The sequence below is a fragment of the Sus scrofa genome, chromosome 8, assembly GCF_000003025.6.
Source record: "Sus scrofa isolate TJ Tabasco breed Duroc chromosome 8, Sscrofa11.1, whole genome shotgun sequence".
Taxonomy (NCBI): Eukaryota; Metazoa; Chordata; class Mammalia; order Artiodactyla; family Suidae; genus Sus; species Sus scrofa.
In genome coordinates, this window is record NC_010450.4 from 44,399,060 (window position 1) to 44,520,955 (window position 121,896).

The 121,896-nt window shown below is 38.8% G+C and overlaps 1 protein-coding gene across 6 annotated transcripts; it reads left to right on the forward strand.

Moving 5' to 3' along the window:
• On the forward strand, window positions 49,699–121,678 carry GUCY1A3 (guanylate cyclase 1 soluble subunit alpha). Of its 6 annotated transcripts, none has more exons than XM_021100507.1 (9): window positions 49,699–49,830; window positions 82,897–83,279; window positions 90,429–90,490; window positions 96,756–96,814; window positions 98,168–98,877; window positions 100,756–101,241; window positions 107,481–107,624; window positions 112,133–112,287; window positions 117,789–121,678. In XM_021100507.1, exons 2-9 carry the CDS (start codon window positions 83,031–83,033, stop codon window positions 117,988–117,990), a joined length of 2,067 nt encoding a protein of 688 aa, XP_020956166.1. In that variant the 5' UTR covers window positions 49,699–49,830; window positions 82,897–83,030; the 3' UTR covers window positions 117,991–121,678. The 6 variants fall into 6 exon arrangements, with proteins under 6 accessions (XP_020956166.1, XP_020956169.1, NP_001018043.1 ...); XM_021100510.1 differs by lacking the exon at window positions 49,699–49,830 and adding an exon at window positions 49,842–49,984; NM_001018033.1 differs by lacking the exon at window positions 49,699–49,830 and adding an exon at window positions 50,356–50,437 and having other exon boundaries at window positions 117,789–118,088.

Genomic DNA, 121,896 nt, shown 5'->3' on the forward strand with positions numbered 1-121,896 from the left:
ATATAGTTCCCTGTGCTGTACAGTAGGACCTCATTGCTTATCCATTCTAAATGTAATGGTTTGCATCTGACCATGATGGAAGATAAAATGAGAAAAAGAATGGAGATACACACACACACACACACACACACACACACACACACACACACACACACACACATATATGACTGGGTCACTATGCTATATAGCAGAAATTGATACAACACTGTAAATAAACTATATTCTAATAAAAAAAAATCCAGAACTCTCTCTCTACCCCAGGACTACTGAATCAAGATCCCCAGGTAAATTCTACTTATAACAAATTCTTCCTCAGGCAATCCTAAAGATGTGGTACATTTTAGGAAAAAAATACTTCACTCTATAGGAATGTGTTTTTTCTCAAGTATTAAACTTCAGCAAATAATGTCATCCTAAAGCTATTTTGAATGTATTCATCTCTGCTGATTCAGAAAAGGCATTTCACAATCTTGCTGGATCCTAACAGCAGCAATAAGAAGACACATTACAAAACTGTTCAAAGAATGAGTTTTCTGTTACACGTTTTTTGCCATGCACACAAAAAAATACACAATGACGGAATTATGTAGGTATAAGAAATACAGTGTTCTGTTTCACAGATTATTTTTAATAGAAATTACATATACAACTGCTGTCACAGATGCTTTCAGGGGGCTCTGTAGTAATCACATTTGATGGATGGTGATTAGCAGAGCAAAGTTTTTATCAAACTCTAAGTTATCTTTTTTTTTTTTTTAATTTTCTTTTCTTTTTTTTTTTTTTTTTTTTTTTTGTCATTTTGCCATTTCTTGGGCCGCTCCTGTGGCATATGAAGGTTCCCAGGTTAGGGGTCGAATCAGAGCTGTAGCCACCGGCCTACACCACAGCCACAGCAATGCAAGATCCGAGCCGCATCTGCAGCCTACACCACAGCTCACAGCAATGCCGGCTCCTTAACCCACTGAGCAAGGCCAGGGATCGAACCCGCAACCTCATGGTTCCTAGTCCGATTCATTAACCACTGCACCACGACAGGAACTCCAAACTCTAAGTTATCTTGAGTAAATTTCTTTGGGGCAGTGATGTGAATCAGGTATTTTTTTAAACATCTCAATCATTTGTGCCATCTCTTATAAAATAATGTGCTACTTTCCTGCTGACTTGAGCCAAAACTCCCTCAGGGCAGAGCCATTTTCTCAATCAATGAAGTAAATCCCTTAAGAGAGCACCATAATCAGATTACTGAGGGGTGAGAGCAGTAGGCACTAAAAGTAAAAAGAATTCACCCATCAGTGTAGGAGAAAGTTGCAGAAATATCTGCTTGTGGATAAATGCCTCACAATGGTGAATATATACAATAAGAACTAGGGAAAAAGTCCTCCCTTATGAGAAATTTGTCTTCTTCTAGGCTCCCAATGGTGGCCTGGGAATATCATGCACTGGCAGCCGTAAATCTGGACAAGCTCGTTGCTATTTTGCCTGGTTACTAACAATTCAGGCAACTTCAGTAATTACTGATTGCAATTTACCACTTTTCCTGTTTGAGGCTTTGTGGCTTTTTTTTCTTGTGTGTATACTTTGATAACCTTACCCATTCCTAATTTTAATCCTTACATAACATTGTTTTCCATTCCAATCCCTTTCAATACTATACAAGTCAACATGGGACACAGCAATTAATAAGTAATTAGTAATAAGTGATTGGTAACGTTCTTATTAAGATTTGCTCCCATTTATCTTTTAAAGCACATTTTATTTCATAATACAAAAAGAGAAAAGCATAGCCTGATTTTTTCTTCCAGCAAGGAAGTAGCAGTCTCAATAACAGTATTGGTGCTGGATCAGGGCAGAGGATGCTCTGTGTAATGCAAAATGAGCTGCCAAATTTGGGGACACACGTTTTGAACATTTATATCCTTGGCTTTCCTTCCTTTAATCAGCAAACGGACTAAAAGCAAACTGCATATATTGTCCCTGTAAAAGAACAAGGAAGACAAATTCATTATACATCATTTCATTCAGTCTGGCAGGCAGGTGATAAGATTCCTGTTTTCATGAATTATAAAGTGTCAATCCTGGTCTTGGTTTGGGGGCCTTAGCAAGTCAAAGTTTCATCTCCATGACCCCAAATTAATCCTTATCTTTAAATAGCTATTTTCATTGTCTGTTTATTTCACTAATTCTTTTAGTATAACAGCATCAATGACCTCAGCAGATATTTTATAAATATACTACATCTGTACATGCAATATTGTTATATTGGGACTTAGTGTGTGTGTACATTATACACTGTACATTATGTAATATATAATATATATACATCGGAAAGAAAGAAAGAAAGAAAGAAAGAAAGAAAGAAAGAAAGAAAGGAAGAAAGAAAGAAAGAAGGAAAGAAAGAAAGAAAGGAAGAAAGTTAGATACAGGGTACATTCTCTTCCCTTACTTCTAGGGTATATGTTTGTGGGATATTTTGACTTACAATAGGAAATATATATTTGATTTTCTGGTACAAAACCTTTGGAATTTCCTAAGTGATAAGAGCAATGTAGGTGCCTTTTATATGTTACTGAGGCAGTTTTTGGAAAGTCCTTAAGTAACATAAGTGTGAAGGCTGGTTACCAAAAGAACCAAATTTGTGTTCAGGGGATTGGAACTTTCAGTTCATCCCCTGGCCTCCAGGGAAGCTGTCAGTCAGAAGTGCAGGTAATAGCCTGGGCTTACAGTTGACACCCTGAGTTGGAGGGGGTTGTTGAAACCTCCCAGATGGTCAGAAAACAGGTGATAACCTGGCTTGCAGTTGGTTTCTCAAGTGTGTGTGTGTGTGTGTGTGTGTGTGTGTGTGTGTGTTGGGGGGGGTGTCTTGGTAGCACTGAACCCTTAACCTGTGGAATTTTATGTTACCTCTGGGTAGATAGTGTCAAAATTGACTCTTGGGTGATGGGTGAACATACAGATGATTTCAGGGGCTATGGGTGACTGTAAAGGAGCAGCTCAGGCACAGATATGACAGAGAGGGCCAGGTTCAATGTCCACGTGAAGCAGAAGGACCAGACTAGAACAGGTGGATAAGTATGAAAGCACTAATTGGACTTACTCAAGGGAGGAGTTGCAGAGGGGCAGGCATGTCCTGAAATTACTGTTCTCAAGTGCTTGCTGTGTGCAGTGGTTTTGTTGGATGCTCTGCAATTCTCTTTCCTTTCTCCTTACAATAATGCTGAGGAATGGCAAACTTAAGTCACCTGTTTGCAGCCTCCAGCTTGAAACTGATGGAACTGGTGTTCCAGGCCGTTGTGTTTGGTCTAGTGCTTCTCTCTGGGCAATACAGTCTCGCATGGACAAAGTAAAGAATGAAGTTTGATTTCATTTTCTCAAAGCCAATTCCAACATGGTCTCTCATTTTTCTTGTTTGCTGTAGCATTTATTTCATTAAAAGTCCCAAATTCATGATTTTCTGATTATCTCATTCCTTTCACAATTATTAGTTAGAATACTTAAAAATACAAAGAAACAAAACAAAACTAGTTTGCTTACTCTGAAACCTTTTAAGAAGGAAAAGCAGAAAAATCTCAGCATTATCATGCTTTCAAAAGTGACTGGTTTTAGAGAAGTTTGTGCTTTGCAGATCTTTTGACTAAGCAGACCACCGCCACTTTAAGTAAACGAGTCACAGCCCACCCAGTGGATGCTAAAGCCTTTATATTCTCAGAACACAAACCACAGAAAGCTGGGCATTTCCCTAAATGGATCTTAGGTTCTGAGGCATGGTTACATATGTGGTTATTTTATGTAAATCATACAGAGTGTATAATTATGAATTTGGCAGAGTCTCATAGAAGAGATAAGTAAACAAAGAGGGTTTTAAATATGCTCACTTCCTGACGGTGAGGCACTCTGCCTTCTGCAAATATTCATACAAAGGAACCCACTCTTGGGTGACCTCTTAGAAGGGTATCAGTCTAATGTTAAAAGCCAAAATGGGAACCAGTCATCGAGTACGATTTCTTCTCTCACCCCTAGTCTCAACCCCATGGTGTCTCCCACATGCCCAGCAAGCAGTATGTTTGCTCACACTTGTCAGAGTGTTTTCCTTCATCAACATTTGCATTCATGGCAAATGCAGATCAGTGTCAGCACATTGCCATTCGAGACACACTTTGGAGTTATTTACTGAGTCACTTGATTACAGCAGAATCAACTTGGTCTTTGAAATATATGCTCTAGAAACCAATTCCATCCTGGAAATTTTTTTCCATTTGAGTTGTGGTTGTGTGTGTGTGTGAGATTGATAATTTTCCTACTGAACATGACCACAATATTTATAATACCATGTTAATTCTAAGGCCATATTATGTCATCCATCTTTAACAGAGTAGTATGCTTCAGCGTTGGATGTTAAGTGAACACTGTGGTAATCATTTCACAATATATATGTATGCCAAATCTTTATCTTATATACCTAAAATTAATATATTTTGTAGGTCACTTATATTTCAATAAAACTGGAAAAATAAATTTTAAAAATGATTCAATGGAGTATCTTATACCTTTGTAGTATTCACTATCATTTTTGCCTATTTTCCCTTAAAACTCTAGTAATGTAAAAATGCCACATAATAAATGAATTCCAAGTATATGTGCATTAAAATATTTGTCATGTATTTATGTTTTATTTTAAAGAAATATCTGCTTTTAGCAGGGACCAAACTATCCTTATTTACATTTTTTTCTGATCTTTTGTCACATAAACCACCACTTCAATGTGTAAGAACAATGGTTATCTCTGAGGGATACTGGCGTATTCTGGTATGTTTCATAAATATTAAAACAGGTTTTCATGGATGTGAAATATTTTGAGATTGTTTACTTAAATTATGATAACTCATCAGATGGGTAGTATTCAGCCATTAATAGTGATAATAAAACAGTAAATATGGTTTTACTATGTTCCAGGTGTTGATAATATATACTTTACATATAGTAACTTACACATCCTAGTAAGCTTTTAAAGTAAGAAAACTGACATGCAAGAGAGTTAAGGGACTTCCACGGTCACACAACAGGTAAATCATGCACTGGGATTTGGACCCAGGTAGTTCAGCTCCAAAGTTAGGGTGACCGATAACCATTAATGTTCTGTTTGTAATTTGAAATTATATTGAAGTCAAACGATGAATTGTATAAATACATTTACAATCTCTTGTTAAGGGAGAAAAGTCATTTATAAATTAATATTAGATCAACCATATTAATACACAAATATATATATGTGTGTGATGTCACATATATTTACATCTATCTATCTCTATATGTTCATCTTTATATAACATATATCTATGTGTACATGCACATACAATACATATGAACACATAGATTAAAAAAAAAATTGGACAATGGCATTTTTTTGGCTGCACCCACAGCATGCAAAAGTCCCTGAGCCAGGGATTAAATTTGAGTCACAGCTGTAACCAGAGCCATAGCAGTGACAATGCCGGATCTCTAACCCACTGAACCGTGAAGGAATTCCTTGACAATGGTATTTACACTGAAAGTTTAATATAAATTAAATCTTGGTGATGGGATTACCAGTGATTTTTTTTTCTTTCTTTATAATGTTCTGTATTTTCCACATATTTTATCATAGGTATGTTGCTAATTTTAGATTTTTTCTTTTTTTTTTTTCTCTTTATGCACCATCAGTATATGGAATTTCCCAGGCTAGGGGTCAAATCAGAGCTGCAGCTGAGCCCTACATCCCAGCCATGACAACATCAGATCTGCGCCACATCTGTAACTTACACTGCAGCTTGTGGCAAGTCCAAATCCTTAATGCACTGAGTGAAACCAGGGATTGAACCCACATCTTCCACAGACACTAAGTTGTGTTCTTATGCCACTAAACCACAATAGCAAGTCCTAATTTTGTTACTTTTTAAAGTGCTGTTTAAACCAAAACCTTCTTGAAGGGACCGCTAGCTATTTTGTTGATATTTTATATGTGCATTTATGTGTTATTAAAATGATAAAATAATACGAACATAATAGCCCCCAGATGTATTAATTTCCTCTTCAAGCTTCTTATGACTTGCTCACTTAAACACTGTGTGGATGGGTCCCATGTGGAACTATTCTTTTCTCCACCTTTCATCAAACACTAGACTTTTCATTTCTTTGCCATCTAAGGGCTCTGTGGACCTTTGTTCCATGGCCCTTTCTGGGTCAGTTAACAAGCCATCAACTCCCTGTCATGTCAAAGAAAACTTTTCAGTCTCCAAAGCTGTTTTGTGCAGTCTGTTAGTCCTTAACCACTCACGGAGATTTAAATCTAAATTAATTGACACTAAATAAATAAAAAATTCAGTGTCTCAGTCACAGCAGCCATATGCAGCTATTTTATTGGACAGGCTGCTCCTGAGATGTGCTGGATCCTGACTTCTTATTTTTCTACTTATGCTGACTTGTTGTAGAAAGTGCATTTTCAAATCCTGAAATGTGCTTGCTTTCTCTTGGAGCCACAGACCTCCTCCTTCTCCTCCTTCTTCTCCTTCTCCTTCCTCTTATTCTCCTCCATCTTCTTCTTTAGGTTCTTCCTTTCTTTAGTCTCACCCAAGCATCTAGTAATAGCACAGGTTTTCCGTTACAAAGGTTAATCTCTTGCCAGTGGTCCATTTAGGATTTTCAGGTAAGATTTTTTTCACTCCCCTACAGGTATAACTTCTGGAAACATGTTTCTCCTTTTCAATCTTTAACAGCTTTATAGAGAACTATTCACCTAAACCTTAGAAGAACCATGCCCAGTCACTTTAAGGAGGCACATCCCCATGTTTTTGACATGGGCAACTGGAGAGAGAATGCCTTTAGATTTCAAGTGCCTTACATATCAAAGGAAGAGATCCTGGGGTCCACAGAGGAGAGAGATAATAGAGGCAGCATTTGGGGACCCATCGCTGACAGTTAGTAGTAGAGGTTACTGTGTTGGATGTAGTCATTTGCAATAAGGCACAGAACACTTGCCTCTCGTGATTTTGTAGAAAAGAAATGATATGATGTATGCAATTAAGTACCTCATACATAGTTTAAAATAGTAAAAAAAAAAAAAAAGAAAGAAAGAAAGACAGAGAAGAAAAGAAAGAAAAAATTAATCCCTGAATCAGTAAAGAATTGTTTTGAACAGCTAACTACAGAAATAGATATGCAGGGGGTTATTCAAATGCAAGGTTTATTTCCCATGGCATAAGATCAGAGTTAAGCATTCTGTGGTTGGTTCAGCACCCCCACAAAATCTTTAGGGGCCAAAATTGCTGTTTTTATCACTTAACTCCCATTTTCAAGATCACAGACAGTTGTGGACACTGTAACAATCACACACATTATAGCAGACCGAGCTTAAGCTGGCCATCATAATCTTGTGTTTGGTATTCACACCCTGTACAGTTCCTCACCCCTTGAGTGTGTTCAGGACCAGTGACCTGCTTTCTAACCAATAGCGTATACAAAGGTGATGGGGTGTCACCCTCATGAAGACATTACATTGTACAATGTTCCTCCTGGGCAGTGGACCAACACTAGAAAACTCACCCTTGCTTGCTTTGCAGAAGCAAGCTCCCAAGAAGCTGGCAGCCTTGGTAGAGATGCCTCCATGGAAAGGAACTGTAGACAGTTTCCAGCAAGAAACTGAAGCCCTCAGGCCTTCAGTTGCAAAGAAATGAATTCTGTTGACAACCTGAGGGAACCTGAAATAAAGTCACTCCCTGAAGCCAAAGTAAACACAGGGACTGAAGCCTGGTAAGAATCTGAAGTTATAAACCCAACCGAACTGAGCCTAGACTCCTGATCCACAAAAACTGTGAAGTAATAGAAGTGTATCATTTTAAAGCAGTGTGATCATTTGTTATTCAGTAAAGAAAACTAACACTGAAAGCCCAGAGGCAGGCAGCAGCTGTCATTGCCAGTTTTAAAGAGCTTTTCTAGGTGTTCCATGGGACACCTGTGTTTAGGTCTCATTGGCCATAATTAAGTATGTAACTATCTATAATCTCTCTTTCTATCTATGGTTGCAAGTGAGGCTGATAAGTGAAATATCTCTAAGGCACAATAGCTCAGTGAATACTTCAGGATTCCTTTTATCAAAGGAGAAAAAACATGTAATGGGCAGAAGTCTGCACAGACTGTTCCGATCCAAGGACCCAATTTGCCTTCTGCCTTATATAACTAGATGCACTTCTTTAAAACCTCCAGGCAGATGGAGGTGGAAAATGGAGGCATTCCCTACCCTGGGAAAGGAAGATTTTTAGTAAGAAAATTCATAGCTTGTTAATTCTCATTAAATTGTTGACTTAGGGTGTGATTGCAACTCTGCATTCACTGACATTTCTGTTCTTGCTTACTGTTGGAGGACAAAGAGCAGCAAACCCTGCTTAAGCAAGGAAAGAAAACATACCCAATCCTTTCCAGAAACATCCTGAACTTCCTAAGTAGGGTGAATGGACTATGGGGAAAAATGATTTGCTCTTTGGTCAAAGTAATGATTAATTCAAAACAGATTTAAATCAGAGCCGCCATAGGCATTGGGTTAGAAAGAAAAAAAGGAAAAGAAAAAATTGTTTTGTGTTTCAAGAAAGTTTCGGAGATTTCTTTCAAGTCTAAAAACCACAACCTAAAGAACATAAAGCTTAACCAAAAATAACAGCGTTATGATTCTTGGAAAAGAATCAAGACTTTTTTCAATAAAATAATCAGTACATCTGAGTGATCTACTATACTAATCATCTTATACTATTTATATCCATGTTGCAATAAAGAGCAGTGTATATATTGGACCAAACTTGTGCTAAAATAAGCTAACACAGCACATTTGACATTTGACCATAGAAGAGTTATTTTACAGTGTAAGCTTCCATTAATAACAATATACACACATATCTTCAAACTGACATTGGATGTAAAATGAAGTAATGATTCCTACAGCTTGGTTTCAGTAATTTACATATTGTGGTTCCATTTTTCAGCAAATATCCTAATACACAAGAATATCAAATTAATGTAATTTCATATTTCAACTAAAGAACATACTACATTATTTAATACAGTCTATTCCATTAAGAATTATCTCTAGGGTGTTCCTCTGCAGCTCAGCAGGTTAAGGACCTGGCTTTGTCACTGCATGGCACATATTCAATCCCTGGCCCTGAAATATCCACATGCTGTGGTTTAGACCAAAAAAGAGAAGAATCATCTCTAAAGATTCAGTGGAACCAGGATATTGTGTGTATATAAAAATGCATAAGGGGCTATTTGAATAATGGATATATAACATACATATTATGTTTCATCTATAAAATATGATGCTATGAAACCATACAAATGTATTCAAACATATCTTTACTTCTTATACACTCTGTAAATATCTAAACCATTTGTAAGAAGGAATAAATTTTTTGTGTTTTGATAATAATCTATATCAGAATTTCCAAATTAATGGAACAAAATAGAAAAAAAAGTACTTGAAGCCATAAGTTATATTTAGGTATTTGTCAAGAAGCCAGATTCCTTGGGTTCTGAATATCTGACCCTTTGGCATCTTCCCACATAATCAACCCTTTAACCCAGACTTGGAGTAAAGGGAATAACAGTTTTTTTTTTTTTTTCCCTTCTCTGTTTAACTTGGCTCGACTTTCCGTAGAAACTCCTCTTTCCCACAGCCTAATTCCAAATAAATTGTAAGGTTAACAATACCCTTACCATGGTTAATTCAGTCATTTTGCCAGTTATCGTGATGAAAGGCCAACATTAGATTGCTTCCTTTTTAGGTGAGCTAGGAATTTCAACCTAAGATTGACTTGTATTCTTATTAGTGCATTTCCTTCCTTTCTTTCTTTCTTTCTTTCTTTCTTTCTTTCTTTGTTTTGAGCAAAAATTTCCAGACATGGAGAGATTTTAACAATAAAACGTGAAGGAGATAATATCAAATGATCTAGAAAAATATAATTTTTTGCTTCATGATGAACCAATAAGTAATAGAATGCTAGAAAATTGGCCACAGACAAACCTTTGAAATTGTCATTTTTCCAGGGTGAGTTTGAGGAGGTCAAAAGTTTTGTTGCTTTTTTGTAGGCCTCAGAGAGAAAATATACAGATTTGGGAAATAATTGTAAATCCTAAATCAGGAGAGAACAAAGTAAAAAAAAGAAGTGTGATGCTCTTGATATAAATTAAATAGCTAGGGCTTGAGAGCAAGACAGTTTAATCCTACATGGGGGGGGGGGGTAAATGTAACATGTACTTGGGAACAGACAATTTCAGCTTTGTTCAGAAACCAGGAAATAAGTCCAAAGTTTCCCTTCACAAGGCAAAGAGGGGTCCTGGGATTTCAGAGCTGTGAGACTCAGCACTGGATAAGCATCTGGCTAGTCTGTGTCAGTATTTTCTAGGTTGGGGACTTGGGTGTCAGTGGGATGTGAAAGCCCCATAATATTTAAATGATGTCCACAGTGGTGTGAGCAGAAGGTTGGGATAAGTGTTAGTGATATATATGGTTTAGAAATGCTATGAATTTATTAATGATTTGAAATTTTAGTGTTAAACAAATGTTTTAACTTTATTTAATCCAAGGCTTCCCACATTTAATTCAGCAAAGAACGCTCCTCTCTGTTCCTCCCCTTACACATATACATCAAATCTTTAACAACCCGCAGGACATAAGTGTCCTGAGAAGAGTACACTTTGGTTAATGGTGGTCTTTGTCATTGCCAGTTATTTGATCCAGAGATTGAGTATATCTGGTAAAGGAGGGGGAAAATACTAAGAACTTTGGAACACCCACGGTATACTATCAGCCTTTCTTATCCATGGATTCCTCATCTGCAGATTCAACCAATATTGGATGGAAGAAAATATTTGAAAAAAAATTCCAGAAAGTTCCAAAAAGCAAAACTTGATTTTGCCTTGCACTTGGCAACTTTTTACAAAGCATTTACATTGTTAGGTATTACGGGTGATCTAGAGAAGATTTAAAGTATACAGGAGGATGATGTCCATAAGTCACATGCAAATACAGGAGGATAATGACAATAAGTCACATGCAAATACAGCGCCATTTTATTGAAGGGAATTGACATCCATGGATGTTGGTATTTGAGGGGGTCCTGAGTCAATCCCTGTGGATACTGAGGGAAGACAGAATTTAGTGGTATAACACTATTAATGAAGGCTAAGCTCAAGGGACCTAAAAATGAGTCATGTAGGATCTTCACATTCAACTATTTAGAGCACTCTATGCTGACGGGCAGAAAAGTGAGATATTTGCTTTCATTATGTGTATCAAAGCAGGTATCAAACATTCTTACTCAAGGTTGAGTAGACATAGAGACCAGTATTTAATGACTTTTCTTTTCTCTTTGTCTTTACAGTTAATTGATTTTAACATCTCCTCCAGGGAATTAAGATATTTTCTATAACTGTCATTCCTTTTCTTTCCCATAGAAAATTAATTTTTCCAATTTAGATAGGATCAAAGGAGCAAAACCTGACACTTATTTCAATCATGAATATTCTTGAATGCAATTAATATGACATTTTTAAATATAGTATATAAAAATGAAAACTGGGGCCTCAAAAGATTTATTGGATAAGACTTGCCTCTTCCTACCCATTGTAGAAGGAATAAATTTCTGAAAAGGGAAAAATTAAAAGGATATTGAAGTTATTATGATGAAAAGTGTAACCCATGAAATTTTTTGAAGAACTCCTCTGACTTGCATTAAAATATTGCAGTGCTCAATCCTATAGTTTCCAACAGTTATAATATAGTATACTAGTAAGCTATTTTGGGGGTCATTTTATTTTGTTTTTTTATGTTATGCCTATATTCTAAGGATCCAGAATGTTTCTAGGAAATAGACAATTATGTGACTAGTAGCAAAAAAGTATAGTTGGAGGAAACTAGAAAAAACTAGGAGAAACATTTAAATAATGCTTTTCTACATTTAATATGACCTGAATACAGCAATCACTGAGTGACGCTCTTAAAATTTGATTCATGTAAAAATTAGAAGAATCCTCACTCTCATTGCTGGAAGACACTAGTTGGCTACAGGGTATAAAAGAAGATAAGGTATCTAATATACAGTACAAATGAAACTTTCCATAGAAAAGAAAATCGTGGACTTGTAGAATAGACTTGTGGTTGCCTGGAGGGAGGGGGAGGGAGTGGGAGGGATGGGGAGCTTGGGGTTAATGAATGCAAACTATTGCTCTTGGAATAGATTTACAATGGGATCCTGCTGTTTAGCATTGAGAACTGTGTCTAGATACTGACATCACAGCATGACAATGGGAGAAAAAATTATGTATACATGTATGTGTAACCGGGGTCCCCATGCTATACAGTGGGGAAAAAAAAGTGTGTTGGGGGAAATAACAATGAAAAATATTTTTTTCTAAAAAATCTATTTTTTTCTGAAAAAAAGAAAAAAAAATAAAGTAAGGTGCATATAATGAACATTCTTTTAGTAGGAGTCCTGAGTGTAGCCCATGATTTGTTTCTTCATTAACTCTGGGACTCTCATATCAGGTCAATCAATTCTTCTGATATCCTGATATTTTCTTTCTGGACTAGAGATAATATCTCCCATCTTACAACATGGGGTTTTGTGGAAATTTCATCATGATGAAAAATATTTTGGAAAATGTAAGATTCAATATTTCTTAAGATAATATTAAATCCTGCTTCTTTCACAAGTTTAGAATCATAGAAAAATGGCACTTTTTCCTTTTTCTCATTATATTTCCTAGACTTAATTTGATCAAATAATAGCACTTTTTCTCATTATATTTCCTAGACTTAATTTGATCAAATAATAGCACAATTTAAAAAATACTCAGTTCTCAGAAAATAAAAGCTTTTGCAGATCAGTATTTGCCTCTAGACAAGATTAGGAAGTTGGGAGGGACCAGTGGGAGGAATGAAAAAAGGGCACAAGGAGGCCTTTTGTGTTGATGGCTGTGTTCACTGCCTTGATCATGGTGATGTGTTCCTGGGTGTGTACAATTATCAAAGTATACACTTTAAGTAAAGTTTATTGTTTGTTAATTATATTAAATAAAGCTACAAAGACACATGTAAAAAACAAATATATATTATTCTATTTAATGTATTCGAAAAGCTTGATTTGTAGCCTTGGCCATCTGGGAAAAAAAGGAAAGCTTTTAAAGAAGATAAAGAAATGTGTTTAGTCTCAAAAGTATTCAAATATATATATTCCTATATGTGTAGTGTCCTGGGTCATTCAATGGTAATTGTCATACACAAAAATAATTTGCTATTATAGAAATTAGGCTTCTTCTAAGCTACAAGCAAAAAAAGCATGGCTAATTTTATTAAAAGCTCACCAGACCTTTAAGCACATTTCTTTATCTTCAAATATATTTACCATTATGTATGTGATGGTGTGTGTGTATAATTTATATATATATATATATATATAATGCCAATAGCATCCTACTAAAATGTTAGCATTCCATACCAGATGCAGAGATTTTCTTTTGTTTATTTGTTTGTTTTGTATTTTTAGCTCAAAACAACACCCTCAGCTATGGAAGTTCCCAGGCTAGGGGTGAATCTGAGCTGCAGCTGCCAGCTTACACCACAGCCACCACAACATAGGATCCAACTGTGTCTGCAACTTACACAGCAACTTGTGGCAATTCCAAATCCTTTATCCACTGAACGAAGCCAAGGAATCTGCCTCTTCATGGACGCTATGTCAGGTTGCTACCCCACTGAGCCACAATGGGAACTCCCCAGAGATTCTTAACATTAGAGTGTTTGCTAAATAAATTTCACATTTTTTGTAAAGAGGTTGCTACTTATTCTATCCTTAGAATTTTTGCACTGCGAGTTGAAATGAAAGAAACTAGTTACATATAAGTCTTATAATGTATATATTTTCCTAAGATACCATTCATCCATTGATTGATTCATTTACTCACCAATATTTACTGAGTACTTGACATGTGCCAAGACTAGAAAGATGAAGACAGACAAGGGGCTCCATGGCCCCATCCTTGTCATTCATTATAACCACATATATTCATATTTTGTGTCAAGAAATTAACTGAAAGAACTAAGTTCCCTTTTTAGTGTTTGTTTTATTTTAGATTCTATGATTTAATAACTTTGTTTTTTATATTGTTTGTATCTTAGAATTTCCATACTTCAAATTAATTCAAAATACACTTGAAACTTCAAAGCATACGAGTCTTTTCATGAAATTGCAAAAGACAATGTTTATGAACTAGTTGACAATTGTAGAATTTTCTCACCATCCACCACAGAATATGGCTGATTTATCTATAATAATGACAATGTAAGAAAATTTAAGCTATTCTAAGTTTGATACATAATGCCTCTCATGCTATATGTGACCAAAATATGATTTCTGATTGAAAAATAAAGGAAGTCTGCTAAAATACATCAAGAAATCTTATCAGTATGTCAAATAATAATTTTCATATACTAGATGGGCACATCTTCCTAATCCCAGATAGGGGGTTTTCAGATGTCAAAAGTGTTTTACAATTTAGGTATCTGAAAGAACTGATACAAGTTCCTCTCTTATACAGCAATTATGGACCAACTTTCACGGCTAGTTACCTGGTGGCCTAGCAGGTGAAGAATGCAGCATTGTCGCTGCTCTGGCTCTGGTTCAATCCCAGCCCGGTGAACTCCTACATGCAGTGGGCATGGCCAAACAACAACAGCAAAAAAAATAGGCTAATGGTAACATCTTGTTGATTGTTTTTCCTGATGTAATATAATTTATCTCAATAATGCTGGTACAAATGAGGTACAAATAGTAAAAACCCATCACATTATAATTCAATGTGTATAGCATATTCTATTTATTTCAGTGGCATAATGCTTTTTTAAAATTAAAATTTTTATTTTACATTGGAGTATAGTTGATTTAAAATGTGTTAGTTTCAGGAGTAAAGCAAAGTGATTCAGTTATACATATATGTATACCTATTCTTTTTCAGATTCTTTTCCTATATAGGCTATTATAGAATATTGAGTATATTTCCCTGTGCTATACAGTAGGTCCTTGTTGATCAGCTATTTTATATATAGCTGTGTGTATATGTTAATCCCAAACTCCTAATTTATCCCTCCCCCAAATATTTCCCATTTGGTAACCATAAGTTTCTATATCTTTGAGTCTGTTTTGTAAATAAGTTAATTTATATCCTTTCTTTTAGATTCCACATGTAAGTGATATGGTATAATGCTTTTCTTCTCCACCTTCAGTCACCCTACTGCTATCAACACATCTTGTTACATATTTGCTTGATTGACCCTAACTCTGCCACATTTGATTTTCTCACATTTCTCCCAATGATATGTGTATGCCACCACATACAGGTACACATTCTCCATTACCAAACTTGAAGATCATAATAATTGCAAATTGCTCAGACTTGTATTATGGCCTCCATTAATGTACCAACTGCTCATTCCCAGACCCTCTACAGTGTAACATCAAAGCTTGCAGGTTGGATCCCTGGCCTTGCTCAGTTGCCATGAGCTGGGGTGTAGGTCGCAAATGCAGGTCAGATCCTGTGTTGCTGGGGCTGTGGTTTAGGCTGGCAGCTGCAGCTCTGATTCAACCCCTAGCCTGGGAACTTCCATATGCCTCAGGTATGGGCCTAAAAAGCATAAATAAATAAATAAATAATAAATAACAAAACTTCCACAGACCATTAAGTATGACACTTCCAAGATCGTTAAAGCCCTCTTCATCTGTGAATATATCACCTTCTCCATTTTTGTCACCCTAGTGCTACTTGAAGAAATCATGACTTACTAGGCTCCCAGAAATAATAGGAATTCACCCTCTGTGTCAGGCAAGATGCTTTGTTACCACAGAAACTGGCACTGGCCATCTTCAATAGGAAAGAGATTGTACACCTTGAGCAAGTAGGATTAATACCAGAAATGCAAATGTGGCTGGACATCAGCAAATCAGTCCCTATGATGTACCACATTAACTGAATGGGGGGGGGGTAAAAATCATACTATCATTACGAGAGATGCAGAAAAACATTAACAAAATTCATCATACATGGACGATAAAAACTCTTAATAAAGCAGACATAGAGAACATGTACCTCTATATCATAAAGGCCATTGTGTGGCCAGGCCACTCATGACAGCTGTCCTCTTGTTGTTTCTACATCCTCTGCCTGACCTGCCTCACCCTCACCCACTGTCATGACCAGTATTCCCTCTTAATCACAGAGCCTGATTTGTTACTGCCTATGTGCTTATCCACCCCACCACTCCATCCAGCCTAGCTAGTTAGTGATCCAATATGACAATCTGTCAAAGGAAAACACCTGCCCCAGTCTGAACCAGGGAGGCTACAAGGAGCATGTCCCTCTACTGGTTTTCCTGGAAAGCCATGAGCCAACCTGATGCCAATTTCCTCTGTAACTGGTAACTTCCTTCTCCCCCAGTCCCAAAGACTGCTGCCACGTCTTGTCCAGCTCATCATCTGCAGCACAAGGCAGGGTGTCACTCTAGGAGCTTGCTTCAGCTAAGTAAGATTCCTCCATCTGTTAGACCATTGATGTCTCTGTTTCAGACTCCAGGCTCTTTCTTTGGACTAGAGGCTGGGCCAATACAGGGCTTGCAGGCCCACAGGGTGCAACCTAATTGCCCTATAAGACAAGCCCCTAGTTAGCATCACTGAGAACAAACCATCAGAAAGAGAAAAAAAAGAAAGCAATTCTATTTACAATTACCTCCAAAAAATAAAGCAAAATATCTAGATGTAAATTTAACCAAAGAGGTGGAAGACATTTATATTTAAAACTACAAGACATTAATAAAAGAAATTGAAGAAGAAACAAATAAATTGAAAGATATGCCATACTCATAGACTGGAAGAACTAATATTGTTAAAATGTCCATACTACCCAAAGTAATCAGCAGATTCAATACAATCCTTATCAAAATTCCAATGGCAGGATTTCCTGTTGTGGCTCAGTGGAAACAAATCTGACTAGTATCCATGAGGATGCAAATTCAATCTCTGGCCTCACTCAGTGGGTTAAAGGATTTGGCATTGCTGTGAGCTCTGGTGTTGGTCACAGGCATTGCCCAGATCTGGTGTTGTGGTGGCTGTGGTATAGGCTGGCAGCTAGCTCATGATTCGACCCCTAGCCTGGCAACCTCCATATATCACAGGTGTGGCCCTAAAAAGACAAAAAAAAAAAAAAAAGAAAAAGTTCCAATGTCATTTTTCATTTAAATGGAACAAAAAATTGTAAAATTTACATGAAACCAAAACTACCCCAGATATTCAAATATCTAATAATTAAAAAAGTAGGATATTTTCATAAAAATAGAAACATAGATCAATGGAACAGAAAGAAAGCCCAGAAATAAGCCCACTCCTATGTTGTCAATTAATTTACAATGGAGGAGACAAGAATAGGCAATGGAGAAAGGACAGTCTCTTCAAAAAACATTTTAGGAGTAATGGATTGCCATGTATGCAAGAGACTGAAACTGAACCACTCTCTTATACCCTATACAAATTAACTCAAAATAGTTTAAAGATTTGAATATAAACCCTGAAAGCATAAAACTTCTAGAAGAAAACATAGGTGGTTAACTTCCTGATGTAGATCTTGCAATAATTTTTGGAATCTGAAAAAAATTATTTGAATCAAATGTAAAAGCAATAAGAGGAAAAACAAACAAGTGAGACTACCTACAACTTAAAAAAAAAAATTCTGCACAGCAAAGCAAACCACCAACAAAATGAAAAGAAAACTTACTGAATGGGAGAAAATATTTGTAAATCATATGTCTGATAAGGGGCTAATATCCAAAATGCATAAAGTATCCATACAGCTCAATAGCATAAAAACAAACAATTTGATTATAAAATGGCCAGGAGATCTGAATAGACTTTTTTCCCCAAGGCCAACATACAGATGGCCAGCAGGTACATGAAAAGATGCTCAACATCACTAATCATCGGAGAAACACAAATCAAACTACAATGAGATATCACCTCATACCTGTCAGAATGGCTATCATCAAAAAGAAAAAAAATGACAAGGGTTGGTGAGGATGTAGAGAAAAGGGACCCTTAATGTACTGCTGTTGGGAATGTAAATTAGTGCAGCCACTATGGAAAACAGTATCAAACAATTATAAATAGACTTCCATGAGATTCAGCAATTCCTCTTCTGAGTATTTATCTGAGAAAAAAGAAAATGCTAACTCAAAAACATCTATGCGCCCCCATATTCACTGCAGCACTATGTACAGTATGGAAGATATGAAAGCAGCCTAAGTGTTAATTGATGTAAATGGATAAAGAAAAGGTGATATACATATATACGCACATATATACACACACACATACGTGTGTGTGTGTGTGTATACACACAAAAAAACTTTTAATGGAATTATTCAGACATAAAAGAGAATGAAATCTTGCTACTTGTGATAACATGGAAGCACAATGAGGGCACTTTGCAAATGAAAAAAGTCAGACAAAGACAAATACACAACACTGTAAGATCTCTCTTATATGTGGAATTTAAAAACAAGCAAAACAAAAACAGCAGCAATAAACCCAACGTCCTAGACACGGAGAACAGAACAGTTGTCAGAGGCAGGGGTGGAGAGTGGGAGAAATAGGTGAAAGGGTAAAGGTAAAAAAATAACAAGAAGGTCTGATAAAATAAAAAGAAAACTCATTCACACACATTACTTATAATCCACTCCAGAACTCACAGAGAAACACCAAAATATTAAATACCACAGAATTAGAGAAGTAATTAATACAACAGTCAGGTTATTATTAATCTTATCCTAAGGAGAGAAAGTAAGTTTATTCTTAGAAAGAAATAAGAGAACTTTTAGCCAACAGGAGCCTCATGTGCAATGGAATCTAACACAACCAGGGTCCCCACCCCTTGTCAGTCCTGTGACTGAGGCTGCTGTTCTGACACTTCCAACACTGTGCACAGTTCAGCCTCAAGCTTCTTCATGAAGACATCAAAATCTTACTTCTTCAAATAAGAGTTAATTTCTCCCTGACTACTTATTTTCTTAACTCTGATACTTCTTTTCCCCATCGTTTTTCTTTTTTAAATCTCCAGTGCCTGCTGGATATTTTCACTTGGATAAATTACTGTCATCCCAAATTCAATATGTTTAAAGCTAAATGCATATTACTTCCTCTCTTTTGTCCTAAAAAACCTTAATGCCACACTATTCCAGGCAAATCCATGCTGTCAGCATTTTACCAGGCTGACAACCTTGAGTTATTTTTAATTCTCAGTAAACTACTGCTCTGGTTCCTATGTTCTGTTCCAACTTGTCCATCTGAGATATCAGTTTATTTAGTTTACTATCCATTAGTGACCTTGTGTGCAGAATGTCTGGGCTTTGCAACAGGTCCACTGCTGGGCTTCCTTTAAATGGTCCAATGAGGTTCAAAACCTATTTGAGAAATAGATAATGTTAATAGAAAGAAGGGAAGAAAGGAGAGAAGGGGGAAAGGGAGGTGGAGGGGGGAGGGAGGAAGAAGGGGAGAAGGGGTGAAGGAAGGAAAGAAGAAATGAAGGGAGGAGTAAGGAAGAGAGGGAAGAAAAGATGAGATGGTATAAATGAAAGAGCACTCAATAAAAACTAAGGAGACCTAAATTCTACTTCTATACTTTCTACTAATTGGCTCTAGTAAACCATGAAACATGCCTTGGATTTCAGTGTCTTCATGTAGGAGATATTAGTCTGCATGTCATAAGGTCTTTTCTAGTGCTAACAGTTTATGGCTTTTCTTCAGAAATCCCTGTTTTCCAGATTGTAACATTCAATCTAAACCATCACAGAGCGCTGGAGTCAAGGAGGGTTCCCAACATGCCTCAAGAAGTGTTCAAGGTTGCTGGAGGGGAGCAAGGGAGCATGTGGTTCTCCAGCTTCCTCTTCTGAAGAAATCAGGCTCTGCAATACTGAACCATGGTCGAGGTGTAGTACTTGGGAGTCTGGGTCAAGTACAGGCATGTCTTGCAGATGGGCTACAAGGTATGGTTCAAAGGGGGTAATGCAAGGCAACGTCTTAGGAAGACTGAATCAAGGCTGACTAAGCTACCTGAACAAATTTAAGGGGCTTAGGCAGAAAGGAGAATACATTAGAGTTAGAGAGATATTCTAGAAAATTTCTCTTAGTAGAATGTTGGCACAGGATGATCATGGCCTCAAACTAAAACGCTGACCTGGCTTTGTGTGTGTGTGTGTGTGTGTGTGTGTGTGTGTGTGTGTGTGTGTACATGTTTATATCAGTTCTAATTAAGTATTAAATGTAAAATATAAAAAACAATAGGCTAAAATGTGAATGAGATGTTAGAGCATGAATATGAACACATGAAAATTATTCTTTTAATGCTTTCTATTTTTTTCTTTTAGAACTGCACCTGCAGAATATGGAAGTTCCTAGGCTAGGGAATCAGAGCTGCAGCTGCTGTCCTAGTGCTACAGCCACAGCAACACCAGATCCCAAGCCACATCTGCACCCCTACATCATAGCTTTCGGTAATGCTGGATCCTTAACCCACTAAGCAAGGCCAAGGATGGAACCAGCATCCTCAGGGACACTATGTCAGGTTCTTAACCCACCAAGCCATAGTGGGAACACCATCTTTTAATGCTTTCAAGGTATTTGATGGTGAAGGAAAACCGTAAGTAATAGCAAGAGGAGGGCGTACATTTGAAATAAATATTGAGGACACATTGTATTCATATCACTAATCTAGAGAGTCAGGAATATGTAACCCAAACATGGACCTAAAACTATGCAGTGATTTTAATGTAAATCTAAAATCATCAAAATTTTAGACTAAAATTCTACTTCCTAATATCTTCGATAAAAATACACACTACAAAGAAGAAAGCATGTACATCAACCAAATTATGGAAGACTGCAATTCACCATGCCTCCTTGTAAAACTTGTACGGGTCTGCCTGAAGTTGGAAAACCTCCCTCCTTTCTCACATTTGTGACGGGAGGATAAATTGCCCTTCATGGCTGGTGAATTTGTTGCTGGGTGAGACTACAATAATGAAATCAAACATATTCAACAATTCACAGGACAAAAATGTAGTTGAGGCTATAATTACTACTAACACTTTTCTCCAAGCTCTGTAGCTTGCAAATGTGTGAGAACAGAAACTGAGGCTACTGCATGTTGGAGGTCAAGGGTGGCAAATCTTCCTTTTAGTACTCCATCTGTCACCACAGGAAGAAAGTTTCCAAGTATCATTGTGCTGAGGCAGCTCTGAAGCTGAAAATCCCCTGCAATATTTGGATTTGAGAATTGGTTTTCTCTTCACTACTTTTCCTTCCTTTATTTGTTTGTCATTCATTCATGCAACATAGCTCTTATGTAAAATTTCTGCACTAGATCCTAAGAGATAGAAATTAAGTGGTGAAGAAAAAGAAATGGGCCGTGGCCTCATAGCACAGATGCTAGAAGAGAGAATGCAAACAATAACCAAATAATTGTAATGTAATGCAAGGTATGTTATTATTATGGGAAGTATAGAGGGATATAGAAACACAAAAGTAGCACTCTGTCAAGAACTTAGAAGTAGATTATGAAGAGAATGGTATTTCAGGTGAGCCAATGAATAGGACTTAGCTGAGCCAAAAGAAAGAAGACTCTTCCAGGCAGATGCATCAGTAAAATGGGCTAAATCATGCTAAAATAACAAAACAGATCTCCAATACTCAGTGGTTTATAACTACAAAGCCTTTGAGTGTGTTCTCTGTGCCCTTTGTGGATTGGCAGCAGCTCTCCTCTGTGCCATGCCTTCTTTTCTCCAGGATATACACTGATAGACCTTCTTCATCTGGGACACTGCCTATCTTGCGGCAGAAGTTAGACATCACGTTGAAACACACTGTGGCTCTCAGAGTTATCATCTCAAAACGACATGTGTCACTTCTTCTTATGTTTCATTGGGAAACGTAAATTATGTGGCCAAGTCCACAGGGCAGGTGTGTGTAGTCTCCCACGGGATGGGGAGAGGAATCACATTGAGAAAACACCCATCAGTGCTATAAACAAAGGGAGAGACCTAACATAGAATTGGTGTAGCCTAAGACTTAGACTAATTTCAATGTCACAAGAACTTAGATTGTGAAACAGACAGTGATAAGCCATGAAGCCATGTCAGTGAGCATGAGCTCAGTTAGGCAAGGTCTACAGGCCAATTTAAGGAATGAGAATTTTATCATAAATGCTTTGGGTAGACTTTGCTGGATGACTGGAATGAATGTGGAAACATTTGGAGAGAAGTCCGATTGAAAGAAGGGGGCCAATTAAAAATTAATCCAGGACCTTAATCTAGGTGAAAAAGTATGAGACATGAATAAAGGCAGCAGGAATGGAAAAAAGACTATGGCATTTAAGAAGTGTTTGGAAAATGGAATCAGCAGTGGTTGGAGAATTCTTGTATATGAGAATTCTTGTGTACTTATTGGCAGGAAAAGATGTAAGGATACAGCCCAGGTGTTGTTTAGTTCTGCGAAGAGTGGTATCAATCCCAACACAAATGCAGAGAGGAACAGGTTCAGGAACAAGAGGGTAAATTCCCTTTGGGGAATTTTTAGTCTGGCTCTCCTGGAAGTCATTCCAGCAGAGGTATCCATTAGGGAAGTATAATTTTAGGTCTAAAGTTATGGAAGAAGGGAAATCTGAGCTAGAGATAGGCATATGGGAGTCACAAGAAAGTAGGTGGAAAGTACGCTGATTGACTGATGTCATCTGGGTGACGATGTGAAACGAGAAAAGGGGGAGGAGGGAAAGATAAGGCAGCACAACAAAACCATTTTTCCTGTGATTTTCTACAGCCTTTATTAAGAGCACATCTCCTCATACTCTTAATATACTGTTCATAGAGGAAGGACATGCATAGCAAAACAGGGGCACTAACAAACCGGCTTCATCCTAAACAAGATGGTCAGGGCTGGAAAAGCTGTGTAATATAGGTGGAAGCTCTGAAAACTGAAAACTCTAGGAGAGGAAATTCCAAAATCTATTTTGAGGTCTCATAAAATATGAAGAAAATAGAGAGCCCTTTGCCAAATGTCATAAAGGCAAAATTGACAACATTTTGGACATGACTCATTCTCCCTTTGAAAACCCAACTATAAAATAAGGGTCAGCTCCTTTCAAATAGAAACTAAAAAAAAAAAATAAAGCTTTTAAGAAGTCTTATTGGAGTGAAACTTGTTTTTTCAACTTGCTCATTTTGGAGTGGTCCGTTTTTATTTATATATGAGTTAGCCTGTCCATTATTATTTATATATGATATAAATATGTATATATGATGTATATTCATATTTTTATATATTTATATTACTTTATATATTTATGTGTGACATAAATAATATATATATATATACTCTGTGTATAAACTATATACTATTTACATATGAGTTAGCCTGTCCATTATTAGTTATATATGAATTAGCCCATGGCTCTAATCCTAACCCTAATATTTATATTTTTCCCTCCAGGCAGGCATATTTAAATGGTGGCAAAATAGTTAAATTTTCCAGTTATGTCACTGTCACTTCAGTGATCTTTTTTTGTGAAATACTCAGTATTAACCAAAAAGCTTTGAGCATCCCTACATATATAAAAACATGAATTCTAGGAAGACTTGTCTAGAGATGAGAATAGGAATTAGAGTGTTTACACTGCCAGTAGTCCAGAGAATGTGTTTTCTATGATTTACATTTTCAAACTGTAATTATGATCCTATTTCCAACAGTTTTTATTTATTTAGATTAGAGTCAACTTTTATCATCATTGCTTATCTGTTTGTGTTTTGTTCTTGTAAACTCCAATTTAAAAACACTCTACTGCCCTCTATCCAAGCAGTTAATGTGAAATTTTGGACACTTCATTGTACTTCAAGTGTTTTTTAAATACTATGTCAAAAGTAGGACTTAAAATTTCAGCTTACTATAATCTTTTCATTTTATTTTTACAACCAAAAAGTGCCCCAAACATGAAAACATTATGAAATTTATCATGTACCCCAGAAAGTACCAACTACAATTTTGAGAGAAAAAGAAATAAAACCTTCACTACATATTTAAGGAAGTTTCTTTAAGTTTTACAGAATAAAATGTTAACTGTCTATTCATGGATATGTAAATAAGAGCATATTTCATCCTTGAGTTAATTTCTATTCTATATAATCCCTAGGGATAATATATATATTAGGTATATAAGCCATCACTCACAACACTCACCCAAACATCCTTATGTACTTTCTCACTTAGTCCTCAGACTCTTTCTCAATGCAATGCCCTGGGAAGCCACTTCCAATTGCTTCCCTATTTGCCACCCCAAGGCCAGTGTACATAGGTGATAAACATCTAAATAATCAACTGTATATCATCCTACTTTATCTATGGTAGATGTATGTTGCATGTAAATCTTATCTTTGAATGAAAAAAAAATCTACCTCAGAACTTATTTTATGCAATAAGCACAAAAACTATAGGAAACTACCATTCTTCACAAGTATTAATTCTATGTATGGAATAATAAATTATTACTGTCCTCCCAATACTCACTCTGTCATCCTTCACCACCATCCCCAAATAATGAAGTGTTTGCTAATTGTTAATCACTAAATGAATATTTAGCAATTATTCCCATACTCATCTCAAATAAACTCAACTTAGGAAGGAAGAGTAAGTGGATTTTAAATCTTATGCAAAATTTGTTTTACCACTTCCATGACTACAGTCTGTTTTTTCATATCTCAGCTAATCTTTTCATTATTGTTCATAAAGCTATAACAAAATGGACATTTATTGTACACTAATGTGGAAAATTATCATTATTCTTCTAGAACACATCCCTTGCCTCTTATTGAAAGGCATTTTCTTCCTTTTCACATTCTTTTGGACACTTGCAAATGAAACTCCACAAATTGTGTTGTAAAATCGCACCATGTAGTTTTTGAGATCATGCAGATGTGTGTTGACAAAATAGCTATTTCAAACTTAGTACATGGTCTTGAAAAAGTATTTTAATGACTAGAAAAGAAGATTTGTTCAAGAAAACAAGTCGACAGTAAGCAGCTGTTTCTGTTTTAAACATTCCATCTGTTAAACCATATTTTATATCTGTCCTCTTTTCAAGCAAATCTTCGACAGATTGATCCTATTCATTTAATAGTAAATGTCTGGTCAAGTATGTTTTTTATATTTGTAATAACCCTGGCTTTGGGAACGTTATTGCAGTGCACAGGTTTTGTGTATTTGTTTGTCTTTTTGTCTTTTTAGGGCCTCACCCACAGCAAATGGAGGTTCCCAGGCTAGGGGTTGAATCTGAGCTACAGCTGCCAGCCTACACCACAGCCACAGCCATGCCAGATCTGAGCTGCGTCTGCAACCTACACCACAGCTCATGGTAATGCCAGGTCCTTAACCCACTGAGCGAGGCTAGGGATCAAACCCGCAACCTCATGGTTCCTAGTCGGATTTGGTAACCACTGAGCCACTACAGGAACTCCTTTTTTTTTTTTTGTCTGTAGTACACAGTTCTTAACTACAACATGAAATCAATTTCCAACTGCTATGGAAAAATGCAATAATATCTCATTGTCTATAGCTCTGCAATGTGAGATCTTAAAAGTACAGTCCCTATAAAAGCATATCCGAAAATATTGGTTTCTGAAGAGTGTTTTCTTCCCAGCATATAATGTGTCTCTTTGTAGAGAGTCCACACTTAAACTCACTTTGAATCAAATTAATAAGTCTTTTATGGCTTCTTCTCTTTTTATGAGAAAAAATAGTAACTAACTTAAATTGCTATTTGTTGAATTTTTTTATTGTACATGTGGTTTAATTGTAATTGTATAGTCATTAAAGTATGTTTAGACTACACAAATATCTACTTATACGCCTTGAATAACCTTATAGATTCTACTATAGAAAACATCCTGCCACCCTAGAAAGGCTCACAATTCATGGCATAGATCACGGCACTGTCAATCTCTATTGAATAACCTCATATCTCAAAGGAAAATTAAAATGATTCATTTTTCTACACACCTGAAATTAATATATTGTAAATAACTATACTCCAATAAGACTAAATTAAAAATAAAAATAAAATATTTATGTTATAATTGTGTGGATTTTATAATCATCAGCTTGCTTAAGAGGTCTAATTTCTATGATTCAAGCATATTGGTGGGGAAAAACGTATGTTCTTGCTCCTAGAAACATAAATTAATGATTTGAGGTTTTCTAAATTAATTATATGACATGCTGTTAAGATTTTACTAGATAAAAAATTGAAAAAAAGAACTATTTAAAATTAAATGAAAAATTTTAATAAGTTCACCGACATGTATGAATAGACAACAGTCAACAATTTGATTTCCTCTCAAATAATATCGTCATTGCAAAAACTATAAAAAAATGCGAATCTAATGAATGAACTTAGGACATCTGGAATACATTTGTGAAGCAGTGATCAGTAACTTGATATTAGCATGTTAACATAATACCCTAGGAGGGCCCACAGAGACTCTACCTAGAACTATGAGTAAACTCTCAGCTGAAGGGTCCTTGACAACTTGCCAGTCCTGGGAACATGTAAGTGGCTTGATATTAATGTTTTGATCAATACTTTTGATTATAGAAAATGGGATAGTATGACTGTGATATGACTTTCAATTTCATGTCAAGATTAGCCCTAAAATAAAATGTCCCTAAGTTTGCTGAGAAGATTGACTCTGTCACACATCTGTCTAGTGCAAAGAACTTCTAAATTATGGTCTGTAAAGATCAGTTTCCAATTTTACTTTTTAGCAAAGAATTCAAGAATGTGCAAGATCTGCTTGAAAAATAAGTTACAGTAGATTCGGGATTCAGATTCTCACCACAACAGTGCCCCTTTCATTTACACAGCAAAGTGTTTCACTGAGTAAGAGATAATGACATCAGAGTGAGCACACTTAAGACTTGATGAGCCAGATCCTCTCCGGTCTGAACCACGTTCCTTACTACACCCATGAGATGATGTGTCTTGGGGCACATCATTTTCTGTGCTTGGCAAAGAAAAGTATCTCTACTCTGAAGAATGGATGGTACCCTCAAGTACAGGCTGGTCAAGGAAGTTCAGACCTCAAAGAACTTGGAATCAAGGAGGGCAGACATATGTAAACAAAATGCTGCAATAAAGTATTAAGTCTTAAATACACATATGAGAAAAACAGGCAGAAAACTCTCAACATCTGTTCAGGGTTTGGGCATGAAAACGGAAGACCTTACACAAGAGAGGAAGTGAGAACAGGCAAGGGGGTAGGATACAGAACAGTGTCAACACCACATTTGGCCCTTCTAATCTCTGGAGGGTAAGAAGAAACATCCCTGAAAGGAGATGTCTGCAAGGCACCAAGATTGGACCTTGCTTACAACAAAGCTAAATTTACCTACATCCTGGAGGTGGTGATCCCTTCCAGGAAGACATACAGATACATGAGAGTAGAGTACATCAGGGACCCAAAGGTTGAGGAGACAACAGAACATCATCTCTGATTTCTCCCTGGATTGCTATGCTTTTGAACACAGATCAAGTCAGAGGAAATTGTTCTTATGCATTGCCAAGCCTACCATGTCTCCATTTGGTCTTTATTCTCTATTCTTTATACTGTATTCTTTATTCTTTTCAGTCTCCACACTAGCTACACTTGTTTGCTTTCAGTTCTTCAGACATGCTGTGTTTCCTGTCTTTAGGGCTCTCACACACACTGCTCCTTCTGTTGGAAACACTCTGTTCAATTCCCATGCACACTCTACCTCTCAGCTTCACCTTCACTCCTTTGGGATATTCCATATTTCTACCTCCCACCTACACCTGCGCCTCCACCTGCACCTGCACCTGCACCTGCAAAGGTCAGGTTCTCCTGTTAAGTTCTTACACTTCTCTGTACTTCTCTTTCATTGCACTTGGGCTATTTGTAATTGTATGGCTATCATTTCCCATCTCAGTAACTATGGAACAGTCAGCAAAATATTAAACTGTTTTGCTTACCACTGTATTTTGTTAATGTGTAATTAGTCTATATTTTAAAATAAAAGTAATTTTTGACACACTCCCCTATTGTTTCTACTTTGGTGATATTTCTGAATCTCAACATGGAATACTCAAACCAGATGTTTTAGTTCTTTTCCACTGCACCTTCTATTTTGTAATCTCAAATACCTCCAAAAAATGATATATGCTTTTTAAAGTGTAAGACTTAAGGGAAAAATCTTTAGTGTTCTTTTGATATATCTAACTTGACAGTTATAAAAATTTTCTTCTAGAAAGGAAAACTCTGGACCACAGGCCTTTCTAATGTGGGGCATAGGAAATTTCTGTTATAAACAGAGGAAGTCAGAAGTTTCGTTTTCCATAACTTCTAAGAAAATTATTATTGTTAACATCTATTCCCATCCAGGAATAAAAGTAATTTAGTACAAATCCAAGAAAATTCCTCATCACAGAAATTAACTTGCTCCATCTAGAGAAACAGATGTTAAACCACGTACTTATCAACTTGATGGGGATATCTGCAATTTGTACATGAGGTAGCGAGGTATATTTTAGTTAGTGACAAAACTGTAGTACCTAATGATAATGCAAGGATATGATTTGATGTTTATCAAATATTTGAATTTTGTAATGATGACCAGATGATGAGCCTCTACAGATGAAATAAAAGCACTGAAGTCAAACGTTTTCCCAGGGGTTTATAGCTATAAGTGCTTGGATCTTCCCATGTGATTTATAGTCCAAATCAAGCTCTTTTGAGAATGAAGAAGATACTAAAAGCACTTGAAATTATATAAATTTTGAAATGTTCTTTTTTTCTCGAGTGAGACAGCTTTATGTATTCTATGAAGATATGTATTTTTTTGAAATATGTCTATTTGCAAAAGTATTTTCTTCTTAAATTGAATGTGATATATCAGGACAAATTAAAGAAAATTGTCATTGTATTCTTTTTTATATTTACTATCTTGACTGTAACATGAGCAGGACTTTAAGTCTCAGTTCTGACAAGTAAGGAACTTGGAAGTTATCACTCCCATCTTTTCAAGAGGAAATAGCTGAACTGGACCAGGGTGAGTCCATGGTCTTCAAGGGATCCCACAATTTTGTGGATTTTATTTCTAAGAATCCTGTGAAGTTCCAAGAAAAAATGCCCTCCCAGCTGCAGTAGGAGAGTCAGAGAAATGATTGTGAAATGTGCCTAGTGTCTTCACAACAAAAGCATACTATACAGGGGAAAATTTTACTTGAATTTTACCTTATCTAGAGGACGAGAATAACCTCAGAGAGCAACAAAATCTGTGTTACTGGAGACACACTCCTGAAAGTCCCAAGACAGATTTACAAGTCTACTAAAAGGCTTAAATTTTATCATGAGATTATAGAACACATCTCATCTCCCATACTAAAAGGGCTCTTGTATAGTATGGCAAGAGTGGATTGCAGCTGAAATTTGTTGCAAAATGAGAACTCTCTCTAGGGAAACTCAGAATCAGGAAGGAAGATAAAAACCAAACACTCAAGGAATTTGAATCCTCTGGTAACTACAGCTAAAGCAAACATTAAGAACAGACCTATGCTTATCATAACATAAATCTTCACACTAAAGGTTTGTTTTATTCAGTTTCTATTACTCCATACAACATATCCAGCTTTTTCCAAAAAAAATTACAAGTCATGCAAAGGAAAGAAAAAAGTCTGAAGAAACAAATGAAGTGTAAAAAGTAGACTCAGATATGACTCAGATGTTGGAATAATCAGACTAAAATTAGTACATTAAGGTCTCTAATGAAGAGTGGAAAACTTGTAAGAACAGATGGGTAATGTAAGCAGAGAGATGGGAACTCTAAAAAAGAGTCAAAAGGAAATTATAGAAATCAAAAATAGTGTAACAGAGAATATGTATATGTATGACTGGGTCACTTTCTGCACAGCAGAAATTGGCACAACATTGTAAATACTTTAATAAAAATGAATAAATATAAAAGTATAAAATAACGTAACAGAAATGAAGAATGCTTTTGATTGATTTATTAGTAAAATTTGACTCAGCCAAGGAAAGAATTAATGAATTTAAAGATATGTCAGTAGAATTTTTCAAGCTAAAATTAAAGACAAATAAAGAATGAACAAAAAGAAACAAACATTTAAGAACTATGGGGAAATATCAAAATGTATAACACATGTATAATTGGAGCACTAGAAGGAAAAGAGAGAACAGAGCAGAAGAAAATATATAAAGTAATCATGGTCTAGAACATTCCAAAATTAACTTCCTGGTACAGGAAGTTTGGAGATCACCAAGCAGAATACATTTCAAAAAAATGACACTTGGGCATATAATATTCAGGCTGCACAAATGTAAAGACAAAGAGAAAGTTGGGAGAGAGGGATGGAGAAAGGAAGGAAGGGAAGAAAGGTGGGTGAGAGGGAGGGAGGCAGGGAGGCAAGATGGAAGGGAAGGTGGGAGGGAGGAGGGAAGGAGGCAAGGTGGGAGGGTTTCCCAGATGATTTCACTGGTGAATTTCACCAAACACTTAAGAAATAAATAATAATTCTCCACAACTTTCAGAAGATAGAAGAAAGAACACTTCCTCCCTCATTCCATGAAGCTAACATTACTCTAATACTAAAAGTAAGTCTCTTATAGGTAGGTTTATTCCTAAGTATTTTATTCTTTTTGATGCAATGGTAAATGGGATTGTCTCCCTAATTTTTCTTTCTGATCTTTCATTGTAAGTATATAGAAATGCAGTTGATTTTTGTGTATTAATTTTGTATCCTGCAACTACCAAATTCATGGATGAGCTCTAACAGTTTCTTGGTAGAGTCTTTAGGATTTTCTAGGTATAGCATCATGTCATCTGCAAATAGTGATAGTTTTACTTCTTCCTTTCCAATTTGGATTCCTTTTATTTTTTTTTTTCTTCTCTGATAGCTGTGTCTAGGACTTCCAACATTATGTTGAATAGTAGTGGTGAGAGTGGACATCCCTTGTCTTGTTCCTGATCTTAGCAGGAATTCTTTCAGCTTTTCACCATTGAGCATGATGTTAGCTCTGGGTTTGTCATATATGGCCTTTATCTATGCCCTCTTTCTGAAGTGTTTTTATCAGAAATGGGTGTTGGATTTTGTCAAAGGCTTTTTGTATATCTATTGAGAGGATAATATGGATTTTATTCTTCAGTTTGTTAATGCGGTGTATCACATTGATTGATTTTCAGATATTGAAGAAGGCTTGCATCCCTGGAATAAATCCCACTTGATCACGATGTACAATCCTTTTAATGTATCATTGGATTCAGTTTACGAATATTTTGTTGAGGGATTTTTGCATCTGTGTTCATCAGTGATATTGGCTTATAATTTTCTTTCTTTTTTTGTTATATTTTGTCTGGTTTTGGTATCAAGGTCTCATAGAATGAGTTTGGGAGTGTTCCTTCATCTGAAATTTTTTGGAATAGTTTCAGAAGGGTAAGTGTTATCTCTTCACTAAATGTTTGATAGAATTTTCCTGTGAAGCCATCTGGTCATGGACTTTTGTTTGTTGGAAATTTTTTAATCACAGTCTCAATTTCAGTACTTGCAACAGTCCATTCATCTTTTCTATTTCATCTTGGTTTAGTCTTAGAAAATTGTACTTTTCTTAGAATTTGTCCATTTCTTCTAGGTTGTCCATTTTATTGTCATATGGGTGCATATAGTAGTCTCCTATGATCCTTTGTATTTCTGTGATGTCGTTTTTACTTCTCCTTTTTCATTTCTAATTTCATTTCAGTTATTGTATTTTGCATCTATGCTTGCTTAAGTTTTAAATTTTGTATTTCTTTGCTGAGTGTTTGCTGTAAATTATCAGTCTTTGCCTCCAATTTATTTCCAATGTCTTGCATCATCTTCAGCACCATCAAAGTCTTTTTCTTGGAGGCTGATTATCTTCAGATAACTTAGCTGTTTTTCTGGTTTTTTTTCCTTGCTCTCTTATCTGAGTTATAGTTCTCTGTCTTTTCATTTTTATAGGTTTTTGGTGTGGTGTCCTTTTTCAGACAATAGTTGTAGCCACCCTTACTTTTTTTTTTTTTTTTTTTTTTTTTGTCTTTTTGCTATTTCTTTGGGCTGCTCTCGCAGCATATGGAGGTTCCCAGGCTAGGGGTTGAATCGGAGCTGTAGCCACCGGCCTACACCAGAGCCACAGCAACGCAGGATCCGAGCCGCGTCTGCAACCTACACCACAGCTCACGGCAATGCCGGATCATTAACCCACTGAGCAAGGGCAGGGACGGAACTCGCAACCTCATGGTTCCTAGTCGGATTCGTTAACCACTGCACCACGACGGGAACTCCCACCCTTACTTTTGATGTCTGCTCTCCCTTGTGGCTGAAGTTGGTATGGGGGCTTACTGTAGGCTTCCTAATAGGAGGGGCTAGTGCCTGCCCTGTGGTAGGTGAGGCTGATTCCTATCCCTCTGGAGCTTTGTCTCTGGGTGAGATTGGAGGTGGCTGTGTGCCTGGCGGGGGTCTTTAGGCAGCCTCTTTACTGATGTGTGGGGCTGTGATCCCACCTGGATTATTGTTTGGCCTGAGGCTTCTCAGCACTGATGGGTGGGGCCAGATTTTCCCAAAATGGCCATCTCTAGAGGAACACATGCTGATGAATATTCCTGAGAGCTTTGCCTCCAAAGTCCTTCCCCCACAGTGAGCCACAGTCACCCGCTGTTTTCACAGGAGATCCTCTGAGAACTGCATTCATGCCTGACCCAGATTCTTATGAAGCTTCTGCTTTTCCCTGGGACCCAGTGCACATGAAAGCCTATGTCCACCTTTCAATAATGGGGTCTCCATTTCCCCCAGTCCCATGGAGCTTCTGTACACAAACCCCACTGGCCTTCAGTGCCAGATTCTCCAGGAGCTCTTTATCCCAGTGTCAGATCTTCAGGCATGGGGACCCAATGTGGGGCTCAGAACTCTCACTCTTGTAGGTGAGTTTCTGTGATATAGTTACTTTCCAGTCTGTGGGCTGCCCCCCTGGTGGGTATGGGGTTGCTAATATCATGTATCACCACTCCTACCATCTTGATGTGACCTCCTCCTTGTCTTCTGGAGTAAGATATCTTTTTTGAAAGTTTGTAGTCCATTTGGTTGAAGGTTGTTTAGCAGTTGGTTGTATTTGTTGTTTTTATGAGAGAAGGTGAGCGCCAGTCCTTCTAATCCACCATTTTAATTCTGTCTCCCTCTGAAGTTGATTCATTTTGATGCCAGAAAAATGTTACCAGAATCCAGGTTCTTCTTCATGTAGCCAAAGAATGAACTCTGAAAACACACAGGTAGCAAGCAAGCAAAGTCTTTATTACAGAAGAGCAAATAGCTCCCAGGGCTGCTTGGAGGCAGGTGGAGAAGAACCTCCACTGTCTATTGTCCTATAGGGGTTTTTATCCCTAAAAGATGGGGGAGGTACAAACGTGGGGTCCAGAAAGAGATGATTTTCTACCATTGGCCTTGCCCAGTTACCTGTATCAGTCCATGTCCAATAGGGGTTTTAGGGGTGGAAATGTCCCATAAATTTTATGATTTCTTTGCCTTTCTCTTCCCTTAGACTGAGTCACCATTCCTCTTATTCCTTTTTTATCAATTGAGGAGTGGGTTAGAGATTAAAGTCCATGTGGGTGTAGGTACACTTTCTATAGTAAACAAGGCCTGTGGGGATATTACTCTCTGGAGCCCTTAAACCAGAAACATTAATCAATCAAAGAATGCATTGAAGCCCATGCTCCTACACCGGCTACCTGAGTTATTATTCTGCCTTGGTTCCTTTAAAATTGTCATAGTCTGTGTGATTATACTTCTTGAGAAGACATTGTAATTTTCAATGGAAAGACAAACTAAGTTCATGGAGAAGGAAAAGACAAATAATTGTTTTTATTTCCATTGTCTGTTTTATTTCCATCGTCAGCACAAAATGAAGGGATAATTTCCTAAGAGCATCAGTATTGCAAATTGCATAATAGTCAATGTGTTTGTAACAAGACAATCCTGAAAGCCTTCACTGAAACTTCATACAGAATACAATTTACATAAAAATGTCCACTTGTTAGGAACTACAGTGTAGTGGGTGGAGTTGTGGCCCCCAAGAGATAGAGCTACCTGTAATCTCAGAATGTGATCCTTTTAAGAATAAGGGTATTTGTAGATATAATAGGTGTGAATCTTGGGAGGAGGTTATCCAGAAGGAGGGTGGGCCCTAAATCCAAGAACAAGTGACTTTATAAGAGACATAGGGAGCAGGACAGACGGAGACATTGAGGGGAAGGCCAGGAAGATGGAGGCAGAAACTGAAATGACACAGCCACAAGCCAAGGAGGACTACATGTGGCTAGAGAAAGAGAAGCCAGTAGAGAGGCTAGGATGCATTTCCCCTCAGAAACCCACAAAGAACCAACCCTGCCAACAGCTAGACTTCTTGGCCTGCTGAACTGGGACAGAAGACATGTCTGCTGTTATAATCCACCAAGTTTGTGACAAATTGTCACAGCAGCCCTGAGAGACTCACCTATATTGTGATTCTCAATAGATGGATGAAAGAATCGATGGACTACAGATATAAGGACTTAACAGCACCTATCTGTAGGCAGCATGGATGGGTGACGTTGAACAGTCATTTTCAAAGAAGGAGCCTACTTAAACTTAGGTTTTTCTCCTTTTGAACACCTAAAAACAAGAGGATGTTCTAAAGGAGATTTCCACTTATCTCTAGGCTAATGCTTATTTTATTAAATTTGGTGGAGACAAATAAGGAGATCTGAGTGATTGGGTTTTGTTCTCTGGATAGCATAAACCTTTGGATAATTTTTATATCTCTTCCTTTGTTAACTTTGAGTGAATTCGACCTCTTGTTACGATGAAATCTGATGGACTAAAAAAAAGAAAAAAGAGTTAAAGCACTCTGATAATGTACCCAAATCTTCCACAATAAACATATGCATAAATGTAGATACTTTTATATTTTTACTAATAAAGTTCTGACTATAGGAAGGGGAAACTTGCAGAGAACTTGAAATTCAAAAGAAAACATTGGAAAATCTGGGCTATGGCTTTTCCTGAAAATAACAGAAAAAAACTTCTTCTTTACCTTCTAGCAGCTAAGACATAAGTCATAAATAGCTGGCGGGTATTACAAAAACCTTGAAAATATTGAAGAAAATAATTCCAATAATAGGAACTTTTGTGCCTCTTTTAGGAAATATAATGAAAATAAAAGAGTTTTTTGACATAAAATATAGAATAAATAAAAACTTATTATATGCATACAGGTATATAAATAGTTTCTAGCCTCAACAAAGGCAATGTTTATGCAGTGCCTTCTTCACCTATTCTCAAAGAACTAGCATCAATCATTCTGTTTTTCTAGTATCCATGAGTTTGCAGGTTTGATCCCAGGCCTCGCTCAGTGGGTTAAGCTCACAGCATTGCTGTGAGCTGTGGCGTAGGTCTCAGATGTGGCTCTGATCCCACGTTGCTGTGGCTGTGGCATAGGCTGGCAGCTACAACTCTGATTAGACCCCTAGCCTGGGAGCTTGGGAACATATGCCATAGGTGTGGCCCTAAAACAACAACAAATTATGATCAAATAAAATATGTAAACTTGAAACATTAATGACAGGTTAACAGTCAAATTACTGCATCATGATTCACCAGGTTCTTACCTGCTATTCCATGAACACGAGGCTATATCAGCTGTTCATTGTTCTCAGTAATTGATTATTTGGTATCTATAGAAATGACTAGTATTGAAATCTTTACTTCCTTAATATTAGAGGAAAAATCCAATATCCTTTTAGTTTCTCTCTCTCTCTCCTCAAATACAGAAAACCTGTTTTTCAAAGACTATTTTTCCCTGTTCCCCATTTTCCCTTTGCTCAGACCTGGGTACCCCAAGCCACACATCTCTATGGCCTACATTCAGATAGGACATCTAGCTGTCACTTGGCAACAGAAACCAGAGGTGAGAATAATGTTTAGAGAAGATGGGACCTGGGTCGTTTTCCTGCAGTACTTACACCTGGATAAATGTCTCCTGGAGCCATAAAATACCAAGAAACCATAAGGGTCTAATAATAACTACATGTGCAGGTGCAGTTGGAGCAAGTGATGTACAAGACACAAAAGACCAAAAAACCCACCTGCTGCTCCTGAGGGGCAAGAGCAAAAGCAAGGTCCTGAGCATGCCCCCTGCACAAGATAACACAAAAGTGGTGGGCAGACCATCCCAGTCATTCCTCTGGCCCAACTCCTGGCCCTACACCTACCATTATCTCATATAAGGAACAAGTTAGACACCCCCCAGGAGAGCAAGGGAAAGTGTTATTTGTTTTCACTACCCACTGCTGCAGCGTAAGCCCCAATAAAGCCTTGCCTGAATTTATTGTCTGGATTCTTATCAATTTCTATTGATTAAGGAAGGCCAAGAACCCTGGTCAGCAACAGACTTAGTGGCTTTATTTGAGACACCTTCGATAGTGTCCTGTGCAGGTGGCATAAGTAGTACCCTGTTTTTGCTCTGGGCTCTTTAGGAGTAGAAGTTGGGTTTTCAGTCTTTTTTTTGTATCTTGTTGTCTGTAACTTCCCCCAACTGCACAGGCACACAGTTATTTTTAGTACCTTATCTTTTCTTTGTATTTTGTGGCTTGAGAAGACATTTCCAGCAAAGAGGCCCAGGTCCCTTGTCCCGGGTCCTACACTGTCTCAATATGACTAATTGTACATCAAAATCCTTACACTATGAACAGAGATGAAGGGAAGACTGGGGAGATAACAAACTAAGAAAAGATTACAAATTTGCAGCATCCAATGTGGGTAGAGGATCATGTGGATGAGGTGAGCAGAAGCTTTGTATTCAATAAAGTGTATCCTCTTTACTGAAACATATCTTGTGTTCGGGGAGGGGGAGTCCAGGAGGATGAGTATTGAGGGGGGAAGGAGATAGCCAGAGATGATTTACCAGAAAAAATTCTTGTTCTTTGTCTGCTATGCCAAAATAATTATTTTTCATACCCTCTTCATTCTCATAAATGACTCAGTTTAGACAATAAGTCATCCTGTCACCCTAGGATCAGTCACCAGTTCCAAGTTTTTGAATAAGTTAGTACAGCCAAGATTTATTGCCTTGTTTTACTCCTTTTCTATACTAAAATACAGGTTAAAGTTTATTAGCAAATATTTAAATTATTTTTAATTGTAGATACTTCCATAATTTGGGAGATGGTTTTTAAAGTCTTTAAAATAATTCTAATCAATGCACCAATATCACTTTGCATGAAAAAGGGAAAACTAAGACATAGCAAATTAACCACTATTACATTTTGCCATCCAGCCACAATTCTTCTTTAACATACCACCTTTCCAGTTACTTTAATGTACCCATTTAATTCCCCAAAGAATACAATCTTTATTTGTAAAAAGAAAGAGAAAAAGCACATAGGTAACCATAGCAATGTTCTAGCTGCTCCACTATGATGAAAGAAATTAACCTGACTTTATAACTTATAAAAAGTTCCTGGACATTGGCTATTTGCTTTCCACAGTGTCTAGGCTAAAATTATTATTATGCAAAATCCGTCTGTCTCAGACAGCTCTTACATATTTTGATCTCTAAATTAAATTATAAATATGTGATAAAAGCTGATGCAAAGTATTTGGATATTCTTAATAGTATTTGTTAAGTTATTAGAGACAATGTAAACTAATATCTGAAATGTATGAATATAGTTATGAATTTTCTTATAAGCTTTTTCCTCGGCCTCTTTTTTCCCTTTGTTACAATGATCTGACAATTATGTGTGGCCCTTTAGGCAATTTCTTTATGTGTATTTCAGTACTGGCATTGTTTGGTAGGTTATTATCACAGTTAAGAATTTTATCTCTTTTTTTTTAATACATCATGAGTCAAAAAAGAATCTGACACAAGCACTAAGCACTTTTTCCCCTGAAATTTGAAAATAGGGACCTCAGAAAACTCCAGTAAATGCAATACTATCCTTATCCCCACTTTTCTAGGCACCAGATCACCTCTCACTCTTCCACTTAGTCGACAAATATCAGGAAAAAGAGCCCCTGTTCTGGGTCAGGCACTGTGCTAGGCACTACATGACTTCACAGGGTTACTCAGCTTCTCTGAGCTTCGACGTCCTAGTCTGAAATATTCGAATAATAATTTACACTTCTGCTTAGAAAATTACTAGACAACCCTGAATTCTCAAATCAAACATCATTAACTCCCTGAAATTACTCATGAACCTTCATGGGTTCCTAAAGCATCCTTGGAGCAGTCCTATTACATCATTTGGATCTCTGTTTTTCAATTACTTTGAAATGTCCTTTCTACCTATACCTTGTGAACTCCAGGACTATAGTTAGATAACTTCTTTTTCCTTTTTTTTTTTTTTTTTTCTTTTTAGGGCTGCACTTGTGGCATATGGAAGTTCCCAGGCTAGGGGTCAAATCGGAGCTGTAGCTGCTAGCCTCCACCACAGCCACAGCAACATGGGGTCCAAGCCACGTCCGCAACCTACACCACAGCTCATGGCAATGCCAGATCCTTAACCCAATGAGTGGGGCCAGGGATTGAACCTGCATCCTCATGGATACTAGTCGGATTCATTTCCCCTGTGCCACAACAGGTACTCCCTTTGTTAACATTTTTAATTGTCCACCATGACAGCAAAGATGTTTGTTTCATCACAGGGCTAAGTCCCCAGTTTCTAGAATAGTGTGTCTAGTGGGTGATTGTTATTTAATACAAATATTTTAATGAATGAATGAATCAGAGAATGTTTGTTTTTGTTTTATGCTTTTATTCTGGTGAAAATTTATGTTTGTGTTTGCCTGTTTCCTGCAGCATTCCCCAAAAATGACCACTTTAAAATAAAGGTTCTTTCTGTAGATTTTTAAGCCACTGATTTTGGATGAATTTCTGAGCCAAAAGTCTAGAAGTGTAGGCTTCAGATCAGGAATGCCTAGGAGAGATTTTTTGCTCCCCATTCTGAGTCAATAAGAGAGAAAAAGTACCTTGTGTGAAAATTCCTCCTCTAAGATTTCTATTGTGTGGTCGTTTCCTGTTTGGGTTGGTTCTGTCTCCCTAGCATATGTTCCTCACTGCCCCAGGTCTCTGCCCACCAGTTACAGGTTTGACCTCTAAGGAATTACCAGCTACTATGCTTGCTTCCCAATGAAACTCTTTTTTTTCCATTATCCCTATTTTCATCTTGTTAACTTTTCTGGACATTTGGCCTAATTAAGCTTTAAAATAATATCTAAATTGTATCCAGCCTTGTCAGGGGGTCTCTAATGGGAGATGTTTCCTCCGCGGTGTTGAAAACAGAAGGCCCGTTTCATTGCTTGCGTGACTTTTATCATAAGACCGAAATAGAAATCTTCTGGAAAGTAAAAAGAGTTTGGTAAGACACTACTTCACCTAGGTAATCTCGTCAACTGTTTAAACACAGTATTTTATAAAAATAAGAGCAGCAGCCATAACTGTTATTTCCATAACGTAAGATTTCAACAAAACTGCCTCTGTATAATTTGCCTTTTCTTTATGTCAAAACAGAGTCCTCTTTCCTTGAAATCTTGAATCAGTTTCTTGTTTTGCACCAGTTCTCAGTATATGCCTTTTGGCCCTGTCTGGTGAGATTGTCACTTAAGAGCATCTCAGTCTCCTTGGCTGCCTCTTGTAGTTTTGAGATCTATGTGCTTTATGCTTCCTTGAAGGAGAAATATACCAGGAACACTTATGAGTAAGTGTTCAAAACATCTTGTCTTTCAAGATGTAGAAGATGTTCAAACCATCTTGTCTTCAAAGTAAAGTGAAAACCCAAAGCAAAACTGGTATCCAATTCCTTAGATGTTTCTGGCACAGACTCGTCATCTCCCTGGTGTTGCTAAAGCTCGGCTTCTGTCCATTGGTGCCAAATAGAAACTCAGAGACAGTTTTGAGTGAAGGAGAAAAAAAAAAGCTTTTATTGCTTTGCCAGGCAAAGGAGGCCACAGCAGGCTAATGCCTTAAAGACTGCCCTCCATTGGTAAAAATGAGAAAAATAGGATTCTGGAAAAGAATCAGGATTGAGGGCAAACATGCATTCTTTTTGCTTTGGGGGAATCTTACTTATCAAGAGAGTGGTATCATGAGACCTCAGTGTGATCCTGGTGGTCTTCTGCGTGTTGTATCTGGATTTTTCCTAAAATAAAAATACTTGTGAAAAGGGCATATTGATCAAAAATTAGGGCAATCTAGGAAAGTCCCCCCCAAAACATCATGTGCTTATAATCTTTGACCTGCAGGAATTGTGCTCAGGGTGCTTAATCCGTAGCTCATGGGTGATGGTATTTAGGGTAAAATTAAGCCAGGGAGAAGCACAAGGAGAGACTCTAAGCTATTCAATTTTAAAAGAAGCATAAGGAATATAACTTTTCTTTTAGGTGTATAAGGAGTCTGCATCACTAGCACAACCCATCATCACAGTGAGCGTCCTGTGCTAGAATAATGAAAATTATTAGGCCTTCATCCATCACCCATCAGTAGGAGGCATATTATTTTTCTCATACCATACTTTGCAGCTTTAAACTATAAAATGTGATATAGGAAGTAGCAAAAATTTTATCTGCTACAATATTTAAAAGGAGAGAAGACATTTTACAGACTAAAGTATACTTTTCCTTCCTTTTACCAGTATTTGAAAAGTTACAAACATGTCTTTCTACACAGATAGCTCTCTTCTTTGTAGATCAGTAGGTCATGTTGCTTTGGAATGTTTCTCTTAAAACTCAAGTGCTTGGGAGTTCCTGTTGTGGCTCAGTGGGTTAAAAACTGGACATGGGGTTCATGAGGATGAGAATTTCATCCCTGGTTTAAGGATCTGGATTTGCTTCAAGCTGCAGCATAGGTCACAGATGCAGCTCAGATCAGGCGTTGCTGTGGCTGTGGTGTAGGCCTGCAGCTGTAGCTCCGATTCAACCCCTAGCCTGGGAACTTCCATATGCCAGATTTGGCCTTATAAACAAAGCAAACAAACAACAGAAACTTAAGGGCTCATAGATTTTCCTATATCTGTATTCACTTGTAAAAACTCATCTCATTTGGATTTAATGCATTCATCTAAAAGTGATCGTTGAAGGCTGTGAATTTTTTTTTTTTTTTTTTTTTTTTTTTTTTTGTCTTTTTGGGGCCATTCCCACAGCATATGGAAGTTCCCAGGCAAGGGGTGGAATAGGAGCTATAGCTGCCAGCCACAACAACAGCAATGCCAGATCCAAGGTGTATCTCTGACTTCCATCACAGCTCATGGCAATGCTGTACCATTAACTCACTGAGTGAGGCCAGGGTTCCAACCCTCATCCTTATGGACATTAGTTTGTTATTGCTGAGCCACATGGGGAACTCCAAGGCCGTGAATTTTTAACTTTATTTCAATTCAGCTCTCCAGGCCCCCCTGTCATCCTGGTGAAGAAGGTGCTTGGGAGCTTCACTTACAGAAGCTCTTGAGTTTCCAAGTCTAGACATGGAGAATCCTAAGGAACTTTCAACTCTTTGTAAAAGGGATACATGTAATTGATGCTTATTTTTTAAATATGCCTTGTCATGAAAGGAAGTAGGAAAAAGTCAAGCTTTATGACATTTGAAGAATTGGGATAAAGTTACCTGGGTGTGTTTTCCTTAATATCTTCTATTATCAGCAGCTATATTAATATACTGCCAATGCTTTTCCTACCTGCTTCAGAAATTTTCCTTCCCTTCCTCCTTCTTTCTCTTCCTCTCTCCTACCCTCCTTTTTTCCTTTCTTCCCTCCCTCTCTCATTTCTGTGCCAGTCTCTCCCTCTCTTCTTTCTATAAATGTGTAAGTAAATAGGTACATAGTATCCCCGTTTGCTTAACCATTCCATTAGGAAATACAGCTGTTAAAACTCATGTTCACCACTGCTCGTGTGTAGCTTAAACTAATGTCAAACAAGGAAATTAGGAGAATATATAAACAATTTAAAGAGCAAGTGTTGAAAACCTTATTACACAATGGTGTCAAGAATGTGTACCTGGGGAGTTCCTGTCATGGTTCAGCAGAAATGAATCTTACTAGATGATGCAGGTTCTATCTTTGGCCTTGTTCAGTGGGTTAAAGATCTGGCATTACCATGAGCTGTGGTGTAAGTCGCAGACACGGCTCGGATGGACATGGCCAGGCTGTGGTGCAGGCCGGCAGCTGCAGCACCAATTCGACCCCTAGCCTGGGAATCTCCATATGCCATGGTGCAGCCCTAAAAAAGACAAAAAAAAAATTAAAATTAAAATTAAAAGAATGAGTACCCACCCAGGGACTTCTTCAATAAGACAACTTTACTACTGTGAAGTATTTAGTGTTTCTGACTGTGATCCTCCAGAATGATCAACAGACGTTTGTTAAAGTGTAGACTCCTGGGACCTCCGGGTACCCTTAGTCATCTGAGCTGGGGCTCTTGATTATGCATAATTAACAAGCAAAATCCTCTAGGAAGACCAAAGGAATTCACACCCAGTGTTTTGAGCCAGATCACCTGAGTTAGAGCCCTGCTTTTGCCACTTGCTAGCTATGTGATTTGGGGAAAGTTGCTTCATTTCCCTATACCTGTTTCCTTGTATAAAGTAGATAGAACAACAATGTTCACATCAAAGGATTATGAGAGGGAGTTCCTGTTGTAGCTTAAGTTGGTTAAGAACCCAACCTAGTGTCAGTGAGGATGCAGGCTTGATCCTTATCTATTTCATTATATGGATGTACCATAGTTTGTAACTCAGTGGGTGAAGAATACAGCATTTCCCCAAGCTGTGCTGTAGGTTGCAGACATGGCTCAGATACGGAATTGCTGTGGCTGTGGTATGCGTCTGCAGCTTTAGCTCTAATTTGACCCCTGGTCCAGGAACTTCCATATACTGCAGATGCAGCCATAAAAAGAAGAAGATGAAAAAGGATTACTGAAGGAAGCCAGTGACCTAAGGCATATGGTGTTTAGATTAGTGGCTGACACATAACATCCTATGATGCTATTATGATTCTTTCCTGAGAATTAACAAATTCACTCATGCTTGTTTTAACTTTGGTTGTTGCTGATGTTGTTCTCAGCTATTGTTTTATTTATTCTTAATTTTTTAATTTTTAATTTTTTAAATTGTTTTGGCTATAACCCGTGGCATGCTTAAGGACCCAGGCCAGGGATTGAACCCATGCCACAGCAGTGACAACACCTGCTGCGCCACCAGGGATCTCCCTTGGTTCTCATTTTAAAGCCAGCTCTATTGAGATAAGCTTCATATAATAAAATATACCCATTTTAAATGCATAGTTTAATGAGATTTGATAGATGCACACACTCCGCTCACCGGCACTACAATCATGATGCAGAACATTTACATCACCAAGAAAGTCTCCTGGGCCCCTTTACTGGTAATTCCCCATGCTGGATCCAGGCAACCAGGGATCTGCACTCTGTCACTACAGATTATTTTTCCTTTTCTAGAATTTTATATAACTGGAAACATGCTGTATGTATGCTTTTGTGTCTTTTATGTTTTCTCCTTCAGCATAATATTTCTGAGACCCATCTGTGTTGCTGTGTGAATTAGCAGGTTCTTCTTTTCTATTGCTGAGTGCTATTTCATTATATGGATGTACCATAGTTTGTTCATCCATTCCTCTGTTGCTGGGCATTTGAGTGGTTTCCAGTTTAGGGTTATTATAAATCACTCAAATAGCTTCTTTGTTGGCAGCTTTCTATTTAAGAAAGAACAAAGTCAAGGACTCAGACAAAAGAATCTGTCTTTATATGAGGAGTTATTTAAGAAAGTCTTGAAGTCTTATAAGAGTAGAGTGGAAGTAGGGGACTAAGCTGGGGAACAAAAAGCAATACTGAAAACCAAGTGTGTTTTTAACTACATTAGAAGGAGAACTTAACCTTAGCTGTGGACCCCTTTTTTTCTTTACAGACAATATATCTTTGCATGGCTGAACTGTTCTTTTCAAACTTGTCCCTTTTTACTCATGTGAAATATAACTTTTAATGGCTAGAGTAAACATAGGTACACTCAATAAATACCTTTAAGGTAACTTGCCAAAACTTTATTTTGCAATATCCATAAACCCATTCATTTTAGGGATTTTTTTATGTCAATTTTTTCACATTATTTTCTTTTCAATTTTCTGAGGTCAGTGCAGTTATAAGTTATTCCTATGAGAGAGCATTTTAAAAGCAGCATTAAGTATATTGAGATCTATAGGATACCATTTTGGCCTCCTTTTGAAGCACAAACAATTTATGGGCACCAGTATTATGTAATGATATCAGGGATAAAAGAGTCCATATAAGGAAAATTAAAATACAGGGCATCAATATATTTAGCAGATTTCTAAAATATAAGAATTAACAAAACCGCTCAGGGTTGTCAAAGTACCAGGAAAAAATGTTTATCCAGAAAGACTGACACTATGAGAGCCCAGGAAAGCTGAGGCTTTCCCACATATCAAGTCTTGGCTCCTTTTTTGCTTAGTGGTTCTTCTGTCAACCTATTTATTTCCTCTCCTGTTTTACAAAAACAGAAAGAAAAAATTATCCTGTGCCTTCAACATGTTGCTTAGAAATTTCCTTGGCTAAATATCGAAATTCATTATTTCCACATACCTGCGCAGACTGCAATTCTGCTGTCTCTGCCATTATGTAAGAATCTCCTTTCCTTCATTTTCCAGTAACAGTTTCTTCATTTCCATCTGTGCTTTCCCTGGCAGCCGCTTTAACATCCATATTTCTGCCATATTTCTTAACATTCATGACATATTAAGAATTCTCTAGATGATATAGGTTTTTCTCTACCATGCTTCTGAATCCTCACTAGGAGAATTAACAACCATGAATTTACTAATTGTACATTCAAAGCAATTTAGGCTTTTTTTTTTTTTTAAATCATGCTCGATAAAATTCTTTGTTTTGCTCCACTCCAAAGTTACTTTCACATTGTTAGGTACTTATAGCCACACCCCACCTCCTGGGACCAAAATTGTATTAGTTTCCCATCACTGCTGTAACAAATAACCCCAAATCTAGTTACTTAAAACAATGTACCTGGGAGTTCCAGTCATGGCTCAGCAGTTAACCAACCTGACTAGTATCCATGAGGACTCTGGTTCAATCCCTGGCCTTGTTCAGTGGGTTAAGGATGCGGCATTGCCAGGAGCTGCGGTGTAGGATGCAGAGGCAGCTTAGATCTGGCATTGCTGTGGCTGTGGCATAGGCCAGCAGCTACAGCTCCAATTTGACCCCTAGCCTGGGAACCTCTATAAGCCTCAAGTGTGGCCCTAAAAAAGGACAAAAAACAAAACAAAAACAAACAAATAATGATCCAAGTGGATTACCTCACATTTTTGGAAGTGAAGTCTGAGGTGAGTCTCACTGGGCTAGAATCAAAGTGTTCATATAACTGCTTCTTTCTTGGAGGATCTCAGGGAGAACAGGCTTTCTAGCCTCATCCTTGTACAGAGCTGCACTAATCTTGGCTACTAATTCCTTGGCTGCTAATCTTCTTCCATCTTCAAAGCCAGCAATTGCTCCTTAGGTCTTTCTTACACCGCATCACCCTGAGTCTCTCCAACTCTCTTGCCTCCATCTTTTCCTTTACGAGGACCCTTGTGATTACACTGCGCCCACACAGGTAATCTGGGATAACTGTCTCATCTCAAGGTCAGGTGGTTACAATCCTAATACTTCCTGCAACCTTAATTCCCCAATGCCACGTGCCATGTAACATAACCTACTCACCGATTTCAGGGGTAAGAACCAGGACATCTTTGGGCCAGGGGAGGGGGGATAGGTCTTATTCTGCCCAGCCTTCTCTTTAACACTGACAAACAAACACCATCTGTTTGGAGAAAATATAATGAACAATATTTCTGTCACCGTTAGAATCTCTTAAAGCCCAAGTTGACTGTCTATATCAAGATCAGAAATTTAGGGACTCCACCCTCACACATTCTGCTTTTCCTTAATTAAAACTTCACATTGCAAAAGAGAAGTGAAATGCTAACATGGTCCCAATGATCACATGTTACCAGTGTAAAATATAGCTAACTAGATGTGTTTCAAGCAAACTTAAAGTAATGATCTTAAAGGAGGAAAAAAGAATAAAAAAGAGAAAAAAGATAATGAACTTTATCATATCTTTCTTGTGTTTGACACGTGGCCTTTATTTGATAAACAGTACAGTCAGTGTTTTGCTAAAAAAGTGAAGTTCTGTCTCTGACATTTATTTAAAAAGTACCTATACAGTAGGTACAGTGTCCCTCACGTTTCTTCCCTCCTGTTGTATTGCCACTTCCCCCTTTCTTTCTAAATTCCCCTTGGTTTGGGAATTCGTGATTTTGGTCTGTAGACTAGAAAGAAGCCAAAGTGATGAATCCATTAGTCCCATTAACTTGTTTTCACTGATAAGGTAATAATACCCCAGAAAAAGAGAAAGAAGCTGGTTTTAAAGATCCCCATGCTTAAATAAATTCATAAAACCCATTTCCAGGTGTAGTTATTTAATGCACTGGCTGGAAACAAGTGTTTCCAAAATATGAGTTAACTGTGATTTTTTTAAATGACAATTCTGATTCAGTAGGTCTGGGGTAAGGCCTGGGGTTCTGTTTCTGACAAGGTTACAGGTCATGCCTTTGCAGCTGATAGACAGACTGAGTACCAAGTACCACACTCTGAGTACCAAGTACCACACTCTGCTAATTGCCATTGTCATATGCAAGTGGGACTAGAATACACTTTTGAATGCTTTTGTGCCCTTGCCAATTGTGCATACAGGAAAAACAAAGCCTCTTGAGAAGAAAAACTTGAGCTTTCCTGAGGAAGAGGCAATTTAAAGACTACTTTAAACGGAATACTTGTCCTTGTTAACATTTTGATGAAGTTGTCATGACAACTTTCCTTTTCTCAGTAAAGAGGAGGCAAGAAGGTTTTAACCTACCTATCTTCTATAAGACAGAACAGACCACAGATATGGTGAAAGATTGAAGGGCTCATTTATCCGCTCAATGGTCATTTTATGGGAATCCCTACTGTGATCTAAAGGCACTTAGGCTGGAAAAATTACTTCCCTAACATCAAGGAACTCTCAATGACTTTTCAGGGCATATCAATCATCCAGATTAGAGAATGTCTTTCACAATCACTCTGTGGTGGTTCCAGCACACTAGGTTGGTTGCTTTTCCGCACACCCCACAGAAAATGCGAAATACAGGCATAACTCGTTGCATGATATTCCCCAAAAAATCCAGGAAAGGAACACAGGCAGACCTCTTTTTATTACACTTCCCTTTATTGCATTTTTACAAAATGAAGATTTGTGACTACCTTGCAGGAAGCAAGCCTATCAGCCCCATTTTTTCCCAACAGAATTTGCTCACTTCATGTCTTTGTGTCACATTTTGGTAATTCTTACAATATTTCAAACTTTTCCATTATTATTATATGTGTTATGGGGATCTGTGATCAGTGATCTTTGATGTTTCTACTAAGACTCACTGAGGGTTCATATGATGGTTAGGATTTTTGGCAACAAAGCTTTTTCTTTTTCCTTTTTTTTTTTTTTGGTTTTTGTTTTTGAGGACCACACCTGTGGCATATGGAAGTTCCCAGGCTAGGGGCTGAACTGGAGCTACAGGTGCTGGCCAATACCACAGCCACAGCAACGCCAGATCCAAGCCATGTCTGCGACTTAGACCATAGCTCATGCTGTATCCCAGACCCACTGAGTGAGGCCAGGGATCGAACCCACATCCTTATGGTTAGAAGCTGGATTCCTTTCCACTGCGCCACAACAGGAACTCCAACAAAGTATTTTTAGTTCAAGTATATTCATTGATTTTTTTTTAGACAAAATGCTATTGCACATCTAGACTACAGTATATTGTAAGATAACTTCTACATGCACTGGGAACGAAAAATTTGTGAGTCAATTCATTGCAATATTTGCTTTATTTTGGTGGTCTGGAATGTTGCCTACAGTGTCATTAAGGAATGCATACATCCTCTAGCTGAGAGTTACCTTTGGTAAACTGAGTAGGTCCTGTAGAAATTACTGAGCTTAAATGCAATCCTGACCAAGGTGTTTGGTGTGCTTAGAATTTGAGGATGGTAGAGGCAGGAATGAATGGGTAAAACAAATTACGATCCAGGATGAAAGGCATGTTGAGGAGAGTAATGCCAGTAAAGAAAAATGAAAACAAAAGCAAACTGGCTTTATATAAGATTACAATGCATGAAAATTAGAGGATATGCAAATGAGGCCATGTGGCCTCAGCATATATTTCCACTCATCTGCTTGTACTTTTTTTTTTTTTTAAATTTACTTAGAAAATGATTCTATGCCCTTCTTGACGATCTGGGTCATGCCTTCTCACCTCTTGGCCTTTGCTTGCAAGTTTGCCTCTTCCTGAAAAACACAAAACCAAGGACAAAAACTTTCTCTGTTTTTTCTTTTCCCAAATAGTATCTACCTTTGAAGGCCTAATGCTAATGATGCTCCCTTATGAAGCATTTCCTCTGTTGGAGAGATTTCTTCTTTGAGCTTTCAAATCATTAACTTCATCTTTCTTAAAATGGTACGAGATCCTCTTTCAAATATGCATTACTGGATATTCCTTTTTATTTTCTCCTCTAGGTCTTAAATTCTAAGTACTCCGAGGACAAAAGCCCTTTTGACCTAAGACATGATCATGCACTGAGAGTAGAGAAACAGGTTTCAGAGATGGCAGAACCAAAAAACGCAAACTTAGAGCTCCGGACTTTTGCCTGATACTAAGGCAAAGTTTAGTTGGATAACCTTTTTTTTCTTATTTAGATTTTATTTTTTCCTGCTTATTCTGACTGATGTTTGCAATGAGGAGACCACAGTTGTCAAGGCTGGGAAGTGAGTGGAAATGGAACAGATTACATGGATGGGTTTGGGGAAAAAGATAAGAACTGGAGATAATGTGAACAATTTGTAAGTTTCTGGGTGTGAAAAAATACCACAATAATCTCAGGAATAATTATGAATTCACAATGAAACAACATAATGGAGTTGTTTTTTTTTTAAGTCAGGAAGGTGACTTAAAACATTTATGTAAGAACTCATTTTTCTGTGCTAGGATACACACACACACACACACACACACACACACACACACACACACACCCTACTCACCCAAAAAACAGAACCAAAAGTTCTGAAGCAAGCAGAAGCAGGACCTTACTGGAGAGATGAAAATGATCTGCAACCATAGAATTGCATTTGCAAAAGGAGTAGATTGGTTTTAACCCGAAAACCGGGACAAGAAAACCATCCATGCAGACATCAATTTCCCAGCAGGAATGTCGGAGTTTCTAACTACAGTAAACCACAGTTTTTCCGGACCAGTGCACAGTGGGGAAAAAAAAAAAAAAAAAAAAAAAAATTAAATCGGCTAAATTTCCCTTGAGTCCCCTCCCTCCTTTTCCTTTCTTTTCCAGTGTCCCTGTCCCCTGGTCTCTTTCTCCACACAGAAACTGCTGAGAAGGCAACTAGGCGGCTGGAAAGCTCAATGCCCCTGCCCTAGTCTGGTCGCGGTGGGTGGGACTCAGCATCGAGCTGGTTTTCCACGAGTAGGTTTCATGCAGTTTTCCTGCTCTTTGGTTGCCCTAGACTTTAGGCAAAAAGCAGAGAGTCGCCGCGGGAGCCATACCAGGCCATCAACACCTGCGGGGAAGGGCGAGCCACGAGGGGGCAGGGGACTGTGTCCAGAGTGACCTCGCCGTGGTGTGTCTCAGCCGCTACTTTCTTTTTCAGTCTTTCGGTGCTGGGAAGGGGAGGGGTTCCCAATAGAAGTCAAAGGCAGCTGGGAGAGTCTCTGCGGGGGATCCTTGGGGCAGTCCAAGAGGGAGGGAGGAACGGACGGAGAGAGAGAGAGGAGAGGGAGAGACCAGGGCCAGAGCTGATTGAGCCTGGGGCGCAGCGCGGGAACCGGGTTTGCTGCACGTCGCGTCGCGCCCCGCCTGTTGAGCCGGGAGACCGGAGTAAGCGCCAACGCCGCACGGGCAGTGGGGGCACTGGCACAGAGACTGGCAGGTGCCACCGCAGGGTCCCCTTTCCCGCCCACCACCTCCTTCCCTTGCCGCCCACTCTTCCTGCGTTCTCAGTGCGGATTTGCGGGGTGCGTCCTGGAGCTGCTGGCGGTTCAGGAACGAAGCCCAAGGTCGGGGAAGCCATAGGGTAAGCAGTCGCCGCGTACCCACGAGGGTCGGGGCTTCCCGGAGGAGCGACCCACGCCGCGGAAGCCCGGCCGGAGCATACCCCCCTTTCCCCCGGGAAGCCCTCCTATGCTCCCAGTCGCCCAGCCCGGGGGCCGGGCCCGGTTCCCACGCCGGGGAAGGGCGAGGGAGCAAAGGAGACGACGCCGGGGGCAGCTCAGGGCCCGGGGGACCCGTGGCGGCTGAGGGCGGAGGGCTGGCCGGGGGTGGGCGCCCAGCAGCGCCGTGTTGGCGGCTGCGCTTGCGGGGCCCGGGCGTGAGAACGTTGGGAGCCGGGACTCTCTTCTCCCACGGCCGGGGCGCTGAGGCCTCAGGGAGCCGGGGCCGCTGAGGGCCGCCCGGAACTCAGAACCCGTGGGGACTGAGGCCGCACCCGGCGTCGCCGCAGCTTCGTCCTGCAGAGCTGCGCTGGTGAGTGAGCGCATCTCGCTCCTGGAGAGCAGAGGACTGTGATCGCGGCGGCACTTAGCCAAGGCAGCCTGCAAACTTCCAGTGGGGCTGCTTGGGCTCCCCAGGTGTGAGACTGTGTGCCTGTGTGTATGTATCTGAGCGCGTATGAGCGCGCGTGTGAATTTCTGCTTGGCGGTCTGATTTCTCATTGTGACTGCAACACTTTGGAGAACGGCGAGCAGAGGGGGCACCACCATCTCTGCGTAGGGGCTGTGCGGGGAGATTGTGCTTGGTGGGCTGAGCAGCCTCGCCTGGGCATTTGTTTGGGGGCTGCGTTGCCATGCGGTCATGTGATTTCAGGCTCTGAATTTTTGTGCATCATTCTTTTGCTCAATCATTTCACAGGGTTGTTCCTGCATTCTTCATCCGTGCACTTGATAAACAGTTTTTGTTTTCTAAAGTAAACCAGAAGGTTGAAAGTGTCGCTTAATTATGACCGAGGCATCTTGGCTTCCAACATACTGAAAAGCCCTCTGAATTTTAAATAGAACACGTCTATGTGTAGTTTACATTAAAGCTTCATGTATAACATATCAGAGGGGAATTTTCAGGGTCTGAAAATTGGTGATGATGGAGATTTCATTAAATGTTTACCTACTTACTAGAACTGGACTTAATAGGAACGTCGTTAACCATCTGATGACACATAGATAAACGCTGGAGCGTTCAGTGATGGGTAGAAATTTTTGGTTTGTAGTGTAGAAGTGATCTGCTGCTTTTCCTAAAATGGCTATTTTTTTTTTCTTTCAGGAGTTGTTATTCCAGGCACTATATTATAAAGAGTGGTAAAAATCAATAATAGTAACAATATAACAAAAATATCAATGTCTAAAGTTTCAAAGTGAACCTTAATTTGTCAAAAAGCTGCATAAACTTTATTACGCTTTCAGTTGGAGGTTGCCCCTGTTGACTGTACTCTCTATCTGAGCAATTATTAAACAGCTCCGTCTGTGGATTGCTTCAAGGGGTCCTATAGTCCCTAAACTTTTATTTGAACATTTGAGTCACTGCATTTTTAGGGAGATAATCCAGAGTTCTCAGATATCCAGAGAGATCCTTGACTCAATAAGAAAATAAGAATCACAGCATTAAAATATGTAAGCTATACTTTCTCATGTCAAAAAAGTAGGCTCTCTCTATAAAGCCTGTAGACATAAAATAGTATGAAAATTTAGAATAATGAAAATATTGTTACAGTAATTAAACATCTCATATGTAAAAGATCCACTTGTATTTTTTTCCCTGCACCTGGGCCAGAGATGGAACCCATGTGGCCACAGAAACACCAGATCGTTAACCCGCTGCTGTACAGTGGGAACTCCCCACTTACATGTTTTTAAATGTATCAGGAAACTTATGTGGCTGAAGTTTATTTGATAGAAATTTGTAATGAATAGAATAGTACCCTCTTTTTCTCCTTGTGCTGTAAGATCTTTTTTTTCTAGTGTATGACAGAGAAAGTAAGAATTTTATTTTTCTCTTTAAAATCCAATACAAATACTTATGCTTGGTGTGGTGTTTCCTAGTGTATGCATACAAAAAGCCTCTTAGAGTTCCTGCTACGAGATATCCAGGTATAAAATAACATGTCCTAGATAGTTTTCTGTCATTTATGAGCATGCCGAAGGAAATGTAGCTTCACAAAGTTTGGTCCTCCTATCTCTTATAACTATCGTTTATTAAATAATCTTCTTTTAAGGTACTATTTTGAAAAACCTTTTGGCATTAATATTGTACTAAAAAGTAAAGAAGAAAATGATAAATTGTTATTTCCATTATGACTGTCAGATTTGCCAGGAAGTAGCTTAGTTTTCTTTTCTGTTTGCGAGGATATTTAACTTTTATGTCATTGATTTTTATACCACTTAATTATAAATAATTACCCAAAACTTTTCTTAAACATTACTGTTTATTAACTTTCTGCATATTTGTAGAAAGCTATTTTTCCTTCCAAAATACCAATGCTTTCAATGGTTTTTAGTTTCTAGCCACCTAGATATGTTCAGTAAATATTTGTTTGGTGTCTGTACAAATACTTTTAGTTGAGTATCTCCCTCTTGATACAAGAAGAACTTTTGGTAATTTGTAGTTATTTAGTTGAACAAATTTAGTTGCTCTTAGATTAGCTGACTTATTTGGCATTGGCATTTTTTTGTTCATCCTAAATCACATTTGTTTCTTTTGTTTCTCTCAAAAAGTTTGGAAGTGTCTGACCTACTTCATCTATTTTTCTGTCCTCTGAGTGCAAGCCAACAGGCTTTTTCTTCCTATAGCCTCGAGGCTTGCGGAATCTGAATAGGATTATTATTTGTCAGGAGTGAAGAACATTAAGCCAAACTCTCTTGGCAGCAACAGGAGAGAGTGACTACCTTATAAAACTAGAGGGGCTCTGGGACGTAATCCACCCCCACCCACCCTGCCACAAAAATCTAATTCTCAACTGCTTGTAGTTGCTTACCTGAAATCCTTTCTGGCCAACAATATAATCTTTTTATTAAGATGAACTCTCCCTTTCAGAAACTCAAAGGCAAGTCAAGTTAATTCACTCTCATACAACTAACTCCTTCTCATCAAAGTGGCAATTAGCAAGAAGCCAACAGGAGACAGTGGCTTTGGAAGTGAACACCCAGGCAAAGGGATCTGGGTAGTCTAGGGAAAGCCTCTTAATCCTGAATTGTTTTCCAGGCCTAACATAACTTCACGTCCTCTTTCTCTATGCCACCTTACATTAAAAAGACCTGCTGTATATAGCACAGGGAACTCTACCCAATATTCTCTGATAATCTATATGGGAAAAGAATCTGAAAAAGAATGGTTGTGTGTACATGCATAACTGAATCACTTTGTACAGTAGAAATTTTCAAAATATTGTAAATTAACTACACTTCAATAAAATATAAAATTGAAAAGATGAAAAACAATACTAATCAATTAAAAAAAAAAAACTTGTTCAGATGTCTATATCACTACCAAACTCTGTTTCAAGATATTTATCCCTGGAGTTCCCGTTGTGGCACAGTGGTTAACGAATCTGACTAGGAACCATGAGGTTGCGGGTTCGGTCCCTACCCTTGCTCAGTGGGTTAACGATCCGGCGTTGCCGTGAGCTGTGGTGTAGGTTGCAGACGCGGCTCAGATCCTGCGTTGCTGTGGCTCTGGCGTAGGCCAGTGGCTACAGGTCCAATTCGACCCCTAGCCTGGGAACCTCCATATGCCGCGGAAGCGGCCCAAAGAAATAGCAAAAAAAGACAAAAAAAAAAAAAAAAAGATATTTATCCTTGTCTGGCACAGAGTGGGTGTCTAATAAGCTTAATTGTGTTTGTAATTATTGAATTCAGTTTTTGATGTCTTGGTGCTGTAGGTTATTCTGTTCAAGCATATCATCTTGGCATCAGTATTTGTTTTGCAAGAAGCCTACGTGAGCTCTCATGATCTTGGTCCTATGCACACTCCATGGCCTGCAGCCTGTTCAGAACCGCTTGTAACTTACTCCTTTCACCATGGCCTAACTACCATTTACCTTTCTACATTTATACCCTTCACTAGTGTCACCCTCTCCCTGGGACCAGTGCTTATTGACCTCCTGAATATTCTGCTTCCCTTGGGAATCTAAATTAACAGAGGGTTTTCTTTCTACACTTTCATCAGCCATCATTGCTTAGAAGTTCACTCAACATCTACACATTAGATCCACAGGACCTTAGCCTATGCTGTTTCCCTCTGGGAATCCATGGGTATTCACCCACCTGGGCCTTCGCATCATTTAGAACTGCCCAGCTGAAGAAGCTGAGAATTTCAGACTGTCTTTCTGACCACCACCTCCTGGCCTTCCAGTAAGTTCCCTCCCTCACCACCCTCCTCTCCTGTGACTGCTCCTCAGCCATTCCCACATTTCTCATGCTTTTCTCTCTTTACTCACCACACTTACTTTGGATAGCAGTGGCTCAGATCTCTTGCCACTTGACCTTCCAGAATCTGATTCATTCTAACTCTTCAGCTGCAGGGGTGGTTAACAACACTAGGCAATTCCTTTATTCTTTCTTGGACAATTCCTATCAAATTCTCCATAATACATGTTCCAGAGTTTCCCAGGTTAGCCACTCAAAATTATTTTTATTTTTCCATTCTTAGTAGATGACCTTGTTTCTAAATTCAAGGAAAATATTAAGATCAATTTAGAAAGCTAGCACAGGGAACTGTATGCAATCTCTTGGGATAGAACATGATGGAAGATAGTATGAGAAAAAGAAGGTGTGTGTATGTATGACTGGTCACTATGCTATACAGCAGAAATTGGCATAACACGGTAAATCAACTATAATTTTAAAAAGATTAATCGGGAACATGGGAGCCATTCCTCTATTTGATTTGTTCTGAGCATAAGAACTCTTTTCTTATACTGACCTCTGCTATTTGCCTCAATAATATTCATATCCTAACTTTTGCCTCTTTGAGTACTTATACAGAAAGCTTTTATAGATGACAGCTGAGATATAATATGAATATGATATCAATGGTAATCTTCAGTTCCTTCAACTCATCCTTAATTGGCATAGTTTGAGAAGGTTATTATCATCAGTAAATTTCTCCTCTGGCTGCACTCCTGTTTTTCTGAAAGTATGGTCCAAAGAGCTGAACAAAGAAGAGTATCCTACCACTTTTGGTTATACCCAGTTTTCTCCTCTGGGTGGCAAATGGTAAATCATCCTAAAATCTAACCTGTCCTCATCTCATTTTTTTTTTTTTTTGCATCTATTCTACACTTTAATTATGCATCTTTTTGCATACTCTTCTGCAAATATGCATCTTCTCAATTTGTCCATTTGGCCACTAGATTTGGGACTTTTAAAAATACCTACTGCAGGAGTTCCCTTCGTGGTGTGGTGAAAATGAATCTGACTAGTATCCATGAGGATGCAGGTTCGATCCCTGGCCTCGTTCAGTGGATTAAGGAACCGGAGTAGCCTTGAATTTTGGTGTAGGTCACAGATGTGGCTCGGATCTCGCGGTGCTGTGGCTATGATGTAGCTCCGATTCAATCCCTAGCCTTGGATCTTCCATATGCCTCAGTTCATCCCTAAAAAGCAAAAAATAAAAATAAAACAATAAAGTACCTACTGCAATTGAATTTAATCTTTACTTTCAGTTAGCCTCTTGTTCCAGAAGGTCAAGATATTTTTGGATTCTGATTCTATGATACAGAGTAACCATTCTTCCCACTTTAGAGGCATGAACAGATCAGATCACAGTATAGGTAATATCCTCATCCAGTAACTGTGCAAAATGGTGAACAGGAAGGCTGTTTGGCATGATCCCTGCTTTACAGGAGCCCATGAATTAGTCGTCTTTGTAAGGCTGTTCAAGAAGCTTTTAGTCAAAGAGCTCTCTTTCCTCAGAGTTTATATTCCTTTGTGTGGCCCAGGCGTGTATTGTGACAGACTTGGTCAGATTCCTTGCTGGAATGCACTTCCACTTTCTGCAAAATAGCTGTCAAGTAACCCTGTAGAAATAAAAGCAAACAATCCCCCTTTCTAGATTCCCTTGCCCCAGCTCCATCTTTGAAGAGCCTGAATCTACTCAGCCTTTAAGTCTCAAACAAGGCTCTCCTTCTCAGAAAACTTCTCTGCTCTTTAAGTCTGAATCGAGGGCCTTGTCTTGTTTTCCTGCAACTAACTCCCCTTGGGAATCTATCCCATTATCATCCTATGCTGTAGGGTAGTTTGTAATGATAAGGTCCTTGTGACCTCTTGCTAGCTGGTAGGTAACAACACTTCACACACTTCACATTTTGAATGCTTACATACTGCAATTTTAAAAATCTTTTAGGAATTGTGTCTGGAGTCAGTGTTAAGCTCTCTAGGTAAAAGTTGTTGGAACCCACCTTTTCTGTTTTGAAAATTAAGACCAGGACTGGATCCTTTGCTCTCTATCAACTCTTTATCAGAATATTTTAAAAGATGATTTTGACTATTTTCTTAGCACATCTGCAGATGCTTTAAGTGCTTTGTAACGAAATGTCTCCAAATTAATGGACTTAAATTCGTTTAGAATAATATTTACCATCATACTGTACCTTGGGCCTTGAATTTGTTATTTCTATTTTTGTCTTGCTTTTTCTGATCTAATAATATTTTCTTGAGGAACTGAGATTAAGCCAAGCCAGAATAAAATAGTTCTGCATGTCTAGTCAGGTGCTTGAATTTGAATTTCTTCATCCCCAGCAACCAGTGGTTTCTTCCTATAGCCAATAAATGCTGTTATCACCACTGTATCTGGAAATAATAACAAGAATTAAAAGAATACTTTTTTTTTTTGCGTTTGTGATCTTTGAAAGCCTCAGCTTACTTTATATTTTTTGATACTCCTCAGAGGCTGGTCATTTCTTTGTCCTTCTCACAACGAAGTTTGGTATGGATTGTGCTTATCACTGAGGAAGACATTTCCTCAGTTTATGACATTTCCTAACTCGAAGGAGTTTAAAGTCTGTGTATAGAGGTAACAGAACCCAGAAACAGTCTCAGAATTATATATGTTAACACTTAACCTTGAGTGCAATATTTGTGGTGCCATTTTAATAAGTTTTCAAGAACTTGAAAGGCCAGAGTTGCACAGAAGGGAACTATGGAGGAAGGCTTTCTAGGGACTGTCTGGCATTTAGCCGAGATTTTCAAATAGCACAAAGATGATGGATTTGCAGGACCTTGGGATTTAACAACCACAGAGAAGAGTGGAGAGTGTCCTAGATGGAGGAAAGGAAGAGGGTGGTGCAGGAAGCCTGTGAGTGTGTGTGAGTGAGACCAACCTACTGAGGGGGAGCTGGCAAGGCTATCCCTTCTCACCCCCCACCTCTGTAGCGTTCCTTCCTGGGTAACAAAACCCCCTGCCTTCCTAGATTCCCTTGCCCTAGCTCCATCTTTGAGGAGCCTGAACCTACTCAGCCTTTAAGTCTCAAACTAGGCTCTCCTTCTCAGAAAACTTCTCTGCTCTTTAAGTCTGAATCGAGGGCCTTGTCTTGTTTTCCTGCAACTAACTTCCTTTGGGCATCTATCCCATTATCATGCTATGCTGTAAGTTAAAAAATGTGGTTATTAGAGTATAGTCGACTTATAGTGTTGTATCAATTTCTGCTGTATAGTAAAGTGACCCAGTCATACATATATGTGTGTGTATGTATATATATATACATACACACACATACACACACATTCTTTTCCTCATATCATCTTCCATAATGTTCTACCCCAAGAGATTTTTTTAAATTAAGTATAAGTTAATTTATAATATCATGTTAGTTTCAGGTATACAGCAAAGTGATTCAGTTATACATATATATCTCTATTCTTTTTCGGAGTCTTTTTCCCTCAGAGGTTATTATAAAATATTGAGTCTAGTTCCTTGTACAGTATACAGTAGGTCTTTGTTTATCTACGTTATAGATACATAAAGTGTGTATATGTTAATTTCAAACTTTTAATTTATTACCCCCCTTCTCCTTTGGTAACCTGTTTTTTTTTTTTTTTTTTTTTTTTTTTTTTTGTCTTTTGTCTTTTTTTTTGTTGTTGTTGTTGTTGTTGCTATTTCTTGGGCCGCTCCTGCGGCATATGGAGGTTCCCAGGCGAGGGGTTGAATCGGAGCTGTAGCCACCGGCCTACGCCAGAGCCACAGCAACGCGGGATCGGAGCCGCGTCTGCAACCTACACCACAGGTCACGGCAACGCCGGATCGTTAACCCACTGAGCAAGGGCAGGGACCGAACCCGCAACCTCTTGGTTCCTAGTCGGATTCGTTAACCACTGCGCCACGACGGGAACTCCCAGTTTGTTTTCTATGTCTCTGAATCTGTTTCTCTTTTGCAATTAAGTTCATTTGTATCTTTTTTTTTTTTTTAGATTCCACATATAAGCCATAGCCGGTGATATTTGTCTTTCTCTGTCTTATCTCTGCTATAATTACTTGCTGAGTTGTCCGCTTTCCCCAACGGGAAGAGATGCCATTTCTGTTTAGTTCCCATCCCTTTCACAGACGTAATAGAAGTGCTCCATGCATCATGAAACTCTGGTAAAAATGTGTGCTATGACTTGGACTGCTCAGAGCAGTGAGGCTGTGCTGGAGAATATTTATAAAAAGATTTAAGGTAAAAAGGGGTTAGGTAACAAGGCCATGATGTCACCTGAGCCTTTCTTATTTTTTTTAATTTTATTTTATTTTTATTAAAGTATAGTTGATTTCAGTGTTGTATCAATTTCTGCTATACAGCATAGTGACCCAGTCATACATATATACACATTCTTTTTCTCATACTATCTTCCATCATGGTCTGTCCCAACAGACTGGATATAGTTCCCTTTGCTGTACAGGACAACCTCCTTGCTTATCCATTTTAAATGTAGTAGTTTGCATCTACTAACCCCAAACTCCACCCACTCTCTGCCCCCTCACCTGGCAACCACAGTCTGTGTGAGTCTATTTCTCTTTTGTAATTAATTTGTGCCATATTTTAGATTCCACATACAAGTAATATCATATGATATTTGTCTTTCTCTTTCTGACCTCCAGTATGAAAATCTCTAGTTTCATCCATCTTGCTGCAAATGGAATTCTTTGTTTTTATGGCTAAGTAGTTACTGTTTGTATGTATGACATCTTCTTTTTTTTTTTTTTTTTATTTTCCCATTGTACAGCAAGGGGGTCAGGTTATCCTTACATGTATACATTACAATTACATTTTTCCCCCAGACTTTCTTCTGTTGCAGCATGAGTATCTAGACAAAGTTCTCAATGCTATTCAGCAGGATCTCCTTGTAAATCTATTCTAAGTTGTGTCTGATAAGCCCAAGCTCCCGATCCCTCCCACTCCCTCCCCCTCCCATCAGGCAGCCACAAGTCTCTTCTCCAAGTCCATGATTTTCTTTTCTAAGGAGATGTTCATTTGTGCTAGGCCATTCATATCTCAGTGGACATTTAGGTTGTTTTCATGTCTTGGCTGTTGTAAATAGTGCCTTTATTTATTAGGAAATGTGGAACCATTTTGTTCTTTTGAGTTTAGGGGAAAGGATGTATTGCGTATTCATTACTTTTAATTAGAACTTCATAAATCACTTCCAGCTATTCAGAGTTTGATATGCATTTCTAGACTTTGCCAATATTTTCTATCATTATTTCTTTTTTATCGAAGTATAGTTGATTTACAGTGTTGTGTTAGTTTCAAGTGTGAAGCAATGTGATTCAGGTATATGTTTCATATTCTTTTCCTTTATAGGTTATTATAAAATATGTACTTCTAGGCTTAACATGGAAATTGTTTTGTTCCTCACCTTGCATAGTGTGTTTCCATCCACAAAGCTGACAAACCCTTTAATATAGTGTGTTTTTACCAGAAGAGTTTTGTTATGTTACTAATCTCATTTTATATGTATACACTGAAATTGTTAGTTGCTTATTCTTAATTTTCAATCATTCTGCAGCTTCAGTTGCTCTATTATAAGTAGTTAAATGACAGGTGGTTCATATTGTTAAGTTAGTTAAACATAGACCAAAAATTTCAGTGTTTCATTAGTATAATATGAACTTTTAAGTTGTATAGTTGTGAATATAAAACTTAATCCAGTATAGGTGAATTCTTCCTGTGGGTGAAGAATTTAGAGGATTACAGATGTAACATGGAGGATGTTAAGATGAATGTGCTAATGGTGTCGAGACTTCTTTTTTTAAAAAATTAATTAATTTATTTATTTTCCATTGTACAGCATGGGGACCAAGTTACACATACTTGTATATATACTTTTTCCTCCCATTGTTGTGTTGAGATGTAAGTATCTAGACAGTTCTCAATGCTACACAGCAGGATCTCATTGTAAATCCATTCAAGACTTCTTATGTCAAGATTCAAAGCAAGAGATTCTTATGCTGGGTCAGCACTGGGACATTTACAAATGTGATTAACAAAAGGCAGTCCTCCCATTGAAAATTCAGGATAAAATTTCATTTTTTCAATGTCTTAAAATATTTGCAGTCACTCATTATAATTAACATTCTTCTTTATTCATCTTTACTTCAGATAACAATTTAATATGCCGTTGCACCTGTTTCGGGTTCTTTTCTGTGGGGACTGTTTAGAGTAATATTCCTAAGCTTTTGCTGTGTCATCTTACACTAAAAAGTTTTCATAGTGGTATGTGAGAGAGCTGTGATATTTGACAGTCTGTTGAATAGCAGGTCATCCTAACTGATTTTGCTCTTCTTCTCCCCTTCCTCTTTCCCTCTAGCTTCCCCTTTGAGGCTGTAAGGGTTTATCCTGACTTTAGGCTGTATTATCACTTACACACACCTATCGGCTTGTCCAGGAACAAGAAGATTGAATATCATGGGTATCATAAGGCCATGCATACTCCACCCAAATTTCCCTCCCATTGGACCTGCCCAACATTTGTGTATTGACACAGTCCTTTGGAGGGTACCTCTAGGAAGCCACAGGATAACTCTTTTACCCAGAAGAGTAACACAATCTTGTGTGTCCAAGAGAAAAATTCACTTTTATTATATTGCTGTCTGCCTTCAATCAAGAGCATGGTTTTACGGGAAACCCTAGCATGTGGGGCTTTGATAAGAAAGGTAAGGCACTTTGGATTAACAACATGGCACTCAAACAGGAAGGAGGAAGTCAACAGGAAGGAGAGAAAATCCTGAAAAGAGCTATTTGCTCATACTTTTGGTTCCCTCTTATTTTTCCTCATTGGTGACGAAGAAGTATCTTTACTGGAGTTCCCATTGTGGCTCAGCAAGTCAAGAACCCAACCTACTCTCTGTGAGGGTGCAGATTCAATCCTCAGCCTTGCTCAGTGGGTTAAGGATCCTGCATTGCTGTAAGCCATGGTGTAGGTCAAAGGTGCAGCTCAGGTCTGATTGTCTATCTCAGAAAAAATGGAGTAATATCTGTGTAGTTATTCTTAATATTGGCTGTCTCAGTGGTTAGTGGATGTTGGGAACTCTGTGCTGTTAGTCTATTTTATACATAATGAAGTGGTATTTGGCTATGTAAACATTAGCTGGCCTTGATAAATGATCACTGGTCGTTGCATGCATACCATGAATTTTTGCTACCTGCTGTGTCACACACCATTTTAAGTGTTCACAACTTCAGGGGGGTAATCTGACAGCCCTACTTTACTGTCTAATTTGCTCTCAATGTCTCAGTTATTTTCCTACTTGAATTCTGTGTTATTGCCATTTGTCTTTGCTGCAATTTGCCACCAAATTCTTGTTTTGCCTTTCTTTTTGCACATATTTTTCTGCCCCTTGGAATACCCTTTCTTCTTTTCTTTACCTTATTATTTCCTACTTATTCAGTAGGGCTCGGCTTAGTGTCATTTATTTCAGGAAGCAATACCACTGTACCATGTCAAGGTTAGATGCAGATTTTTTATGTCACCATCGCATGCCATGATAGATCACAGTTCACTTAATTTGTGCTTTTTTTTTTTTTTTTTTTAGGGCCACACACAAGGCATATGGAGGTTCCCAGGCTAGGGATCGATTCAGAGCTGTGGCTTCTGTTCTATTCTACAGCCCCAGCAACACAGGATCTGAGCTGCATCTGTGACCTATAGTACAGCTCACAGCAATGCTAGATCCTTAACTTGAATTTGTGCATTTTTATTCTCTCTACTCACCAACCCCTACATGAGACAGTCTTTTAGGGTCCACTGTTGGCTTGTTTTTGTTTATCTTTGTTTTTAATTCCTAAAAACAATATATAATTGTTTGAAATAAAACATAACATGTTTTCAATATTTAACACATTCACTTTATCTTGTTTGAAGCATATGAAAAAACTCAGCCTTACAGCAAACAGGTAGGAGTGGCTTAATATGTTTCAAGACAGCTGTAGATATTCTTTTGGTACAAAAATTTCAAAATTTGATAAGTGCCCATTTTATAAAGGTTACTTGCCATACGGGATCTGAAACCATTAAAATCCATTGTTCTGGAGTTCCTGTTGTGGCTCATTGGTAACAAACCCGACTAGTATCCATGAGGACATGGGTTTGATCCTTGGCTTCACTAAATGGTTAAAGGATCTGGCATTGCCGTGAGCTGTGCTATATGTTGCAGACACAGCTCAGGTCCTGTGCTGCTGTGGCTGTGGTGCAGGCCAGAAGCTACAGCTCTGATTCGACCCCTAGCCTGGGGACCTTCCATATGCTCCAGGTGTGACCCTAAAAAGACAAAACAACAAAAATCCATTGTTTTGTGAATGGATCCTTTATCTGTGCATGAATTTGTGATACCATGTTCATTAGAAGATACAGGCTCAGCTTGTTTTGCAGATCTTCCAAATGTTGACAGATTTTGTACTTTATTATATGGTATTAAAATAATCACATTAATTAATATCGTCACTACTCTCATCAAGAAACCTTTGAGTATTAGCTGTCAAACTATCATGGTAGATGTAGATGGTGTCACTATGGATTGAGCAAGTTTTCCAGTTCTCTCTTTTTAAGCCAAAAATCTGTTCTTAAATATAAGGGAAATATAAATAAATTTTTCTTTGAAGTAAAATGTATATTGTTCAATTTTAAAATCATAACTGCTGAAGTGAAAATTTAAAATTTAGAAGAGTTACTATCATTTAATATTACTGCAAAACAAAACACCAAGTGTAGTTATTTCTCGTGTTTACAAGTAGGTATAGTATAAAAAAAACTTGAAAATTCAAAATGGTGATTTATTGGACAATAACAAAGTTACAGAGATCATAGCAAATATAACCAATGATAGATAAGCAGAGCACAGTAAAAGTTTTGAGAACAAGTTGAGTTAGTCCCTGAAAATACATACATTTAGACCCTAAACTTATTGCCTTAGAAAATTCTACCTGTGCACACATTACATTGGCTGTTGGATGAAGACAGTGTAGAACTTCTGCAAGGCTAAACTGTAGACTTTGAGAATGAGCATGGAAAGGGCCCATAATATCTGAGTGCTGTTATGAAAGTAGTTCTTACCTTGCACATCCTATGAAAGAGTCTCAGAGCATACCCCAAGCCAAGAGCGTGCAGTGCTTTGCACAAGTTGACAACTACTGCTTCAGAGTTAATCAGGCTTGAACAGAGCAACAGCAAGGTGCTAGAATAATTTACACTCAATTTCAGGTAATTATAACATTCATTAAGTAAATACTATATTCTAAGCATTGTTAAAATCTAATTACCTTTATTGAACCCCTCTAGAAGTGTTTTACATTTATTATTTAATTTAAAGATGAGGAAACAAATCAAGAAAAAGTAATTTGCCTAAATGTCATATATTGCATTGGTGGCAGAAACAGTATTTTAGCCAGGTAGAGTTAACCTCTATGAAACTATGCCTTATCACCTTAACTGATTATCTACAAATTTTTCTGATGGTTTATAAACAGTTTTGTATATGATCAATAGCATTTGTTTTTACAATAGTCAGATGGGACTCTAGCACAATATTTTAAGGTTAGGTTCAAATGGTCTGTGAACCTCCAAATAAAATACATAAAACAAGAAAAAGTAGTTCCTGGGAGTTCCAGAACTGTTGTGGCTCAGCAGTGGGTCAAGAATCTGACTAGTATTTATGAGGATGCAGAGTTGATCCCTGGCCAGGGAACTTCCATATAGCATGGGTATGGCCATGTAATTTAAAACAAACAAAAAAATAAGAAAAAATAATACGTTTAATACTAATTTAGTTAAATTAAAATAAAGTATTTTAAAATTCTCCACCAGTCTAAAGTTGTTATGAATGTAATGTTTAAGGAATTTCTTTTCTTCTTTTTTTTTTAATTTTTGTTTGTATTAACTCATGAAGAATGTTTTGTTGGATATGTAAGGTAAAGAGGTTTGTTTTTTCTTCTTTCAGCCCATACATTTTTGTTCCATTATCTGCTAGCTCTATTGTTTTGATGAACAGTAAGTAAAAATCATATCATTTTCTTTCTCTTTATTCCCCCCCCCGATGTTTTTTAAAAGTTTTCTTTTTATCTTTGAATTTCAGTGGTTTGATAACAATATGCCTAGGTGTAGTTTTCTTTGTATTTATCACATGTAGGGTTTAATTAGCTTCTTGGATCTGTGTGCGATCCTATCCTCAAATATGGAATATTCCCAGCCATTATTTGTGCAGATATTTTTCTGCTTCCTTTTCCTCTCTTTCTCTTTTTTTCCTGAACTCTAAATACATGTATGTTAGACCTTTTGATATTGTTAACAGATTTCACATGCTCTCCTATTTTATAACTCTTTATTCTTTGTGTTTTCATTGGGGTTATTTCCATTAACCTGACTTCATGTTCATGGATCCTTTCCTGTCATGTTAAATGGAATTTTTTATTATTGTTGTTGCATTTTTCATTTTTAGCATTTCCAATTGTTTTTTTTTCTTTACATTCAATTTCTTAATAGAAACTCCTATTTATGCATACTATTCAACCATGCCACTGGATTCTTTCATATATTTATCATGATCGTTTTAAAGTTCCCGTCTGTTAACAACATCTGGGTCATTTCTTGGTCTGTTTCTGTTGACTATTTTTTCTTGACTGTAGGTCAGTTTTTTCTTCCTCTTCATGTGTCATCTATCAGATGTGCATGTGTTTTATTTATATATTAGGTGTGAAAGAAAAGTCAGTCCTCGCTGTGGGGCTCTTCAATGTTCTAATCTGTCATGCAACATCTAAAAGTCTGATAAATGTTTACCAGCTGCTCTTGACCCCCGGATTCTGTTACCTTCTACCCCTTCGTCTTGGATGAAAAAGTCCGGGTCTCATTTCTCCATGGGCTTATTATTTATGTATTTTGGAATTTATTTCATTTTGGTTCTTTTAGTCCTCCAAATACAAAAAAATATATATAATTGGAAAAGATTTTACAGATGTATACACCTATGAAACCACCACCACAATCAAGATAAAAATCATTTCTATTACTCTAAAAATTTTCTCTATCCCTTTCCAGTTAGTGCCTCCATTCTATCCCCAAGCAGTTGTTGATCGGCTTTCTTTACATATAAGTTTGCTTGCAGTATCTAGATTTTATGCAAAGTAATATTACAGTGTAGACTCTTATATGTGTAGCCTCATTCACTCAGATAATGATTTTGAGAGTTACTTTCTCTGTTGCATGTGTCTGCTGGTAACAGTTCTTTGCATGTATGGCTATACAACATCTTTTTCATTCATTCACTTAATCAAATACATTTAAATTTTTTCCAGTTTTTGCTTATTACAAGTAAAGCTGCTTCATAGATGTTTGTGTGAAAGTCTTTGTTTGAATTTATTTATTTATTTATTTTTTATTTTTTTTAATTTTATATTTTTAATTTTCCCACCGTACAGCAAGGGGGTCAGGTTATCCTTACATGTATACATTGCAATTACAGTTTTTTCCCCCACCCTTTCTTTGTTTGAATTTATATTTACATTTCTCATGAGTAAATACTTAGAATAGCTAGGTGGTATGGTAGGGTATGTTAAACATTTTAAGATACCACCAAACTGCTTTCCAAAGTCTTTTTTACTTTTTACATTCCCACCAGCAGTTTATGAAAAATTCCGTTTATTCCCCATGGTCAAGCCTTGGCATTGTCAGATCTTTAAATTTTTGACATTCTAATGAGATTTTATGTCATGACTAATATTATTGAAATTAAAGAAATGTTCATTGGCTAGTATTAAGTTTAGATGAGGTGATGAGGGCAGGACTATTATCAAGTCTATAGTCATACTGCTCACCACAGAACAGGCCAGTAAATTGAGAGAGAAGTTGTTGGGATAAGGAATATTGACTTTATTAAGAAAGCCAGCAGACCCAGAAGATGATGGACTTGTGTCCCAAAGAACCATCTTGCCAGGGTTTGGAGGATATTTTCTTCTATAAAACAAAGAGGGGGAGGTGAGGAGATAAAGTAAAAAAAAGATGTTGCAATATTTCCTAGTTACTGCCAGACTCTGAGTGGGGATGTGCTAATTTGTTCTTTCTGCAGCGAGTCATAGGTAGGCCTGGTCAGGAGGTTTCCTGTGTGCTAAGCAAAGCAATTCTGGCTTAATGCTCAGGCATGTGAGGCAGGGTTCCCAGAGATGGGCCATTATGTGTATTTTCAGTTATAGGCAACATCCATTTAGTGATTAACTTTTAGCAAAAGCAGTAGAATACAAAAGTTAGAGCCAAAGAAGCAGATACAATATGGAGTCAGATTTATTCTTCCCTGTTACAAGACCTCATGATGGGATTAGTGCCCTTATAAGAAGAGACACTGAGAACTAGTGCCCCTCCCTCCTCAATACCATGTGAGCATACTGTGAGAAGGTAGCATCTGCAAGCCAGAAAGACAGCTTTCACCAAAACTCAACCATGCCAACTCCCTGACATTGGACTTCCAGACTCCAGAACTGCAAGAAAATGAGTTTCTATTGTATAGGGCACCTAGTCACCTAGTTTATGGTACTTTTATGGCAGCCCTAACTGACTAACAACCCCCTTACCCTCTTCAGGCTCCCAAAACACACCACTTTTTGAACATGTGTCTTCTTCTTTTTCATTTTCATCATATCTTTCTGATTCCTGCTTTTTCACCCGAGTCATAGCATCTCTCTTCAATTTTTAAATGTAAACATCCCCCAGAGTAATCAATATGACCATCTTCTCTCTTTTACAGCCCTTTGACATTAAACAGTTTGAATTAAATTGATTTTAATGGCTTGCTTTGTGTGGAGGACCACAGATTCTTCCTGCTAACCAGTTCTTTGCTCCTTAATTAAATAATACAATTTTCAGATACATCACTACCTAGCTGTCCCACTAACAATTCAGGATCTGTGTATACAAAGCACAGTTCCCCATCCCTTTTCTCAAAATTAACTTCCTTCTGCTGCCTCTTTCTATTAATAGCACATCGTCCTTCCAGATGGAACCTCAAAGTCATCCTCGTCCTCAGACATAGTCAGTCACCACTGATGCCGGCTCTAATTTTGTAATTATCTCTAGCACCATCCTTTCCTGCCCTTCCCACAACTTCTTGCATCCCTCACACTCACTTACACTGGTCTTCCCCATGCCATGCCCTTCTGTTCATGACTTGTGTATTCAATTTCTCTTCATTGTCAAATGACCTCAGTGAATTCACCCATTTCTGTGAATAGTGAGATTTTTCTCTGCCCCAAAAAGGTAAATAAATAAATAAATAATAAAGTAATGAAAATGATAAAGGGGAAAAGAAAATAATCGACAAAAATAATAAAAATCAGTGGAACAGCTTAATTCAAAATGATAAAATAGAAAAGGAAAATATAGAGGAAAATCTTTTGGAAATTATTTCTTCTCAAGTTGTGTGTTATCTCCATAAGTGCATTTGTACTACACATACAGAAGATCCAGGGGAAATAACGGAAAAGTGAACTGTGTAGTAAAAACTTAATATATCTCTATCCCATCCATGTTTATACCAGATGGCTTCAAGCTGGTAGTCCTGTCTTTCAATTTCAGTATAAAATAACATACTGCAAGTCTAAAGTTGGATAAATTGTGATCTGCATTGGGTAGATAGATTAAGGCTGGAAACATACTTAACTTTCATTTAAGTGGCAAAGACAGGATAATGAGGATGGGGATTTAAAAAATATGTTTAGAGAATTTAAAAAGGACTAAAGATAGCTTCTTGAGAAAGTGCAAAAGATGATGATAAAATCATGAAAAAGAGCCTGGGGAAATGTTTTAAAAACCGTGGATGGCCAAAACCATGTTACTGGGCATATTAATATTAGTATAACATGTCCATGAATTCTAAGTCTCCAGTTGGACTAAAATAGAGCATGTTTGATAACTCTTGAATGATCAAGGATGGAACTTTAAATTACAAAGGGTAAAATTTTTATCAAAGAAGTTGCAGCAATTGTGGGGAGGGGGGTCCACAGAAGGGAGGGCTTCTCTGCATCTCTGTTGAGGAGGCGATTGAGAATGTGGGAGTGAACTCTAAACTCAAGGTCAAATTAATTGCCTCAGTTTCTGTCTGACCCCTGTACCTCAGGAGCCTTGCAGTTTGGGCCAAATCATAAGATTTATGTTCTGCCATCTGCCAATGGGAAGGCTGGCAATAAACAGTCTCTAATGTCTCTTAGAGTTTGAAACTTCTGTTATGTCAATGCCCATGTCTTCATGTTGACTTTGATGTAAGAGGTACTGAAACAAGGAAGAAATATTATTTGGGTTTTCTCTGAGCAGGGAAGTTTCTTTGAAAGCTCTGTATTTTCAGTCAGAGAGGAGAAGCCAGTAAAACAATATGGTTGTGGTTTCAGAGTTAATGGGAAAGAACTCAGCCTTCTCAGCATGTATGTTGTGAGTATCCAAATATATGTTCCTGCAGTGTCTATGTTCAGAAGCCAAAATGGCATTGCTGGTAATGATTTCTTCTGAACTAATCACCATATAAAAATTCAGAGTGAATTGAATTTGTATCTGAAATTGTGGCATTTCTTTTGCTGGCCTAATTCCAGTAGAGGCTTCAAGGATCTGTCTATGTCAGCCACAAAATACATTTCTGATTCTGTCTCAAGAATCAGAAAGAAAAGAAAAGAAAAAAGAAAAAAGGGATCAGAAAGAGCTGTACTGTTGAAAACTCAAGAAGGATCCTGACTGGTTAGCCTGTAGACTGGTTAGCCTCTAACCAATCAGAGTCTCCTTCCCCCTTGAGCTGCTGAGAAACTTCTTCTCCTGGGTCTCCTGTTGAAGCACTGAGTGAATTGTAGGAGAGGTCTTACTCAAGATGTAACTTTCTTCTGTGTAAGTGTTATTCTAATCCAGCTCTTCTTTTCACTTTCATTAGCCTTTTCCCTAGGATTTTAAAGGAAAATTTCTCAGAAAAATATTCTTTCCCAGAATTCCCACTGTGGTGCACAGGTTAAGGAGCTGGTGGTATCTTTGCTGTAGCTTGATGTTCAGTCCCCTGCCTGACACAGTAGGTTAAGGATCTGGTGTGGCGTAGGTTGTAGCTGCAGCTTGGATTCAGTCTTTGGCCCAGGAACTTTCATATGCTGCAGGTGTGGCTGAAAAAAAAAATATGTATACTTTCCCATAATGTATTCCTCTACCATAACCCTCCTTTTAAATATGTCACAAACACCCACAGTCTTTCTAGTTTTCTTCTTTGATTCCTAAAACCAGAGAGGCTTAAAGTAAAATTTTGTAAAAGGGGATCTCCTTAAGAGTTCAGGGGGAGTTCCCGTTGTATCTCAGTGGGTTAAGAACTTGACTAGTATCCTTGAGGATGTGGTCCAACCCTTGGCCTCGTTCAGTGGGTTAAGGATCTGGTGTTGCCACAAGCTGCAGTGTAGGTGGCGGATGAGGCTCAGATCTGGTGTTGCTGTGGCTGTGATGTAGGCTGCAGCTGTAGCTTCAATTCGACCCCTAGCCTCTAGCAGGTATGGCCATACATTAAAAAAAAAAAAAAAAAAAAAAAAAAAAAAAAAAAAAAAAAAAAGATGGTTAACGAATCCAACTAGGAACCATGAGGTTGCAGGTTCAATCCCTCACCTTGCACAGTGGGTTGAGGATCTGGTGTTGCCATGAGCTGTGGTATAGGTTGCAGATGTGGCTTGGATCTGGCCTTGCTGTGGCTGTGGCTGTGGCTGGTGGCTACAGCTCCAATTAGACCCCTAGCCTGGGAACCTCCATATGCCATGGGTGCAGCCCTAGAAAAGACAAAAAAGACCAAAAAAAAAAAAAAAAAGGAAAATGAAAAGAAAAGAAAAAAGAAAAGAAAGGAGCTCACTGGGATCCCGAAAGGGCCTCTAGCATCTGCCCTTCTGAAATATCTAGGTTCATTCCCTCAGTTCATAGGAACAATAATCTGACCTTCTATTTTAGCAGATAAATTTAATCCTTGTTTTCCAGATTAAATTTATTGGTAGAGGAATTGGCATAATAATCCTTATAGTATAAAAACAGCCCCCATATTTCAAAGTCAGTAGAATGTTGGCCTTATTATCAGACAGGCTCCTGGGTTTACTTCCTATTTCTGCAATGACCAAGGATGAGTTACTTAATCTGTGTTTTAGATTCTTCTGTAAAAAATACACACTCTCACTCCCCATAGGATGGTTGTGAAGATTAAACAAGATAATGTATGTCTTATGAGATCATAAAGTAAAGACAGTAATATTTTAGGCTTTGCTGCACCTTGGGGTCTCTGTGACAATTACTCAGCTCTGCCATTGCTGTTCCAAAGCAGCAGCCTTCAGCCACAGGCAAATGAATGAGTTTGTAGAACCTAAGAACTCCTGTTTTCCATCTACTCTCAGGCCTTCACTGCTGACACCAAATGTGTATTTTCCTCATCAAGCAATCCCAAGCACCATCTGGGTGTCCTACAATTTAATTCAGTTCTGAGACCCCACACCTAGAATTACTGTCTGATCACATGGATTAAGGACTCAGTCCCACAAGACTGCTCCCACCTCTGATCCTAATCACAAGTCCACAACCCTGGTCCTTCTAACCAACCAGCTATAAATGGAAGGTTCCTACGACCTCCTCCTTGGGTTCAATAATAGACTAGACTTCAGAATTCACACAGGATTCGGGAAAGCAGCTTACTTACTCTATCATCCGTGAGAATAGCCAGATAGGCGAGACACATAGGGACAGGCATAAATTAAAGGATACAGAACTTCCAAGCCCTCTCTGGGAGTACCACCCTCCTAACACCACCTTGCATTCACCAGCCCAAGAGCTTTCCACAACCCCTTAGGTTAGGGTTCTCTACGCAGGCTTCATTGTATATGCATGGTTGATTAAATCATCAGCCGTTAGTGATTAACTTACCCTCCAACCACCACCCCACAAAAATCTGGGTAGGAGGCGAAGTTCCAACCCTCTAATCCCATGTTGGTTCCCCTGGCAAGGAGGCCCCATCCCAGGCTATTCAGGAGTCTGAAGCCACCTGTTGCCTCATCAGCACATAAAAAGACCATCACCTTGGAGATCCCCAGGGTTTGGGGAGCTGTGTGCCAGGAAACAGAAAAGGGAGAGCGTGGGCAGGGACCAAATATATCTTTCTTATTATGGCACAATATGGCTGTGTTCCAGTGAAAGTTTATTTATGGACACTGAAATTTGAATTTCATACAGTGTATTTGTATCATGAAACTTTTTTTTTTAATTTTCCTTCACTTCATAATGTAAAAAATATTCTTAGCACAAGGGCTGGACAAAAATGGGCTGGATTTGACCCATGGGTCATTGTTTGCTAGCCCCTGCCTTAACGTGTCTCGAGTGCCCAGAGTCCTCCTCAGAGGTGTTTAGCTTAGCTGACCCTCCTGGTTGGCCCAATGCCAGCATCTCCTCCGCTGCCCACACCTTCACCACTGATGCATTGGTGCATTTCTGCCTATTCTCCTGGGTTTTCTCTCTGTTGTTTCCTGAGTGGCCAGGCCTACAAGTCTTGATTAATTTGTTCTTGGTTAGGGTGGATAAGGTTCCATCTCCAGCACAACTTACCAGTCTCAAGTTTTCGTGACTCTTAGTGTGTGGTCTTTTTCTCAAGGATCTTGGGAAAAGTTCCAAGGGCTGGATTAGAAGAATAGAGGGCCACTATCGTGTCTTCTTCCAGAGTCTTCCTCGCAAATATGACAGAACAGAGCCCAGATATTTTGACTTTCCTCTACCATAGAATGAATTCTGTGTTCACAAGATCACCCCTTCCTTCCCATCAAACAGAAGCCACCTTGATTATATCTTTATTGTTCAAAATGTTAATTAACATTGCAGTGGGTGTCTCACATCTCCCTCACCACCCAAACCTTTCTACAAAATAAGGAAAGTTTGAGAAGGTAAGTAGATAAAAGGGTTAACATTGAATCAACTTTGAGAATAATAGATAACTTATAAAAGCAGTGACTTGAGATAAGATCCCTTGTATAACAAACACTTAATCATGTGTCAATCTAGCATTCCAGGAAAAGAAAATCAGATGCCATGGAATTTTATTTCAGCTCAGTGGTTATGAGTTTATTATGTTTAAAATTTTTTCCACATTGGGAATAATGTGGATTTATAGAAAATAGTATGTACTCCAATGACATACAAACTGCTTGACTGATGTGAGGAGTTTGGTTTAATGAGTGGAAAAAGAAATTTAAAATCTATCGTAGTTCTTCAGTGTTTATTCTAATATTTTATTAAAGAAATTTGGCATGCAACTTATTTGTTAATAGAATTACATAAGATGAGACCAAAATAGAATCTTAGTGCTCTGGGCTGTGCTGTAAACTCTATTATTTTGTAATTCAATAAAAGAAACCCTAACTATTGGCATAGATACTACTTTCTTGGTATGCAGTCATGTTCTTCAAGTGCAGAAAGTTTTTTGTATTTGTGGGGCACCAAACACCTGCTATAAATCAGAGTTCCCTTGTCTTTGAAAAGTAATGAGAAAAAGTGTCAGAGATTTAAAACATGACCAGATCTTTCTGAGAAGATAGGATACATTTGTCAGTCATTTATTCAGTGACCTGCTGTGAGCATGAATGTCTTACAGGATGCCTTTGCATGCACATATTGTCTCTAATCCTCCATGTATCCCTGTTTCATCACCATTTTACCATTTTATGGGTAACAGAAGCTCGATGAAGTTAGAAAACTTGTTCAGTGTCTCACCCCTGCTGAGAAGTAATTTGATGGTTGGCATTTATTCATCACATCCTGTGCCAGGTGCTCTCCTAAGTGCTTTCTATTTATCGATGTTTACTTTCACAACACCTGTAAGAAATAGTTGTTGTTAGAATCCCTATTTCCAGGTGGAGATAGTTGAGGTAAAGTTAGACTCAGAATTTGACTTAAGTCACAGAGCTGGTAAATGGTAGAGGCACAAGGCAAACACACAGCCTTTTGTCCTAGAGCCTGACTCAGCTCTTTACATTCTGTCCTGGAGCCTGACTAAGCTCTGCCGTGTTGTGCTAACTACTTCAGAGAACAACTGCATTTATGCAAGCTGATCTCTCCAAGTCATGAAGTCTCTCTCATACTGTACTAATCGTCATCTGCAGAAATCAATCAATCTAATCAATCTCTCTATCCACACACACATATGTATCAGATACTTAAAAGACCATCATTACAGAACAGGACAAATAAATGCAGATGTGTGTATGCATCCGTATGAAGTCAAAGATGTGCTTCCAGGATTTCCTGTTGGGCTAAAATGCAAAAGAAGAGAACATGCAAAGGTTATGATGTCATTAGTCATTACTTTATCTTGCCACTTAATGAAATTTATCTCTCAGTCTACTTGTTTGATCATCATGGATTTGTTTTTGTTTGAAAATTCCGGCAGGGTATATTATGACCTAAGTCATAATGAAATCTGTAGAGTCTTAGAGAAAGTGATCTCATTGGGTGTCTTTCCCAGATGTTTAATTAGCCTTTTCAACTTTCTTGTAAATCAAGACATTTTTAAGAATACAGGCATTTCTGATACAACAAGATACAAGTGTTCCTAAAAAATCTTCTATACCACAAAACTATGCACTAAAAATAAAAGGACTTATGGGAAGAAAATATATTGGGGTGCAACCAATCAACACTTATGACCACTAACAAAAGCTGTAATAATCCTAACAAATATATAAGCTCAGTTAAGAAGACAGGATGAATTCTGATGAATACTACACTACTGTAATTATAGAACTGATGTAAGAGGGAAAAGGTAGCTCGTTTGGAAGGATTATAGGGAAGTTATAGGAAAGTGCAGAGCTTGCTGAGTTACAGAGACAGCACATAAAAGAAAACTGGATAGCAGGCTCTTCCAAGACAGGATGTATGTTCAAACTGAGCTGAGAGGAAGGACAGGGAGTGGATGAAGGTCTGTGTGAATGCCGATTTACATTGACATTATTCCCCCATTTATAACTGAGTACAAACCAAGTCACATTAAAGAAATGTGCGGTATTTACCTGCAAATAAAAACAAAATGGCCTTTTTTCTCCTTTTTTAATTAGCGTATAGTTGATTTACAGTGTTGTGCCAATTCCTGCTCTACAGCAAAGTGACTCAGTAATATGTATGATGGTTTGTTGAAAATAATATATTTTTAAAAGGAATGTCTGTGTGTGTATATATATACTCATATGTATGCACATACATAATCACTTTTTTAAAATATTATTTTCTATTATGGTCTATTCGAGGAGATTGGATATAGTTCCTTTTGCTGTACAGTAGGACCTTGTTGTCTACCTATTCTAAATATAATAAATAGTTTGCATCTATTAACCCCAAACTCCAAAGCCAAAATGGCTTTTTATAGAGTAAAAAGGAATTATCTTCCCCCCTTAATCTTTTTCATAATAATTAGTACATTTTTAGTAGATGTATTTTTAAATGATTAAGTGTCAGCAAGAAACCATTTGAGCAGTACAACTAGGGTGGGAATTATAAGAATAGCTGAAAAGTAATTTCATATATTTCAGAAATAAAATATTAAAAAGTTTATCTGATTTCCTCATGACCTGCATGACCTACCGTAAGTGGTAGTGATATTGAATTTAAAAAGATACTAACTGTATATATTCAGATTTCAGTGATCATCATTCTAAAGAGCTTTAAAAACATAGATATTTAGGATTTATAATCCCAAAGGTTTTGGTCCTTAATGAGTTATAAAATACTCTATAAATATTTCGTTGCAAAAAATAATCAGGAGTTCCCATCATGACAGCAGAAATGAATCCAACTAGGAAACATGAGGTTGCGGGTTCGATCCCTGGCCTTGATCAGTGGGTTAAGGATCCGGCATTGCCGTGAGCCGTGGTGTAGGTTGCAGACGCGGCTCGGATCTGGCATTGCTATGGCTCTGGCATAGGCCAACAACTATAGCTCTGATTAGACCTAGCCTGGGAACCTCCATATGCTGTGGGTGTGGCCCTGAAAAAAATGAAAGACAAAAAAAAGGAATCAAAATACGGTAATTCTGGAGTTCCCTAGTGGCCTATTGTTAAGGATCCAGCGTTGTAATTGCTGTGGCTCAGGTCACTGCTGTGGCTCAGCGGGTTAAGGACCCAACATATTGTCCCTGAGGATGTGGGCTTGATCTCTGGCCTGGGAACTTCTGCATGCCACCAGTGGCCAAAAAAGATAATTCTTAGAATTAAAACTCCCTACTAAAACCTTTCTATTGCTTCAAAGTTTTCACTGAATTGTCCCCTAAACCCAATGAGAAAAGTATGAATCACATCTTTTCTTTAAGAAAGAATTAATGGGGTTCCCAATGTGGTGCAGTGGGTTTGTGGCTCAGGTCACTGCTGAGGTACAGGTTTGATCCCTGACCTGGGAACTTCCATATGCCATGGGTGCTGTCAAAAAAAAAAAAAAAAGAATTAATGTAGTGTATTAAACACAATTTTTGTCCAGTACTGTAGCTTTAGTGAGGCAGCTGTTATTAGGAGGGTTTCCTGGTATTCCTAGAGCTGGGTGGCCGTGGCCTTCAGAGCTGACCTCTTTGTTTGGGGAGGGTGATCAGTACAGGGTCAGTATGGGATCTTAAGGTAAGCACTCTCCACTCTTGATGAGAGCTGGGGACTGATGTGCACCAGTGGTCTTTTGGGAAGATGAATGCTCCAGTCTATAATCTAAATCAGACTTAGCTCTCCTGTATCTGAGCTTTAGAAGAGGGAAGAATTGCTTCCCCAAAGGAGGTTTCACTAGGAGGATTGACGTTTTCCAGCTTCCACAAGGTGTTATGTAATATTGAAAACCCCACATCTGGGCTTAGTTATGACTGGATAACCAAAGTCCTGGGAAATGTACTGTGGGCTATTTTGGTTGTCTTCCATGTCCCTAGTGTGTTCTCTTGTCTCTTAAGAAGGAGAGTCTGGGGCCATGTGAGGCCCTTTCCTTCAGCCTCACGTCCTCATATAGTGAAAGCCTGCAGATTCTCTCTCTGAGATGCTTCGGGGATTGATCCACTTTTTATCCTCAGGGTCACTTTTATTTTATTTTATTTTTTTATGGCCACACCTACAGCATATACAAGTTCCCGGGCTAGGGGTTGAACTGGAGCTACAGCTCAGGCTTATGCCACAGCTACAGCAATTCCAGATCTGAGCCATATCTGTGACCCAGCTTGTGGCAATGCTGGATCCTTAACTCACTGAGGCCAGGGATTAAAACCCTCATCCTTAGGAACGCTATGTCAGGTTCTTAACCCTCTGAGCCACAATGGGACCTCCAGGATCACTGTTTAATTCCAACCCAGATCAGCCTCCTGTCCCTCTCTGACCCATCTCTCATTATGCCTTCCAAATCATCTTTCAAAAATGCAATCACATTCTCACTTCTTAGTCATTTAGTTGATTGGCTTCAAAGATCGTTTTAGCTTATTTAGCATGTTTTACAGAACCCTTCTGTCTGTAACATCCTGACCTCAGCCTGTCTCACCTCTGCTACCTTTCTCTGGCTCTCCCTGACCACACCCTGCAGCCAGGCGGGGGTTATTTCAGTTCCTAGAACGTGACTGGGTCTGTCCTGGCCTCCAAGCATGCTGCATGCCTCTTGTTCTCCAAGATCACTCTTCACCAGGCTCCCAGTCATTGTTCAGCTTGGATGTTTCTTCCTCCTGGGACTAGGTTTAGATCCTTGATATGCATACCTGGAGCACTCTGGATAGTATGTCACACTTGGAACTATCATGTCAGAAGTTGTTTTCTTGCTGGATGGTAAGCTTTACACGATCCTTTATGCATTTCTGCCCTTGTGTCTGGAAGAATGTCATACAAGTAGTAGTACATCCATAGATCATTGTGAGTTAACAAGTGGAGGGATGACTGAATGAAGCAGGAAGCAATCCAGGGTATCAGAGAATCTAGGGGAGTGGAGGTTATGAAAAGAAAAATGCAAACGGCATGGGGAAGTCAGGTGTGTTAAGAGACTGAACTTTCAAGAGCTCATGGTTGAATTCAGCCAGGAGGTTTGGGTGACACATTGGAACCAAAAGCCAGGGCCTTGTAGGTGTAGGAATAACTATTGTCTAAGGGAGTGAACGCAGAACATGGGGCCTGTGACTAGGAGGAGTTGCAGAGCCCAGTGAAGCTGAGAGGAGTGACAGATGAAGGAGTGTGACCTTTGCCCACATTTTTCCTCCACTCTGGTGATGGAGAGACTTCATGTTCTCACCAGTTTTCCTCCTACTTTGTCCTGCTTTCCCAAAAGGGGGAAGTGTGACGAACATTTCTTACTGCCAAGGGAAAAGAAACACATTTTAAAGGGCTGACGTATGAAGTTTGTTGTTTTTTTTTTTTAATTTTTTTATTGTTATTTCCCCAATGCAATTTTTTTTCTACTGTACAGCGTGGTGACTCAGTTATACATACATGTATACATTCTTTTTTCTCACATTATCATGCTCCATTTAATGTTTTTTTCACTTTTGAGGAATGAAAATGTTTGATTTTCAGACTACCTGAAAATGAAACTGTCTTCTTGACATTTGTTTATGAAAATGGTTGCTCTGTTTTGGGCTGGAATATACACACTTTATCCTACAGTGTGTTCTGAAATTCTCTTTTCTTTCAGCTGCTCTTCAAAATCTGGACTTGGGATTTTAATTGGAAAACACAGTTCTTTGAATCACAGATTTCAGCATGGATGGGTGCTAGATCTGGTGTATAAACAGCTGGTGTAAAATAGCTTTCTCTGTTAGAGAGTACCTCAGGGTGCGTGTTGCCTCAGGATTTTTTTACATGTGGGAAACAAGGATTTTGTGCCTAATTCTTTCTTAGTGTTCATTACCTGAATAGCAGTGCATCCTGGTTATTAATATGAGGCGGGTGGATGAATCCTTATTCTCACCATTGAGGAGTTAATCGCTTACCAGTAAAAGGGAGAGAGCATTCAGTATATTTGGAGGCTGTTTAATCATCAACCTTGGGGATGACAAATACCTCCCGAGTTTCTGAGAATATAAAGCCTACTGCCTGCCAAGGCTTTGTCACCAAATTTATCACTTTAATTAATTTGTTTTTTCCTTACTACCATTTCTCCACTCAGCCCTGTACTGGATTCAGGAACTGACCAAACCATTTCTGAAGTTACTGCTAATGTTACACCTAAAAATCATCACTCATTCAGTTGAAGGACGTATTCTGTCTTCCTGGCAGGCAAACCCATGACAAATGCAAGTTTCCAAGGTATCGGCACTGGGTGCATCTGTTCATAGTGTAATTTCATCAGCTGAACAGATGAAGACTGCTAATTAGTTTGTTTATACATATGTGATTTAATGAGACTAAACACTTAACTGATCTTGAAGTAAGCACAACTTGTTTCCTGTTGCTGTTTTTACTTTAATTAAAAAAAAATGGTAGGCACATTTTCTGGAAATTCAAGCACTGTGCAATCTAAAAGAAGAAAGAATTTCAGGGAAGATTGACTGGCAAGTTGTATCTATCCTGCTCTAGGGAGATTCAAGAGGAAGATGTAAATTGAAATATTGGGTTTGGGAACAAGGGTTGAAATTCAATTTAAATGAGAAGATTAAACATCATGGAAGAATTTTCATAAGCTACATTATGCCAATCTTCTAAGTTCAAGGCTAAAATTATAATATGTATGGAGTTCACTTTGTGGCTTAGTGGGTTAAGAACCTGACATAGTGTCCGTGAGGATGTAGGTTCAATCCCTGGACTTGTTCAGTGGGTTAAGGATCTGGCATTGCCACAAGCCGCATAATAGTCTGTGGCCCCAATCTGATTTTGCCATGGCTGCTCGCATCTGCAGCTCTGATTCAATCTCTAGCCTGGGAATTTCCATATGCCTCAGGTACAGCCCTAAAAAAAAAAATATATATATATATATATATATGTGTGTGTGTGTGTGTGTGTGTGTGTGTATTATTAATTGACCTGTGATTATATCAGAATAGTTTATTTTAGGAAAAAGTTCCAGGCCTTCATCAACTCCAACATATAAACTTCTATTTTTGTAATGCTTTCCTTTTTTTTGGAGTGCCCTCTTTCCTAGTTATTATATTTTTATGTCACTGAAATCATGGCATTTAATTAATATAGTTCTTAAAATTTATATAAAATAACAGTACTATTGTTTTTATAAATATTTACTTAATATTATCTAATGTGCTTTCCTTGATTACTTTCAAGTTGTACAGACCTGAATGCACAGAGAGAGGCTCTGTATTTGGGGATGAGGTGGGTAGAGGAGATCAAGAAGTAACTCCCACAACAATTGTTGAAATTATATTTGGATTAAAATGCTTCCTTTAATTTGCTCTGCTTTTTACAAACTGGAGTCAGCACACCATGGCCTGTGGGCCCAATTCAGGCAGTTTTTTTGTGAACACGTCCATGGCTGTTCCTTTGTGTGTCAGCCGTGGCTGCTTTCCTGCTGCAGTGGCAGAGCCGAGTCTTGGACTGCAAAGCTGGTGTGACCTACACTCTGGTCCTTTACAGGAGGGTTTCCTGACCACGGATCTAAGCCATGGATGAGGACAGAGATTCATAAATAGTAGTAGTTATGTTGAGAGACATCACGACTAAGAAACAGACATTGGTAGAATTGAATCTTAACTGAATCCTGGTTGAGAGCCTTGGATTTCTAGGTCTTTCGGAATCCAAGTAACCATTCCTCCATCACCACATTACCTCTGGACTGGTCAGTAGTCTGCTGCAAGAGACAGCATCGTATTCTATCCTGGCAGAATATGTGTTTTGCTCATGAGTGCATAGAATCTTCCTTAGTACCTTCCTAAAGATTCATAAATTACTTGTGATCACAGATTTGGGGTTTGACATTAAGTCAAAGAGGGTCTTGGCATCCATCATCTTCCCCAAACCTGATAACCAGGAACTTCCCAGGGGCTGTCAGAGGCAAATTTAGCTTCCTTGTTTGTCCCAGTTTGATGAATTGACCATTGTTCTAAACTTATTAGTAATTGATCTGGAATAAATTACAGTCTGTTACCTTTATGTGGTAGGAGCATATTGAGAGTATTGAGGTGCATAGAGAAGAAAAAAGACATAATTGAACTCCGACTCCAAAGACTGAAATACAAGTCTTTATCCTAAGTGATTCAAGTGCCACCAGCCAATGAGCAGGAGAGTTATATGTTCTTGCTCACTTTCTTTTTTTTTTTTCTTTTCTTTTTTTTCTTTCTTTTTTTTTTTTCTTTTTTTTTTTGTCTTTTATCTTTTTAAGGCCACACCTGAGGCATGTGGAGGTTCCCAGGCCAGGGGTCTAATCAGAGCTACAGCTGCCAGCCTGTGCCACAACCACAGCAACGCCAGATCCGAGCTGCATCTGTGACCTGCACCACAGCTCATGGCGATACCGGATCCTTAACCCACTGAGCAAAGCCAGGGATCGAACCTATAACCTCATGGTTCCTAGTTGGATTTGTTTCCACTGCACCATGACGGGAACTCCTGCTTTCTAATATAAACTTAACCATATCTTTAAGAAAAAACTAATCCTAGTGTATAAGCTGAGCCTGATGATTTAGAAACTAGTCTAACTAGCTTATATGAGTTTGGGTTAATAGAAGCACATTGGCTGTGATTCATATGTGATTCAGATGGATTCAAACCCTAGTTCTGTCACTTTCTAGCATTTCAAAGGAAAGAAAATGACCTAAACTTTGAGCCTATTAGAGATAATAATACCTATTTCAAAAGGTTGCTATGAGCCTTAAATGTAAACACAGAGCTTAAAGCACTATACCAGGCACTTGCTAGGGGATAAGTAAATGTGGGTTCTTTCTCCCCCTTTTTTCTATGCTTTTTTATTTTACCAGTATGGAAAAAGTTGGTGGATGCCGTTAATTAAGATGATTGTATTGGTGATAGGCTGGAGTTGTTACAACCACCACTGAAAGTAACTAATGAGATAGGGGCTGTGAACTGTGAGGGAATCACAACATCAACAAAAACAAAAGTACCAGGAAAGGTGAGCCAGAACGGCCAGGCATGTGACTTTAGGAGACCTCTAGGAAGGGGGGCCTTCCTGGTCTCCTCCAGGGTTGTCTGAGTTCTGATGACATCTTCTTAGGAATCAGATGGCATTTTCTTAGAAATATATATTATGTATACATATATACATACATATGTACATACACATATGTATGTTTTTTCTTTCAGTATGTTTAGGAGACATTATTTGGGCTATTCTGATTGTTCAGAAAAGACAAAGATTCTGAGGAGAAAGGAGTAATGATAGCAGTGATATGACATAGGCTGAAACTGGCTTCTATCATAAGACCATAGTGTTCCACTTTTGTGGAATCAAATTAGACCAAATGGGGTAAAAAAGAAAAAAAAAGTGGGAATCAGTAGTTTGTGCTAAAATCATTTTGAAGAAAATCAGACATTCCATTTGAAAACTATTAAAATACTCAAAGTAAGTATCTCACTAGTATTCTAGAATACATATATTAAATAAAGATCTTTACTAAAGGCCCCGTGCAGCATTTTTTCCCTTTTTAAATTTAATTTTTTTATTAGAGTTTAGTTGATTTATAATGTTGTGTCAGTCTCTGTTGCACAGCGTAGTGATCCAGTCACACATATACACAGATTCCTTTTCTCATACTGTCTTCCATCATGTTCTGTCCCAAGAGATTGATTGGACATATTTCCCTGTGCTGTACAGCAGGGTCTCATTGCTTACCCATTCTAAATGTAATAGTTTGCATTGGGCATTTACAACAGAATTTTTTTTTTTTTTTTTTTTTGTCTTTTGTCTTTTTGTTGTTGTTGTTGTTGTTGTTGCTATTTCTTGGGCCGCTCCCGCGGCATATGGAGGTTCCCAGGCTAGGGGTTGAATCGGAGCTATAGCCACCGGCCTACGCCAGAGCCACAGCAACGTGAGAATTTTTTTTTTAACTTGAAAATGACATAGGACTCTATGGCCTTGGCTTTTTCACACCTGTCTTTTTCTGTTTTCATAGGCGGACAGAGTCACTCCTCTTTCTGTTCTGACTTTCCACTGCCTCTGGATGCCCCAGTCACAGTGCCCCTGATCCCATAGTAGTTTCTGTCCGTCCGTCCCTGTACGAAGAACAGCCCCTGGGAGGCGATCACCATGTTCTGTGCGAAGCTGAAGGACCTGCATATCACAGGGGACTGCCCCTTCTCCCTCCTGGCCCCGGGGCAGGTCCCTCAAGAGCCAGCGGAGGAGGTAGCAGGGAGCTCCCAGACCACAGCCCTGCCTCTGGGTCAGAGTGTCCCGGAGAAGAACCCACGAGGACGTCTTCCTCAGAGGAAGACCAGCCGCAGCCGGGTCTATCTTCACACTTTGGCAGAGAGTATTTGCAAACTGATTTTCCCAGAGGTAAGTGCCTGCCCTTTCACGATTGTACTGATATTTTGAAAATGGTGGAAGAATATTTTCTTAAGGAACATGTGAACACTTGCTTTCTCACTTTCCAGGCTATAGTAGATATATAATATTTTCTGGAAACATTTAAAAACATGTTATTTTCTTTTTGGCTGCACCCGCATCATTAGGAAATGAGGGATCAAACATGTGCTGCAGCAGCCACCCAAACTCCTGGGGTGATGACGCTGGATCCTTAACCCACTCCTAAGTCCTCAGGGAACTCCATAAAAACATTCTTTAAAGCAATCATATTCTTTAATTGTGTTGAATCTTAAAATGCTTAAGATCTTGCATTCTTTCCCAAAGCATCCTGAAGTCTGATGAGCTTTATGACTTTATGACTTAACCCCTCTTAGTCTTGGCATCCTTACCTGCAAAATGGGAAAAAAAAAAAAAATCGCAACACCTACGCCCTAGAGCTTGAACATGCATTCAGTGAAATAATTTGTAGTTGTAGCCAATTTTAAGTACCCCTTCGCTGTTGGCTAATTTTTTTTAGAACTAAATTCCTTGAAGAGTAACTATTTTCTGCTGGGTTTTCCTCTTCTAATTCCAAATAACATCATATATTCCCTGCCAATTTGTTAAGGTGGGAAATCCCCCCTTGTCCTGCTGGCTTTGAATCTGACATCTCCGCTCACACCAGGCTTGAGCTGTTTCCCAGGTACAGGGTCATGGGCCAGTGCTTGCCCATGACACCCACATGTGGTGAGCTGGGTCACGTCTGGAGAAAGTTCTGCCAGCAGCACATCCTAATGTCCTTTGGAGATCTGGAGCACCACCTTTACAAGAACTCTGGAAAGGCAAATCCTGTATGATCTCACGTATATGTGGAATCTTAAAACAAAAAAATCAGAGAAAAAAGCAGGAGTTCCCACGTGGCTCATAGGTTAAGCATCCAGCATTGTCACTGCAGTGGCCCAGGAACTTCCGCATGCCATGGGTGGAGAAGGAAAGAAGGAATGAAGGGAGAGAGACATGAGTGAGAGAAAGAAAGAGAGAAAGAAAGAAAGGAAGGAAGGAAGGAGGAAGGAGAGGAAGAAGGAAAGGAAGAAGGAAAGGAAAGAAGGAAGAACAATAGATAATTGAATTTCTGTTGTGACTCAGTGGGTTAAGAAACTGTCATAGTGTCCATGTGGATGCAGCTTTGATCCTTGGCCTTGCTCAGTGCATTAAGTATCTGGTGTTGCCACAAGCTATGATGTAGGTCATGGAGGTGGCTCGGATCTGGTGTTGCTGTGGCTGTGGTGTAGGCCTGCAGCTGCAGTTCAGATTCGGCCCCTAGCTCAGGAACTTACATATGTCACAGATGCAGCCATAAAAAGAAGAAAAGAAAAGGGAAAGGAAAAGAAAAAGATGTCATGCTTGTGGCTCCTACAGGAAGAGGGTGTGGGAAGGGAATTCAAGGTGAAGAAGGTAGTCAAGAGTGATCAGAAGGTACAAACTTGCAGGTCTACAGTAAAGGAGCACTAGGGGTGTAATATACAACATGATGATTGCAACCAACACTGCTCTATGATGTGGAGGAAAATGTTAAGTAAATCCTATGAGTCCTCATCACAAGAAGACATTTTTTTTTCTTTTTCCTTTTTTCCTTTTATCGTATCAGATGTTAGCTAAACCTATCATGTAAATTATATGTAAATCAAACCATCATGTTATACCCTGTAAACTTTTTTTCTTTTATAGTATCTAAAGACAGATGTTAGCTAAACTTATCATGGTAGTTATATGTAAATCAAACCATCATGCTATACCCTGTAAACTTTTTTCTTTTTCAAAATTATGGTGGTTTTTTTTTTTTTTTTTTTTTTTTGTCTTTTGCCTTTTGTCTTTTTAGGGCCACACCTGCAGCATATGGAGGTTCCCAGGCTAGGGGTCTAATTGGAGCTGTTGCTGCCGGCCTAAACCACAGCCACAGCAACGCCAGATCTGAGCCACATCTGCAACCTACAGCACAGCTCATGGCAATGCCGGATCCTTAACCCACTGAGTGAGGCCAGGGATCGAACCTTCAACCCCATGATTCATAGTGAGATTTGTTTCTGCTGCACCATGACAGGAACTCCTAAAATTATGTTTGATTTACAATGTTCTGTCAATTTCTGCTGTACAGAAAAGTAACCTAGTCATAAACACACACACACACACTCTTTTTCTCCTACTGTCTTCCCTCATGTTCTATCCCAGGAAATTGGATATACTTCCCTGTGCTGTACAGTAGGACCTCATTGTTTATCCATTCTAAATGGAATGGTTGAGTCCACTAACCTCAGTCTGTCCCACTCCCTCCCTTGTAAACTTATACTGTGATGTATGTCAACTTTCTCCCAATAAAAGTGGAAAAAAAAAGGGGAAAAAGAGAACTCTGGGAAGAGAGCATAAACCTAATTCAGTCAAATATCTTTGGAATAGACATAGCAGGTGGGGAGCTCCTCTCCCCGTGCGGCTAAAATAAAAAAGCCAGTGAAAATGTTCATGGTGTGTCTTCCTTTGTCAGTATTCACAGTTTCATATAAAGTCACTTAATCTAAGAGATGGGGCATTGATAGAATCAGACTCCAGCTGTTATAATTCACTGATGATTTTTAACTGTCCCAACGCCAGCCCTCTCCCTGGTGTGATGCACTGAAGAACCAGGGAGTGGAAGGAACATTAGAGGTAATCTTGTTTCACTCTCAAGAAGGACTAGAGAGGTTAGTGACTTGACCAAAGTCACAGAGCTTTTGAAGGACAGGGTGGTTAGTGTGTCAACAATAAAGGCTCAAGTGAGGAAAAAAGAGGCTTGAATTGAAACTTGAAGGGTTGGTAACTTAGAAATAGCAGGTGAGGGACTTTAATGCAAATATATTAGCACCCAGTAGTACTTTGGTTAATGGGTTTTGAGATGGAACTATTTAATTATTCTCTTCCTACTCTAGTCACTCACCAGCCAGCTTTGCTGGCATGAGGGATGCAGCTCTTCTCAGGCCATGAGTTGGCATCCCAGTCTGGGAAGCAGATGGTCCTCTCATTTCCAAGGGCAGAGCAAGGTGCACAGGATGAACAGATGGTGGGGATGGGGAAGCTGGAGAGCACCCAGGCTTTCCCTGAGTCCTGTCATTACCATGGTGGCTTCGTCATGCGGTTTGATAAATGTTGGGTGCCTACAATACAAGTTGTACACATGTCGGAATCTCTTTAAAAAAATTATGAATACCGGAATTTTTCCCCTTTTTTCTTTTATTTATAACCCATGTTGTTTGTTGGTGAATTCACAGGGATAATCGTTAAGATTTGCAGTGCCACATGGTAGGGAAGGCGAGGCTATGGGAATTTTGGGAGGTGGAAGGGGTATAGTTGATGGATGAGGACTCTTTCCCACGGCTGAGGCCATTTACACTAGAACAGTAAATATCCCAGTGCTGGATACATTTGGGCAGTGGAATGACATCTCTAGCAACATAGATTACTTCATCAGCAGTCCATACATCTGTGTCTTTGATTAAATAGGGCTTTTTCTTTTTTAACTGAATCTTTTTAAGTGGTCATATTTCATTCTTCACCTACTGTTCATTAACTCAAAGGAAGAGACTCCAAATAGAATTTTATGACATCGTCATTCTTTTTTTTTTTTTCTTTTTCTTTTTTTCTTTTTTGGCTGCCTTGCGGCTCGTGGTGTTCCTGGGCCAGGGATAAGATCTAAGCTGCAGTTGTGACCTATGCTGCAGCTGCACCAACATCAGATCCTTTACCCCGCTGTGCCATGCTGGGGGATTGAACCTGCATCCTGGCACTGCAGAGACACTGCCAATCCATTGTGCCACAGTGGGAATTCCCATAGTTCTTATTTTAGATAATCAGACTTAACTCCCCAGTTATGTTTTATGGGGCCCAAGTATTATTCATTATTTTTAGCAAATATGGAGTGGGAGATGTCATTACAGTGTCATGGAATAGTAGGTTACAGAGGCCTTTTTGCTCATCTAATGCCAACTTTTCATTGTTTTGAGGCACTTAAAAGGCCACTTGCTTTGAGTAAGAGATAACTGGAGTGCTGCAAAGGTCTCTGCAGCTCATTGATAACCCATCACTCTTTTTGTTATAATGTTAGCTCATTTTTCATGGATTCTCTCCAATAATCCTGTAAGCTCCTCAGGCACAGTGTCCTTAAAGAAATCACAGTATGATATTAGCCACAGTAGCAAATCAGAACCCACTTACTGAATTGAATGGAGTCAGATATGCTTCTATAGAGGAGATTATCCCAAATCAGACCTTGTGACACTAAGAAGATCTGAGAAGACTCCAGGAGTCTCTAAATGCTGCAAAATACTGGACTGCAAAAAGAACAAAAGAAGCAGTGTTACAGTATCCTTATGAACTGAAATACCCTTGTTATAGAAAAACAATAAAAACTGTAGAAAAGGGAGTTCCCATTGTGGCTCAGTGGGAACAAATCCTACTAGTATACATGAGGATGTGAGTTCCATCCCTGGCCTCTCTCTGTGGATTGGGGGTCCGGCATTGCCACGAGCTGTGGTGTAGGCTAGCAGCTACAGTTCTGATTTGATCTCCAGATTGGGAACTTTCATATGTAGCAAGTCAGCCATAAAAAGCAAAAAAAAAAAAAAAAAGAAAAGCAAAAAAAAAAAAAAAAAAAAAAGAAAAAAAAGGAAAAGGAAAAGAAAGCAAAACTGTAGAAAAGTAAAAAATCAACAGAAATCACTTACACATAAGCCATAGCAAAGAAATCCCATTCAGAGTGTTCACAGCAATATTTTGTCCAATAGCAGTTAGTCCTGAAGGATTAATAAATGGTATATTTGTGTGACAGTGCTTGTTTTAGCAAGGAATATATATCTGTCTCTATCAAGTGAAAAGATAATTAAGTAAAAGTGTTTACCTGGTGCTTTAACCAAAAGGTCAAGAGAACAGTGGTCTCTACTGGTGCTAAGGGTAAGGAAGGAAAATATCTTTAGTGGCAGAACTGGATGGATTTTCTTTCCTCATTGCTCAGCAAAAGTTCCTGGCCAGGAACAATTGGAAACAATCTAAATGTATCTGTGAGCAAGCTGAGAGAGTTAACACCTCTGTACTGGGTTGTACTGCTTCACTGATATAACTGTTAAAGACCAAGCCTTCAAGACATAAGATAGATGATGGGGATTAGGGGGCAAGCAATGCTTATCCGCACAGCTATTCATTCATTCATTCACTCCTTCATTCCATCAGTATGTTGTGAGCATCTCCTGTGGCCAGGTACTGTCGAGGTCCCAAACATGTAGTGGTGAGCAAAACAGGTATCCCCTGCCCTTTTGGAGCCTCTATTCTAGTGGAGAAGACAGTTAGTAAGAAAAAGAGTCTAGTAGCAAATGCTTGAAAGACATCTGAGAGCTCATGCAGAGGCAGTTATTCTCACTTCATTGCTGATCCCTCTACTGCATGAGTATGTTTTACAGAAATACACATGGCCCAGAAATCCAGGGTTTCATAGGTTTTAATCTACACTGACTTGCTGGTGTTAGTAAAGGCAGAGTAACTTTATACAAAATAAAAGGCCCTTGAGCAATTGAAGCTTCTTAAGTTCACCCCAGGCCGATCTGCCTCCTTTATGGTCTCCAGTTTAATGTTCTCTTCCTCTCCCCCTGATATAAAAGACTGCTGAGAAACAGGCTAGCGTTTCCCTTCCCAACATGATCCCCACCTGCCAGGCATCTGGCTCTTTGTCATTGCACACATCCCCAGGGCCCTTGCTCAGAATCTACCCACTGGCCCAGCCTCCTGCCAACCTTTTTTTTTTTTTTTTTGCATCCTGAGGCAGATGTATCCTACCCATCTTATCTGAATTCTAACCACAAGACCACCAGGGAAGGTACCATCCTTATCTGAACTGTCAGAAAAATTTTTCTATGTGCTCAAAGAACGTTCTCTTCTTTTTGGCTCTTGCACTTTCAAGAAATTTCACATTTCTTTTCTAAGCTCCAATGCACTTTAAAAATCAAAAGTTCTTTCATAACTCATTTTATTAAAACAGGAGCCTGGTCTATTTTGCTTAACTCTACTGTCTCACTTGACCGGTTAGAAACTCCAAGAGAGATATAAATAGTTCTTAAGGAAAAAGGAATTTCACAACTTGGGACAGAGCCAGAGAATTCTCCACTGTCCTCTGGGTAAACTACAGAAAGAATCAGTGGCTGTATATACACATAGATGCATATGATTTTTTTTCATGGAATGCAAAGAAATTGGCAGCACTGCTTTACTGACAGTTTACTTCCCACTTATCAACTGGTTAGAGAGAACGAGCTGTTAAGAGAGATTAATGGTCAACCAGTATTTGAAACTATGCAGGCTGACATACAACTATTTTGCAATCTAGGAAAATTCATGAAATACTCACAAATCAATCAGAGAGAAGAACACCGTAAGTATTGGGCGAAGACTATTAGTTCCAAGAAAGGAAATTAGTACAAGTTTGGGGAAATCCAGGATTCATTTCAAATCAGTGATCAGCGGACCTTGGTGACAGATTGGATTTAAGGGATAAAAGAAGGGAAAGACAGATACTTGGGAGATTTCTAAAGCAAACGTGAATGGTACGTGAGAGGTAAGTGTGCACTTAGGGGATGGGTGGTCTGTCGCTGGGGTGGCTGGTGGAAGCTCTGTGGAAGGATTTGGAGTCACTTGGCTAGAGCCCTGCTGAGACTGAAGTACTTGGCAGTGCATCCAAGGGATTTCCTGACCCTGAGGAAATGATGCCCACAATCCGTCCACAGAAAACGTGACTTTACCAAACAGAGTCTCCTATTTGGGCTCCAGCTCAGCTTGATTCTGTTTTGTTGTTCATCGAGCCCGCCCCTGCAAGGGCCAAGCCTGTTAGCCACACATCCCACATCCCCACTCAAGTTAGTCTGAGCGCTTTGCTTCTCCCTGAGCAGGAATATCCTAGAGAAAGTCAGTTCCCTTCTCCATAGTGTCAAGCCTCTACACTTACCATTAAAGTAATAACACTTCTGCTTCCTTATAAGAAGGGTACAGGACAAATTTTTATAAAGTTATGAATCTTCAAGAAAATAATTATTTAAGGGAACATATAAAACTTTTCTTTTCGATTTGCAGTTTGAGCGGCTGAACCTTGCCCTTCAGAGAACACTGGCGAAACACAAAATAAAGGAAAGCAGGTAAATTGAATCACTTCAGTTGTGTGACTCTCCTGTTACAATAGCTGGCACAGCTACTGATAACCAATGCTTAATGATGTATCAGTGTAATTTGTTTTTTTTTTTTTTTTTTTTGTCTTTTGTTGTTGTTGTTATTGTTGTTGCTATTTCTTGGGCCGCTCCCTCGGCATTATTGTTGTTGTTGTTGTTGCTATTTCTTGGGCCGCTCCCGCGGCATATGGAGGTTCCCAGGCTAGGGGTTGAATCGGAGCTGTAGCCACTGACCTACGCCAGAGCCACAGCAACGCGGGATCCGAGCCGCGTCTGCAACCTACACCACAGCTCACGGCAACGCCGGATCGTTAACCCCCTGAGCAAGGGCAGGGACCGAACCTGCAACCTCATGGTTCCTAGTCGGATTCGTTAACCACTGCGCCACAATGGGAACTCCAATCAGTGTAATTTGAATCACTTTGGTGTACCAGGAACTAGCCTAAGTGTTTTAGCTGCCACTAGTCTGAAAGCAGGTGAATTCACTTTTTACATTTTATATATCAATAAACCCATGGTTCTATAAAATGTCTGGGATCATATAGCTGTTTAGGAAAAGGCAAAACTGAATATCAAGCCTGGATTTTTCAGAGCCCATGATTTTAACTTTATTGCCCTGTGCTGCTGCTTTTTAGTCAGCTCCCAGATGGCCTATTCTTTCCCACTAAGGGGTCATTTCTGAAATATTTAACAAAGGTAAGGCATGGATCAGAACAGACTCCTCGATTGAAGAGCACTGCCAAGAGATTGGGGCCGGATCTCAGGGCTACCTTCATCCTCCTGTTCCCCTCCAGCCTCCCGGAAACCCTCTCACCTCAACCGTAGGTTAAACTTTTAGCTGCTGGATCAGGAGAAGGGAAAGGGTGGGGAAAGCAGGAGGAGGGCAGTTCAGGGAGATTGGGCAGCAGCTGTTATCAGTCCTTAGGAAGGTGTTTCACTGTTTTCCTAACTAGTCTGGTTATACTGGTTGCACTGGCTGAATATCAGTTCCATTAATACTTTTTCCTTCTACTCTGTCTGAAATTTTCTTTAAGAAAGCTTTTTGTAGAGGCATCATATATAAGGTGATTTTTTGTAAAGCCTGATTTTTTTTTTTTTTTTTTTTGGTCTTTTTGCCTTTTCTAGGACTGCACCCACGGCATGTGGAGGTTCCCAGGCTAGGGGTCTTATCGGAGCTGTAGCCGCCCGCCTACGCCGCAGCCACAGGAACACCAGATCTGAGCTGTGTCTGTGACCTATATCTCAGCTCATGGCAACACCGGATCCTTAGCCCACTGAGCGAGGCCAGGGATCGAACCCGCAACCTCATGGTTCCTAGTCAGATTCGTTTCCACTGCACCACGACAGGAACTCCTGTAATTATTTTTTTTAATTGCAAGTTCCTATGTGGTGCAGCAGGTTAAGGACCTGGTGTTGCTGCAGCTGTGGCACAGGTTGCAACTGTGGCTCAGGTTTGATCCCTGGCCTAGGAAGTAATTTCCACATGCCATGAGTGCAGCCAGTAAAACCAAAACTATATATATAATTTGTATGTATACATATATTTATGTGTATATATGTATATTTATATATACACATTTGTATATATACATGCATTTGTATATATATATTTGTATATGTACATATACTTGTATGTATATGTATTTGTGTATATATATATATATATATATATATACATTCGTCTATCTCTATATATACGTGTATGTGTGTGTGTGTGTGTGTGTGTGTGTATAGCACATTTACTGCTGGTGGATAACTTGATTTGCCCTCATTTTTGTTTTTCTGAAATCAAAGGATTATTTCATTTGCAAACAATAACTACTTGAGTTCCAATGTTCAGAATTAAACTTTGAAGCTTTGCAGACTAGTACCATTGTTGGGAATATTGTATAAATTCATTCATCTGTCTACTGCTCAGGAGTGGATAATCTGCTCTCTGGATTATCTGTGTTTAATTTTGCTTGCTGACTAACTGGTCCCAGACTTTAGGCAGCAGGCAAGCTAAGAAGGGGTCACAGACAGGGCCAGAAGGAGAGAGTGTGAATCTATGTGTCTGACAGCAGCTTTGTTTACAGAGTGATCTGGAAAGCATTCCAAAACGCCTCTGACCTTAATTCTCAGTCAGTCTGATAAGATAGCCAACGGGTCCTGCAGCTCTGCTACTGGGTCTGTCTGCCTAAGTCCTTGGCAGACAGTTTACCCAAAATTCATTCTCAGGGATTTGTGTCCTGAAAACGTTCCTAAGCTAGATGCAGATATTCAATTAGGGTGTGTTCCCAGAGATGTAGCTCTTAAAAAAAAAAAAAAAAAAAAAAACCCTCAAAACTCAAAAATAATTGGAAATCTTGGAAAAGATTTTGTCACCTTCCTGACTCCTTAAAGAATTGATCATACTTTGAAATTATCCTAATGATGATTCCACTGTTGAAGTAAGAGGAGGCATCTTTTTTCTTATAAAAAGAAAACATTCTGCTGATGTGCTAAAGGGCTTCTCTGCTTTTTTTCTCTAGTTCTTGGTTATATTGGGCTTTTTTCCCCCATCCTTTTGGCAGGTTGTCTGAAATTTCTCCTCCTGTTAGTTTGCCCAAAGCCAAATATACTTTATTCCTTTTTCTACACTGCTTATTATTTTACATGACTTAACAAGCAAAAAAGCCAATATGTTAAACAATAAACTGCCCCTAAGGAAGGACTGGAGACCGTCCCCCCTTCTCCCCCACCCTTTTTTTTGGCCACACCCACAGTATGTGCAAGTTCGTGGGCCAGGGATCAAACCCACGGGCATCACAGCAGTGACCTGAGCCTCTGCAGTGACAGCACCATATCCTTAACCCTCACAAGGGAACTCCCCCACACCACCTTTTCTAAGTGAATGAGTTTTAGTACAGTTGTGATGATACCTCTGTGGGTTGGTTACACAGAGAGCTTTTGCTTTTCTTCTGTTTTTAGGACCTTTTGGTCATATCACAACATCATGTATGAACTCATGTCTGGTATGTGTGTGCCTGTGTGCACAACACACCACACATTTGCTGGTGGACAGGCAGGCTTACACCTTCTCCTTTTGAGAAAAAATTTGAAGGTAGAGATAGGGAACTTACTTTGAAAGGCAGTAGGATTAACAAAGCTTTCCTGGAATTGGCAAAACAGTTCTCTAAGCAGATTTGCTCTCAGTCTTTAGGAAAAAAATCGAAGTTACTGAAATGAGAAAAAGAAGCAAATCTAAAGACTAACTAATATAATATATAATGAGGGGTTTTGGGATAACTAGATTCAAACTAGACGTAACACCATATCATAATCCTCAGCCTATTTAGATAAGGATACATTTTAACTAGTATTTTATCCAACAATCCCACTCCTGGGCACATACCCAGACAAAACTATAATTTGAAAAGATACATGGACCCTTATGTTCATAGCAGCTCTATTAACAGTAGCCAAAACATGGAAACAAATGTCCATTGACAGATGAATGCATAAATATGTGGTACATACATACAATGGAATATTACTCAGCCATAAAAAATGAAATAATGTAATTTGAAGCAACGTGGATGGGCCTAGAGATTATCATACTAAACAAAATAAGTAAGAAAGAGAAAAATACCATATGATATCACTTATGTGGAATCTAAAATACAATACAAATTAACATATCTACAAAACAAAAACAAACTCACAGATATAGAGAACAGAGTAGTGATTTCCAGAGTGGAAGGAGGTATGGGAGAGAAAGTTTGGTAGTTAGGGATTAGAAGAGGCATGCTATTTTAATATATAGGATGGATATGGGGGGTGGGGGGATGTGCTTGGGCTGTGGGATGAAAATCCTGTGAAATCAGATTGTTATGATCATTATAAAAAATTTAAAAAAATAAAGAGATGTCAATTAATATAAAAAATATATATAGGATGGATAAGCAGCAAGATCCTACCATATAGCACAGGGAAATATATTCAATATCCTGTGATGAACCGTAATGGAAAAGAATATGAATACAAATATATATAATGTGTATATATATATATATGTATGTGTGTGTGTATATATACATATACATGCATACATAATATAAAACTGAACCGCTTTGCTGTACAGAAGAAATTAATACAACATTGTAAATCAACTACAATAAAATTAAAAAAATAATAATTATAAGAAATATACTTTTTTTTTTTTTTTTTGTCTTTTTGCCATATCTTGGGCCGCTCCCATGGCATATGGAGGTTCCCAGGCTAGGGGTCTAATCGGAGCTGTAGCTGCCAATCTATGCCAGAGCCACAGCAACGCGGGATCCGAGCCGCGTCTGAGACCTGCACCACAGCTCACGGCAACGCCGGATCGTTAACCCACTGAGCAAGGGCAGGGATCGAACCCGCAACCTCATGGTTCCTAGTCGGATTCGCCAACCACTGCGCCATTACGGGAACTCCAGCAATATACCTTTATGTGTTAAGTAGCCAACAGAGCAATTTTCCTTCTCATAAATGTTTCCTTTTGAAACTTCTCTAAATGTATCGTACTGTACTGAAATCTGTTTAATATTTTAAATTTATGCTTATTTGTAATCTTAGCTTGTCTAATAGCAAGCTGAAACACAAATAGAACTTGGATGTCTTTCAATATGCTTTAGTAGTTTGGCAAATTTGGTCATAATCAGTTATCACCATCAGAAATCATCAAGTGTCTTTTTGAATTATAGTTTTGTCCAGATATATACCCAGGAGTAGGATTGCTGGAACATATGGCAACTCTATTTTTAACTTTTTGAGGAACACCATACTGTCTTCCATAGTGGCTGCGCCAATTTACATGTCTACCAACATTGTAGGAGGGTTCCCTTTTCTCCATACCCTCTCCAGCATTTATTATTTGTAGACTTTCTGATGATGGCTATGTGACCAGTATGAGGTAGTACTTCATTGTAATTTTGATTTGCATTTCTTTAATAATTAATGATTTTGAGCATCTTTTCATGTTAAAAAAAGAAAGGAATCATCAAAAAACAATTAGGCAGGAATTCCCGTCGTGGCACAGTGGTTGGCGAATTCGACTAGGAACCATGAGGTTGCGGGTTCGATCCCTGCCCTTGCTCAGTGGGTTAACAATCCGGCGTTGCCGTGAGCTGTGGTGCAGGCTGCAGACGCGGCTCGGATCCCGCGTTGCTGTGGCTCCGGTGTAGGCTGGCAGCTACAGCTCCGATTCGACCCCTAGCCTGGGAACCTCCATATGCAGCGGGTGTGACCCAAAGAAATAGCAAAAAGACAAAACAAAACAAAACAAAACAAAACAAAAAAACAATTAGGCAAATGTGAATCAAGTTGTCCAGATGAAATTACTAAAACCTTCTATCAATCAAAGTGTATAATAATATACTGTCAACTTCTATACTACATAAAGCAGTGCGGTAATTGAATGAGGAATAGATTTCATTAGTTACTAGTTTTTATATAAGATCAAGAGTAAAAGTTTAAGGTAATGATGTCTGAGAGTTAAATATATAGAACCTGAAACTCAAAAGCAGGATATACTATGTATTTGGTTTAGAAAATAAATAAACTACTTAAAAGTGAATCCATCAATACAGTGATGCTTCTGCATGGCTGGGTAATCAGAAAACCCTAGGATGTCTTATTACAATCCTTTTTTAGGCCATTTCATACCCCTGGTTTTCTGCCAGTGCAAACTTCTTCTACCTTTAGCCTATGTAAAGCTAACTTAAAAGGTAAATATACTTTATAAATCTTTTTGTTTTTTGTCTTTTCTAGGGCTTTACCCACGGCACATGGAGGTTCCCAGGCTAGAGGTCTAATTGGAGCTGTAGCCGCCAGCCTACGCCAGAGTCACAGCAACGTGGGATCCGAGCCGCATCTGCAACCTACACCACAGCTCACAGCAACACCAGATCCTTAACCCACTGAGCAAGGCCAGGGATCGAACCCACAACCTCATGGTTCCTAGTCAGATTTGTTAACCACTGAGCTACGACGGGAATTCCCCTACTTTATAAATATTGATAAAGGAATCTATATCAGGTGTATTTGGGGGTTTCCCAACATTATTTTGGGTTCGTACTGTCACTGCTCCCTTTCCTGTGAACTTGACACTCAAAATTTGCCTCTACAGAAAAGGTAATTTAAATTATGTTCTGTCATCATTTCTATATGTTATAATCTAAAATTTTAGCATTCACTTGTCAGTTTATAATTTGAGATATTGAAATAATTTCAGGAAATCTTTGGAAAGAGAAGACTTTGAAAAAATAATTGCAGAGCAAGCAACTGCAGCAGGTAATAGAGTTAAATGCATGTGATTAGGAAATAATTATACTTGTAGATCTAACATTTTACCCTTAAACTAAGATTTTTCTATTCCTGTAAAATATTTACCTGTAGAACTAATATTTTCTTCTAGAATATTCATATTTATTTGTTGGTAACTTCCGATGAGAATTATTAAATATCATGTTTTGTGTTAATGTAAAGAATAACTCTTTTTCATAGTATATACCTTTGTTTCACCTAAAACATTTCCTCTTCCTATAATGTTTATTTGCTGAGAAGTAGATAAAACTGACTCGGAGGCTGACTCATAGACATTCACATGCTTTGGTCTTGAACTTAACTAAATGTCCCTCATTTATGCCTGAAAAATCCTATGAAACAAAGTAAAATAAGTAAATTTTAATAGGTTAGAAGCATTTGTAGGGAAAAAGGGTGAGCAGTGCTCTCATATTAATAATTAGTTTCGGGGAAACAAGCAGGTGAGTGACTTTTTCCTACTGTCTTTTTCAAAGTTTGATTTCGAGAGGTTAAATTTTTCTAAAAGTACAAAATATTAAGAATTTGATAATGATGATGATGGCTGACTTATACTGAGCCCTTCCTCTGGGCTGGGCACGATTCTACAGGTAGACCCCAGGAACCACAGCAGTGCTGTGAAGAAGGCACTCTTGTTCTTCATGAGTCACAGATGAGAAGGGTATGGTACACACAGTTTAAAAAATAAAGGATAGAATTAAAAATTTTTTAGATAAAAACTATTAAAAAATAAAGGAGACTAGGCAAGGAGAAATCGTAGAAAGAAAATAATGTATTCCAAACACATGTTCTTTCAGGTAGCACTGATCAATAAGTATGCTATTTTACTTGAGAAAAATTGCTTTATACCATCGCTAAGGAAAATTACAAAATTAAGTTTCACTTCCAGTGATTTCAAATTAATTCCTGTGTCTGATGCTTATACACCTGGAAGCTCTCCAAGGGGGCCAGTACCTCTTCACCAACATGCACTACTAATTTTGTTGTTAACAAGATAGGAGAGCTTTTTCTGAAATGGACTTGATCCTATAATTCCAATTGTTTCATAAAGTTTCAGGGAGATAAAAAGTCATATACTATCTCCAATTTATCATTCTTTCATAAATAACTGATTTGGGATTTCTATTCAGACTTATTAGAATTTTAGAAATTAATTCAGGAGATCATTTGAATATAGGTGGTTAATTTTGGTTCAAATTCTTATTAGCAGATAGAAGGCAAATTAAATCGTCAGATAAAACAATATTAAAACTAGTAGTTAACAGCACAGCCCTTCCAAAATGACGCATTTGATATGGCAGAAAATGTACTATATACTTTCAGGAGTTCCAGTGGAGATCATCAAAGAATCTCTTGGTGAAGAGCTTTTTAAAATATGTTATGAGGAAGATGAATACATCCTCGGTGTGGTTGGAGGAACCCTCAAAGATTTTTTAAATAGCTTTGGCACCCTTCTGAAGCAGAGCAGTCACTGCCAAGAAGCAGAAAAGAAGGGCCAGTTCGAGGATGCGTCCATCCTCTGCCTGGATAAAGATCACGACTTCTTAAATGTTTATTATTTCTTCCCTAAGAAAATCACTTCCCTGATTCTGCCGGGCATCATTAAGGCAGCTGCTCACATACTGTACGAAACTGAAGTGGAGGTGTCCTCCATGCCCCCCTGCTTCCATCACGACTGCAGCGAGTTTGTGAATCAGCCCTGTCTGCTATACTCTGTTCACATCAAAAGCACCAGACCGTCCCCATCCCCCGGGGGGGCCCAGTCTTCGCTGGTGATCCCTGCCTCGCTCTTCTGTAAGACGTTCCCCTTCCATTTCATGTTTGACAAAGACATGACAATCCTGCAGTTCGGCAATGGCATCCGAAGACTCATGAACAGGAGAGACTTTCAAGGAAAGCCTAACTTTGAAGAGTACTTCGAGATCCTGACTCCAAAAATCAGCCAGACCTTTAGCGGAATCATGACCATGTTGAACATGCAGTTTGTTGTTCGGGTGAGGAGATGGGACAACTCTGTGAAGAAATCATCAAGGGTAAGAGAAACAGAAAACTGTTTTGAATAATATGGAATAAATGATTTCATATTTAAAGACTAGAAGCAAAAAAAGCTCAAACTGTATGTATCGCTTCAAATGTTTTAATAAGATGTTTCAGTTTAAAACAACTCTAAAATACTTTTAAGGCTGGAATAAATATAAAACATGATTATTTTTGTACTCATTGCTTACTTAACCCATTACTCCCACAAATATTTGTTGAATACAGTCTACCTTTTAAAATCCTTATGGAGGAGTCCCTGTTGTGGCTCAGTGTGTTAAGAACCTCACTAGTATCCATGAGGATGCAGGTTCACTTGCTCAGTGGATTAAGGATCCGACATTGCCCTGAGCTGCAGTGCAAGTTCCAGATGCAGCTTGGATCCAGTGTTGCTGTGGCTGAGGTGTAGCCTGGCAGCTGCAGCTCTGATTCCACTCCTGGCCGGGGAATTTGCATATGCTGCAGGTGGACCCCTAAAAAGAAAAAAAAAAATCCTTATGGAGTATTTGGTAACTGAATCAGAAAAAAAAACTTTATAAAAATAGGGTTTCAATCATCAGGAAATAGCTGACTTAATTTGGAATAATAGGAGGAGTTTTACAGCAAACAAGAATGTCTTGTTTCTTATAGGAGGCAACTAAATGGATTTTTGTAGTCAATATTTAATAGACATAGAAAAAATCAATAACTTGTTTGATTAACTCTTAGAAAATATGGGGAAAATGTTATGCTCTCATCTTAAAATAGAGTACCATGGTAATTAATTAGAAAGTTTGCAAAATCATAGTCAATAGTACAAGCAGAGCTCAGAGAGAGGCTTAATACACATCTAACTTTTAGACACACGTAACCCAGCAGAGACACTGTTTTGTTACTTTTTTATCAAAAAAAGTACAATTAAATGTTTAAAAAACAGGGAACCCTTAAAGGTCTTCATTGCAAAATCAAAAACTTTAATTTTATACATTTTCATTTAAGACAAAAAATGCTATTTACGACTTCTTTTTTTAATCCATGAACAACATATTTGGGCATCCTTCCATGTCATCAGATACAGACCTGGTTCACTTTTTCAAAGGCTGTGTAGTATCCCGTTGTATGGTTGTTCTGTACTTTATTTAACCTTTCACTACTGAAGGGTTATCTGGCCTGCTTTTGACTCTCTGCTGCAGTAAACACACATATACACATTTGCTGCACTCATACGAGTAAACCTTGTGATCCAGGATGGTCACATGAAGCTTCCCCTTGCTCTGGGCTCTTTGGTACAGTCCTTTCTGCTATTGTTGCTGACAAAAGAATGTATTACGAGAGGCGTCAGTGTGCCACATAGTTAAAAAGCTTTGAAGCAGGAATTTTTTGCATCGTTGATCAAAAATCATGATTTCTATGTAGTGTATATTCCAATATATTCTTCAAATGTCTGCATGCATTTTATTTTATTTTATTTTATTTTTATTTTTTACTTTTTATGGCTGCATCTGTGGCATATGGAAGTTTCCAGGCCAGTTGTTGAATTGGAGCTGCAGCTGCAGGCCTATGCCACAGCCATAGCAACACCAGATATGAGCTATATCTGTAACTTATGCTGCAAGTGTGGCAATGCCAGATCCTTAACCTACCAGGGATCAAAGCTGCATCCTCATAGAGACTACATCAGATTCTTAACCCACGGAACCACAATAGGAACTCCCCATTTTAAAACTCATAGTAAATTCGAACTATAAGGAAGCATATTGCTTTTTTGTTGACAAGTAGAAAAAAAATCAGGCTTAAAAATAAAAGGGTTATCACTGTATCTACTTCCTCACTGTCTCAGAAAGACATTGGAAACTTGAATAAGCCACAACAGTTGGTTCTGCTTGGCTACACAGGTGATGGACCTCAAAGGCCAGATGATCTACATCATTGAATCCAGCGCGATCTTGTTCTTGGGGTCGCCCTGTGTGGACAGACTGGAAGACTTCACGGGCCGAGGGCTCTACCTCTCTGACATCCCCATCCACAACGCGCTGAGGGATGTGGTTCTGATTGGAGAGCAGGCCAGGGCTCAGGACGGCCTGAAGAAGAGGCTTGGCAAGCTGAAGGCCACACTGGAGCAGGCCCACCAAGCGCTGGAGGAGGAGAAGAAGAAGACAGTGGACCTGCTGTGCTCCATCTTCCCCAGCGAGGTGGCCCAGCAGCTGTGGCAGGGCCAGGTCGTGCAGGCCAAGAAGTTCAGGAATGTCACCATGCTCTTCTCAGACATCGTGGGTTTCACGGCCATCTGCTCCCAGTGCTCGCCGCTGCAGGTCATCACCATGCTCAACGCACTCTACACCCGCTTTGACCGGCAGTGTGGGGAGCTGGACGTCTACAAGGTAGGGGGCAGGGCAATGTCCCTGTACAGGCCCTTAAGCCCCATGCTGGGAGCAGGCATCATGCACTAATCATGCGAGTGTTCTCCGGCCAGAAGTCACTCTGAATCTGCCCAGAGACGGATATGATTGTTCCATGAAAGGACTGCCACTTAGTCTTCCCAAAAAGTAAGCACAGAATGGAGGGGGGTGGGCGGTGACAGAGTGAGACCCGTGGGAAGCTGAAGTTTAAAAGTCAGTAAACCTCACACGACCTAACGCTGAGTTGTGTTACTAAATTTGAAACTGTTCCAAGTCTGACTTAGACAGGAAAGATGTATAGCCTTTCTGTCTGCAAAAGTGCAGAAGTGTGAGGGTTATACACATTGCCTTTAAGCAGATTAATTAAGTACAGAGTAATGTGACACTTTTCATGGCCAGGTAACAAATCCAAACCACCTGCTTAAGAGGTTGTTGTACAGAGGCCAAGGACAGAAGGAAGCTGGTCTTCAAATTTTGTTTTCTGCCTTCCAGCTCAGTAAGGAAAGGAAGTTAACTTCTCACTTGTAAAACTGAGAAAATAGGAGTGCTCTGGTGGCTCAGCAGGTTAAGGATCCAGCATTGTCACTGCTGTGGCTCTGGTTATAGCTACGGTACAGGTTCAATCTCTGGCCCGGGAACTTCTGCATACCATGGGTACAGCCAAAAAAATAACAATAAAAAAGATACTAGAATATCTACCCACAGAATTTATCTGCATGAATAACATGTATTATAAACCATAATCTCCATAAACAGCACTGTTATAAAAATTATGGTAAATAATATCTGTCATTCACCAGTGGCAGGATTTACTGAGTCCCTACAGTGTACCAGGCATCATTTTAATCACCGGGGGTGCAGAAATTGTCCCTGAAAGGTAATAACGTATTTTTTTAAAGTACATTATTTTTTAATGTAACTTGTTAATAGGAGAACTAATGAAGAGATTTTGTGTTCGCCTGTTTCTTTAGAAGTACATTTTTTTACTGATATATTTTGCATTGTCCCACGTATTGGCATTAGGAATAAAGCATGCTTCTCATTTATGTGGCTTGAATCATCTTTTAATTTGCCACATAAAGATCTAACATTTCAGAGCCTAACCTGATATGACATGAATAAATTATTGAAAAGGAAGCAAAAATTATTTATGGGAGTACATAAACCCCTGCTTGGTTCCAATCTAGATGCTCAAAGTAAAACTTTCCTTTTTAAAAATCTCTAACAGGAAATTCCAGACAGAGCTATGATTCCCTTGTGGGGGGAGGGGTGGGAAGAGGTTCATGTATAATTACAGATAAAATAATTGGCTTCAGTTAGGTTCAGCTGGATGGCCTCTTGTGGAATTCACTCTATTTATTTGTAGACAGTTTACATCTTGAGATGTCTCCTCCCTCAGAATTGTGAGAAGGAATCTTCACTCTCTTTTTTCCAAACTGCTGTGACTGCTGGCAGAGGCAGCTCACTTCTACAAGTTTCACTGTGTTGAAACTGAAACATTGAGTTATTCCTCTCAAGTGCTCAGAATCTCTGCTTCTCATTACAAGGCTGGGAGCACACAGGTACCCTGGGTAACCCAACTGCCACTCCACTGAGTGGGTCTGAATCCTCACTTCATGAAGAAAGCATGAAAAAACCTGGAGATGCTGTGAATACACAAGGAAGGATGCTCACCATGGAATAAACTTAAGATACAAAGAATGTTTATCATGGGCTGACCTGTGCATGCTTCAGCTTCCAGTGCATAGCCAGGCTTATTTATTCCAGGCCCTGATTGTACCAGGACTTTACTCAGTTTTGTTTTCTTTGTCTCAGTCAGTCGTTTCCGCTTATTTTAGTATTTATTTATTTTTTAAATTTAAAGTATAATTGATTTTCAATGTCGTGCCAGTTAATGCGGTACAGCAAGGTGACATGTACATTCTTTTGTTTAATGTTATCTTCCGTCATGGTCCATCCAAGGAGGTTGGACATAGTTCCCTGTAATGTATAGTAGGACCTTGTTGTCTATCCATTCTAAATGTAATAGTTTGCATCTACCAACACCAAACTCCCCATCCATCCCACTCCCTCCCCCCTTGGCAACCACAAGTCTGCCTTCTGTGTCTGTGAATCTGTTTCTGTTTTGTAGATAGGATCATTTGTGTCATATTTTAGATCCCACGTATAAGTGATATCATATGGTATTTATCTTTCTCTTTCTGACTTACTCCACTTAGCGTGATAATCTCTAGTTGCATCCATGTTGCTGCGAATGGCATTATTTCATCCTTTTTATGGCTGAGTAGTTTTCCATTATACATATGTGCTGCATCTTCTTAATCCATTCATCTGTCTATGGACATTTAGGTTGTTTCCATGTTTTTTCTATTGTGAATTGTGCTGCTGTGAATATTCAGGGACATGCATCTTTTTTATTATGATTTTTATTACTCAATGAATTTATTACATTTATAGTTGTACAATGATCATCACAATCCAATTTTACAGGATTTCCATCCCACAACCCCAGCGCATCCCCCCACCTCCTGCACTGTCTGCTTTGGAAACCATAAGTTTTTCAAAGTCTGTGAGTCAGTATCTGTTCTGCAAAGAAGTTCAGTCTATCCTTTTTTCAGATTCCACGTGTCAGTGAAAGCATTTGATGTTGGTGTCTCATTGTCTGACTGACTTCACTTAGCATGATAATTTCTAGGTCCATTCATGTTGCTAAAAATGCCAGTATTTTGTTCCTTTTAATGGCTGAGTAATATCCCATTGTGTATATGTACCACATCTTCTGGATCCACTCCTCTGTCCATGGACATTTAGGTTGTTTCCATGTCTTGGCTATTGCAAATAGTGCTGCAGTGAACATTGGAGTACATGTGTCTTTTCGAGTCATTATTTTCTCTGAGTCGATGCCCAGGAGTGGGATTGCTGGATCAAGTGGTAGTTCTATTTTTAGTTTTCTGAGGAATGTCCATCCTGTTTTCCACAGTGGTTGCACCAATTTACAATTCCCCCCAACAGTGTACTAGGGTTCTTTTTTCTCCACACCCTCTCCAGTACTTATTGTTTGTAGACTTTTGGATGATGGCCATTCTGGCTGGTATAAGGTGGTACCTCATAGTGGTTTTGATTTGCATTTCTCTAATGATGAGTGATGTTAAACATCTTTTCATGTGTTTTTTGGCCATCTGTATGTCTTCTTTGGAGAACTGTTTGTTTAGATCTTCTGCCCATTTTTTGATGGTTTTTTTTTTTTTTTGGTATTGAGCTGTAGAAGGTGTTTATAAATTTTGGAGATTAATCCCTTGTCAGTCGATTCATTTGCAAAGATTTCCTCCCATTCTGTGGGTTGTCTTTTCCTTTTGTTTAGGGTTTCCTTTGCTGTGCAGAAACTTTATAGTGGTACCTCGCTATAGTTTTGATTTGCATTTGTGGAGCAAATTACGTGGAGCATTTTTTCATGTGCCTGCAGGCCATCCATATGTCTTCCTTGGAGAAATGTCTCTTTAGGTCCTCTGCCCATGTTTTGATTGGGTTATTTGTTTTTTGTTTTTGTTGAACTATATGAGTTGTTTGTATATTTTGGAGATTAAACCTTTGTTGGTTGAATCCTTTGCAACTGTTTTTCCCATTCTGTAGGTTGTCTTTTTGTTTATGGTTTCCTTTACTGTGCAAAAACTTCTAAGTTTTATTAGGTCTAATTTGTTTATTTTTGCTTTTATTTCTATTGCCTTGGGAGACTGGCCTAAGAAAACATCTGTAAGATTGATGTAAGAGAATGTTTTGCCTAATGTCTTTTCTAGGAGTTTTATGGTGTCTTAAGTCTTAAAGCCATTTTGAGTTTATTTGTGTGCATGGTGTGAAGGTGTGTTCTAACTTTACTGATTTACATGCAGCTGTCCAGTTTTCCCAGCACCATTTCCTGAACATACCATACATTCTTTTTATATCATTCTCCATCGCAATCTATCCTAAGAGATTGGATGTAGTTCCCTATGCTTTACAGTAGGACCTTGTTTTTTATCCATCTCACTGTAATAGTTTGTATATACCAACCTCAAATTCCCAGTATCTATTTATTGATTGTTTTAGCTAATATTTGCTGGTCCTCCAGCATTTGCCACTGTGAGTGGGTACAGTCCCTCTGAGAAGAGTCCAGTGGTCGTGGGCAGAGGAGGGACACATTGACCAATGCACAGGACATATTCCCTATGACATGACAGGTGTGAGTCCATTCTCACCTGTGTAGGGGCCATAGCAGCACAGAGAGCAGCACCAAACACCTAGCAGAGGTGATGGTACCCCTTCTCCTAGTAACACTTACTCAGCCTCTAGGACATGTTACCCTGCACTGAGCATGTCTCTCATTGCTCCTGGGAAGCCTTGCTGCTGGGTTCACCCACCCATGAATGTTGTGGGCCCCAGTGATGTAGAAGTCAATAAGACAGGCAAACACCAAGAGCTTGCATTCCACTGAGAGAAAGGAGGACGACAAGTGTATGTGCAGATTTACACACTCTGGTTGCCGTGCTATTCTGGAAGGATTACAGAGCAGGTGAAGGGTGAGATAGGAGGGGGCATTTCACACAGGCCAGCCCCCAACAGGCCTTTCTAGTGAGGTGAGCTTTCACAGAGCCTGATGAAACCAGGGACAAGCCAAGTGGTTATCAGCAGGGGGATTGTTCCAGGCAGAGCAATAGCAAATGGGAGCGTGTTTGGTATGTTTAAGGGGAAACAGGAGGCCAGTGACACAGGGACAAAGTGAGTGAGGAGGAGGATTAGGAGATAGAATCAGGGAGCAGTAGGAAGGCAAGGAAGGAGCTTCAGGGGCCTTTTAAGGGCCCCAGGATTTATTCTGAGTGAAATATCACTGAAGGATATCCCCCTTTCTCCGTCCCTCCCTCTCCTCCTCCCTCCAGATTGGAGGCTTTGGACAAGAATGATGATTTGATCCAATAAGTTACAGTAAATATTTAGAGGAGAAGAAAAATGCACCAATTGCAATTGGGTGGCTTATTTATGGATTTAACTTAACCATTAGCTTTCTGTACTCAGTGTGCCAGACAGATAAAAATCACTCATAACAACAACAATCACAACAGTGATAATAATTGTACATGACATTTATATAATTCTTTAATTTCCAATAGCTTCCTGACACAGTTGTTTCTGCTTCCTGGTTGATATCTTGGTTTCTATACCCATGATTAATATTCATGCAGATGGATTACTCATGCAGATGGATTGTTGCCAGGAGAATCCCAAAAGTTCTCTTGAAGGAGCTCCCACTGTGGCACAACAAGCTTGGCAGCATCTTGAGAGCGCTGGGACATAGGTTCAATCCCCAGCCCAGCACAGTGAGTTAAGTATCTGGCATTGCTGCAGCCTCAACTTAGTTTGAGGCTGTGTCTCAGATCTGATCCCTGGCCTTGGAGCTCCATAAGCTGCAGAGCAGAAAAAAAAACAAAGTTCTTTTGAAAATCTCAAATATCAGTTTTAACCTGGCACATCCTTACTAAGTTCATAGGACATTGATTCAGTAGTGACTTTGTTTGAAACATTGCTTCATGCTGAGAGGATATAAAAGCATCCAGTATCTTAAACAGCTTATTTTATTATTTTATTTTATTTATTTTTATTTTTATTTTTATTTTTTTGCTTTTTAGGGCTGCACCCGCAGCATGTGGAGGTTCCCAGGCTAGGGGTCAAATCTAGCTGTAGCTGCTGGGCTACTCCACAGCCACAGCAACACAGGAGCAGAGCCACATCTGCGACCAACACCACAGCTCACGGCAACGCCGGATCCTTAATCCACTGAGCAAGGCCAGGGACTGAACCTGCATCCTCATGGTTGCTAGTCACATTCGTTAACTGCTGAGCCATGACAGGAAATCCTTAAACAGCTTATTTTAAATTCAAAATTTATCATTCACTTCTACAAAGCCACTTTACATGGTAGAGAAAAAAGGGGATCGAGTGTGAGGGGCCACTGGCAAGCCAGGGAGCAGAAACCCCTCCTGATGTTGTGTTCATAGGACAGTGATGCCTCTCAGCATAGAAACCTTGTGGATCTCCTGGAAAGGAAAGTTGTTTCTAAGAGTCTGTGATTTACTGATATTCCATTGCCTAATGCTGAGATCTCTGCTGTCTGACTTTTAATTTCTACTCTATGATATACACCATGATGCTTCCTCGGCTTCTATTTGAAATGAAAAATCTGTTGTGTGCAGGTGGAGACCATCGGTGATGCATACTGTGTGGCCGGGGGCTTACACAAAGAGAGTGACACCCACGCGTTTCAAATCGCACTGATGGCCCTGAAGATGATGGAGCTCTCAGATGAAGTCATGTCCCCCCACGGAGAACCCATCAAGGTGAGGCAGATCACATGCTGTCCAGGAGCTGTCCTGAGAGTAAATGCTGGTTTCTTATTTCTCAAAAGAATGGTGCGACAGTCAGGGTTTATTCAGACAGCAACTTCCAGCTTGTATAAACAGGAGGAAATTTATCACATGGGTTTTTGTTTTTTGTTTTTTGTTGGTTGGTTTGTTTGTTTTTATGGCCACATCTGCAACATATGGAGGTTCTGAAGCCAGTGCCACAGCCATGGCAACACCTGATCCTTAACCCACTGAGCGAGGTCAGGGTTCATACCCCGCATCCTTAGGAAGACAATGTCTGGTCTTTAACCCGCTGAGCCGCAGTGGGAACTCTAGTACATGGTATTAAATGTTCACTTACAGGACCAAATAAGCCATCTGTGAGTTGAGCTTTCAAAGAATGGCTCCCCAAACCACATTTCAGAGTCAGAGCTTCCTCCTCGAGCTGGAAGCTGGCTCCAGAACTTTACAGCCACAGTCAGTGATGAAACCATGGTGTTGAGAAAACCACTGTCTCTGGACTGGCTGCAGAACAGAATTTCACCTACTGTGATTTCAATCAGCAACGTGGAAATCCTGCATCATGACTCTCAGAAAATGAGGGACTGGAAACTGGGCTCCCTGCTGAGCATGTGATGGGAAGCACCAAGGCTTTCCCAGCTATGCTCACACGTGTGGGCAGCGGAAGTGCAGGCAGGAATCCAGACTACCAAAACTCATGCAAGGGTATTTGATTCACCCAGCCTGAATACAGCTAGAAACTTCAAGGGAGTTTGGAAAATGTTATGTTTACTTTTCCAATCCTTGCAGGGGGGAAATTAGACTAGAATGAATGTGGACTGCTCATTCGCCAGTGCTTTCCAGAACACATAAAATTCCAAAATGTGTAGATGAGCCAGATCCCAGAATAATAACATCTTATTGCAGATGAGAAAATAGAATTAACGTGCTAGGCATCGTCTTAATAGATAACACATGAGCAGAATATCTTTATTTGTCCCACGTGTAGGGAATCTACCACTTAATTTTTGTAAAACAACCAATGACCTTTAGAAACAGGCCTTTGAAATAATACAGACTCCTAGCTGCCATGCTATAAAATGTAAAGAAAAGAGGGGGAAAAAATTTAGAACTTTAGCCTAGGCCCTCTCCCATGTTAATAGAAGCCACATGTGTAAGCCTTCAGAACTATTTTCTAATCCACTCTTGTCCCAGTTATACTGATATGTGACTCGCTTCCTTAAATTGAATGGTATACAGCCACAGAGCTTTTATTATGCGTTGATTCTGTGCATCCAAATTTGGATGAGGCATGGCAGTAGCACCTTGTCGTTCCTCATACTATCTGGTACATCAGCTGGGGATTCGCAGTGTTTGAGGGTGAGTAGAATAGCTGGAATTACCCCCGCTTGAAGTGGAGGACCAATTTCGAGATGCTGCTTCACTCACTTACCTGGTGCCATGGTTGGAGATAGCTGGGGGCGAGGCTCAGCTGGAACCGTCAGCTCAGGTCCTTACATGTGGGGTTCCTGCTGCGCAACCTCAGAGCCATCACACTTCTTGGGGATGGGAGGTGGGGATTCTGTCCCTGTGAACAAGACTTTTATAGGCTGCATGGCCTTTTCTGACCAAGCCTTTGGAGATATATAGGGACATGCCCATTTTATTTTAGTAGTCAAGGCAACCCTAAGCCTGCCCAGAGGGAGAAGACTGAGACCCCATGTCTCAATAGGAAGAGTATGAAATAATTCCCCGCAGTATTTTAAAAGCATCACACCACCACATTTTCCAGATGCTTAATTTCTATATTTTTAACAGGAGAATTATGGGGGGTTTTTGTTTGTTTTGGTGAGGAAACTCATAGCATCAAAGTAGATGCCTAAAGTGTCTAGATCAACAATAACACAAGTGATTTCCACAGATGTGGCTTTTGTAATTAAAAGGTGAATGTTGTCCTGGCTGTGACCTAGGCCTGAGTTGCAGCTCCAATTCGACCCCTAACCCAAGAACTTCCAGTATGCTTCAAGTGTGGCCATAAAAAGAAAAAAAGAAAAAGAAAAAGTAAAAACAAAGACCTACTGTATAGCACAGGGAAATCTACTCAATACTCTGGAATAACCTATATGGGAATAAAGAGTGGATACATGTATATATCTATAACTGATTCACTTTGCTGTACACCTGAAACTAAGACAACATTGTAAGTCAACCTGTACTCCATTAAAATTAAAAAAAAATAAAGTCCTTATAACAGCATTATAAAGAGGAATCCACAATTCATCAATGAACAAGAGTAGTCAGGTCTCTCAAGCAGCTGGATTTGGAGTCATGTGTTTCTGGCTGCATAGCCTAGGCTTTTACCACGTTTTACCCTCCTGCCCCCTGGGATGGAATCAAAGTGAAAGAATAGGAAATACTTCCCTTTTTTTTCTTTTCAAACTCTGTGTTTTCCTCCAGCATGTCTTATAGATAAATCATCTGCTCACTTATTCCTACTAGGAAATTCCTAGCAATTTCCTCACTAATGTCCACTCACTGAGGCTTAGAAGCAATGAGGTCCTGCTGTACAGAACAGGGAACTAATATCCAATCACTTGTGATAGAACATGATGGAGAATGATGTAAGAAAAAGAATGTATATTTTTCTGTATAGCTTGGTCACTTTGCTGTACAGCAGAAATTGAAAGAACATTGTAAATCAACAATAATAAAAAACTTAAAAAGAAGAAAAGAAAACCATAGATGGACTTTGTCTTATGAGAGGGACCAGTAATCAGGCAGTCAGGATCAGGGAAGTCAGAAAGTATGATGTGACCTTGGAACTTGCTCTGGAAAGATCCTTGTCCAAAACACCTGTGATGAGGGCCTGCCATGAAAAGATCCTACTGTACCACACAGAGAAATATATCCAGCTCTTAGAATAGAAGCTGATGGAAGAGGGTATGAGAAAAAGAAATGTATAAATATATATGTATAACTGGATCACTTTCGTGATTTGATATTTTATAAGGAAATAAATGATTCTCGAAAGTTTCTGGAACAGATCTGAAATTAGCTGTAAAACTAGAGAGATCTGGAGTCTTCTGGATTCTAAACTACATACAGGTTTCTGAGTACTTGGGCTTTGTTTAAAGTACACAAATCTGGTAAAACTTTTTCTAAATGCTCAATTGAACATAGAACTTGAAAATAAGGAAGATAGTGTCTGATTGTCATTTACAATATCCCCACTTTAACTTGCTTTGTTATAGCAGTACAAATAATGCAATAAAAAGAAAGTATATGTATTTATGTATAATTGGGTCACTTTGCTATACAGAAGAAATTGGCAGAACATTGTAAACCAACTATAATTTAAAAATTCTTTTGGAGTTCCCGTCGTGGCGCAGTGGTTAACGAATCCGACTAGGAACCATGAGGTTGCGGGTTCAGTCCCTGCCCTTGCTCAGTGGGTTAACGATCCGGCGTTGCCGTGAGCTGTGGTGTAGGTTGCAGACGCGGCTCGGATCCCGCGTTGCTGTGGCTCTGGCGTAGGCCAGTGGCTACAGCTCCGATTCAACCCCTAGCCTGGGAACCTCCATATGCCGCGGAAGCGGCCCAAGAGATAGCAACAACAACAAAAGACAAAAGACAAAAGACAAAAAAAAAAAAAAATAAAAAATAAAAATAAAAATTCTTTTAAAGCAAAAAAAAAAAAAAAAAATGTAGGCACCCCCTAAGATTAGGAAGTATTCAGATCTTCTAGAAGATCCCAGTTTAAAATATTGTCTTAACTGTTCTCAAATTGTTGATAACTTTCAGAATTCCTAAATTCTTATGTCAACATGTTCCAGACTGCTTCTTATATCCAGATATGGTATCCTTCTGGTTTTCCATAGATCCAGATGGTTTTGACCAAAGCATATATGGTTGCTGTGATCCATGCCTCAGTGACTCCAGATTTCTGCTTCTTCTTCCATTTTCTGCTTAAACATTATAATTTTCTTTCCCTACTTGTTAGTCATTTGAATAGTGAGTAGTGTTTGGCACAAAGTTCTGTTAAAGCAAAATACTAAAAACCCACGTTTATATCCTAGGAACTGGCTTCTTTGCCCCCCACCCCCAATAGTGTTTTGGGAAACAACTTCTCAGCTCTCTCTCTCTTAATGGACAGGGCAGTTCACATTAACAGTCCACAGACACTCTGTCTTGTTTCTGTGTTAACTGTGATAGGTACATATGTGGGACATTGATTCAAATACTGAAGACAGTTGAAATAAAGATGATCTGTGTAATAAACCAAAGTGCATCCATGAAGAAGAGTTAAGAGCTGTGACCCATGCTGCACAAGTGATTTTTAATTGAAAGTGAAGAGTCAAAGGAAGCTGGCTGGAGGTTTTGAGGAAGGGAGGAAGGTGTGGTGAGAGCAAATAGTACAATAATTTAGACAGGGCATTCAAATAGGAGACAAGTGGGAGTGTTTTACCAGTGACCTGGAACATTGCGTTACTTTTCCCTTTCAGATGAGAATTGGACTGCATTCCGGGTCTGTTTTTGCTGGAGTTGTTGGAGTTAAAATGCCCCGTTATTGCCTTTTTGGAAACAATGTCACCCTGGCTAACAAATTTGAGTCCTGCAGTGTACCACGGAAAATCAACGTCAGCCCGACCACATACAGGTACCATTTGCATCCAGCACCTGAATTCTATTATTTTTATTTATATACAGTTGTCATTTTTGCCCATTGGCTTTTTTCGGTCTTCGCAACTTTTTCTTGCTTAGATAACCTTAAAGGAAAAGAAGTATGATAACTTTTATCATCCTCACTTTAACTTTTTTGAAACTACTCATTAGCTTCAGGGGAACAACCTTTCTGAGAAATTGGCTACGTAGCTGTCATCTTTGACACCTATCCTGTCTTCCCCATTATTATTTGTTGCAAGGTGTGTTTTCCTTCCCACAGTACTTGGACAGGTATTCTGACACTATCCAGTGTCCCATAGTTCAGCTCTTTCACCAACTACCCAGAGCTGGCACATAACCCACAAGTTAAAGGGCATGGTCCCCAAGAATACCCTTCAATCAGGTGTCAACTGTGTATCAATTGTATCTTTTTTAAAAAAAAAAAACAAAACTCCAATTACAATGGAAATCCTTAAAGAACATAAAAGTGTTCCAGATCCATATGGTAGCTTAGCCCAAGCAAACTAGGGATTCCATTCTCAGAAATGACTTTTTGTAGCATCTCCTGTCTCCTTAAAACTCCAACCTTTCCTGTCCAGCTCTGACTCTGAGCTGATAACCTTGCTTTGTATTTCACAACAGGAAACAAGGCAACTTGCTAAGAGCTATGCCACCTTCATGCTTCAGGTTTCATGGACATAGGTCCCCACACCTGTGACTTGGGTCGTGGCTCCCATTCCAGTGGGCCAGCAGCCCTGCCCCTGTTTGAGATCACCCCCTCCAGTTTTACCCTGAGTGCCTTTTCCTCTTACCTTCTCAAAAACTTTTCTCCCCAAAATATTCCTTTCCTTGGTATCAGGTTCTTCAGTGAAATGATTATTCCCATCAAAATGTAGACACATTTTATTATTGAACGTCCTTAAAGGTAACATCTTCTTTGTCTCTTGTCTCAGCCATCTCCTTCTTTTGACTACGTGCACTCAGTGGCTTGCTTTCTCACCTCCCATTTGCTCTTCTGCACACTCTGATCAGTGTTCTTCCCTCTCATGCTGCTCAGTGGTCCTGGTCCTTATTGAGGTGGATAGCATTCCTTGCTAAAATGAGGGTTGGTTTTGTCTCCTTATCTGTTTCAACATTTTGGAGTTCATTGAATGACTTGGGTGTTTCCTCCTTTAAATATTTTCCTCTTCGGACTTCCTGGCTTTCTTTTCACCCCATTGGCTATACCTCGTTATCTTTTCTTGGGGCCATCTCTCCCCACAAAACCTTGGAAGGGTGTCCTGCCCAGAGCTCTGCCCCTGTTCTCATCTGTGCCCAAAGTTTTATTATCCACCATTTTTATCTCCAGCCAGTCCTGTAATTCTCCCCTGAACCACAGACTCTTTGATGCTGTTCCCTATTTCTACTTGGATGACAAATTGACAAATTACAATTAACGTGGTCATATTAGAACAAATTACTTCCCAACACCCCCAATCCCAGTGAAATCCACCTCACGCAGTCAAGCTCGGGCAGTCTCCTGAAAAGGGCATCACCATCTGCTAGTTGCTCAGTCCACGAACCTCGACTGCTCTTTCTTTCTCCTACTCAGGGTCCCCCAACTCCACCTGCAGTGATGTCCTACACACAACTTTTTCACCCACTTCGCTGCTACAATCCAAGCCCACTGGATGTTGCACCTGAACAGTCCAGTGACACCCTCACCCTTCTGTCCACTCAATTTCCTGTGTGCCTCCACCCCAAGTTCATTTTGCACACAACAACAAGGTTATCTTCCTAAAGCATAAGTTAGATCTTGTCATCTCTGCATTAAAAGCCCTCCATTAAAAGCCCTCCAATGGCTTCGCATTGAGACCAGAGTAAAACTAAGTTTGTAGGAGTTCCCATTGTGGCTCAGCAGGTTATAAACTTGATATAGTATCTGTGAGGGTGTGGGTTTGATCCCTGGTCTTGCTCAGTGAGTTAAGGATCCAGCATTGCCGAAAGCTGCAGTGTAAATTGCAGATGTGGCATGGATCCGGTGTTGCCATGGCTGTGGGGTAGGCTTGCAGCTGCAACTCTGATTTGACCCCTAGCTTGGGAACTTCCATAAACCGTACATGCTACTATAAAAAGAAAAACAAAAGCTAAGCTTGTACCACATTCTCCTCTCTGATCAATGTCTTGCTAACCCTTGCCCCCTCATTTTCTCCCACTTTCCCCTTATTTCACTGATCTTCTGAAACCCCAGCCTTATTTTTATTCATCAGACTTGCTCAACTAATTCCTAAGTTGAAGATGCCTGTTTTCCATTTCTCTTCCTGGTCATCCCCTATCTTCCTTCTTCTCAGAATTAGGCCTTAAGTAAGATGCTGCCGATTTAAAGAGACATTCCTCACCTGCCCTGGCTGAAGGGACACCTCTACTCACATGTCACCCTCATCTTCTCAGATTATTCCTATGTCTGGAATGGTTTCTTAAGTTAAGGACGAGCAGTAGATTCTATGAGAAGCTGTACCAATATCAATATCATTTAGGACACATCATGCATACCCACACCCCCAAATAGCCATTACTTTTCAACTTCCATGTCCAAATTCTAATCAACCATTGAGAATGTAGCAATATAATGACAAGTAAACATCCCTTTCTTTGAAATGTCATGAGGATTTCTTTTCTAGGGGACAGTTGTCTGCCTTTCTATTTATTTTTTACTGAAGTGCAGAGAACTAACAGAGACTAGGTTCAGTACTGTTTGATGAGTTTCAGGTCAGGGGGTAATGAGAGTGGTTTGTGTGGTGACCCAGGAATCATTAAAGACAATAATGACAGATGAGGTTATAAATGAGCACTGCCCAGTGTGGGCAGTTGGTGGGGGTAAGTTGACCTAGGAACGGCTATAATGACACAGAAGTAGGACTTAAATTCCCAAGGGAAAGAACAAGAACAATAAAGGGAAAATGGGAGAGATGACAGACAGACTTAGCAGAGTTGATGCAGCAATTTGGAGGAAATGGTGTCCAGTCAGGAGGGAGTGAAGAAAAACCTCCCTCCACCTGTGAGCATCTGCCCTGGGATTATTGCTGCTATTCTTGGATCTCACCACCATCAAGCTTTTATCCAAATGGTTTTATTTTTCCCAGCTGTTTTTCTTATAAATTTGGATCTTTTAAAAAAGATGATTTAATGAATGTTTCTAACTCCATGGCACTCTAATTGTGTTTATCTGTAAGTTTCTTTAAAAAGCATGGTATTTATAGTCAGAAGACAGGTCCTACAGCCCCAAGTACAGGGCTTACCAGATGTGTGATCTTGAGCAAGGCACTTAATAAATTCAAAAAATATGCTTTAAAGCCACTTGTAAATGATCCAGATAGAAAAATAAGACTAGAGAAAAAATAGATTCCCATGCAAACTGTACATATCCTTTTACAACTTGCCCTGAACCTGTTCAACATTGTTTTCAAGATTTTTTTCTAGATGAAAAGTAAATCTAGTTCCTATAAATCTAGTTCATTTATTTACAGTAGTCCTGGAGTTTCTTGGTGGCCTACTGGTTAAAAGATGCAGCTTTGTCGCTATTGTGGTTCAGGTCACTGCTGTGCATGGGTTCGATCCCTGGCCTGGGAACTTCTGCATGCCATAGACACAGCAAAAAACAAAAAACAAAAACACCCTATTCCTAATGCAGCAGTGTACTAGCATTTTCCAGTTTTTAAGGTGTAAATACTATTGCTGTGGCAGATTTCAGGCTATCAATGGTTTAACTGGCTTGCAGAATTCCAGAGTGTTTAACAGTTGTTCTCACAAGCCAGCAAACCTAGTATGGGTGCGTGTCATGTAATATGTATTCTAAAGTGTAAGTAAACCAGTCTGTCTTCTATCCATGGTTAATTAGAAGGGAGCCAGTTTCTCATTATTATCAAACGTGATTTGGTAAACAATTTTATACATATACCTCTAGTTAATATACCCATAAATGGTATTTCCAGATCATGGGCTAAACCCGGTTTCAGCTTTACTAAACATTAATTAGCTATTCAGATTGATTTTACCAATCTATATTACACACTGTCTGAAGGCTTCTTTCCCAAAGCTGATATTATCAGAATTATTAATTGTTATCAGTATGATGAGTGTTAATGTGATGCCTAAATTATACTTAATAAATCTTGGTTTTTTTGCTTTGTTTAATTTTCATTACTGTCCTAAGAGACATACGTTATTATTATCCTCCTTCAAAAGGCTAGAAAACTGGCATCTTTGCTATTGTTCAAACTTAGATCTACCAGACTTTGACGTTATACTTTCAATTCTGTAGAATTCTGTAATTTTTCACTATATATTACTAAATACTATGCCTTATAAATAATAGATACTCAAGATATTTATAAACCTATGACTAAAACGTCATTTCATTAATTTTATTATTTTGCAGATTACGTATTTATTGACATTCTGATAAAAATTAGTTAACTGAACACTCACTGGTGTTCTACTCAAGGTCTGTAATTCTTGAGACCTGCATTTGTACCCAGCAGTTTCCTCAGTACACAGGAGGGTATCACGGTATCAAACTCACAGCATCACTCTATTCCACTTCAACATGACATTGCAGACTGCGAGTGGGAAGGAAGACATGAATGATTTTCTGTATTAGCTGATTTAGAGCCTATTTCCATCTATGGCCTGAATAATAGGTTAAAGAGATGCTTATTAAGTTTGCATTTGACAGGAACCTAGGGAAGCTAATGGGAAGAGGAGCCAGTAACTTAATCAGTATGCTTAGAATTTAAAACGAGTTTATCATGATGGACAACTGTAGCAAATGGTAAAAGTCAGTAGAACATTTGCATTTAAGAATAAATTTAATTAAGAATTTAAAAAGAAAAAGTATTGCAAATATCAGATAGTGTCAATAAACCAAATTTCACTTTAGACCTACTAACCTAGAATTCATAAAAATTCTATCGAGAGATCCAAAACTTATTCTCACAGATTTTTATATATGATGTATCTTATATATATAGAACTTTTCTTTCACAACTTCTTTTCCATGATTACTTCTCAGTAATATTTATAAAATGAATGAATGAAAGACATGTCTTATCTCTTTCAACTCCTTCAATTCTATAACATTATCTTCATTTTTTTTGTTTGTTTGTTTTTTGCTGTTATCATACTTTTGTATTGTTTGGGTTGTTTTCCTGCTACTATGAATTGTACTGTTAGATAGATTAGAGATTTTATCTTTACAAAAATATTTTATAGTTATTTTCCTAATATGAAATACATTATTTGTATTTGGTAGAACATTCTGTTATTGTGAATTGATTTTTCACTGTTCGCTGAAGATGTTTGTAAACATCGTTAGGATTTTTCTGTCAATCACACTGAAGATGGCTGGTTTATTAATATTGATGGGACTATTCATTTAGTTTTGTTTCCTTTTCTTGAATAGACTGTTATGTCAGTATTAGATTTGATTATAAATATTTGGATTTTATTTTTTTCTAGATTGCTCAAAGACTGTCCTGGTTTTGTGTTTACACCTCGATCAAGGGAGGAACTCCCACCAAACTTTCCTAGTGACATTCCTGGAATCTGTCACTTTCTGGAAGCTTATCAGCAAGGAACAACTTCAAAACCGTGGTTCCAAAAGAAAGATGTGGAAGAAGGCAATGCCAATTTTCTAGGCAAGGCATCGGGAATAGATTAGCAAAATGTATACCCGGTTGTAAGTCTTCGGGGTTTGACTCCTTGGAGTGTATGTGAACCTCTGAAAACATATTGGGATTGCAGAGGGCTGAAGAATAGTTTTAACATTTCAGGAACAACATAGTGATCTACTTTTTCTTCCACTTAACATGACAAAAAAATGTATTCACTTCAGTACTTCAACTCTTCAGTGGAAAAAAAACAACAACAAAGGAAGAAACCTCAAAAAGTGACTTTGGGAGAATAGCTCTGTTACATAACACTTATTTCCTGTACTCAAAACTCAGCACATTGTACATATGTCAGGTAATTGTAGTACCTGGTGGAGTTGCCTGCAGTCTCCTGCCATGGAAGAATGCCTTGGTTTCGTGCTTGTGTTAGTGTTGCCTTAAAAAAGCTCTTCCAATAGAAATGATAGTCTTTGATACCTGAAGCTCCTTGAACCTTTCAACTCTGCATTTTATTACATTTCCTCATTTAACTGTTAGCATGTATAACAAAGTAGATTAAGTTCTTTTTTCTGTTGCGTCTTTTTTTTTCTTTTTTGAGAAAATAAGCCATTATGGGTTAGATGCAATATCAATCTAAAGTAGTTCTTCTGTAAATATCAAGGATTATTTTATAAAAATATTCTCCACATGTGTCATAATAATAAATATGTCCTTTTTTGACATTTTAAAAATTCTACACATGGTAAAGGCTATTTTAATTCATAGGAGCAATTTCATTTCTATTAATTCATTTTTGTGTCATAATCTTCAAGATAAAAGAGGCTTACAGTCTGTATTAAAATGCAATATAATTTAACCAGAAACTACATGGAGGAAAGGAAGCATTCAGGGAACACACCATGAAGTACAAAAGTAAAACATTGACACATACATATACACACACATGCGGGAGTAATTTGGACTTATTTCAGCAGATATCCTGCATTGCTATGCTGAGCCATAGAAAGTTCCAGTAAGCATGATAATGTGAGGAAAAGGAATATGTACATGTATGTGTAACTTGGTCACCATGCTGTATATTAGAAAAAAAAATGTATTGGAGAAATAACAATTGATTACAATTAAGACTACTTGATAAGAAAAAATAAAAATTAAAAAAAATTAAAAAAAGAAAATCTAAGTTCATAATTGACAGATAAGACTTGTTCATTAAGCAGATAGCTTATTCTTAAGTGTGTTAAACACTGGTGTGTATATATGTCCTAAGAATCATCAAGTTTTTTGTCTTAAATACACATCTGCAAATTTTTAAATTCTAGTTGAAATAACTCTATGATTTTTTTAAAAGGAGAGGTTAGTATTGATGAAGAAAATGATGCTGTGATTTCATTATGGAAATTTTGAAACATTTTGCTAAGCTTGAACTTTTTAAAATGATGTTAGTCTTAAGATCCCTGGTAAACCAAATAATATCAGGTAAGGATCTGATATTAAAAAGAACTCAATTTCAAAGCAAGAGAAAGATGAACATTATATTTTTAACATGATATATTAAAATATACATATATACTGTGTTGTTAGTATTTGGGATTTGACTCCTTGGAGCACATTGGGATTGCAGAGGACTGAAGAACAGGAGGGCTATAGATATGTTGAACACTTCTGAGAAGCAACTCAGTTTAAAATTTTTTAATTATCTCTTTTAGACCCCAGGCTAGTCCATGGTGACCTCAGGAATAAAAAGTCATTACTGATTGGACTCTAGTATCTCTGGTGTACTACTGTAAATATTACCATAGCTACCATTAACTAAATGATACACCAATGTCTTGAAGTACTGAATGTATCTCATTAAATACTAATGCTATTGTTGGAGAGTACTGTAGGCCTTGGGAAAATATAGTTACAGTCTCACAGTTATGTGAAGTTAATAAAAGTATTTAAAAGAAGGATAAAGACTTAAATACATTTTTCTTTCTGGAAATGAACCCTTATTACAGGGAAAATATTAGGAATTAAGGGCAATTTAAAAAGCATATAATAAAATGTGTTATTTGTCACATGTTTAAACAGACCCAAATTTGGTAATAACTAAATGTTACAAAAGTTCTAAATTAATTATAATGCAAAAAAATATTATCTTTGCCTGTGTCTATATAAACACACACACACAAAACCAATGGAGGGAAATGGGAACAGATTACATGGGGATTCCTCATACTCGTCCTGCAATCTTTCTATAAGTTTGACATTTTATCTAAATAAAAAGTTACCCCAAAATGTATTTTCCTGAAGACATTCAATCATGTGTGATAGATTCCCCAGGCTAGGCTGTGAAGGCTCATTAACTGTGGAATACTGCTTAGACCTCAAGCAAGATGAACATTCCATGATGGAATGCACTCAGAATGCACAACTGGGATGCTAAAAGCTTTAAGGAATCCCTTTTCTATCTCTGTCTTATACACTTTGGAGGGTGAAAATGACACTGACATATTCAGGTCCAGACCACTGAAGGTAGCTGGGGACAGAGAGCCTGGGGGTAAGTTCACAAGGTCAGTGAAGGACCAATACAGGAGCTTGAGGTTGGCAGTGGAACTGAGGATGGAGAAAAGATCAGACAGAGAAGGTCTGTTGCAGAGTTTGGGGCCAGGACTTCTGAATATTATTTCTAGTTTAACTGTCCTAAAATATAATATGGGATCCCAAGACTGCTTCCCTATCAGCCTGTCTCTCCCAAGAATTCCAGGAGCTGCTCTCCTCTTCTGGTTATTTTGTTTCCAATGCTTCTTGTTCAATTATTTTTGTGTCTAGTACACAAAATAAATTCACTTGTCATATACACTTCTGAAGCAAGGATAGACTTCCATCAACATCTAAAGATATTTGCATCAGGAAGCAAAGAGAAATGTATGGAGTTCAAATGTCTCTTCCCATTTTGCCTTATCTTTCTATTTCCTACTGGACTTTGTAAGAAAATGCAGTTTGAACCTAGAACCAAAGAGATTCATTTATGTATTTTCATTTATTTATTTACGGTTTTTTGAATGACTACTGTATGCTAGGAAGAATGCTGTTTTGGGAATTCAAAGCATGGCCCGTTCTATCAAGAAAGAAAATTGAAAGGTAAACATAAAAGTAATTGCAAAATGCTGTGGGACCACAAAGTAGGAGACTTGGTCCCTGCAGAAGTGCCTGGTTCTTAGAGGAGCTCATCAGGCTAAGGGGGAAAGACATGGTCCAAACAAACACAAGTGCACACAGGGAAGTGGAGCCTGGGCATGCAGAGTGTTATGAACAGCAGATGCCTGGCGTGAGTTGGGGATGAAAAGAATAAGGACAGAAAGATCATTTGTCAGCGTGTGACTACCATTATTACTAATCCTCATTTTTCTTATTATTCATTTCCATGGAGCCCTTTGTTCAAAATGCCTTAAAAAGGAAAAAAAGAAGCAGAATAAGCAGACCATTGGCTTCTGCCTCCTTTCCCCACAGTTTTAAAACTGCTCGGGAGGAGCTCCCACCCTGGTGCAGTGGGATCAACAGCATCTCTGCAGCTCCAGGACACAGATTCAATCTCTGGCCCAGCACAGTGGGTCAAAGGATGTAGGTCATAACTGCAGCTGGGATCTGATCCCTGGCCAGGAGACTTTCATATACAGCAGAGTAGGCAAAAAAGAAAAAAAAAAAAAAACTGCCCAGTAAAGGAGACGTCAAGTGCTAAATGAAGAAATGGGATGATTAGACTTGCATTTGTGAAAGGCACTGTCAGAAATAGCATGAGAGAGGGTGGATATTTACTAGCACAGATGACTAAATGAACATCCATCTATAACTCAGAAGAAAATGATTCATGCTATATCCTGAATATTTTACCACAAGTATAGATAAAATGCTGGGATGCCTGGCCTGGGATTTTCATATTGCTCTTAGAGCCATTTGTCTTTCAGATCCTT

Excerpts from the sequence above, each read along its gene's own strand:
- GUCY1A3 (XM_021100507.1), top strand. The coding sequence starts at position 83,031 with ATGTTCTGTGCGAAGCTGAAGGACCTGCATATCACAGGGGACTGCCCC. Across the intron at positions 90,491-96,755 it reads CACAAAATAAAGGAAAGCAG|GAAATCTTTGGAAAGAGAAG; the intron begins GTAAATTGAATC and ends AAATAATTTCAG. Across the intron at positions 96,815-98,167 it reads AGAGCAAGCAACTGCAGCAG|GAGTTCCAGTGGAGATCATC; the intron begins GTAATAGAGTTA and ends ATATACTTTCAG.